This window comes from Strigops habroptila, chromosome 14 (assembly GCF_004027225.2).
Source record: "Strigops habroptila isolate Jane chromosome 14, bStrHab1.2.pri, whole genome shotgun sequence".
Taxonomy (NCBI): Eukaryota; Metazoa; Chordata; class Aves; order Psittaciformes; family Psittacidae; genus Strigops; species Strigops habroptila.
The window spans coordinates 2,637,997-2,770,294 of record NC_044290.2 but is presented as its reverse complement, the minus strand read 5'-3'; the positions used below and the strand labels follow the sequence as shown (position 1 = coordinate 2,770,294).

General features: G+C 49.8%; 9 protein-coding genes, 1 long non-coding RNA gene and 1 other non-coding gene across 23 annotated transcripts in view; 8 read left to right on the top strand and 3 right to left on the bottom strand.

Moving 5' to 3' along the window:
• The first annotated feature begins 8,278 nt into the window (after positions 1 to 8,278).
• Positions 8,279 to 23,300, top strand: SRP68 (signal recognition particle 68). The gene is made up of 16 exons (XM_030506632.1): positions 8,279 to 8,407; positions 10,288 to 10,354; positions 11,230 to 11,343; positions 12,290 to 12,485; positions 13,254 to 13,336; positions 13,560 to 13,669; positions 14,023 to 14,105; positions 14,447 to 14,587; positions 18,021 to 18,119; positions 18,414 to 18,478; positions 18,804 to 18,963; positions 19,634 to 19,728; positions 19,967 to 20,096; positions 20,499 to 20,574; positions 21,459 to 21,511; positions 21,964 to 23,300. Exons 1-16 carry the CDS (start codon positions 8,296 to 8,298, stop codon positions 22,189 to 22,191), a joined length of 1,812 nt encoding a protein of 603 aa, XP_030362492.1. The 5' UTR covers positions 8,279 to 8,295; the 3' UTR covers positions 22,192 to 23,300.
• Positions 23,301 to 40,120: 16,820 nt separating this feature from the next.
• On the top strand, positions 40,121 to 58,677 carry EVPL (envoplakin). Its single transcript, XM_030505786.1, has 21 exons — positions 40,121 to 40,213; positions 40,681 to 40,835; positions 41,502 to 41,625; positions 42,285 to 42,410; positions 42,696 to 42,734; positions 43,475 to 43,636; positions 44,165 to 44,272; positions 44,486 to 44,581; positions 44,983 to 45,108; positions 46,058 to 46,204; positions 46,332 to 46,486; positions 48,129 to 48,226; positions 49,064 to 49,245; positions 49,999 to 50,177; positions 50,597 to 50,735; positions 51,293 to 51,486; positions 51,993 to 52,143; positions 52,711 to 52,794; positions 52,880 to 52,990; positions 53,560 to 53,652; positions 54,866 to 58,677. The coding sequence occupies exons 1-21, from the start codon at positions 40,136 to 40,138 to the stop codon at positions 58,313 to 58,315; spliced, it is 5,997 nt and encodes a 1,998-aa protein (XP_030361646.1). The 5' UTR covers positions 40,121 to 40,135; the 3' UTR covers positions 58,316 to 58,677.
• A 3,146-nt stretch (positions 58,678 to 61,823) lies between these two features.
• Positions 61,824 to 68,792, bottom strand: CDK3 (cyclin dependent kinase 3). Of its 3 annotated transcripts, XM_030505773.1 has the most exons (7): positions 66,810 to 68,792; positions 65,886 to 65,963; positions 65,398 to 65,518; positions 64,719 to 64,889; positions 64,198 to 64,299; positions 63,147 to 63,350; positions 61,824 to 62,701 (listed from the first exon to the last, which is right to left on the bottom strand). In XM_030505773.1, the coding sequence occupies exons 1-7, from the start codon at positions 66,935 to 66,937 to the stop codon at positions 62,576 to 62,578; spliced, it is 930 nt and encodes a 309-aa protein (XP_030361633.1). In that variant the 5' UTR covers positions 66,938 to 68,792; the 3' UTR covers positions 61,824 to 62,575. The 3 variants fall into 3 exon arrangements, with proteins under 3 accessions (XP_030361633.1, XP_030361635.1, XP_030361634.1); XM_030505775.1 differs by lacking the exon at positions 64,719 to 64,889; XM_030505774.1 differs by lacking the exon at positions 65,886 to 65,963.
• A 147-nt stretch (positions 68,793 to 68,939) lies between these two features.
• Positions 68,940 to 74,168, bottom strand: TEN1 (TEN1 subunit of CST complex). Of its 3 annotated transcripts, none has more exons than XM_030505784.1 (4): positions 74,149 to 74,168; positions 71,417 to 71,513; positions 71,137 to 71,294; positions 68,940 to 69,843 (listed from the first exon to the last, which is right to left on the bottom strand). In XM_030505784.1, exons 2-4 carry the CDS (start codon positions 71,500 to 71,502, stop codon positions 69,704 to 69,706), a joined length of 384 nt encoding a protein of 127 aa, XP_030361644.1. In that variant the 5' UTR covers positions 71,503 to 71,513; positions 74,149 to 74,168; the 3' UTR covers positions 68,940 to 69,703. The 3 variants fall into 3 exon arrangements, with proteins under 3 accessions (XP_030361644.1, XP_030361642.1, XP_030361643.1); XM_030505782.1 differs by lacking the exon at positions 74,149 to 74,168 and adding an exon at positions 73,395 to 73,452; XM_030505783.1 differs by lacking the exon at positions 74,149 to 74,168 and adding an exon at positions 73,351 to 73,375 and having other exon boundaries at positions 71,417 to 71,515.
• ACOX1 (acyl-CoA oxidase 1) lies at positions 73,481 to 94,390 on the top strand. 5 transcript variants are annotated; one of them, XM_030505768.1, is made up of 15 exons: positions 73,490 to 73,506; positions 73,538 to 73,671; positions 74,813 to 74,972; positions 83,720 to 83,880; positions 85,634 to 85,741; positions 86,256 to 86,375; positions 87,478 to 87,593; positions 87,801 to 87,970; positions 88,287 to 88,449; positions 89,156 to 89,346; positions 89,579 to 89,758; positions 90,377 to 90,479; positions 90,568 to 90,711; positions 91,480 to 91,686; positions 92,687 to 94,390. In XM_030505768.1, exons 2-15 carry the CDS (start codon positions 73,560 to 73,562, stop codon positions 92,735 to 92,737), a joined length of 1,986 nt encoding a protein of 661 aa, XP_030361628.1. In that variant the 5' UTR covers positions 73,490 to 73,506; positions 73,538 to 73,559; the 3' UTR covers positions 92,738 to 94,390. The 5 variants fall into 5 exon arrangements, with proteins under 5 accessions (XP_030361627.1, XP_030361629.1, XP_030361628.1 ...); XM_030505767.1 differs by having other exon boundaries at positions 73,481 to 73,671; XM_030505769.1 differs by lacking the exon at positions 83,720 to 83,880 and adding an exon at positions 80,817 to 80,977 and having other exon boundaries at positions 73,485 to 73,671.
• A 600-nt stretch (positions 94,391 to 94,990) lies between these two features.
• Positions 94,991 to 105,202, top strand: LOC115616494 (fas-binding factor 1 homolog). The gene is made up of 18 exons (XM_030505772.1): positions 94,991 to 95,099; positions 95,515 to 95,575; positions 96,076 to 96,117; positions 96,244 to 96,319; positions 98,057 to 98,100; positions 98,207 to 98,299; positions 98,925 to 99,059; positions 99,253 to 99,353; positions 99,792 to 99,998; positions 100,481 to 100,588; positions 100,901 to 101,031; positions 101,300 to 101,418; positions 101,541 to 101,663; positions 102,061 to 102,159; positions 102,917 to 103,072; positions 103,264 to 103,371; positions 103,495 to 103,627; positions 104,597 to 105,202. The coding sequence occupies exons 1-18, from the start codon at positions 95,014 to 95,016 to the stop codon at positions 104,617 to 104,619; spliced, it is 1,845 nt and encodes a 614-aa protein (XP_030361632.1). The 5' UTR covers positions 94,991 to 95,013; the 3' UTR covers positions 104,620 to 105,202.
• Positions 105,203 to 105,216: 14 nt separating this feature from the next.
• On the top strand, positions 105,217 to 110,543 carry LOC115616496 (fas-binding factor 1 homolog). 5 transcript variants are annotated; one of them, XM_030505780.1, is made up of 7 exons: positions 105,217 to 105,258; positions 106,002 to 106,208; positions 106,708 to 106,815; positions 106,990 to 107,120; positions 107,443 to 107,620; positions 109,144 to 109,356; positions 110,231 to 110,543. In XM_030505780.1, exons 1-5 carry the CDS (start codon positions 105,227 to 105,229, stop codon positions 107,448 to 107,450), a joined length of 486 nt encoding a protein of 161 aa, XP_030361640.1. In that variant the 5' UTR covers positions 105,217 to 105,226; the 3' UTR covers positions 107,451 to 107,620; positions 109,144 to 109,356; positions 110,231 to 110,543. The 5 variants fall into 5 exon arrangements, with proteins under 5 accessions (XP_030361640.1, XP_030361639.1, XP_030361638.1 ...); XM_030505779.1 differs by having other exon boundaries at positions 110,210 to 110,543; XM_030505778.1 differs by having other exon boundaries at positions 109,664 to 110,543.
• A 3,855-nt stretch (positions 110,544 to 114,398) lies between these two features.
• On the bottom strand, positions 114,399 to 114,728 carry LOC115616492 (beta-keratin-related protein). The gene has a single exon (XM_030505765.1). The coding sequence runs from the start codon at positions 114,726 to 114,728 to the stop codon at positions 114,399 to 114,401; it is 330 nt and encodes a 109-aa protein (XP_030361625.1).
• Positions 114,729 to 117,037: 2,309 nt separating this feature from the next.
• On the top strand, positions 117,038 to 117,367 carry LOC115616491 (beta-keratin-related protein-like). The gene has a single exon (XM_030505764.1). It carries the CDS (start codon positions 117,038 to 117,040, stop codon positions 117,365 to 117,367), a length of 330 nt encoding a protein of 109 aa, XP_030361624.1.
• Positions 117,368 to 118,841: 1,474 nt separating this feature from the next.
• On the top strand, positions 118,842 to 118,923 carry TRNAS-GCU. Its single transcript has one exon. It is a non-coding gene; the product is annotated as a tRNA-Ser (tRNA).
• A 12,881-nt stretch (positions 118,924 to 131,804) lies between these two features.
• Positions 131,805 to 132,298, top strand: part of LOC115616489 — a 3,681-nt gene continuing 3,187 nt past the window's right edge. Inside the window, exon 1 of the long non-coding RNA XR_003994306.1 lies at positions 131,805 to 132,298. This exon is cut by the window's right edge and continues 734 nt beyond it. This is a non-coding gene — a long non-coding RNA (uncharacterized LOC115616489).

Here is a 132,298-nt window from a genome sequence, read left to right as displayed (position 1 = left end):
CCGGGAAGGGGCTGGAGCAGCCGGGCCGGGCACCCCAGGGGACCCGGGCACCCAAAGCGGAGTGTCGGGTGGTTTTCCTTATCCCTCCCCCTGCAGCAGGCACTGGGAGAGGGGTTGTCTCAAGCCGGGGGCTGCAAGGTTGGTTTTTTAGGAATAGGGGTCCTCCCAGGCTGCAAATGTGTCCAAATTATCCCGCACCCAGCTCAATCCCTGCCCCAAACATCCCCGAGGGGAGCTCAGGTTTGTGGGAGAATGTGTATTCCTGCCCGGGGTGAGGGATCAGGTAATTCACTGCAGTGAGGGCAAATCTTTTCCATATGCGTCGTCTTCTCCTGCGTGTAAAACCACCTGGTTTGTTCCTTCAGAGCCTCTATGGATGGAAGGCTCAGGACTGGCCGGTGCAATGAGCTCTCCAAGGACACTTCATCTGGCCCCAGACTGACTCGTTTTGCTCCTGTGGGGAGAGAAGTATTTATTATCTCAATCACTGCTCTAACCAACCCGCTCCTCAGCTCCTCAGCTGTCCTGATGGCTGTTCAGATCTCAGGCTGCAGCAGTGCTGGGAGCTCTGGGGACAGCCACAGCCCTGTGACAGTCTTGCCACAGGACACGATATGGAGCCCTTTCACCCTCAGCAGCCCACAAGAAGCCCCATAGAACCTGTTGCCATTCAGCTGCGCAGACAAGGTATGTGGGGAAGCCAGTACACCACTTTGGTGTGAGGATGCTCTGTTCCTGATGTTATCTCAAAGGGAATAGCATGAACCAAGAGCAGAGGAAAGCTGTCCATCCCATAGGGAATAAGGAGGTGCTGAGACACAGCAGTGCAGCTCTGCCTTCCTCTCCTCATCCCAGACTGGCCAAATGCCCTTGAAGAGTCACTCCTGAGGGCTGTGCCCCATCCCCATCCATGTCCATGGTGGTTGCAGGGCCAGCTCATGGGGAAAGTCAAGCCCCAGGGAGCTTTCACCCCAGCTCTCTTTCCCCTCACATACTCACAGCAAGACACTGGCTGATCGATGCTTGTGGTGGTTTTGGTCTCTCTGGAGCTGCTGTCAGCTCACAGAGATGCAAAGTCTACCCTCATGCTGCAGATTGAGACTGCTAAAAAAGAGGGAAACCACCCAGTTTCATCCCAGACACCAGTACAACTCATAGCCCGCGATGTTGTACGCATCCCTCATCCAGAGGGATCCTGCAAAAGAAATTCCTGGCCCAAGATGTAGACGGGTTATTTGGGCAGGGGTGCAGCAGGCTGCGGATCTCCCAAGAGGGCCAAGGGCGCTCCCCAGGGTGGCCAAAAGCAAAAGGCATGCTGTAAGGCTACCAACCCTCGCAGGGTGCAGGGGCTGGTGGCACAGGATGGCCTGTGCATGGTGGGAGTCTCTGGAGCTGATAACCCTCAGTAGATTTATTCTCCACAGCCCTTCTTGTGACACCAAAGGCAGCTCAGACCCACCACCGTGCTGCAAGGCTCTCAACCAGGGCTCTGCTGATGTGGTGCCACAGGTTTGTGTTGCCCTCCTCCTCCTCCGCCAGCTCTGCAGCAGATACCCACGCACAGAGCCAGCAGCCGACAGCTTTATCCTCCTGCTTACAGACTGCAGAGGAGCACCAAAGCCTCGTACCAGCATATGAGGAAGGCAGCGTGGCAGAACCGTGCCTGCGATAAACCTGATGGATGTTCTGCCATTGGAGCCGGTCCCTTGGTGTGCGACGTGCACGCGTTTGCACTGGGGAATCTGAACGTGGGTGCTGCAGTGCCAACGTAATCCAAGTCTGTCTGAACCAGTGTGGCCGTGAGAGAGGAGCTGCTGGGTGTAAAACATGCTTCAACTGACATCTGCTTGGTCCAAGCATCACTCTGAAACACAGTTTTGGATAGGGGATGGTGGAAACCCAGAGCAGTTGGAAGCGACTTAAAAAGATTTGCAGTGGAAAGCTGCAGCTTGAGGACTTGAGTTTTCTTTCTCCCCTTCATGTCCTCAAGAGGGAAGGAGAGCTTTGAAATCTGAAATAAGGGTCACAGCTGAGCCCTCTGAAGGGAAGAGGAGCCAAAGTTGCTGCTTGCTGTTGCATGGTGGCAGCAAACTGGTTCCACTGGCCCCAAAGTGGCACAGACAGGTCTGGGGGGGTGAGTCCAGTGGGAACTATCAGAGCAGCTTGTGATGCTCAGTGTTCTAATGGCTGTGTTTGCATAAGGATTTAGGATAGTAGGTACAGAGAAAACAGTTTGGTGTCTGTCCCTGAAGAGGTATCTCTAAGCTTGGTTCAAATATTTAAACCCCTTCTGCAAGAGGACCTGGTCTTAAATGTTTCCTTCAGGTTTATACCTTTAATTAGCTGCAGGGTGGACTTGGGTGTGTTTGGGGCTTTTAAATAACTGCACAGGGTTTCTTCTTTTAGCAGGTACACAGATGGGGCAAAGGTGCTCCTGCTGCCCTGCTGCTGTGGCTGCTGGCGGGAGATGTTGGCTAGTGCTTGGCCTGAGGGAGTTTAAACCACTCACCTAAAGGCTGCCCAGCCCCGCACACAGAATCCCAGCATCATTCGGGCTGGAAGGACCTCTGGAGATCATCCAGTCCAAGGCAGGGCCACCCAGAGCAGGTCACACAGGAACATGTCCAGGCAGGTTTGGAATGTCTCCAGAGCGGAGACCCCACAACCCCCCTGGGCAGCCTGTTCCAGTGTCTGACACCCTCTGTGGAAAGTTCTTCCTCATGTTGAGGTGAAACTTGTTGTATTTTAGTTTATGGCCATTGTTCGTCACCCTGTCACTGGGCACTACTGGAAAGGGTCTGGGGCCATCCTCCTGGCACCCGCACGCTCGAAGATCTCATAGGAAGGTGCTAAGGGAAGGAGAAGCTCCCCAGGGACCACCGCAGCAGATGGACACCCCTTTGCTGGCCAGGTACAGCACTGGCCCCAGAACCAGGGTGGATCTGTTCTCCTTTGCCCCGCAGCAGCCTGGGCTGAGCCGTTCCAGGCACCGTCGGGGTTTGCAGGGACTCTGCAGCCAGAGATCCTCAGCCCTTCCCTGGGATGCTTTGGGTAGGGAAGGCGCCACCAGTCGCTTGAGCCTCCTCCAGTCGGCTCAGCAAGCTCGTGGAGGTGAACCCTCAGAACCCACACCCCAAAAATCACTCTTCTTTTACTAGGAAAGACACTGGTTCATGGAGTTTCATGGAGCTGCCTGGTGTGAAGTAGGACAGCGCCAGCCCTCTAGATAGGGGTTGAGCAGTGTCATAAATTGAGACCACAACGGATCTTAATCCAATTAAAATTTTATTAATTATAGCAAGTAGAATATGAGCAAAACCAGCGCTGGACGACAGGGGAGTCTGCGCTCCGCCAACTGCCGTGCTGAGCAGTTCAAACAGTCCCTTTTTATACATCTTTACTTCCGTGTTCATGAAGTAGTGGAGGTACTCTGCGCATGCTTCAGTTGTTGTTAGGGGGTCGTTTTCTGCCTCCTGGTGGTCGTTGAGGCCGAAGTAAGAAGTCTTCCTCCTTTGTCCCATAGTTGACCCCTCATTCATATGTCCTTATATGGGGTTGTTTGTCCTGTTTCTGTCGGTTCCTGGAAGTCTGGCGGTTATCTCGCGATTGTGGTTATCTTATCTTATGCAAGCAGTGTCTGGTAGCTGTTTGCATAAGTGATTTCACATCTTTTGTTGCCTAACCTTTACATTGAGCTTAACATAAATCTTAATAAACAATATCCTAGTCCATAGTTTCTCACAATCCCCCCTTTTTCTTTTTATCCTATTATTGTTTATTAGACGCTACTTTCATTTTCGGCACTGCGAACAAACCTTTTTCCACAATCCCAACATTTATCATAACACTCACAAGGTAATACCTCACAATTACAAAAGGCATAGTTCTCACGTGGCATAACGCATTCACAACAATCTTCATCCTCATTAATAGATACACTCTTATATTTTGCCCCAGACCTCGTAGTTAAAATGAGCAGTTTAGCTATGTCAAACCGTTCCTTAATAAAGTGTAAAATATAGCGTAATATACAAGGCCCAAATATGAGTCCCAAAATCAACATGATAAGCGGTCCTGCTAAGGCGGACAACAAAGTGGTTAGTCAAGGTGAAACATTAAACCAGTTTTCATACCATGATCTGCCCGCCTCACGATCTTTCTTACGTTGATCTAACCTTTTCCGGAGTTCAGACATGGTGTCCTGGACTACTCCCGTATGGTCAGCAAAAGAGCAACATTCTTCATTGAGAGCTACACATAACCCTCCTTCCTTTAAAAACAATAGATCTAATCCTCTTCTATTTTGCAGTACTACTTCTGATAAAGACTTTACTGAAGTGGCTAAATTTTGGATAGATTGTTCTATTTTTGCTAAATCTTCATCTACAGCCATCTGCAAACTTTGTAACTCCTGACCTTTTACTAGGGAGGCTATGCCTGTACCTGCTCCAACTCTGCCCGCTATCAGCAGGGTAGCTAGGGTTACTACTGTAATTGGCTCTCGTTTTTGCCTATTCAGGTCTCCTTCAAAGTGGCGTAACACCTCCTCAGAGGTGTGATAGATCAGACGAGGAACAATAATCACCTGTACGCAAAACTGAGATTGATCAAACACGTTTAGGGATAGGCAAGGCGTTACTCCGATGTCTGAACAAACCCATTTAGCTCCTGGTGTCAGGATAGCCCATTTGTCATTTTGATTCTTGTGTTTCTCTATATTGGTGTTAGTGACTGTTTTATTGCACAAAGGCTGATATTTTTCGGGCACTGTACCTATACATTTTCCTTGACCTGTTACTAATTGAATAGTAATTCCTTGCGTATGGTTCCTCTGGTCATCCCATGGGCATTCTCGTGGGTTTGAACCATTAGACCATTGAATCCTACCTGGTTTTCCAATTGCCTCAAAATATGGTGGTCTAACATTATAACATAACAAACATTCTTCAGTTAAATTTGGTTTGCTTTCATTAAGGGCACGATAAGAGGCTTGCATTAGATTCCATAAGGGGTCTTTGGATTCTGACAACTCTAGATCCCTGGATGAGGAGAATTCAGTCACAGTGTCATTAGTTGTTCCCTGGTTGCTGGTCTTTTTTAATCACGTAGTCTTGACTGATAAGTGCTTGGTTGGGGCCTACCGGCAGTGGATCATTCGGGACAACCTCCTTTTTTATGAGGATTAAGCCACCCCGGTCTGTACCTGGTGCTGTGTACCTTATTCCCCAAATCTTTCCAAGTAACCAGCTATTCTCTTGGGCCTCAGTAACATTTAAGAAGAGGTATCGACAATTTCCACGTCCTTGCCATCCTTGCGGTGGAGTACACCCATATGGACCCCATTGGACTTTTAAGTATCTGTCTCTACCACTACCCGGTATCCAAGCAGGGGCTATGGTCTCACATCCCCAATAACTACAATAATATTGGTTAGGGAGGTTACAATATCCCTTATTAGGATTTGAGCTGGGACACATATAAAATCCTAGATATTCCCAGCACCGGTCTCTCGGGACCAGCTGACACAGAGAGGCATTAAAACTTGGCGCTCCTGATGTTATTTGAGTTGCAATAACTTGTTGATCCTCAAATCGAAAGAGGGACCATTTAAATGGTTGGTGGGGGTGGCTTTCTGATTCTGCCTGTCCTATGATGACAAGCCCTAAAATCAAGATCACACAAAGGCATCGTAGCCCCTTCCCATGGGGGCTATGTTGTCGTTGTTTGGGTTCCACTGGCACAACTAACGGTATACCAGGAAAAAGGGTGTCTGTCAATTTTGCCAATTTAAATATATTTTTACCAGTCCTGGGGAAGTTCGGCCATTGCTGCTTTTGCGTCCCATTGTTCTGGTTCTTTTCTCCACAGTTTGTTCCTCTTCTGCCTCGCCCGTCGACTCGGTTGCTTCGAGCCACGGGGTGTACCATCTTCTCGGCAGCAAGGGAATTCTTCAGGAGAACAGCTGTTTCGGGCTTTCTGCCTGTTTATATAGGCTTCCCACTTTGCAGCTTTAACTAATGGGGCAAAGCAAGACACGGTCAGTACTTCCCTTCTGCACTTTATCCTGAATTACTATAGTTCTCAGGTCCTGCATATGAGTTCTATGCACCGGATCCTGATTATCCCAATTAGGTCTTTGAAGTGGCCATTTAATATCTGCTTGGGGTCCCTGGGCATGTTGAGCATCCCATAGTCTCATTCCTGCTCGTCTAATCATATCTCTTTCCTCGGTAGTAAATAATTGACCAAGGATAGATTGCATCTCATCCCAAGTATAAAGGTTTGGTCCCAAAAATTGATTTAATCTTTCTGCCACTCCCAGTGGGTCCTCAATTAAGTTTCCCATCTCGGTTCTTTTAAAATCTCGTAGGTCAGCCGAGTTTAGGGGTACGGAAATATATCCGATCACAGGTTGAGGTCCCCCCATGGGTATTTCCCTTAGGGGGTACATCTGAGCTGCCCCTTTTTGACTTCTAGTTACGCGTCTAGGAAGAGGGGGAGACCCTTGTTCCGATTCTGGTGGGGGAGTGGGCGCTCTGGGGACTTCTGCGGGAGCAGGAGGAGGAATGTAAGGAGGGGGGGTTAGAAGGGTTTCATCTAACTCTTCCTTCTTTTTCTTTTGTTTAGTTTTTATTTCATTCAGCGGGTAGAGTCTAGCTCCCGGTCTTTCTAGCCACACTTCCGCATATTGACTCTCCTCCGGGTTAAGAGGTTTTTTATTATTAACCCAGAGGTTTAATTGCTGTCTTACCCAATCTTCTTCTGACCCATAGACTGGCCAAAAGACATTTTTAGAAATCTTCTTCCCTCCCCATATCTTAGTACAATATTCTATCATTTTTTGCTTATCTTTCCCTAGGGTTCCAGGGAAATATCTCCAATTGTCTAAGATATATGCCAGAGGGGTATTCTTAGGTACAGTGTGTACCCTCCCCATGGGAGTCGAAGGCTTGCTGCCCTTCGCCCCCATCTTCTGGATTATCCACAGACACACACTCACTCGCTCCCCTTGTTCCTGGCCCAGTCCCTCGCGGGAGGTAGGAAACGCAGTACTAAAGGGCCCACACTCGCTTGGTTCAGTATATCGAACCTCTCGTTCGTTATAATCCAGGAAACCCAATCCCGCCCGAACGGCGAACCCGCGAACAACTTCGCAATATACTTACGCGTCCTGCGTCTTCGTCCGGACTCCCGTGCACAGAATTTATGGGATTTTACCGGTCTTTTTTTGCTCAATATCCTAGAATTTAGGTTCGTCGGTAAGGTTGGAGTGAGCTGTTGGTCGCGGGGCCGCGAAATGTCGCGGGGCGCCTCCCCGGAGGACCAAAGCCCACCGTTCCTTATCCGAGTCACGGCACCAGAAATTGTCATAAATTGTGACCACAACGGATCATAATCCAATTAAAATTTTATTAATTATAGCAAGTAGAATATGAGCAAAAACAGCGCTGGACGACAGGGGAGTCTGTGCTCCGCCACTGCCGTGCTGAGCAGTTCAAACAGTCCCTTTTTATACATCTTTACTTCCGTGTTCATGAAGTAGTGGAGGTACTCTGCGCATGCTTCAGTTGTTGTTAGGGGGTCGTTTTCTGCCTCCTGGTGGTCGTTGAGGCCGAAGTAAGAAGTCTTCCTCCTTTGTCCCATAGTTGACCCCTCATTCATATGTCCTTATATGGGGTTGTTTGTCCTGTTTCTGTCGGTTCCTGGAAGTCTGGCGGTTATCTCGCGATTGTGGTTATCTTATCTTATACAAGCGGTGTCTGGTAGCTGTTCGCATAAGCGATTTCACATCTTTTGTTGCCTAACCTTTACATTGAGCTTAACATAAATCTTAATAAACAATATCCTAGTCCATAGTTTCTCACAGCAGGGATACATGGGGAATCAGCCCTGCGTGGGTGAGGGGGGGCAGGAATGGGGGAGCCGATCCTGGTGGATGGTTTGTGGGGTGGGGGACCAGGATCAGGCTGATCCTGGGAGATGATGTGGGGATGACCCGGGGGGGCTCAGCCGTGGGGTGACTGAGGTGGGCAGGCATGGGAGGTGAGCGGCAGAGAGGGGGCAGGGCTGGGGAGGGGTGTCAGCCCCGGCGGTGGGTGAGGGGGGCAAGGGCGGGAGGGCCCGATCCGGGGGGATGTGTGCGGACCCTGCGCCACCCGCGCTTCCCGGCGGGACCGACCGCCGCATCCCCGCTCCTCCGCTATCCCATCGGCCCCCGCGCCGGCCGCGCTAGCCATGGCCTCTCCTGGCCCGGCCCATGATGCAGCGCGGCGGCGGCGTTGGCGCGGGCACAAGATGGCGGCGGAGCGGCAGGGCTCCCGCGGCGGCGGCGCGGAGGAGAACAAGGAGAACGAGCGGCCGGCGGGGCCGCAGGCCGGGGGCCTCGGCGACAGCCTGGGCCTGGAGAGCATCCTGTGCCGCGGCCGGGGCGGGGCGGGGCGTGGGGGGCGCGGCGGGCCCGGCCCCGTGCGCGGCGGGGCGACGTGGCGGCCGCTGTGTGGAGCGCGGGGGCTCGCAGGCCGCGGGCGGTCACGGCCGGTGCCGCTTCCCCGCGGGACGGCCCCGGGTGGGCGGCGGAGGTTCCTGGCCCCTGTGCGGGGCCCAGGCGTGCAGGGGTACGAGGGAGTCAGGTTCGCGTCTCGGAGCTGTGGGTTCGGTACCTTTGCAGCTTCTCCTTCCGAAGGCGTGACGGCCTTCAGAGCTGAGCTCTGCGCCTGCGGGTGGAGAGAAGAGCTGGTGATAGTAGTGCTTGGGGTGGGCAATAGTGCGTAAAATCTTAACAGATAACGCTGAGGTGGGAAACCAGCTCCTCCACGTGCAGCACCTCTCAAGTCCGATGTGGCACATGGAGCTCGTGGTGTTCCTGTGCATGAAACTCTCTTGAAACTAGTCCAGGTGCAGGCCTCTGGTAGAGCTGAGTTTCTCTTTGCGTGAGAGGGAAACCCACGTTTGGTTAAGGTTGGAGTTTCCATTTAGCGCAGGGCAGGTGGTGTAAAGTCAGTAACTGTTGAGTAAGGTGCAGCTATAAGTAATTGCCCTAGTAACGTTGGGAATACCTCAGTTAATGATAAGGTAAATAATACAAGGGGTATGAACTCAGTGGGTAACTGCACAGGATAAAATATAGGCTGAGAAAAATCCCAGGTAGACAGCAAAGACAAGGAATGCTGTGGAGACATCGTGGTTTGACTTGTTTGTCCTACAAATACAAACTAAGTAATAACTTGATGCAGGGTTTTAATACTTCAGCTAAAGAGACTTTCTTTTAGGTGTAATTCTGAGAAAACACTTTGATACACATCTGCCATTTTAACCTTTAGAAGTCTGGTAGTTTCTTTTTCTCCAGGTGTAGTAACTTGCTTTTGATGGGCCATTGTATAGTCTGGCTTTGGTTTTGTGGAGTTCTTTTTGAAGCTTAAAAGGGAATTTTGTGATACAGATACATCAAGCACAGAGATTTCTTGTTTGTGGTGGAGATTTTAGTTCACGAAACAATCTGCTTTGTAAACTGAGTAACAGCAGCAGATTAACTAGAACACAGCATGATTTTCTGTGGTAGTGTAAGAACCACAGATGTGTGAAGGGGCTGATGGTGAGAATCATAGTTTTAGTGAATAAAGTAAGTGCGGGATGCACAGAAGTAAGCAAATATGCTAAAGAATGAAGAGAGTGGATGAAATCATGGAGTCACAGGCCAGTGCATTCTGTCATGGAGTACTTCTTACAGGAATATGCAGTCAGACTGGAAATGTGTTGGAAAAATCCATAGAAAACAAGTTCCCCCAACAGCTCTTTGTTTGAGGTTCTCTGTATTCAGAAAGCAGTTTGTGGGAGCTGTGTCAGGAGGCAGCAGTGATCCTGTTTTTCCTGAGAAATGGGATGTTTAAGGGCAGGAAAGCTGCTCTCTCAGCTTTGCCAACCAAACTATCACAGGTGTGACTGGAGGGGGTGTAGTGCAGGGTAGGGGGTTACGTTGACCTGGATGTGTCTGTTGGCAGAGCTTATTGTGCTGAAAGCAGCTCTGGAAACAGCAGGACTCTGGTGGTTGTCTGTGAGAGGAGCTGCTTGTGGTGTCTCTTAGTCCTGGCCTTGGTGACAGTCATAAAGCTCTGAAGTAGGCAGTGGAGCCATGAGGTCTTCTGGGACCATCAGTTGTCTCAACTCAGCTTTTTTAGGAGGTTTTTGGGTGCCCCTCTGCTCCTCTAGAGTTCCCTTCCTTTGTGTTTGGGGTGGAATGAAGAGCTGGTAGCAGACTGTGCTGTCAATCTGCCTTAACACAAGTCCCAGTCCTGCAGATCGTGAAGGAGTCTCAGCAGCAGCACGGTTTACGACATGGAGACTTCCAGAGGTACAGGTAGGTAAAGAGTGTGGGTGGCTTGGAGCTACCAGTGGGACTTGGCTTGCTTCATTTAGAATGTAGCAGGCCACAAAAATGATCCACCACATAAATACCCTTCACAGGCTGCTTCATGTGAAGTAGCATGTTTGATTTTACATGAGATGTTCTGTGCTGTGACCGTTTCACGTAGGAGGTTACAGACTGGCTCTTACTTTTCAATTGCTTTTAAAAGCTTGTTTCTTAACAGCTCACTCATAACCACTGCAGTCTTCCAGAAGTGTGTGTTCAATAAACATACATAAAGCAAATAGGCAGTAAGGAGAACATCATTCTGATTTTTGTAAGATCAGGAATTATTACATGTCTTACCTTTGTTGTGTTCTATTCTGAGAGGGCTGACGAGAAACCTGGAGAGGGGCTTTGGACAAGGGCCTGTAGGGACAGGACAAGGGGAATGGCTTTAACCTGCCAGAGGGGAGATTGAGATGAGCTCTGAGGCAGAAGCTCTTCCCTGTGAGGGTGCTGAGGCGCTGGCGCAGACTTTTCCCAGAGAAGCTGTGGCTGCCCCATCCCTGGCAGTGTTCAAGGCCAGGTTGGACACAGGGGCTTGGAGCAACCTGCTCTAGTGGAAGGTGTCCCTGCCCGTGGCAGGGGGTTGGAACTGGATGAGCTTTAAGGTCCCTTCCAACCCAAACCAGGCTGGGATTCTATTAACCACTGGTTTACAGGTAGTTTCTGAACTACTTCTTACTGTATGTCATATGGAGTTCTTAGTTGTTAAAATGTTGCCTGTCACAGCCTTTAGTCCTTTTTTTTTCCCAGTTGGAGAGAGCATTAAACAGAAACCGCGTTGTCCTTTGGCCAAACTGACTTGGTTGCCTTTTCTTTAGGGGTTACTGCTCCCGTAGGCTGAGGCGGCTCCGGAAAACTCTCAACTTCAAGATGGGAAACAGGCACAAGTTCACTGGGAAGAAAGTAACTGAAGAGATTCTCTCAGACAACAGGTACAGGCTGGATGGAATTGAGCCCTCATTGCATCAGTGAACAGTTTCTTTTCAGTAATTCCTTTTCATGTGGGTATGGTGGAAAACTGTTCTCTACAGTGTACTCAGAAAGGTTTCTTTTCAGAGATGGCTGTTGTTGATATTAATAAAGATGAAAGTTCAGGCTGCAGTGTGGGGGGGAGAGGCACTGCTGGGATCCTGCTTCATCATGTGAACAAGTGGGAGAAGAGGGAGCAGCAGCAGCCAGTTCCTTCTCATCCCTCGTAGTTGCTAAAATGGGTTATTTTCATAATCAGTAAATCACTTTGATACAGCAGAAGAAATGCTGCTTCAGATGTGTTGCAGGGTGGCCATGTGGATGCTGAGAACATAAACGGGGCAGCCAGTGAGGGTGTGGTTGGAGACATCATCCCCTTTGAATAGAAATAGTGCAAGTTTTACTTTAGATTTTCCAAATCTGGCAAAATGCTTCTCTGAGAAAATATGTGGGGAGCAGACAGGATCTTGGGCTCATTTCCCACCTTTTAGAAGCACTTGAAATGTCTGTTTTACCTTTTCCTGTAGGGAAGAGAGAGCAGGATGCTGTCTTCACCTGTGTTGTTAAGAAGCCAGATGCATTATAGCGTTAGCTAGGGGGAGAGCAAGTGTGTTTACACATACTGAACCAGTTTGAAGAGCAACCTAAAATCATCAATCCTTTAGTAATGTCTGTGGTGCTACAGAATCACATCAAATTCTCTTCCTCAGTTGGGTAATTACATTTCTGCAGGGAGAAATAGAGTAGAAACTAGTGAGGAATAACAGAACTTTGTGTGCTTAGGATGCTAAGACATAAAAACATCTACCTTTTATTAACCAAGCTGAACTTTTTCTACCAAACTTTGCAGATGTGATGCAGTGATACCCGTTTCAACGGCATTATTTTGTCATTCAACTTCCTCTGCAGGTATTTGCTGTTGATCCTGATGGATGCAGAGAGAGCCTGGAGTTATGCCATGCAGCTGAAACAGGAAGCAAACACGGAGCCCCGCAAGCGGTTCCACTTGCTGTCTCGCCTGCGCAAAGCTGTGAAACACGCTGAGGAGCTGGAGAGGCTCTGTGAAAGTAACCGAGTGGATGCCAAGACAAAGCTGGAAGCGCAGGTAACCACTGATCCTTGCATCTTCTTTCACAGCAAAAGCTGAACAAGAACCCTTTGGATTTTGGGTGAAGAGATTATGCCCATGGCAGGGGGGTTGGAAATAAATGATCTTAAGGTCTTTTCCGTCCGTAACCATTCTGTGATTCTCATCTAGCAGTAGGTAGTCCAGATTGACTCATTCTCAAACTGGGTAATGTCTCCCTTTGAATAGCTTGGACTTATGTTAATGAAGCTGCTGGAATTGCAGAAATAACCAGTGGCACCAGCCAGGATGAGGACCTGGTGTTTATAAGTTCATTATATCAAATGATTGTCCTTGCTTTGAAGCTTTTAAAAGTAAAAAGAATTGAGAGAGGCTTAAGATGGTGCAACACAGCCTAAGAAACTATGCTTATTTATTGAGTGATTTATTCGTTAAACGCCTTAAAGTAGCCACCTAGGACACAAGACTTGTGGCTTCAGTTCCTGGCACACAGGAAGCACAAAACCCCAAAAGTTCTTTGATATCAGTGTGCCATGGTAGTTGCCTGGCAAGCCAGAAGCATCTTTGCTTTCATCTCCTTAGAAATGTAGCAGTGTCAGTTAAAAGAAAGGAAGGTGGGTAGGTGGTAACCCATAATCCAGATCTGTTGTGTTCTGTGGGAAGACCAGATGAAAAGGACAGGCCTTAGTCACTGACTGTAGGCATCGCAGCAGCCCTCATACTCCAGGTTGTACAAACTAGGCTGTCAGTCTGGGGGAGGTTAACTTGTCCTTGTGCTGTCTGCAGGCATACATGGCTTACCTCACAGGGATGCTTCGTTTTGAACACCAGGAGTGGAAGGCAGCAATGGAGGCTTTCAACAAATGCAAGTGAGTTCCTCCCACTTCACCAACTTCATTTAGTAAATAGTATTGGACCAGTCTCCTAAGTTTATGTACTGTACGTACAGCAACTCTGCGAGTTGCTTGCACATAACAGCGAGGTACTACTAAAGAAATAGCATCCTCCAGAGTAGAGACATAAACTCTTCCCTTAAGATAGCATCTCACAAATGACACATTCTGCAGTGTTAATATTTATCCTCTGCTGTAGGACCATATATGAGAAACTGGCCAATGCTTTCACAGAGGAGCAAGCTGTGCTGTACAACCAGCGTGTGGAGGAGATCTCGCCAAACATTCGCTACTGTGCCTATAACATTGGTAAGGAAAGGGGGTACCTCATCTCCAACACAGAGCAGGGCTTGTTCATGGGAAAGGAATAGTGACTTGGTAGTTGAATACCAATCTAAATGACAGTGCAGTGAGTCCATAATATTTTGGGCAGATTCTGCACACATTCTGGGTCAGTTCAGCAGTGGAGAAATGTACTTATTTTGCAGCATGTGGTTTTGTGTAAAAGGACAAAACACCAGTTTGCAGGAGTTTGCTTATAAAGTCAGAATGAAATTGCAAATTTATCCCCTTTGTCCCCAGATTGCCAGTATAAAATCTATTGAGCATTTCTATATTAAAACAATTGGTGAACTCAGATGTTGGTTTGTTAATTCTCTCAGGTGACCAGTCTGCCATGAATGAGTTAATGCAGATGAGACTGAGGTCTGGTGGCACAGAAGGCCTTCTTGCCGAAAAACTGGAGGTAACTTATTTGCATGCTTCAAGTTGAAACATTATCACTCTGTTGAGTGTAAGTATTGCTGCAGCACGTCATTCAAGAGCCAAAACACATGAGAGGAGAGCAAGCAAAGCCTGGGCTTTATGGGAAACCACACTTTTTCCTTGGAGCAACCTGCTCTAGTGGAAGGTGTCCCTGCCCATGGCAGGGGGTTGGAACCAAATGATCTTCAAGGTCTCTTCCAACCCAAACCATTCTAGGACTTATTCTATAATTTCAAAATAGTCAAGTGTAGTATGAATTTGAGAGGTTGGATTTTCGATACCTTAAACTTCAAGCTCCTAAATTCAGTTCATTCTGTACAGGCGCTGATTACCCAGACTCGAGCAAAGCAAGCAGCCACGATGAGTGAGGTGGAGTGGAGAGGAAGAACTGTCCCAGTGAAGATAGACAAAGTGAGGATCTTCTTGCTGGGGCTGGCTGACAACGAAGCAGCAATTGCTCAGGTAACCCAGAAGCCATCTCCAGTGCTGGTGTTCTGACCATCCTCTTTCTTTCAGTGTGCAAGATAATACATGATACCTGGACTTAAAGCTTTCCAGTAATCTTTCCTCAAACTTGGGGTTGGAGGCTAGAAGTGGGAATATTGACTGTAACTCAAAGCTGAAGTCTCAGTTGGGAATAGCACCCACAATCTACTAGTAGTAGTAGTCTGAGAGATCTGTTTTGAGCATTACTGCTCTTCTGAACACTGTGCTGCCTGGAAGTGCTGCCTTGCAAGTGATAACCATTATTGTTTGTAAGTCACTTGGATATGAAGGTTCCAGTTTTCAGAGTAACTGGGTTTGGAGTTACTGTTCTAATTTCTCTAGGTGTCTCGCTGAAATGCTCCAACTTCAGAGGACTCAGGAGTTGTGTATGGATCATGGTTTTTCAGCACCAAAAGCAATTTGCCAGGTGAAGCAGGTGCTGTGAGATTTACAGCATTCTCTTCTTGACTTACACAAATCCTTCAAAGCAAGAAGAGGGTTACTGAGTGTCAGGATGTGAATCATCCTCAAATGTAACAGCTCTGGAGCACTTGCAGTGGCACATACTATGTGTGTCTTCAGTATTGCAGCCAAATTTTCTACATGGGGCTTTTTACCTTGGAAATGGTGCCCTGACGATGATTTTTGCTTTCCTAGTGGCTGCATACAGGTAATGAATGGATCTTTGGTAACAATTGTTACCACTAAAAATGGGCTTTTTTCAGCATCAAAACCCATTTATAACCAGGAGAATGATGACAATAAAGAGAAATTTAATAGTAGAATGAAAGCCCTGCAGAGGAATAAGGCCAGTGGCCAAGAGCCAGAGACAGCGTTGGGAGGATGGTGTGAGTAGGATAAACTGGTTATGGCTGAGGAGGAAACATTGATGTTGACCACTCTTGTCCCAGTGTTCTGAACTGGAAGGTGCTATGTTTGTATTTTTGGTAGGTAGTACATTGGCGTGACCAGCAGGTGGAAGTGCAGCTTAGACTTCAGTGTCCCCTGTTAAATTTCCATCCTGCCAGGCTAGCAGTTGGAACTTTTCAGTTTAGCTGCCCTCTTTGTTCCATAAAGCTGTGGCAGAACAGTGATCTGAATTTGTTTTCTTCTTGCTTTGTGTTCTTTGGAGGCTCTGATTAAACACAGGAGTTCTGTGGAACCAGATCACATGCAGCAATGGTGAGAGCTGGGCAGGCAGCAGCAGTATTTACATTCCTAGAGGGATAAAACTTGGCTTTTTGAAAGCAGTGGTGTCAGCTGTGATGGGCAGCCCAGCCGTAGCTAAATGCACTGTGGTTCCTGGGATCCTTGGCACCTTCTGCTGGTCTTCACTAAGTCGAAACCTTAACATAACAGCAGCGCTGCTCAGGGTTTGATTAGGAGCAAACACAAATGGGTGTTCTGGCTAAAAATGCAGATTCTCAGTGCAGTTATACCACTGCCTTCAGTGTATTGGTAACAGAAACAGAACAAATAAGCCAAACTGAAATATGAATCCACATTTAAAATTACTTATGTCAGCCCTTTTGTAGAATTGAGGGCATGACTTCCAGGGCCCATGGACTCCCCCAAGGAAGAAGGGAGAAAGCTAACGGGCAGAGTGATGGAAGTGTGCTCCTGTCTGGTATTGCCTCGAAGATTCTGTGGGCATCTCTCTGTTAACCAGGACTGTAGTAAAATGGGTCGTAGTAACATTCAGAAATGATCCACAAAGCCTTAGAACAAAGGAGAAGTTGGAAGTGAGCACCACTAGGCTTTGAACAGTGGGTTCAGTGAGATCAGTTCCCTTGACCCCTTTAAGAAGAACCTCTGCTGTTCTATCAGGACACTTGAATCACCAGCCCACAGCACTTGTATCTCAATTTTATGATCTGCTATCTCCCAAATCAGAACATAGGTGTATTTTTGCATAGAATCAGCTCAACCTTGGGAGTTTTTGCTTAGAAAGGAAAGCCTTTGTTTCACTGCATGGCCCAGCCCTTTCCCAGCCCTTTCCCTGTTTGTGTTTGACTGATGATCCAGCTCTGTTTTCATTTTTGTACAGCGCAATTGCTGTGCTGCTCTGGGTGAGGTTGAGAATGCTGTCAGACTCGTCCTTGCTTATTCGCAGGAGTCAGTCCCACCTTAAAACTGCCAGCAAATCTTGCCAAAAAAAAGCCTTCATCTCAGGTCAAGATACCTGAGGCTTTGTGAGGGAGTAAAATTAGCATTCCTTAATGGCTTCGAAAACCTGAGAAGAGGCAGAGACTGCAGAGCTCTGTGGAAGATAAACAAGTTAGTGTGGGTTTAGGCAGCTTTTTCTTCATTTGGACAATTGCAAATTGATTGCAACAAACTTTATCTTACACTGTTACATGATGTGGAAGTGATTTAACACAATGCAGATATGCTTTAATCCCTCCTTTGATTGCTTAAGGTTGAGGTTTGTTTCTGGGCAGTTTCCTCTTACTAAACTAAACCAGGGGAAGTTCAGGTTAGATATAAGGAAGAAGTTCTTTATGGTGAGGGTGGTGAGGCACTGGAATGGGTTGCCTGAAGAAGTGGTGAATGCCCCATCCCTGGCAGTGTTCAAGGCCAGGTGGGACAGAGTCTTGGGTGACATGGTCTAGTGTGAGGCGTCCCTGCCCATGGCAGGGGGTTGGAACTGGATGATGTTAAGGTCCTTTCCAACCCAAACCATTCTATGAATCAGTAAGAGCCTTGTGATCCCCATATGATTACCTTCTCAGCCACTTGGATGGAAGTGGAGTTTGGGTTCGGGTGCACTGTTTAATTATGTACATGATATACTAGTCCATTAGGCAGGGCTCAGGCTTCAACTTGTTTTTTAGAAGTTGTTTTCCAGTTTTGGCTATGGGGCAGAAGGCCAAAAGCAGCTTCATTTTTTGACAGAACTTGTGGTGACAGCAGAAAAGCTCTGGGTCACTCCTGCTATAAACCACAGGCTTACTTAAAAAAATGCTTCAAACAAGCAAATTACTGAGCATTACTAGAGTGGGAGTGTAGAAAAGATAATCATCTCCATGTTGTTACCACATGAGAGGTGAAATCAGCATAACAAGAGCAGTCTGCATTGGTAGTTTGCCAGTTCAGTAATGTTCAGCTGCTCTTGTGGTGCTGGGCCTTTCCCACAGTGCAGTCCAGCCCCAGCTGCTGCAGGGATGAGGTGATCAGAGCTGTGTGTGATGGGCCTTCAGAGCTGCTGAATTCTCAGCACTGACCATGTTCCCCACGATTTGCCCCCCTAGAACATACTGCAGACAGGTACAGATTGGGGTTCAAGCTGTCCATGGATCTTGAAGCCATAATTTGGGAGAAACTTTGTTTAATCTTAGTTAATTCTTGCATCATGGGATGCAAAATACAGTAATTTCTGATGGATGTTTTCTCTTTCCTTTGCTCTTAGGCAGAAAATGAAGAGACAAAGGAGCGTTTGTTTGAGTCTTTGCTCAGTGAGTGTAGAGATGCCATCCAGGCTGTCCGGGAAGAGCTGAAACCAGACCAGGTAAGCAGCAAACAGCAGCGGTTCTGCTTTCAAAACACAGCATTTCTTTGGGACTCATTTGTTACTGTTGAGCTTGCTTAACAGTAAAAGTGACTGAGATTCCTTGAAGAAAAAGACACAAAAGAGTCAATACCTTTGATTTTATTCTCTTCAGAACTGGAGAGAGTGAAAAGCAATGTGAAGCCCTTGTTCTTTTGTCTGGAAATCTGTTATAACTCCCTGGTTTACCCAACCCGTGAGTTGGTTCTCATGTTTTCAGTGAATTGTGCACTTGTTTGTCCCTAATTTCTGCAGAAGCAGCGGGAGCACTCTCTGGAAAATGATTCTGGGAAGGTGTCCAACATCCAGTACTTACACAGGTAATAGTCAAACACTGCTGCCTGTTCTAGTGTGAAGAAGCCATGGTTTTATGTCAAGGTTTTATTTCTGTTTGGTTTTGCTTTTATGGGTTTTTTTTGTTCTTGGCCTCTCAATCTCAATGGGTGGCTGTATGGATAAGGATCTGATTCATGCAGCGCTGAGAACATTTTACTTAAGGCTTTCATGTTGACCTTTCAGATGTTCGGGGTTTTTTTCCCTTACTAGTTTCAGCTTAGACTGGGGGGAGGAGTGTTTTCAGAACAAAGAGCAATGTCTGAGTAGTTCTGACACTCTGCTAATGGTATTTAATCTTTTATCTTTTAGTTATTTGACTTACATCAAGCTGTCAACAGCCATCAGGCGCAATGAGAGCATGGCAAAGTCTCTGCAGAAGGCCCTGCTGCAGCAGCAGCGGTCAGAAGAGGATGGCAAACGCACACCACGGCCTCAGGACCTGATCAGGCTTTATGATATCATTCTGCAGGTAACGCTGGGAAAGCAAATCTTAATTCTTCATATTAACTGGAGAACTTTGGTACAAGAAGTGGTTGTAGGAAGTAGAGCAGTGAACTGCCAATGAAGTCTGAAGAGCAGCTGAGTACCTACAGTGGAAGATGTTCAACATCTACATGAAACACAAAACCCCTCTTCTACCTGTGAGCAGAACATGCTCCTAGAATGGGTGCCCTTGGTTGTACACTCTAATGCAGTTTATAACTAGTTTTTCTAACTGTTTTATATAGCACCCTGGTAGCTGCCTTTGGTTTCTGCTGGCCAGAGAAAGTAGCAGCTACAACTACTGAAAATGTACTTGTTCTTCATAAGCAGTTTTTCAATTTCTCACATAAGTTTTCTCTGTGGGAGCCTGTGGCTGAGTGGGAAAGGGAAGTGCCTTATGAAGGAATTACTTCATGTGAAATCTGAGGAGTCTTTGTCCTAATTCCTGTTTGTGTCCGGAAATCTGTCCTGAGGGCAAACTTGCACAAGTTTCAGTGGGTGTCCTCAAGAGGTTAGAGTACTGACAATTAAAAACTGGAAACTATTTTCATGGGAGTGTACTGTTGACTTGTTGAAAGGGGCTACTTTCTCTTACTCCAGCAGATTCTAGAGGAAACCAGTGCCTGTGTGTGTTACTCTGACTTTCTTTTGCACAGAACCTTGTGGAACTGACACAGCTTCCTGGCCTAGAAGAGGACAAGAACTTCCAAAAAGAGATTGGATTGAAGACACTTGTGTACAAGGCTTACAGGTGACTGAGAAACCTGTAACCTTTCTTTAGCAGGCATTAACATCTTCAAAGGTTGATATTCTAAGGCTGTATGTACAGGACACTGATGCAGTTTCCTCAGCCCTGTTGTGAAATGAAAACTGGATGCTAAGGGGAAACTGGCCAGTGCTACTTAACAATATCCCCTGTTACCAACCACTTGAGTTGGCAGAAGGTGTGGGTAACAAACATGTCAAGGATCCACTCTTTATTGTTGCAGGTGTTTCTTCATTGCCCAGTCCTATGTCCTGGTGAAGAAATGGAGTGAAGCTCTTGTGTTGTATGAAAGAGTGCTGAAATATGCCCGTGAAGTTCAGTCAGGAGCTGGAGCTTACACAAACAGCTTGAAGGTAAGTTCCCCGTCCTGGGTGTAGGAGGGAGCTGAAGTTTATGAACAAGCTCTGTCCTGGTATTTATTGTCAGTTAAGTGCCAAGGCATTACAGTTCAAGACTGATCTTTAGGGAGAAGAGGAATACAAGTGTGACTTCTTGACTCATTATAGTAGAGACTTTCTATGAGGTGGAGAGGCAGGCTTTCTGACACAACTCCATAACCATTTCCCACTTCTTCCGTGCATTTTCTGTTACACAACTTTTGTAGTGCCTGAAGGGCTGTAGCTTTGCCTCTTCTGGGAAGGCTTATCAGCACCAGGACTTAATCTCTTAGTTCTTGCTTTATCAGATTTTACCTTTGTCCTAACTCTTAAACTGGTATATTTCAGGCGCTCTAATAATTGTCTTTAATGATCTAGGAGCTGCCTGATGTTCAGGATCTGATCACTCAAGTCAATGCAGAAAAGTACTCCTTGCAAGCATCAGCTATATTGGGTGAGTTGCACAATTATACTGGAGCTTGAACATCTCTTCCTCTTATTTAATTTCTGAAGTTCCAAATGTTTTTCCACTTCACTCTGATCTATGTAGAAAATGTTTTTTTACCCTCCCACTTGTAGTGGTTCTAGCATTGTGTAGTGCAGCTAGACAGGCAGTGACCAGACATTTGGCATCTTGCTCCCTGTCCAGAGATGTGAAAACACTTCTTGAGGATGTGCACCTGATTTGGCAACCTCAGAATACTCTGTTTAGTGTTTCATTTTTAGGCTACAAACAAGGCCGGGTTGGATGGGGCATGGAGCAACCTGCTCTAGTGGAAGGTGTCCCTGCCCGTGGCAGGGGGTTGGAACTGGAGGAGCTTTAAGGTCCCTTCCAACCCAAACCAGTTTGGAATGCTATGAAGTTGGCCTTACTCATCCCAGTTCTGCCCAGCTGGGAGAGCAGTGATGTTCTGTGCCAGTGCTCACAAGGTTAACAGAACTCTGGGGAATGGGTGAACTGTAATTCTTGGGCTGTTGTTTCTGCTGTGCCTGCTGCTGGACAACCAAGATAAGTAATGGATTGTCCTGTCTTTTATTGCCTAAATGTTACTTTAACGGACCCCACTAGGGTCTTTACATCATCTGCTTTGTGCTTAACTCAAAGTCTGTGCTTTCAGGAACTTCTCACACCATGGGGAGGAGCAGCTCTCCATCACTGGAGAGCTAGGCTGGCTGTAGATCCTCTTAGTCTAAAAAGCAAGTTGGTTCTACTGAAAATGCTGTCTTGTGTATCCCAGAAAGCAAAGCTCATACTAAGCTTAGGGGACAGCTGGGACAGTCTTACTTTAAGCCAGGATCTACCCTGTTATTTTTACCACTTTTTCTTCAATCTTCCAGATGCAAATGATGCTCATGAGACTGAGTCACCATCACAGGTCAAGGATGGCAAGGTAAGAGCTGAGAGCTCAGGCAAATTCCAGTGGGGTCCTTAATGACCATCACTTAAACCTGTTACCTGAGTGTCTCTTAAAATTCGAGCAATTTCCTGCTGATGGGAGTTAGGTCATTGACAGTGTATTTAAAGGACTTTATTAGGCTTGTTTTCCTTCTGCAAGTCCTGAAGGTGGGTGACACAATGGGTTCCTTAGGTAGGCGCAAGGCAGCTGCTTGTAGCTTTTAGTGTGGCATCTTTTGGTTTTATTTAGCTTTACCCTGCACGTGGGAAGGTTTTCCAGAAATCCTGCAGTGGTGCTTTGACAGGGGTTTGAATCATTTTGAGGGGCCTAAAGGAACTTCAGCTTCTGTTGTCTCAGTATCTGCTTAACCCCCTTTGCTTGTTTGACCCTTGTCATCTTGGATTTGACATGTGTTTGATTTGTGTTTCTGCACTGGTCTCTTTCAGCCTCTCTCAGAACGGTTTGAGACTTTCTGTCTGGATCCTTCTCTTGTCAGCAAGCAAGTCAGCCTCGTGCACTTCCCTCCAGGCTTCCAGCCCATTCCATGCAAACCCTTGTTCTTTGACCTGGCCCTTAATCACGTTGCTTTCCCACCGCTGGAGGACAAGGTGGAGCAGAAGGCCAAGAGTGGCCTCACTGGATATATAAAGGGCATCTTTGGATTCAAAAGTTAACCAGGACCCCCTGAGGAACAGAGGTTTTATCCTGTATTGAAGGAAAAGCTCCAAGAGGTTCTAAGGACACAAATGTCTGCACCTGAAACCAACAAAGGGAAGTTTTACCATCTTCTTCCCTGTGTTCTGTGTCTATGTCTGTGCACTTACATTCTCTCCCAGTGTATTAAAGACAAAACAATCTCTTACATGTACACTATCAATAGCTGAAAATAATCTGAAGCACAGAGAAATTCCATCCTGCTTGGAGAAGCTGGAGCTTGCTTCGTGACTGGTCAGGGCCAGGACACATCTACTTACCATGGACCAGGGCATAGGTACAATTTGATTCCTCCCTCTGCCCCGTTATTTGACACTATAAATTGGTATTTTGGTCTAGAAATCTGGGCGTGATGGGGAACCAGAGGCAAAAGTAGGTGCAGAACTAAACCAGCAAGGTGAAGCTGCCTACAGGAAGGCTGTGAAACAGTAGACAAGGGGGATAACTTCTTTCTGGCTCCCAGAAGTCTCTGTATTGTTAAAAAAAAATCAAACAGAAATCACAAAATAGAGCTTCCTTATGGGTAAGGATGGCAAACACCTTCCCAGATGTTAATGGTTACCCCAGTTTTGGTGGAGTATAACCTAAATTTGTACTCCGGGCCAAAAGAATCCTCCTTTATTGGTACACGTTTTGTTAACCTCCCAAATACGGCATAGAACCTATTCCTGCAAGGCTTTTCCTGGGAAACCAGCTGATGGGTGGCTTTAGAAGTAGCTACTTGCTCTTCATGGGAACTTGGGTCTCTCAATGTTTGTTTTGTCTCTGATCTAAACCTTGCCCGAAAACAAGAAGGTCTTTTTCTGGAGTCCATTTGTTGCTTTTTCCCCTCATCCTCAGGCAGTAAATACACCTGAAATGAGGAATTAGCAACAAGAGACCAGAAGGTTCTTGAGTGATGGATCTTCTCTGTCGTGCCACACAGCTTTTTTTATAAAGCACCCGGGTGCTCTGGTGAAAGGCACTTTCAAAATGGGTAATTTCATAATTGTGATCATTTAAACAGGAAAAAAACCCACAGCACATGGGCAGAACTGTTCCTGAATAAAGAATTTGGAAGTTTCCACCAGCAGTGGTTGGGTTTTCACTCGCTCTGTAGCTGGAAGGGGAAAGAGCAGTTTGTTGTAGCTGCCTCAACTCCTCTGCACCAGTTGTCTTTGTGTTCTTTCTCCATTTTAGGCACCAGAGTTCATAGGGGTGGAAACCAGAACTGTTCTAAATGATGGGATTGTTGTTGTCATGGGAATTTTCCATGCAAGGTGCATGTCAGATGAATGGGGGGAATGAACAATTCCCATTATTTTAGTCAATGTTTGCTGCTTTGTTCCAAGCTGAAGTGATTTGTGAGTTCTCAAAGTACAGAGCAGCTTTTAAAAGGACTCTGCTCAGAGGTGAGGGGAGGAGGAGGAACTTCCTGTTTGTGTTTATTTGGAAACAAAATGGAAATTTCTGGTATTGTAGCCAGTTCCATTTGCCTCTGGATGCTGGGGTGGGGGTTACAAGGGAGAGAGCATACAGCTGAAAGAAACTTCGAAGACTGTGTATTCATCAGATGCCAATGTCTAGAAAGCCCGGTTTTGAGTGGTAGATCTCTCTTCCCCATAAAGCCTGTTTCCTTCTAGACAAGGAAAGGTCATGGAGTAACCAGCAGAGCCTGAATCTGAGCTGCTCTCTCCTTTTCAGCTTTTCCATCACAGGATCACTTTGAGAGCTGTTCCCCTGTTTGGTTTGCAAACCAAACTCCTTTCTGCTTTTCTACCACAAATCTACATGGTGCCTAGATTGATTCCAGTGAAACTTGTACTGCAGCCACTTCCTAATGGGTGACTTACAGAAAGCTGAGAGCAGCTGCCCTCTGTGCCCAACGGCTTTTGACAGATCTAACGGATTAGCTGAGCACAGATAAGAAACCTTGAAACAATAAAGTTTTATTCGTGAGCTCTGAGGTGTGTAGTTGGTGTGCAGCGCTGGGAACACCAAGCACCCTTTGCCTCTGAAGCATCCAGAAGACCAAGGTCAAACCATCACCTGAGGCTACATAACCCCTGGAGAATGGCCACTTAGTTCAGGAGGAGGATCCTGTGCCTGAGGGCTTAGATAAGGACATCCACCACTCTGAGGTAACTTGGCTTATTTGGTTTGATGTGATGTTAATGGCAATTGAGTAGACTGGGGTTTGTGAGCGCTCGTGTGCCTTAAATAATGGGGAAGGCACTGGTGAGGCATCAGGAAAAGGTCTTAAAATGTGAAAAAGGGGAAAAATGATGTTATTGAGGTCACCTGAGTGGTGAAAACCAGACTCCCAAAGCCCTCTGTGGCGTTTAGCCCTGCAGTGGAGCAGGGAATGGCGAAGGTGAGGCTTGGACAACAGCAGTTGGAAGGGAACAATGCAGGGAAGTGGAGTGTCATGGTACATCCAAACTGATTCCCTGGAGTGCCGGGTGTTGGTGTGCCTGGAACACCTGGAGTGGGATGCAGAGCACTGGGTTATGGTGCTGGAAACCTGCTTCCTTATTGCTCTGGTCTTTCATCAGGCCGCACTGTTTGCTGTAAAGTGTTTGCTCTCTTGCCATGAATGAATCGGCAAGTAGGCCTCCTGACTGCCCTCAGACCATCATGCTGGAGCTTCCTGTTGGCATTATTGCTTTCCGTCAACTTTTCCTATGGAGAACCTTTGAGTTTAGCACTGGAATGTTAATTACAGGCTAAGCCTGGTGCCATTGCATCAGTTAAAACAGGAATGAGATGTACATTGTGGCCCTTGGCTACACCACCAGTGATAGACCTGGCTTTTGGGCAATGCTCACTCTGGTCTTGCACTCTGAGGGGTCCAGTGACAATGGGTGGCTCTTGAGGGACTAATGGGACATGAGGAATGGTTGGCATGAGACAGGGCAGTTTAAAGACAGAAATGAGACGTGACATGTAGGACAGTTACTGTCTGGCCTGGGAGCTTTGAGTTAACGAAAGTTTCCTTTAAACTGAGGAATTGGGGGTATTTTAAACTGAAGGTACTGTGTTAGTGGAGAAAACCATCTGTCTGATCCAAGCTGCCTCAGGCAGACACATCCCCAGTGGGTGCTGGAGGTAAGGGGCTGCAGCTGCTGGAATTTAGATGTGGGGAGTCCTTGTGCAGCTCCAGTGGGAGTGAGTAGAACTAGCTTTTGGGAGAGGATGCATCTGCTGAGAGAGGTCTGTGCTCCTGCACAGCTCTTGTCATAGACTCACAGCCTGGTTTGGGTTGGAAGGGACCTTAAAGCTCACCCAGTTCCAACCCCCTGCCACGGGCAGGGACACCTTCCACTAGAGCAGGTTGCTCCAAGCCCCTGTGTCCAACCTGGCCTTGAACACTGCCAGGGATGGGGCAGCCACAGCTTCTCTGGGCACCCTGTGCCAGCGCCTCAGCACCCTCACAGGGAAGAGCTTCTGCCTCAGAGCTCATCTCAGTCTCCCCTCTGGCAGGTTAAAGCCATTCCCCTTGTCCTGTCCCTACAGGCCCTTGTCCAAAGCCCCTCTTCAGATTTCTTGTCAGCCCCTTAGTTTGTTCTTCAAGTGTAAGAACATCTGGAGGTTGGTTTGCAGCCAAAGAGCATCCCTTTCTGATCTGGGAGGAAGTGAAAGGTGCATGGTGAGTGCCCCAGTGTATAATAGGAAGCTCCAAGAGGAAGGATATAATGAATATAAAGCTGACAAGGATTTTGAAAGCTGCCGAGCAGAAGTGGGCTGGAGCAGCCTTTGTGCTCTGAGCTTCCCTGGGGCTGCAGCTTCTCCATCCCAGCTTGGAAACCTGGGTCACAGCTTGAGTCCCTCTTCTTCCTGGGCCCTGGCACAAGGAGGGATTGCTGTGGAGCGACTCTGTGCTGCAGGAGCCGGTCGGAGGGACACACCTGCAGCAAAGGTTGGTGCTGGGCTCACCCAAACCCTGCCGAGGGTGAACAGGTTTGTGCAATGCAACCACTCCCTGACCCTCTTCCTTTGGGTGAGGTCTCCTGGGCCTGGGTGTGCTGCTTTGTGTCTGAGGAGCGGCCAGGCCCTCGCTGTCCTGCTGCACTCACCTGAACGGCTGGTCTGTACCTGCTGCCGTTGCTCCAAAAATCCCATCCTGGGGAAGTGGGTCATGGTGGGATGTGGGTGGGCACAAAGCTGGGGGGTCCTTGCTCTGGAGCTTCCAGCCCAAATACCCGCAGTGTCATCACTCTTTGGTTTTTGGAGTGTTATCACTCTTGTGGTTTTGTTTGCACTGGGATTTGCTTTGCACCAGGGAGCAATTAGTGCCTTGCTCTGTGCTGAGCCCTGGATTACAGTGTTTGGGTTAGAGCTAAGCCCAAGCGCAAATTCCCTTGTGCCAGGGCTGGCATGGGAGGGAGGCGGCCGCATCATCCTCTCACTCCATCCCCAGCCCTTCTTTGTCAACCCGGGCTGAAAATCTTCCCACCTCTGGCCTAAAAAGCAGTAATATCTCAGAGGAGGAGGTTTAACACCACTTTCTACGGGTTCAGTCTGTTGTGCACACGTGGCCTTGGGCACAGCTTTCATGTTCTCCAGGTGCCATCAAATTCAGACCCAGATGCTAGTGTGTACTTATAGGTACTGCCACAGTATGATCTTGGGCAAACTCCTCCACTGCTGGGCACCTGCAGTGTTGGGGTTATTCAAGTTACAATTCCTGCTCTGGAAATAGTCGTCCTGTGCTCTTGCTGGGTCGGTGGTGTCTGTGCATGGAGCAGACACAGCAGCTTGCCTGAGGCTCACACGCTGTGATGAGGATTAGTGACTCTCAGCCCCAGCCTGTGGTCAGTGCAGGCAGTGATGCTGTGGCTGTGGTGCCCGAATGACTAAAGAGCAGCATCAAAGCCTCTGAATTACCTTCAGTGCTGGCCTTTTTCCACACAAGTGGGAGAACATCTAATTTTCTCAGAGCATCAAATTAAGTCGGGGCAGGCGAAGTCTGGCTGCGCAGAATTAGTTGTGGCCCATGGATTCATCCTGCTCTGGTCCCTCTGCCACGGGAGAACTCGCCACTGAACCAAGCAAGAGCAGCTCAAAAATGGAGCTTTGCAGGAGATTCATGTCTGATTGAAACACACTGGGGGCTGCTGAGGGGCGTCAGCCACTGGCCCAGCTGCTGGGTGCTGCACCCTCTGCCCCTGAAGAGGGGCTCCAGTGCTGCCCTCCTGCCTGGGAGCTGGTTTGCAGGGGCTGTCACCACCCTGCTCCCAGCCTGGGTCACCCAGGAGGGATTTGTCTCCTCCCTCACTAACCCCACTAACCCTGTGTTGCAAACAGAGCCCTCCCATGGACTTGATTTGGTTTGGAGGGTGTCTGAAAGCGTGGTCACAGAATCCCAGACTGGTTTGTGTTGGGAGGGATCTCAAAGCTCATCCAGTTCCAACCCCTGCCACGGGCAGGGACACCTTCCACTAGAGCAGGTTGCTCCAAGCCCCTGTGTCCAACCTGGCCTTGAACACTGCCAGGGATGGGGCAGCCACAGCTTCTCTGGGCACCCTGTGCCAGCGCCTCAGCACCCTCACAGGGAAGAGCTTCTGCCTCAGAGCTCATCTCAGTCTCCCCTCCTTCCTAGGACATGATGATCCTCCCTTGGTGGTGTGTGCTAGAGTGTGTGAGCATCAAGAATGTTCAGGTCTTGCCAAAGGGTGTGCTCCAGCCTGGACCTGTCTCTTCCAAACATCATCTCCTCCACTCAGCTCTTTGTACCAAGGTCAGAAGTTTTTCTCCCAAGCAGGGAGCTGAACAGGCTTTGAGCTGTTCCAGTTGTCCATGGTTCAGCTGCCACCACCTATGGTATGACATCCTGCAGGGATCTATGCACATTACAAGGCCTTTGTGTTGCACTTGAGTGTGGAGGCACAGAGGAGAGCAAACCTGCTCTTGCATTTAACTTTCCCTCATCCTGATCTGAGCCGATTGCCTGGTGCTTCAGATCAGGGTTTACAGGGGCTGGTCCCTTCTCCAGGATGCTGCCATTGGAGCAGAGCAGCTCTTTTGGGAGATGTGGAAGAAACCTATCCCAAAAGCTCTGATCTCCACCCTGATTCCATGGGGTGCTTCTCCAGCTGTGCCATTTGTGCATCCTTGCCTGCTGAATGATCTAGGACACATCTTGTTCAGATCCAATTACCCTGTTTGGGAAGCAGCTCCCTTCAGCACTGTCACTGGATAATAAAGCCAATTTTGCAGGCTGCATCCTGTGAGTTATGAACAAGTTTTCCAGACAAAGTGTCTTGAGAATCTGCCATTAGTGAATGCATTTAGTGCTATTACAGCCTTGCTAATCCTCTGGGGAGAGGAAAACCAGGCTAAGGTGTTAGCTGCTGCAGGGAATTGCCATGATGTCCTGCTCCTTGGCTTGAGGGTTTAAACTCAGAAGAAGCTGGAGGATGCTGTAATGAGCCTGGAGAGGCGATGGGGTGGTAGCAGGCAAGTCTTTTTGATGTCTGAAGGGTCTAGGGATGAGTAGTCCCTAAAAGCCTTGGGAGTGAGCTGTTAATGAGGTGGTGCCAGTGTCCTCTGTATTTAGAGAGATATAAAGAAGGAGGACCTGGATTTCCTGTTCCCAAGGATTTTGGCCTCCTCTGGTCTTCCGGGGGAAGGTCCCTTGGTCCTGAAGCCCCTTTCCTCTGCTGCCTCTGAGCCAGCCTGTCCCAGGGACCTTTTAAATGGGTCTTAATCAGACCTGCGGGGAGAAGGGTCGGGGCCTTTGTGCTTCCTCTTTGCACTTATCAGTTGGCAAAGACAAAGTAAAACATGAGGACTGAGTGATGTTACACTTTAGAAAATCAAGTGTCCTGTTTTCCCAGTGAGATGGTGATCTTTTAGAAATGGGCTCTTCTAAGGCTCTGGAGTTTCATTTTGGCTTGGGTGAAAACTGTCCACAAAGAAGAAAAAGGGCTGGGGTAAAAATAACACAAAAAGGTGTGAGGAAGGATGTGGCTGACTTGTGCGCAGTGGGAACAGGCTCTGATACCTCTCAAGGTAGTGAACGTTGGTGTGTCCCTGGCTCCTGACTCCCGTGGCTGCTGTCTTCCTGCATCTCTGTTCTCCGTGGCTCTGGAGACTCTTAGGAGGGTTTCCCTCTTGCTGAGGACAGCTCAACTCTTACAGCCTCTGTCTCCAGTTGTAAAGAGGCTGACAAGCATCCTTTGCAACAAGTCTTGGTCTGGGCTGGCTGTACCTGCCCATCCTGCTGCCAAACAAGCAGCATCTCTGTGTAGCAAAGCATCTGCCATGTTACAGAGGGCTCCTGCCCCTGTGCAGCCTCCTGCGTCTCTCCAAGACTATTAGACATAAAAATCAGATGCTGGGCACAGGCAGGAGCGGCTGTGACTTACCTCTGCTGTTCCATGGAGTGAAGATGAGAGGTGACCAAGTGAGGAATCTTCCTCCAGCTCCTGGGCACTGCCTCTGACCCCGTGGCTGTGAAACTCTTTGTCCTTGGGGCTGTGTTGGTGGGATGCTGCTGGCCAGGGCAGTTGGTGGGATGGGCCTTGGCTTTACTTGGTGTAAATATGGGTGATCGTTGGCAGGGGCTTTATGGGGGGAGGAAATGCATTGAAGCTCGTCCATAGGTGGTGGTTTAGGAACAAATCAAGACTGTTTCCAAGAGTACTGAAGACCAAACCCCAACCACCCTCCTGCATCCGTGCTCACTGATGGTTCCTGCTCATCTCTTCCCATCTCCCAACTGTTCAATTTGTTGTAAAGGTCCTTCCATTGCTCTGCTGTAGGCACCCACCACTTCTACAGGGCCATTTAGGACCTTAGCAGTGGAGTTTTCCCTGCAGTGCCTGCCCAGGAGCAGCTCTTAGTGGTGGGACATGAGAGGCTTGTGCAGGGTAAGGGCTCTGCTCATATTGATTTGATTTCAGCACATCGCTTCCCAGGAGGATCATTTCAAGAATGAAGGAGTTCAGGAGCAAAGAGGTGAAGTGAGAAGAAAACTCAGCCAGAGCACTGGTGTGCAAAGGATGGTCGGGAGGCGAGAGAAGCAGAGGAAGCAAGTATGTTGTCACCCAGAAGGGCAAATGGTCTTAACAGGTAAGAGTAAATAATTTATGGGTCATATTAAACCATCATCTCCTCTGTAAAAGCTAAACCTGCCTCGTAACAGAGACACGCCATCCTCTGAACTGCTCCTCTGCCAGGCTCTTAGGAAAGATTAGTCCAGGATTGTCCCTGAAATCTTCATTCCCTGAAACGTAACGTGCTCACCAAGGCCCTCTATGCAGCTGCGCCTGCTGTCTGCCCCTGCAGGCACCTACTCATTGGTGTGAGCAGCAAGAGAGCATCTGGTTATGTGACTGCTCTGTAAACCCAGGCATCTGCATCGTGGCACAGCTCCAGGCTATTGGGATGGATCCCCAGGTCCTGTTCTGGAAAGTGAATGAAATGATTGTGATGTGACTTCCCAAACCATCTCCTGTTGTGCCTGGAGCTGTGTCAGAGCAGCCAGCCCCATGTCTATAACCCCAGGAGATGCATCTCACCCCTCAAAGTGAGCTGTAGCCTATCTGGAGACTTGCCTGGGCAAGGCACAACCTCCTCTTGATTGACCTTATCTGTAGATCAACAGCAGCATTTCAAGGCTGGTCCATCAGCAATGAAGCGAAGGCTGCCCACGCCTGACCAGGAATGATCTGGATCCATCCTCACCATGGATGATCTCGCTGGTGCAAGGCAGCTCTGCTGGCTGTGGCAGCAGGGAGCTTGATCCCCATTGCAGTGCAGAGTGATCCCATTGGAAATACAGCTGGGGTGGTCGGGACATGCTTGGTAATGCTGTTTTGGATGGTTGTCTTGGAAAGCTGTGCTTAGTTTTCCAGCTCCAAGGAGCAAGCACATCTTGGGTTTTGGGCTCGGGTCCAAGTGCCAGGCACAGCGTGTGGGTAGCTGTGGTGGAGAACTGGCTGAACTGGTCTCCTTGCCTGTTGCTTCTTGCAGGGCCTGGGTGAACCACTGTGCTCTGCCCTGGCATGGCGGGGGCTGGTTTGAACAGAACCCGCTGAGATCTGGAGGTGACCTGGGCTGAAGCAAGCAGTGCCCATCACAAGTGTTCCCTGAGGAGTCTTGCAGCCACATCCCCTTCACGTGTGCAGGTCGTGGTGGCCGTCGCTGGGCTGGCAGCAGGCAGAGCATCCCTCACTGCAGCAAACACTTGTTCTGAGCTGGCACGACCTGTCACTCTGGAGCCATCCTTGACTCTGCCCATGGCTTCCCCCTGCCACTCTTGTTCCCTGGGGCTGGGATGGTGAAAGACCCCTTGGGGCTTTGCTGAGGGCTGGGTGAGCCGTGCTTGTGGCATGGCTCTGTGTGGGGCGAGCAGGCTGGCTCTGCCTCTTCTCCTCCCACCGTGTGTTTGAGTGAGGAGGAGTCAGGTCCCTTCACCTCCATGAGGCAGGCTGGATACTTGGCATCACTCCTGGGGCAGGGCTCAAATCCCAGGTTGGATCTGGCCTTTGTGTCTTGCACCATCTGTGAGCAGACGGGTGCTCCTCTGCCAATCTCTTCCCCTGTCAGCCTGAGATTAGCTGGTGTTTGTCTGTCTGTCTGCATATGGCACAGAGGATACTGCTGCCTGCCAGAGCGTGTGTCTGTGTGTGCACAGGGTTGAGATCAAACACTATCAGCTTTCTAAAATGCTCTGTCTGGTCCTTGCCAGGTGGGGCTTGGCTGGGGGAAGTCTCAACCTCTGCCTTGTTAAACACAGGAGAGGAAGGTGCTGGTTTAAGGCTCTGCAGCTGAGGAGCCAGCCCTTGGCTCCAGGATGGGGGTGATGGATGGCTCAGGAAGCAGGTTGCCCTGGGGGGTGTTGGGATGTGCCTGGTTTGCTGTTTGCGTTACGTACAAGTACGCTGTGTTCCAGGGCATTACAGGCAATCCATCTTGTTCAATTTAGTTTGTTCAGTTTGAATTCCCAGGGGATTGATCCCTCCTGGCTTGTGCAAGCAGCAGCCCTGCAGAGGGGGGCAACCCTGCAGAGAGGTGCAGCCATGGGCTCCGGATCTGCTGCTTTGTGTGGGTACAGACTGAGGTTTGCTTGGCCTCAGATGCTTTCAACTCTTGGCCCTGGCGAGGCTTCATCTTGCTTTAAGGCTTTGAATGCAAATGCAGCAGGGTCTGGTCCTGTGGGCTACGGGTGCTGTGCTGGTTCCTCCTGCCTGGGGCCCTCCAGCAGCTCCGGTCAAGGAGCATCGTTGCTGTCATTGGTCAACTGGATGTTAATGGCAAAGGGGTGATCTCTCTGGAACCACTTTCCAACCTGTGTATAAACCTTCACGCAGCAAAGACAGGCCCTGAGGCAGGTCTCTGTTAACCCCAGCCCCTTTGGAGGAGAGGTCACCTGTCCTCCTAAGGTCCACACCTCCCAGTGCTTTGAGCTGTGGGGACCTCCTGTCTTCATGCTTTTGAGATCCTGATGTGAGAAGCAGGGCCCAAGCTGTGATACTACATGAAAAAGCAGGGCTTTGCAGCTTGTTGAAGAGCAAAACCATAGTGGAAAGCAAGTCACTTGCAAAGGAGCCTTGTCCTATGTGCGCCTTTCTCTCCTGAGACAAATGTGATTTGGTTTGTGCCAATTTAAAGAGGACAAAGAGGTCACCCAGGAAGTGATGAGGGACCCTCTGGCCTTTGCCTCTAGCTCTGGATCATTCTTGGGTCACATGAAATGGGGAAGAACAGCCACAAATGGTGTCGGCACCATGGGTGGCTGGTGCTTATGTGGGGACTGTGGTCCCCATCTGCTTCTGTCTTCTTCCTCCTCCATCCTCTGCCCTTCCTCTCTGGTCCTGCACTGGATAAGGATCCCACGTTGCTGTGGGATCCATGTAGGATCAGCCTGAAACACAGGCTTCCTGATTTCTGGGGATCTTTGAACTTTGCTTTGTCTGAAACCCACAGGATGTAGATGCCAGCCCACCCTTGCAGTGGCTTAGGAGAGCCCTGGGGTGCAGCACAGCCTGGACGGGCATCCCTGGGAGCCATGGAGATGCCAAAGTGGTGTTGGGCTGTACGGGGAACCAGCTGGGACTCTGAAGCTTTGCTCCACAGGGAAAATAGATGCCCAGAGGCAGAGCCTGCTCTAAGGTCTTGCACAGACAGGGTGTCTCAATAGAGCCTCAGAGCCAGGTCTTGGGGGCTTTGGGACCTGAGTTTGTGTCAGAACCTGAATCCTACTGGCTGCAGTTTTTGTGATGCTGTGCTAGAGCTTCCAACCTTCGTTCTGCCATGACCTTTCAGTGTTCTGCTGGAGCTGGGACTGCCTTGTTCTGAGCCTGGGCCGAAACCTTCCTGAACTGCAAAATAACATCATGTCCTGCAAAGTGGTGGTTCCCAAACTGCTATGCTGCCTTGGAAAACTCTTGGTTGGCTTCATCTGTAGGGTTTCTGCTGCTTCTCTGGCATTTTAAACAGCCAATGGAAGAAGATGCTTTAGAACGTGTTTGGGAAGTGCAGTGCATCCCTCAAAGAGGCGGTTGCCGTTTTCCCTCCCTGCTGTGCTCGCTGGTCTCCGCTGGGAAGCTGCCGCTCGGTTGGGGCTGTGTGTGCAGAAACACTCCCCAAGCCAGGGCGGGTCCAAGCCCCGTCCTCCCCCTGGGGCTCTGCTCTTCCCCCCCAGACTGGTTCGTCGAGTCACTTTCCATGTGCCTCCATCGCCGCCGCCGCTCACCTGCGCTCGGGGAGGAGCCTCCCAGAAACTGCTCTTTAGCGGCTCCGACCTGCCCCGGCCGAGTCCCGTCGTTCCATCCCGACAGCGAGCGCAGAGCCAGCGCCCACCGCGACCCTGCAGGCGCCGGGAGACCCGCGGGCACCTCGCCAACATGTTCAAGGGGGTGGGCAAAGGCTCCCCGAGCAGGAGTTCCCCCAGCAGAGCTTCCCCTGTCAAGCCAAGCAAGTAAGTGTGATTCCTTTCCTCGCTCTAAGCTGTCCTGAGACCCTGAGGGAAGATGAGGAAGAGCACTCGATGTGTTCTAAGCCACCCTAAGAACCATCCTTCTTTGTGGAGCAGCTGGGAAACTGGGGTTCGCTGGGAGATGATGCCAAAACATGCTGCCCCCGCTCTTCTCTTTGGTAGGCTTTGTGCTCTAGACCAGAAGAACCTGTGCAGCCCCTGGGATGGGCAGTGCTGCAAAGGCCCTTTTGAGCAGGTAGGAAGGAGTAGGGAGAATAAACACAGCCTCTTTGCTTGGGTGAAGCAGATACCAGCCTCGAGTTGAGATCCCGGGATTCACTGGCTGTGTGAGGTTGGTGCGATGCTGCCCTGGGACCTGGGGTCCATGGAGAAGGATGCTCAGGTGGTGAAGGTGGGTGAGGAGTGGGTTTGCTGGTGACTGCTCTAATCCATTCTGGTGACAGGCTGAGCCTCTGCAGGTCAGAGCTGAGGTGGCACCGAAAGGATCTGACAGCTGTGTCCCCTCTGAAGAGATTCCCTAAGCTCTGGAGATGTGTGATGGGACCAGGACGATTCCCTTGGAGCAGGGTGCCCACTGAGAGGGGTGCTCCTGCGGGGAGAGGGCTCATCCCTCCCTTCAGCAGTTGCTAACTCAGGGTTATTTTCCAGCTTCCTCAGCAGTTCCACATCTCATACTCTCATGGACTGATTCTGTGAGAATCCCTGTTGCCAGCCAGGGTTAGAGGCTGCAAAAATCACAGGGGGGTTGTTCTGAGGAGGGGGGACCTGCAGGGAGAAGGGGCTGCTGGCACCATCTCTTGGGGTCACCACCAGCAGCAGCCCAGGATGGTGTGTGAGCAGACAGACACCTGGGTGGACACAACACGGTGCTGGCACCCAACTGTGCTGTTTATGGGGGCCAAACCCTACTAGCAAACAGCAAACAGGAGGGTGGTGGTGCTGTGCTGCTGGGCAGGGCAGTGGGACCGGGGGAGAAGGTGGCCCACACAGAGACTGAGGTCTCCCCATGTAGATGTTGGGAGCTGGAGCCCTGTCATAGGAAACTTCTGCCTCAGTGGAGCTGAGTACTCACAAACTCATCTTGAAGACGGATTTGGGGCTCTCTGAACAACAAACCTCTGTCGGAGCTTGGCTGCAGTGACATCCCTCCCCAGGAGCCCTGGAGCTGTGTCAGCCTCGGGTTTTAGTCTTGCTAATGCAATCTATCCCCTTCTCCATCAGGGTTCCAAACCTGAGATGGGGATTTCACATGTCCTGGGACAGCCTCACTGCAGCCCCTGTGGGTTTGAGCCAGGTTCTTCCCCAGCATGACCCTCTTGGGATAACTGGAGTTGCATCCTGGTGGGATCTCACACCTCTCCCCTGTGCAGGATGGAGGCTGGAGCCAGAAGCACTGCAATTACTGGGCTAGTTGTGCTCGTTTTAGGAGCCACCAACAATCAGACAAAGGCTAATTCTCCTGGCCATGGCCTGGGGCTTGGTCAGCACCAGTGTTAGCTGGGAGAATGAAGGTGAATGAGTTGTCTGAGGAGCAGCTGCCAGCACATGCTCTGCAGATGGCCCCAAGAAAATGTTGGTGGCCCATTGCTGCTCCTGGTGGCCCTAAGGCCAGAACCTCTGCGGCAGTTGGGGTTCTCTGCCTCCGGGGGTGCACGATTCATGGGTACTGCTGCTGGCACAGACCCCTAGAGAGGTTCCTTGTCTGGGCCCTTGGGACCCTGGTGTTGAGCAGCCCGGCTTGCAGGGCCCTCTGCTGTCTCTCCTTGGTGGATGGATCCCAGGGAGGCAGTGGTAGGTGCAGGTTTGTCTCCAAGGAGCATCCTCCCTGTGTGCTGCTCTAGGAGGAAGCACAATGCAGGTCTGAAAGGAAAAACTCATGAGAAGGTGGAATTGAATCAGATCTGGCTGGACTGGCTGCCCGGGTGTGATCTCGACACAGGCTGTGGGTGGTTTTGGAGGTGGATGGAAAGTCATGTCCTGGTTTTATCATCTCCTGGAATTGCTGCCTGGGCTGGCAGAGTGTGCGAGGACTTCCATGTGTTGGGGAGAATAGATCCAGCTTTGCACTCTGCCTCATGGCTATAAAGCAAAGTCCACTGAAAGGAAAGAACAGAGGGGGTCAGGGACTGAAGAAGGTGGGTGCTGTGGTCCTGCCCAAACATACTCTGGGAGGAGTGACCCAGAACAGGGGACAGTCCTGCTCCTGCTAAGAGACACTGTCCCTGGTGTGCAGTTGGGCTGTCTAGGAGGCAGAAAGTGGTATGATAAATGAACCAATTAATAATGATAATAACAGTGCTCTGCTTCTTGTAGGCATGAGATAGCCCTAGGGAGGAGGCCTGTCCTGGCTCCTGAGGAGGAGGAGCAGAAGGAGCTGGCTGAGGCTTGCCCTCATCCATCTCGGCCATCCCGGGGCTGCGGCTGTAGGCGCACACTGTGTGGAGCTGGACCCAAGCCCTAGGAGGCCGAGGGATGCCCAATGTGAGCATAGGTGAGCTCGTGGCTCCTCGTATCCCACCCGAAGCCTCCCTGCAGCCCAAGTGTCAGCACGTCCACCCTGAAACGTGGGGCCAAGCTGTGGTCAGCTCATTGAGTGAGGGCTTCTGCCCAGGAGCAGGAGGGACAGCCCCGAGGAAGGCCAGCGATGTATCTGTGTCACTGCAGGCTGTGTGGATGGGTGTTGGCATGGACAGGAGAAGCTCATGCTCTTTTTGGCATGGTCCATGGATGGGATAAGAGGATCTGTTGTGGTTTGGGCACTTCTCTAAGCATACGTGGACCGAGTTGGTTCCTCAGTGTTGCTCTCACCTTGACCGAAGAGCATGGTGAGGATGAGAGGCTCAGCTGAAATGGCTTCAGGCCTTACTCTGGCCCCCAGGGCAGCGTGCAGACACCTCTCTCCTCCCAGGAGACATCCCTTACCTGGCTTCAGTGTCCTCAAGCATCCAGACTCTTTTGCAGACTCCGAAGTGGTTCAGGTGCTCATAGGGCTGGGGACCTGCTTCCAGGCTGGCTGCTGGATACAGGGTCTTGGTGTCCTCCTCTGCCAGGCTTCCTTCCTTGGCCAGCAAGGAAACCTGGCTCTCCAATCCAGGATTCACAGGGGAGACCCCTTTTGCTCCTGAGACAATGTTCTCCAGGAAGCATCACTCCTTCCCTGAAGATCAGGCTGTTTGCTACAGCATCCTTGTTCCTTACCTCAGGTGCCCCATGTGAAGGCAGTGCAGGTGGGGACGGGCAAGGCTGAGTCCCTGTGACAGGGAGGTTGCTGAGGTCTTTTCAGTCCATAGTTTTGTTGTGGCTCAGCCTAAATGAAGCTGATTTGTGTGTCCAGCCCTAGGAACCAAGGGATGGGGCATCCCAGTGTTTTCTTCAGCCAGGAAGAGGGTGCCACCAGGAATAAGCAGGATTTTATTGGCGATCCATCCTCTCTGGGAAGGATGGATGCTCACTTCTCCACTCTTAGAATCAGAGGATCAACCAGGTTGGAAAAGACCTTTAAGATCATCAAGTCCAACTGTTCCCCAGCACTGCCAAGGCCACCACTAACCTGTGTCACTGAGGGCCTCGTCTACACTGTTTGTGACCACTTCCAGGGACATCCACAGTCGCATCACAGCAGGGCTCAGACTGGACACCCCATCCCGCTCTTCCCAGGCAGGAGCTGAGCTCAGCAGCCCTCTTGGGTAGATGGTGCTCGCCACGCGCGTTGGAACAGGCGTCCATCCCTTGGGATGGGCCAGCCCGTGACTCACTCCCTCCTCCCTGCACAGGGAGCCTGGGCAGGAAACTTGGGTGGTGCTCAAGTATTTGCTCATGGGACACCACCTCATTCCAGGCGTGTTGGGGATGAGTGGGAGATTGTGTAACCTGCTGGGGAGGGGGCACCTACGGAGCTTCCAGCCTGCTGCATGCTCAGGCTCACAGCGAACCAGTCCTGGCTCTGTGCTGCTTCCATCCACCCTGTTGTGCTGGGACTTGGGGCTGCTGTTCACCTCCTCGGGCACTGCAGCTTACCCAGGAAAGGCATCCATGGGGCACAGATGGGATGTTTAACGGAGTATAAAAGACAGATTGCAGCAGACAGTGATGTTTTGATGATGGTGATGATGAATGCTCTGCTTGGGCTCTTTAGCTCCATGATCCCTGGAATTAGACCCCGTAGAAGAGGGAAGCAGTCCCCCCTTTTCTTTGCTGACATGCATTTTGCAGGCAGGGAAGCTGAGGCATGGCCAGGAGATGCTGCCAACCCAAACCCAGAGGGAGCTGAGAGCTGCTGTGCTGCAGGCCCACACCTCGCTCTTGGGAAATCCAAACCAAGGGAGGAGCTGGAGAAAGGGGACAGGAGGATGCTGTGAGCGGGAGCACTGCTCCTCTGGAGTTACGCAGGCTTGGCTGTGGTCAGCATGGGCTGAGCTGACTTGAAGTTATGAGCTCTGACTGTGGCATCCAAGTGCTTGGCTTGGGGTGACTGTAACACTCACTGGCACTTTATAGTCACTTGGGGCTGTAATAAATGAACATTCCAGCATCTGCTCTAGCCTTTGGTGTGAACCATGGCATAGCTGGAGCCATGAAGAGGAGCTGGAGCAATGACAGAGCCGTTAAGGGAACCGCTTTCCTCTGTCCTTTGCTGGATTCAGGGGCTAGGAAGGAAACCACATGGCTGGAGGGCAGATGTGGGTGGCTCTGCTGCAGGACAGCAACTTCCTCCTCCACCAAAGAGGTGCCAACCAGCCCTGGAGAAGTGTCCCCCCACTTCAGCCGACCCTTTGCAATGTCCCATTGTTGCTGTTCAAACTCCTTCCTTCTGGTCTCAGACCCTGGACTCAGCAGGAGCTGAGCTGAGCTGAGTCTCTGCTAAACTTGGTCCCACCGGCAGTTTTCCAAGGGCTCATCCCTGGGTGATGCTTTCGGCCCCACATCCTGGCAGTGCTGCGCTCTCCCTGCCTGGAGGGCACTGTCCTCAGGGGCAGATGCTATTAGAACAACAGGACATGAGGACAAATGTGGCACCAAGGCTTGTCCGCAGGGAGCTTTGGGAACCATCCCATGCCTTGCTGCGGTCTCTAGATCCAGCAGAGCTCTCAGTGCTCGTTCACAATAGTGGGGATGGAGTGAGGGCTGTGATGGTGCCCATCGGTTGTGTGGTGGCACTGAGGTGACAGACAATAGGAGATGGTCTGATGGGGACCTTCAGTGAATCTTTGCTGGTAGTTGTGTTATGGGCTTGGGCAATTTGTCCCCAGGCCCTGAAAGCAGCACGGCTGCAGCAGCTACACAGTGCCCAGAGGGGCTTCTAGTCTGTGTAGCAAGTCCTTGTCCACTGCAGCCCAGTCCTGGGGTGGCACTGGGCTCTCCAGCATCTCAATGGGCTGAGCTGCAGGGCAGTGAGCATGAAACAAGACTGCAGGATGGCAGTTCTGGGTCAGGCTGAAGGGACATCTCACCCACCTCTGCCAGCAGCCAAGGGCAGACACTCAAGGAAGTGCCTTGAAACAGGGCAGGCATGTTGTGCTGCCTCTGCAGGGTGCTCTCCTGGCCTCCAGCTGTCTGTGGCTTCAGGTCTTCCCAACCCAGATGTGGTGTTGGTGTATTTGGGAGCCCTACAGCAGATTTCTTTTCTCTTCCCCCCTTATGCTTTTTGAATCCACACAAACTTTTGAGCGTCTGTGGTGCCCTGCAGCAAGGAGTTGTGCAGATGAGCTGCGTGGTGCACAAAAAGCCACCGTCTGCTCACTCTGAACACACCACCTTGTACCTTCGCTTGGCTGAAGGCAACAGCCAGGCATCCACCACCCGTATACACCTTGGCCACACTTAGACTCCTTCTTTGGAGACCAGGAAGGCATGGGGAAAAGACCTGAAGAACCATGCCCATGTCAGGTCCTGGGTGGTGAGGAAGAGGGTGAGAATTACCTTCACTCACCCGTTGCTTTGCTGCTTCTTCTCTCAGGTCCTCAACGAACGAGCTGGCCATGCTCATCTCCCGCATGCAGACAAATGCTGACCAGGTTGAGAGGGACATCCTGGAGACACAGTCCAGGCTCCGGCAGGTGAGCTGTGCGAAGGGTGTAGGGAAGGGGAAAGGCTTTGCAGTGTCTAGAACAAAGGTTAGGTGTCTGCTCTGTGTACATCAGCTTGCTGGTGCAGGTTTGGGGGCTGACTCGAGGCTGGGGAGGAACAGAGCACCCTGCAGAGCCTCCCAGCCCCTGGGGCTGCATACCAGGGCCTCCCAAATTCCAGCCTCCATGCTTTCTGCTTGGTGCCTCATGCTTCCCACAGCCAAGGCTGTCTCACCCCTACAGCACAGCCCTGTGCCTCCCAGCAACGCCAGAGGCCCCGGCTGGTCCCTGGGTGGGAGAGGTGCTGAAGCAGACAGCTTGGCTGCGCCCTTGCATCTCTGTGGGGTTCCTCTGGGGTCAGTGCATTGAGCATCCCAGGCCCTGTGTGTTGACTAAGGAAAATGTTGTGAGGTCTATGTGGTCCAACCAGGCTTTTTCCTGTCTTCCCTGGTCTCCAGGACGCCAGCAATCACCAGAAGAACAAGGCTTTTGAGTTCCAGCCAGAGAATGCCAGGAATCTGAAGGAAGCAGAGACCCTGCTGAAGGACCTCTTCCTGGATGTGGACCGTGCCAAGCGGCTGAAACACCCTCAGGCTACTGAGATAGAGAAGGAGTGAGTACAAGTGGGGAGGACTGGTGTGATGGGGGCATCAAGCAATTGGGAACTCCACTAAGACCTAGACTGAGCTCCAGTCGTTGCCATGGCAGGTTGAGTTTCACCCTTCCTCCCATAGCTTTATCCTTAAAATCAAGGATTTTGCCAATATATTGTAAAGAGAGCGGTGTGTAGGGTGGCTTCCAAAATGATCACGCAGCAGTCCCCACTCTTACTTGGGAGCTCTTGTGAAAGGTACCAGAAAAATGCAGAGCTAAACCATGGCCCCACTCCAAGAGCAAATCCCCTTTTCCTCTGCCTTTCCTAAAATGAATGCTTTTTGTTCAGGCAAGCAGAGAGGTGGTGGTTGGAATGGGAGAAGAGCTTCAGCTGGCCTGTGGTGCTTTGCTCCCCTTTTCTCTCCAGCCCTTCTACGCAGAAGTCAGGAGGGAAGAGCTGTTTCCTAGCTGAGAAGGGACAGCCCTGATCTTTCTGCAGCTTCCTTTCTCCTGGTGGTAATTTCTGAGACACCCCTGGAGATGGAGAGCACCAGGACAAGTGCCTCCACTGCTGAAGGAGGCCAGTGTCACAAAGGGACAGCAAAGGGTCTTACAAGTGAAATCTGGGTTCCACAAACCCCACTTTCCAGACTGACCCTGAGACATGTTCCTTTTCTCTTGGCAGCATCCAGCAGCTCCATGACCGTGTGACACAGCTCTGTGCAGAGTACCGGGCCCTCTACGAACAACTGAACATCCCTGATGTGGGGCCCAGGGTAGACTGGGCCAAGATCCTGGACCAAAAGATGGTAACAACTGCTGGTTTTAAATGCATCTCCCAACTCCTACAAGGCCAGATAATATCTGCTATTGCCTGTAGGGTTCTGCAAGCCATCGTGTGCTCAGCATCATGCTAGGACGTTTGAAGTGGTGGAAGTAACTCAACTGCTCTGGGTAGGAGAAGGATTCTCTTCCCACCTCTTAAAATCCTCTGGAGCACCTTCTTGATTGACCCCTTTGTATTAAGAGCTGCTGGAGGGGGATCAGGTAGAGATGCCCTGATGTGGGATGAAAGGATAGAGAAGGTGATGTCTTCAAGGTCTTTACAGCCCTACATCGTAGGGTTTCATGCTGCAGTCTCAGATATATGGAGTGCCCAGTTTGGAATCAACTTGGATTTCCTTGAAAGCTGGACGGTATCTATGTGCATCCAATGCACGTCACCACAGGGAGGCTGGCTGGCTCAGCTTAGGTTTGTACACCAGGGTTATATGTCCTAGTTATCTTTGCCCCTGCATATGACTGGGGAAATGTCAACCTACAGCAATCATGGTAAACCAGATCCCTTCCGTTCCTCCTGGGCTGCTGTCAAATCCCAGATCTTTTCATTCCCTGCCAGCACTCACTGGGGTTTTCCCGTGAAATAAAGTCTCCTGCTTTAGTCTTTGCCTCAACTCCTTTTGCACAGAAACAAGTCAACGCAGGACAGTACGGCCCTGGCATGTCAGAGCTGGAAAAGCAAATAGCTGAGCACAACATCCTCCAGAAGGAGATTGAAGCCTATGGCCTCCAGATCAAGAACCTCCGTTCCGGGGTAAGGCGTCCTCTGTCCCCTCCCTGTTCCTGTTGGCTTTGCCTGGGACACTGCAGGCTCTGCTCATCTGCTCCTCTGCGTGGTGAATATCCACCCCTGTTCTGCAAAGGGCATGGGGAGACCTGAGCTGGGACAGATCAAACCATGCAGGGTCCAGGGAGGTGGTTATTGAATGGTTTCTAAAGCACTTTCCATAAATCGGCTCATCAGCATCTACCACATGTTTTGGTAACAGCTCTTTTATCTTTTTTTTTTCCCCTCGATCTTGGCCGTGTTGTAACCCAGGATGTGGCAGATTTAAAAACCCAGTACAAGGACTTGCTGGTAAGCTTCCAGTGGTTTTTGGGACAGATTATGGGGTCATACAGCAGAGAAACACCATCCCTGATGGACAGGGAATGCCTGACTCAGGGCAGGAGCTACCTCTGGTTGTGTCCCTCATCTTGTTGCCCTGTTTCCTCCTCACCTTGGGTGTAAATTGAGAGCACGCTTGCTGCCCTCAGGGCAGTGCTGTGGGTGAGATCTCTGTGTCTCCTCCTCATGGACTGTTAGTCTGGAGTTGCCTGTGCGTCTATGAGCGCAGGGTTACGGATGGAGCATCAGGAAACCCTGTCCCAGCCCACACTGTTCCAAATCAGGATTGCAAATGTTGAGGCTTGCACTGACCCCTAACAAGGGCTTCAGAGAGGAAATGAGCAGCTGGAACAAAGGAGATGGTTGGGAAGTAGGTCCCGGGTTTAGCAAGCTCGGCCTGGAAAGGTTAATGCTAAAGAATGGCATTTGTGAGAAATAGAGCAGAGCAGGGCCAGCCCTTAGCCTGCCCCAGGCACCAGCCCACACCTGAGATTCTGGTTAGACAAACATAGCCTGTCTGTGAAGGAGGGAAAAGGGATTGGCAGCCCCATCAGATAAGAGCAAGCGGTGGCAGAGATGTTTCATCAAGGTCTCTGGGAATCTCCCAGTGGATGTGCAATGAGAGTGAGATCCTGGGGAGGAGGAGGGGAAGGGGAAGGGAGTCCTCAGCCTGAGCACCAACGCTGTCTCTCCCCTGTGTGCATGGGCAGAAAGCCTCCATCTGGCGAGGACAGAGCCTGGGCAGCCTCTACCACCACCTCCAGGGCTGCACCAAGGAGCTGGGCTACCTGACGGACCAGCAGACCAGGATCCTGAAGCAGGACTGGAGTGACCAAATGATGGACGTCCAGAGCGTGCGTCGGGAGTACGAGGTGGGCTCCTGGGGGCTGGCAGTGTGTCCTGGCTGCTGGGGGCTGGCCGTGCCCAGCATCCAAGATTGGATCCCAACGTCCTGGACATCCACCACCAGCCTGGCGCCTGGTTCTTTCTCAGGGCACAGAAACAGAGGTGGAAGAGATGCTCTGGGTCCATGCTGGAGTTAAGGATGAGCCTTAACACTGAGCATCCCTTGAGCTGCCGTGTGGGATCATACATCAGAGAGCTGTTGGTGAGGGAAAGGCTCAGCATCATGTCAGCCTCCACGTTCAAAGTACAGCACCCAGTGACGGCTATATGCTGGGACCAGGAAAAAGGGAGGGATAATTGCTTAGGAAGACGCCCTCTGGATGAATGCCCTGATGCTTTCTGAGGCCCAAGCGTGTGTAATTTGTTTCAGGCTTGCTTAGCCTCTTCTTTCTTTAAAAACAAACCAATAAGGATGTGTATGCTTTGATGCCCCAGGAGACCGCTCTCTATTCCCTGCATGCTCCCATGGTCATGGAATTTGTCTTCCCCTTCAGGATTTCAAGTCCAAGGAGCTGCTCAGCCAGGAGGAGTTTGTGAACAATCTGCAGGACGATGGGGACAGGATGATTGAGCTAAAGCACCCAGCTGTCAAGCCTATCCAGGTAAGGAAAGGGGTCCTCCCAAACCCTGTAAGAGAATGAGAGTGTCTCTGTGCATTGAGAGCCAGGAAGTGGGTTGGAGGAGACGTCTTCTGCAGAGCTGAACAGCAGCCTTCACTCTTCCTCTGATCTCTGGGACCTCTGGGGAAAGGAGACCAGTGGTGGGGGAGGTAGGACTAGCTGGAGCCCACCGAGTCCTGCTCTGTCCCACCACAGGCTCACCAGGAAGCCTTGAAGAATGAGTGGCAGAATTTCCTGAACCTCTGCATTTGCCAGGAGAGTCAACTGAAAAGTGTGGAGAGCTACAAGAAGGTAAAAAGCAATGAGGAGAGCATGGGCCATGGGGCTGCAGGGTCAGGTCTGAGCGGGCAAGCTGGGAAGAGGCACAGCAAAGGGGTGAGGATGGGAGATCCTTTGCTTGCATCTAGTGAGGGTATGTTGGGGAAACAGCCCTCCAAACCAGTCCTTTAGTGCTTGTTTAGTGAATTTTGGCTCTCACCTCACCAATTCAGACCTGTTGTGTTGTTGTGCTGGCTTGGAGAAGAGGGGCAGAGGAGGGTTTGCTCATCACTGTTACCACTTGAGGGTGGTCTGTAGGGTCTTGTGAGCCCCAGACAGGCTGCAGGAGAGGTGCTGGGAAATGAGACACACAACAGGACTTGGTGATAGCAATGTCCTCCCATCCCTGACCGTTTCCCTCCCCACACCTCCAGTTCCAGGATGATGCTGAGGCTGTGAGCCACTCCCTGAAGAAGATGAGCTCTGACCTGGACACCAAATACAGCAAGTTTAACAAAGACAGCCCTGGGGTGGTGTCAGACCTGCTGCTTCAGCTGGAGGTGAGGTCTTCAGGGTTGGTGGCACTCATCAGACCTAAGGAGCAGACTAAATGTCACATCCTCCCCACGAAATAACAGTGGGGAAGGGGAAGAGATGGGTGAATAACCCTAGTGGGGTAAATAACCCTACTGTCCCTAGCGGGGCAGTTCATCCCAGCTCATTCCCAGATGAGGGGGAAGCCCATGGCAATACTGTGCTCTGGATGCTGAGTCCCTGTAGCCCCCAAAGGTCTGCACTGCTCGTGCTGTGGGGAAGTGACCCCATGGGAAGGCACTGGTCCTCATCAGTGACACACAGCCTGGCCCCAGGTCATCATCAGAGTGAAGAAGTGCAGGGAGGAGCTGCATGTTGTCCTAACCATGAGACACTTGAATTAGAGGGCCTGCAGAGAGCGTGAGCTGCTGGCACCCAAACAGCAGGGAAAGGTCCTCCCACTCCTCAGCAGTGTCATGAGCCAAGGGCAAGGGAGAGAATAAAGAAATCTGACCTCAGGTGTGAGATGCAGATAGGAGAGGAATATTTGCCCGGGAGAGAGAGAGGGGTCACGTTTAACACAGTGTCTTCCCATGCATGCAACACATTTTGCTCTGGTGCTGGGATCTTGGTCCTTTCTGACACTGGAATGCAGCCACCTCTTGGCAGGTCTCTGTTCCATTCCCGAGAAGAAAAACTTCTCTAGGAGATTGAATATGACAGTGTGGAATCACCTAAGGTTAACTCAGGCTGTGCCTTCAAGGGCAGATCTGCTGTGAGAGAAGGAAACAGAGGAGAGTGTTGATAATGAAAAGGGGAAGAAAGGACATGGAGGGGTCAAGAATGGAGAAATTCCTGACTCCGCCTCAGCAGTGATCACACAAGGATGGACAACTGGCCCCAGCATCCCTACTGTAGCATGACACTCCTCTTCCTTCTCCTGGTCACAACCACTGTCTTCCCTGTTTTGTCTAGAATGAGGCAAAGGCAGTGAAGCAGGTGGAGAAGAGCATCACAGACCTGAAGAGAAAGAGTAAAGAGATCAGCCCACTGAAACTACGCAGGATGCATCCATCTCAGTCCCTCACCTTGGACACCCTCTGTGACTGGGATGCTGGGGAGGTGAGTGCTTGGCTGGCAGTACCCTCAGAAGAGGCAAGATTGCTCCAGATCTTGGCTCTGTGATGGGAGAAACCAGCCTGGTGCGAGAGAGCCAAGCCTCTCACTGGGTTTTGTGTCTTTGTCCCAGGTGCAGCTGGCCAGAGGTGACAAGTACACTCTGAAGGACAACAGCAACCCAGAGATGTGGGTGGTGCAGAGCAGCACTGGTGTGGTCCAGGAGGCACCTTCTGCTTGCTTCTCCATCCCTCCACCAGACCCCGAGTCCATAGACAAGGTCAATAGGTGAGTCTGCAGCGGAGAGCCTGGCCGAGAGAGATGTCCAGACTTTCTCTTAGGTTGTAGCCAGCCTGGCTGCCTCAACTGCAGAGAAATAGCAGCTGGGAACAGACCTCTGCCCTGAAATCTCTCCTGGAGAGGGGTTGTTCCCTGCATCCAGGTATCTCACCCAGGTCCCTGCCATTCCTCGATAGCTGTTTGTGCTACACAGACCTTGCTGTCAAAGAGTTTTCTGGCAGCCAGGCTTGATTTCTTCACCCAAACATGTGACCTGCATAGGTTTGACTAAATTCATTGCAGAATCAGTCTGGAGCTTGGAACTTGCCAAACAGGACAGAGTTATCTCTGGAATCTCCTCTCAGCCAGCCCCAGTTGGAAACTGAGAAATGTTCCTTGAATCACCGTGTGCTCCACTGCCTGATTGCCCAGTCAGCTCCTGTGGTTCCCACAGGATGGGGTGGTGGTGCAAGGAGCCCTGGCATTACCTTTATAATCATGTCCCTGGGTGCTGGGATAAATCAGTGCAGCTCAAGTGCTGAGGAAGAGCGCACAGCCCAGATCCAGGGCTCCTTGGGCATGCCTGTGAAGGGAGTGTGGGTCCCCAGTCACCTGGGCGTGATTACTTCATTGTGCTGCTCCTTCTGAGTGCGAACCCCTCTTCACACATCCCAGATTACTGAATCCTTTGGATTTATGGGTTTCATGTGCATTTTAAAACAGAAAAGGAAAAGTTTGCCACATCCTCCTGGATAACAGCTCTATGGGTGCCGCCTGGGAAACTCTCACCCTATTCAGGCCATGTCTGACAGCTTGTTTCACTTCCCAGTGTTTGCTTCCCTTCCTACACACAAAATGTTTGTCTTTGTTGTATTTCCCAGCCTGTTTCACCATTCAGTCTCTCTGCATGGAGCTATGTCCTGCTCCTGCAGAGAGACAGCCCTTATCTGACAGCACCCAGCAAGCTGTGATATGGTGGTTTTAGAGCACAGTGTTTAGTTGGAGCAGTGCAGAGCAGGGATGTGAACTAGCCTGGTTCACATCGCCTTCAAATCACCTGCGAGAAACCTGGAGAGGGGCTTTTGACAAGGGCCTGTAAGGACAGGACAAGGGGGAATGGCTTTAACCTGCCAGAGGAGAGGTTTAGGTTAGATCTTAGGCAGTTCTTCCTTGTGAGGATGTGAGGCGCTGGCACAGGGTGCCCAGAGAAGCTGTGGCTGCCCCATCCCTGGCAGTGTTCAAGGCCAGGTTGGACACAGGGGCTTGGAGCAACCTGCTCTAGTGGAAGGTGTCCCTGCCCGTGGCAGGGGATTTAAGGTTCCTTCCAACCCAAACCATTCTGGGATTCTATGATTCGAAGGCCCCTGGTTCCATCAGTCTTACCCAGAGGTATTTTTGGTCCTCCCAGCTCCTGCTGATCCCAGCTTGTGTTTCAGTGAGAGAAATCTGCTGCTCAAACCAACTGGCTGCTCTTGCTGCTGTCCCCTTTCCTAAGGGACATCTCTGAGTTACAACAGGCTGCAGGCTCCCTCCCTGCCTTTGGGAGCACCTTCCCTGGCAGAGGCACGAAGCTGCTGCTGGGCCGGGCTGTGTCAAGGCTTGCTCAGTGGTTTCTGTGCTGCTGGCTGATGATGCTTCTCTCTGCTCACAGGCTGGAAGCAGAGCTGAACACAGTGAAGCAGAAGCGAGCAGCAGTTCAGAATGCCCTGAGACGCAGCCACAAGGAGCAGGTTCAACCCAGCCAGCAAGGTATGTCTGCTGATTAGTCAAGCCCTCTCCAAAGCAAGCCCATGCATCTCCCTTGTGGAGCTCCTAAACCTGGCTGGAAGCAGAGCACCCACCCGGACAGGCAGAGGTACCTGTACAAGTGTGAGAATTCCTTCTGCTCCACGGAAGAGAGCAGCCGATGGGATAACCTGACTCCCAGTGCTGCCAAGGATTCACTGTGTGGTCTCAGGCAATTCTCTTAAATTCCTCATTGCTTCTCTCAAACCTCCGAGATCAACCTCAGCTCCATCAACAGCTGCAAGGTATTATTTAGGGTTGCAGGGGGATGTGCTTATCTAGAAGCCTTAATTAAACCTCGTTCGGGATCTGAGTCCCTTGAAGTTCTCTTCCCTAGCTGGGGGCTGTGGGATAAGCAGGCAGCTGTGGCTAAATCCTGACCCCTGGCTAAACTGTGTTACTCCCAGAGCTGTAGTTCAAAAGCTCCCAGCAAAGCTGAGCAGGGATGTGTCTGCATGCAGCACACGGATGTGTCTGTCCCTCATTTGGACGTGAGCTCTGGCTGGCCAGGGCAGAGCTAAAACCATTTTCCTAAGACTTTGCCATGGGTAGAAACCTGCATCTGCTTGATCCTCTGTGGATTAGAAACGGCAACTGAATCCTTTATGGTTCCATCAAAACCGCATGCTCAGGAGAAGCCTGTATGCCTCAGAGCTGCAAAACACAAAGGGCAGAGCTTTGCAGCAGGGCTGTCATGAGAGGGAGCTTGAGGGACCGTGCATGCGAGAGCTCAGGAACATGCACCAAGGCTGGGATGGCAGATGGGAAATAGGGATTAACCTGCACTGTGTCTCACTGCAGCTCTGTCCAGGAGCCCCCCTGTAGTCCAGGATGACCCTCAAGCTGACCAGCTTCTCAGTAGCCTGGATCATGTTGCCAAGGACCTGATTCAGGTAGAGAAGGAGGTGTTGAACCGCGTAAGGTCTCCAGTGAACTTCAGTGATCCCACAGATGACCTTGCCAGGAGGATCAAACACCAGCAGGTGGGTGCTGCCACGGGAGGGCTGGAGCAGGGTGAGTTTGGTAGCGCTGTGCCCTTGGCCCCAAACAGGTTGATATAGGAATTACATGGGAGATGACAGCTTTTGCTTCAAAGAACACCATACTGCAGTTGCAAGGGTTTTAGGCTGACTCGAGCCCTTGGAATGGGACAGATTAAGCCAAACCCTTTGGAAACGTAGGCCCTTCTCTTGGCTCAGCTCTGTTGCAAGATGGTCTATTTGTTTCAGAGCTGGTTTTGGGGAGCCCTCAGCCTTTGCACAAGGATGCTGTCACCTTTCACTCCCAAGTCTGTAGCATAAAAGACTATGGGATAGGGAATTACTCCAAGAACCAGCCTTGGCTCATCTGATGGGGAGTACAGACTGGTAGATATGGGGGGAACAGGAAAAGAGGCAGTGCCCTGGAGCCCCCTCCTTTCCTCTGCGATAAGGTCTGGATCTGTAGTAGTTCAGCTTGTTACACCTTCACCTCTGGGTATTTATCCAGCCCTGGCAGAGGGATGGACTCAGGCGCGTAGGTTTCCTCCATCTCTGCCTACTTGGATCTCTTTCCCACACCCTGGCATTGCCAGACAGCCACAGTCTGGCTGGGGCTGTGCCCCAGGGGCCAGCTCCTCATAAGAGGGCTCCTGCACCCTTATCCCCACAGCAAAACCTGTCCCTGAGGGAGACACGTTTTCGCAACAGCCCTGTTATGACTGTGTTGGGTGACTCTGCTCCCATCTGATGTGCCAGGAAACAACAAAGAAACTTGAGAACCTGGGAGCTGCCAAAGATGCCTTGCAGAAGGAGTGTGAGACCTTCCTTTCCAAGAAACCCACCAGCACCTCAGCTTCCCAGCTCCCTGTCACACTGAATGCCCTTAGGAGCAAATACAATGATGTCAATATGCTCTCCAGCCTGTACAACGAGAAGTGAGTGATGATGGCAAGGCCTGATGGGGATGAGGGAAGGAAGAATTTGCACAGAGGTATTAACACAGATGCATGAGAAGATGCTTTTGGTCTATATGGGAATTAGTTGAGGTCCATCCTGGCCAGTGCAGGTTGGAAATACTCCCATCCATCACCAAAGGCACCTCTCAAGGAGTTCCTGTGTGTAATCTGTGGTCGGTCCACCACAATGGGTGTGTGTCCCAGCTCTGCTGTATGCAGTGAAATGCAACGTATTTGGTTTCTGGGTAGCATGACAGGGTGGTGAGTGTGCATGTGGCTTGTTCTCTGCCATGCTACAGAAGCTCTGATGTTAAATAAGCTTAAACATGCAAAATCAGAAAGAAGAGGAGAAGAATGGGGTCTTCTGTAGCTAACCTTGTTGGTTTTCCCTTACCCAGGGCTAAGGCTGCCTTGAACCTGGAGACCCAGATTGAGAACACAGACAAGATTGTCAGCACGTTTGAGGCCAAGCTGGCTCAGGACAGCATCATTCCTGCATCCCCCAATGCCCTGCAGGATCGGGCCAATGATCTGCAGGTAGGGCAACATCAGGGTCTTCATGAGGGAAGGGAGATCTCTGAGCTCAGGTAGCAATAGTGGGGAGAGCTGGACTTTGCTGATTTGAGCACCTCAAGCCTTTCTAAGGACCAGTTCTTTGAAGGCTTTACATTGGTGTTGCAGGCTGATCTGCACTCATTGGTTAGCAAAAAGCTCTGTCCTTCTTAGGTTACCTTTGGGGTCCCTAAAATACATGATGAACCTCTTAGCATCTAATCTGTGTTGCTCTACTTTACACTCATCCCTATTCTTTCCTGCTCCCAATCTCCTTGCCCCGTCCTTAGCACTCACAGTGATCCTTTTCTGCCTTCCTCAAGACTTTCCATTCTGCTCCATGCACTGTCCAACTCACCTTGCTTCCCACCTTCTTCACTGAATAAGTCTCACTGCTCGATCTCTTCCATGTTGCATGTCTCTTGGAGAGCCTGACTATCCCTCAGGTGCTGCGCAGTGAGTAACAAACAGTGTTAAAGAGGGTACTTCTGGTTGGTGCATCGACTGATGCAAACCTGGAGGTGTCCTGTTTTCCCCTGCAGAAGATGAAGCGGGAGGTGGTGGCCCAAGAGGACTGTGTGCTGAAGCTGAACCGGGGACTCAAGGATGCTGAGCACAGCTGCAGTGCTGTGCAGAACAACTTCCAGGAGTACTGTCCCGACCTGCCGCGGCAGAAGCGGGAGGTGCAGCTCCTCAATGACCGGTACCATGCCGTGGCAGACCAGCTGGACCAGCGGTGAGGAGCTACGGCACTATCTCTGCTTCTGTTAGCTGACATGGACCAGCATTAGTCAGAGACCCAGGAGTATGTTCTTCATTGCAGAGCCATCCTGACCACTGTCTAAGAATACTGAGGACTAGGTCTGTCCTGCTTTGTAGTTGCTACCTTCCTATGTGCAGCAGACGCTTTGAGCTTCCAGATAGCTGCGAGAAGGTGGTCTTAAGTAGCTGACTGCTGGCATCTGCCTGATCCATGACCCTGCCCAGAGAGACCCTGATGTTTAATACTTCTCACAGGCATTGCTGTTGCTTGCCTTTTTCTTTCTCTCATCCTGCCAGATGGCAGTAGCAATCCCAATGTGCAGAACTGTGCTCCCCACTCAGGGGCCAGTTATCACCCTCTTCTTTTTGTTGTCTTGGTATTTGTTGTGGTGACATTCTCACCGTAGTGTCTTTTTAGGAACTTGCACATGAATCTTTGCCCTTCCCCTTTATGTTCTTGATCACTTCTGTGCTATGCAGAGAGAAGACCCTCAGAAATATCAGCCTCACCTACCAGCAGTTCCAAAACTCCAATGAGAACCTAATGTTCTGGATGAACAACCTACCCAAGCACCAAGTGAAGACCACTGATGGGCCCAGCCAGATCAACTACAAGCTGCAGGCACAGAAGGTGTGTTCCTGGGCAAGCATCATAACCTGTAATGTTACAGGGATGGGGGATTTTGCTTGTGAACAGCTCCTAGTTGTGTGTTCCACCCATCACAGTGAATGAGCTAGAACAAGGAGGCAGTGATTGCAGCCCACAGATGATGTATCTCCCCCAGCTGCCTTCATCCTCAGTGCTGGTGACCTCGTCTGTGCCAGTCACCCCCAGGTTGATAACCTCCTCATGGAGAGGCTACACACAGATCCTGAAAGATTGCGCCTTGGGCTGAGATGTTGCACCTGGGTCCTGCATCTTTCCCTCCTTGAACAGATCCTAAGCTGACTAGTTCAGAGGATTAGATATGGAGGTCTCTCTGTTGGCTGATACTTATCTCATACATGATATATCAGTATGCAGGTCCTGGGCAAGTGAGAGTGCTGCTGAGATCCATTAAAACCCTGGAGACTCTTCCTAAACGTATTCCTGTTCCCACCACTCCAGTACTAGGCTGAGTTACTGCTCTTGACTACAAGAGTATTACTGGGTTTCTGTATTTCAACCTGTCCTTAACATCATGTATGTCTCCTGCAGAGGCTGGTGGAGGAGATCGAAAGCAAGGAGCCTGAGAAGAACGCAGTGATCAGACTATCCCAGAACGTGCAGTCCACGCTCAATGTATGGCTGAGTGTTCCCAGGTAGCACTCCCTTAATGTCTCACCTGAGAGATCCCATCTGATTCTTCTGTCTCTGATCTGTACAGGACTATGAGCTCCAAGCAGGCAAATACAGCTCTTCTCTGGACCCTGCCCTGACTGACTTTGCTGCAAAGAGGCTGCGTGTGACCCCCCTGCAAGAAAGCATCCAGGCCCAGGTAGAAAGATGAAGGCATGGAAGCAGTTGTCCAGCTCCTTGCCCAAGCCCCATGTCCTCTGCAAAGCCTTAATCCACCCTTAAAGCCTTAAAGTGATCATGGTCCTAATCCCAAAATCAAGTGTCATCAGGGATCTCTTTGTCTATGGGTCAAAGCAGCATGTGAGATCCAGAATTAGGGGTGTGCCTGGTACCTTTGGTTGAGATTGCTGATGATGCCTCCTTACCATAAGAGCTCCTAAGTGCTCTTCCCAATTGCACTCCAGTTCTCCTGCATCACCTTGGACTATTTGCCCACTGCCATCCATGTGTGGCCCAAAGTGAATCTGGAAGTCTGGACCATATGTAGGTTAGCAGGCACCTAACAGGCATTCAGATAAAGGGGACAGGATCTCCTGCGTGAGTCCTTAGGCTCTGTGTCTTAGAACGTCAGGTGTGAAGACACAAATCCCTGGGATATTGCAGTACACAAAGTGCATCCAGGTAAAAGGAGGGGTGGGAGAGTGTGCCATCCCACAGAGCTGTGCCAGGGTGAGGGGGAGAAAGCTCTCACTTCTGTTTCTGTTTCAGGAAAACGATGTGGCCAAGCTCTACATGGAGCTGGCAGCAGCAAACAAACAGCAGCTCAGCCGGCTGGAGTTTGCAAAGAAGATTGTTGAGAAGGTACCAGCTTAACAGCTCCTGGCATGAATGGGGTACTCTAGCTTGGGGATTGAAATGACCTTTTCAAAGCTGTCAGTTTGGGATCTTCCCCCTCCCTCCCCAGATCTCCACATCCAGGTGTGAGGAAGAACAGGAATGGAAACCCCTGTGAGATAAAGACCAGGTGTTACCACAGTTTCACTGATACTGATCTTAGGTTCTGACTTTCATCACCTCTGTGGGCCCTCAACTCTTTACTGAAGCTGTAGTTTATGCTAGGAAAAAAAAGATTAGGACTCTTAAATCATGCTCTCAGCTACATCTAATCGATATTCACAGACTGAGAATTTCAGATTCAGCTGTGGCTGGTATTTATTGCTCACGACCTTCTGGAAACATTTCAGAGCAATAGAACTCTTTTAGAGCTTGGTTTAGAAGCCTTTTTAGAGCTTGGTTCACCTGTATTAAAGATCTCTGGGCTGTATGACTTTCAATGTGCTCAGGAAGGACAAGAGATTAAGCTGGGGCACTCTGTGATGCTGCCATGAACCAGCTCAGCTGCACAAGGGGAATGGCCATGTTATCCTCCCTCAGCTGCAGATACAGTAAGGCAGCACAAAGCACCTTTGCGGGCTGCTGCAGCACCTTCATGACAAGAGGAAGGCACCAAGTCAGTTGCTTGAGATAGTGAGAATATGTCATAGAAACCTAGAATGGTTTGGGTTGGGAGGCACCTTAAAACTCATTTTATTCCAACCCCCTGCCACAAGCAGGGACACCTTCCACTAGAGCAGGTTGCTCCAAGCCCCTGTGTCCAAGCTGGCCTTGAACACTGCCAGGGATGGGGCAGCCACAGCTTCTCTGGGCACCCTGTGCCAGCACCTTACATCCTCACAGGGAAGAACTGCCTAAGATCTCATCTCAATCTGTCCTCTGGCAAGTTAAAGCCATTCCCCTTTGTCAAAAGCCCCTCTCCAGGTTTCTTGTTGGCCCCTTTAGGCACTGGGAGCTGCTCTAAGGTCTCCCTGGAGCCTTCCCTTCTCCAGGCTGAACAATCCCAACTCTTTGCCATTTACCAACAGCTTTATTTGGTGGTTCTCTGCGGTTTCTGTACCAGCTCTGTCTTTCTGTCTCCTACTGTGCCTTGTTATGGAAAGGTCTCTGTGCCAGATTCAGTGGCTCGGTTTCCCTGCCTTTTTTCTTTTTTTAATTCTTTTTTGGTTTTCCCTTGCAGAAGGAAGTACGTGAGGACATTGAAGCTGTACATGAGCAAACCCAGCAATCTGAAAGCAGAGCCACAACAAGCAGGGAATCTGAGGGATTGAAATCGCAGCTGGAGGAGGAAAGGCGGAAAGTGGCCAAGATTGAAGAGGACCTGGAGGAACACAGAAACAAGCTGCTCATGTTGAAGACTCAGAAGCCCATTGAAAAAGTGGAAGAAAAAGAGGTGATAGAATATTACAGAGACCCACAGGTAGAGAGCAACCTATCTAAGATGGCACAGCAGATTGAAGAGGAAGGAAAAAAGAGGCAGACGTTGCAAGAAGACATTGAATTGATGAGCCGGAAGCTTGCCCAGATGGAGAGTGAGAAGAAAGACATTCCTGCCCAGCTCCTCACCAAAGAGATCACAAAAATTGAGAGAGATCCAAGCCTAGAGAGCCAAGCAGCCAGTCTTCGTCAGGAGATCAAACGTCTCCAGGAGGAGAGCTTGGCTGCTGCTTCTGAACTTGAGCAGCATAAGAGAGAGCTGTACATGCTGGAGAGAAAGCAGCCCAACATCCGAGAGAAAGTGGTGGTGAAGGAGCTGATCAAACTGGAGAAAAACCCAGAAATGCTGAAGTCTGTGAGGACCCTGCAGCTACAAATTGATGAGGAGTCCTTCAAGAGGAAGTCTGCAGAGGAAGCAATACTGAAAGTGAAGAACAAGATTGAGGAGGTGGAAAGACTAATTGAAACGGCAGAACCCAAAATTATTGTTAAGGAGGTGAAGCAGGTAGAGCAGGACCCGGAGTTGTTGAGAGAGTCTTCCAAGCTGAAAGCTCTGATTGAAGAAGAGAGGAGCAAAAACATGATGCTTACAGGTGAGCTGGGAGATCTGCAGAGCCAGTACAGTATCGCAGAGAAGCAAAAACCAAGGGTAGAGGTTAAAGAGAGGGTCAATGAGATTTTCCTGGTAGATCCTGAAACAGAGCGGCAAATTGCACACCTGAAAAGGGAGCTGCATGAAGTTACTCTGAAAAGGACAAAGGTTGACAGTGAAGTGGAAGAGGCCTTGGCAGAGCTTAATGTCCTCAGGTCGCAGAAACCAGTGGTGGAGCTTAAGGAGGTTATAGAAGAGGTGGTGAAACATGAAAAGAGTCCAGAGATTCTTAGAGAAATAGACAGGCTGAAACAGCAGCTCAATGAACTAGTGAACACCAATGGCAGGACCCAAGAGCAGCTCATTAGGCTGCAGGGTGAAAGGGATGAATGGAAGAGGGAGAGATCCAAGGTGGAAACCAAACTAGTCAACAAGGAAGTAATCCGCTATGAGAATGATCCACTCTTGGAAAAAGAAGCTGATCGCCTCCGTCAAGAGGTGCGTAACATGTCTCAAAAGAGGAGAGCTGCAGAGGATGCAATCTATGACTTGCAGAATAAATACATGCTGCTGGAGAGGAGAAAGCCAGAGGAGAAGGTAGTAGTTCAAGAGGTGATACTGACTCAAAAGGATCCAAAGCTCCGAGATGAGCACAACAGGCTGAGCAGGAGTCTGGACGAGGAGGTGAGCAACAGGCGTCGTCTGGAACGTGACGTGCAGCAGGTTCGTGCGCTGGTGGAAGAGCAGGAGAAGTTGCTCAACTTTCAGGAGGATCGAAGCAAGAGGCTTGCACTGGAGAAGGAGATGAGACAAATTACACTGAGAATAAAGGAGCTGGAGGAGAGCCCAGCCCCAGTGCAAGAGAAGATCATTATGGAAGAAGTGGTCAAGTTGGAGAAGGATCCAGTCCTTGAACAGTCTGCCAGCAACCTACGTTTGGAGCTGGACCGTGAGAAGATGGAGGTGCTGAACTTGCAGAGAGAATGCAAGAACCTGCAGACACAAGTTGATGTCCTGCAGAAAACAAAATCCCAGGAGAAGACCATCTACAAGGAAGTGATTCGAGTGGAAAAGGACAGAGCACTGGAGAGTGAACGTGCACGCATCTGGGAGCTGCTGAACAGGGAGAGGGGAGCCAAGCAAAAAGCAGAAGAGGAGGTACGGCGGCTCAGGGAGAAGATAGAGAGAGCTGAAGGCATGAAGAGGACATGGGCTCGTGAAGAGACAGAGCTGCAGAAAGCCAGGAACCTGGCCATCCAGGAGAGAGCCAGCTTGGAGAGTGAACTGCGGGAGCTGGAGAGGCAGAAGCAGCAGAAAGTCCTCTTCCTTAGGGAGGAGTCCAAGCTGCTTAACCAACGGACAGAGAATGACAGGCAGAAGAAGAAGCAGCTGCAACATGAGTTCTCCCTGCTAGAGGCAGACATCCTTAGGGAGAAGGACCAAATCTACAACAAGGAAAGGTTCATTCGAGATCTCCAGTCAAGAGTCAACCGAGAAGAAATCAACCACGAGACCCAGATGAGAGAGACAAACCTCTCCACCAAGATCTCTATCTTGGACCCTGAGACAGGGAAGGATATGTCCCCTTATGAGGCCTATAAGAGAGGTATTATAGACAGAGGTCAGTACATCCAGCTGCAAGAGCTGGAGTGTGACTGGGAGGAAATCACCACCCTGGGCCCAAACGGGGAAGTCTCCTTGCTCCTTGACAAGAAAAGTGGGAAGCAGTACTCCATCGATGATGCGCTAAGGCTGAGGAGGATCACAAAGGAGGAGTATCAGCTGTACCGGGACGGCAAGATTCCCATCTCTGAATTTGCCTTGCTGGTGGCTGGGGAATCCAAGCCTCCCCCATCCCTCTCTATTGGTTCCATCATCTCCAAATCTCCGGTCTCATCACCTACCACTCACCAAACCCAAAGCTTCTTCCCCCCAGCCTCACAGAAGGGCTTCTGTGATGATACATCCCCCATTGCCGGAGTGTATGACACCACCACCGACACCAAGTACAACATCAAGACTGCTGTCGTAAAGAAGCTGCTTGATCCCATGACAGCTCAGAAGCTCCTGGAAGCTCAGGCTGCCACGGGGGGCATCATAGACCTCATTTCTCGGGACCGGTTCTCAGTCCATAAGGCGGTTGAGAGGGGGCTGATTGACCGGACCTACATGCAGAGACTGCTTAATGCCCAGAAAGCTTTCACAGGGATTGAGGACCCCGTGACCAAGCGAAGGCTGTCTGTGGGGGAAGCAGTTCAGAAGGGATGGATAACCAAGGAGAGTGCTTTTCCCTATCTGGAGGTCCAGCATCTAACTGGAGGGCTCATCGATCCTAAGAAAACCGGTCGCATTCCTGTGCTGGAAGCTGTCCAGACAGGGATGATAACAGGCAACCTGGCCAATAGGCTCCAGGATGAGTCCAACTATGAAAAGGATCTCATTGACCCTATCACTAAAGAGAAGATAAATTACAAGGAGGCCATGGCCCTCTGCCAGAAGGATTCTCTGAGCAGCTTCCTACTGCTCCCAGCCACCTCAGAGGGTTATCAGCGGTACCACCAGGCGAGCTGTTCCCCCAGGCTCTCACGGTTCAGGCACTGAATGGATTCAGGCACATACTGGATCTGGTTCCTTCAGGAATTCATCCCTTCAAAACACCTCTCCCCATGGAGGCAGCAGCGATCACAGGAATGGAGCATCTAGCATTTAGGCCTGCACACTCTTCTGTCTTAGCTATCTGCTTCTCAACGCAGCTTGGCCATGCGAGGAAGAAAGTGTGATCATGAGTGTGTAAAAGGGGTCCCCACAGCCCCCCAGGTGCTGCTGTGACAGCAAAGGGGGGTTGATTGTGAGAACTCCACTGGCAGTAGGTTAAATGTGGTTATGCCCAGAAAGGGGGAAGAGCCAGAGCGTTTTCCAGTTGGGTCATTCTTCTGCATGCAATAAACATAGAAAGTGTGTCTCTGTGGCTGTGTTGTCTCTGCAGGCTGAGGCGCAAAGTGGCTGAGGACATGGCTGCACTGTGGAGTGTCCCCTGGCTTTGTGGGCTGAGAAGAAGGAGTTTCTATCGACATGAGCTGCCTTTCCCCCTCTTCCAAGGGCTCTTTTAGCTTACATTGTTTGGGAACTCTAATACACCCAAAATAATCCATAAGGGTAGAGGTTTTCTCCCCCTCCTTCCCCCATCAGGGCAGCAGCATAGCCTCTGTTTCCATATAGCCTAGCTGGGATTTGAAGTCTGGGCTCCAAGAAGAAATTGTTCCCATGCTGGCAAGCTCAGCACAGCCACAGGTGCCAGTTCCCTTCCTGCTGGTAGGTGGTGGTGGTGCTCAACATTAACGGTCTGAGTCCAGTATAGACATGCCATTTCCAGTCCACAATCTGCCTGGCCTCTGTCCCATACCCTGCAGGGTCTGTGTTTATTGTCAGGCCTATGGCTGGTGTCTGTGGCCATCTCAGCTGCCATGATCAACACAGGGCAATTTGTTGGTTTACAATGGGGAAAACTGTTGCACACATCCTAGAGCATCCATGCATTCCCAGCCAGTTTCCTCTTGGTAGAGCACTGCTGGCACATGGCGCACCGCACTCCGCTCCTGCCTGGTCTGGACCAGCAGCAAGGGCTGTGCTGGACCAGGGGACACATCAGGAGGGAAATTCTGGCCTGACCTCCTGCCAGGGCAAGCCCAACATCCCTTGGACCACAGGAATATGGCCAGGTGATGATCCCATACCAGGACAACCAAGGAGCCCTGGGCCAGTGCAGGTCCCAGCTCCTCAAAGCTGCTGGGAGCAGCCTTGCTCTGCTCCAGATTTCTCCCCTTGGCTGGCTGAACACTGGGAAGATCCATCAGCAGCAGGGCTGTTGCCTTCCTGCAGCTCAACTCTGCCCACCAGGTGAGTTTGCTTCAGCCTTCCCTTGCCCAGCTCCGTGAGACTGCCCCTCTTGCGGAGGAGATGGAACCGTGCTTGTTTTTAATGCATAATGTTCATGTGGTGACTCTTTTCTAAAGTGCTGATTAAATGGTTCTGGGGAAATGCTCTGTAACTGAAGGTCTTGGAGTCCTGGTAATTAGGCAGTCAGTTAATCAGTGTGGATAAAGTGCTCCCCAACTGTGTGGCAGGAGGCGTTCACCCAGGGCTGGGTGAAGGCATTAAGAGATGATCAGGTGCCTGAACAGGCTCCCTTCAAGGCTGGTCTGTCTTTACTTTCTGAATAAAACCCCACTAAAAATCTTTTTCTTTGATACCAAGTGGTCCTCACCTACAGAAAGTAGCTGGTATCATGTATTCCTGATCTGTCTGTAGGAAGCACCACACAGCCATGGAGCTCCCCCAGAGCCCAGGTGGGTTGTGAGTTGCTCAGGAGCCAGGCAGTGCTTTTCTTCACTTCCTGCGCATAGGGTGATGTCGCTGCATCATGGCTTTCCCAGAGCAGGTTTTTTGACGCAGCTGTTGCTGGGTTTCTTTGTTGGCAGTGGGGTTGGGTCATAAATATTTGAAATTCAGGCTGTTGCTTCATTTTGTCTGGCTAGGTGAGCTGTAGTATTTTTATTTATGTTTCTGAGCTGGATGAAGGCTATGTGGAGACCTCAGAGCAGCTTCCAGTATCTGAAGGCGGCTACAAGGATGCTGGAGAGGGACTCTTCATCAGGGACTGCAGTGATAGGACAAGGGGTGATGGGTTTAAACTTAAACAGGGGAAGTTCAGGTTAGATATAAGGAAGAAGTTATTTACTGTGAGGCTGGCGAGGCGCTGGCACAGGCTGCCCAAAGAAGTGGTAAATGCTCCATCCCTAGCAGTGTTCAAGGCCAGGTTGGACAGAGGCTTGGGCAACATGGTCTAGGGTGAGGCATCCCTGCCTGTGGCAGGGGGTTTGAACTAGGTGATCTTAAGGTCCTTTCCAACCCGAACCTTTCTATGATTCTATGAATGTCCTTGGTATTTATTTCTTAATGCAGATCTTAAGAAAACAAACCAAAAAGCAACCTCTTCTGCAAACAGCTTGTCTGGTACAACACAAGCATTTGTTTGCATAGAGCAAACAACAGAGTATTGTCTCTATGAAATGAAATAACCTAAAAATACATATGCAAGGGCAGGGAAATGATTCCTGTAGCAGAACTCACTCATGTCTCACAAATGTGCCCCTGTGAGCTGGGTTTTGTCACATAGAGGCCATGAGATGCTGCAGGAGCACAGCTTCTCAATCTTCCTGCCACACAGCTCTGGAGGCTGCTGCTGAGCCCAGCCCAGGGGCAGGCGAGCGACACGTCCCAGGGTTTCGCTGTGGGGATCTGTCAAGACTTGTCCCAGGGTTTCACTGTTGGGATGTGTCAGGAGTTGTCCTAGGGTTTCGCTGCTGGGATCTGTCAGGAGGTGTGGCTGCTACAATAGGGATGCCAAAGGTCTTTTTGATGTCAGGAATTAAGCAGAGCCACCCGCTGCCTTTTGTTGGGTGGGGAGGAGGAGGAATGGATGATGGAGGATGCCAAAGGACAACTAAGCTTGGCTTTAGACAGGCAGGTCTTGGGCTGAGAGGGTTTTTCAGGAGGCAGTCTAAAGGTTTCCCTCCCCTGTGCAAGTTCTCTGGTATGTGGTATATGGGGAGGGAGGGTGGTGCTACAGCTCTGTGTGCTCTGTGTGCCCCTCTCCTTTACTGCAGTGTTTATCTGTCATGAAAGTCTTGGAATGTGATGGCTTTCGGGATAGCATTTTTGGGCTGAAATCAGTTCTGAGGATCACAGTTATTAGGAGGGCACATGTGTGCGAGTGCATGAAAAGCAGAAGCACAGACGTTTGTCTTCGCTACGTTAAAAATCTGTCTTTTGAGTATTTAAAAAGTAGAACATAACTGAACTGGTTTGTGGCAACCTCTGATGGGAGGCAAGCGCATCTTACCACACCAATACAGCACTGGGCTGCAGAACCATCAGCCCCATGTCCACAATGGAAGTGAGAGCACATCTCTGCACCTGCCAAGGGTCTGGGCTAGAAAGGATAAAAGAAAGAGTGCAGGAGATAAGAAAAGGAGAAGAGCTCTGTGGAAAAAAGGATGAGCCAGACTGTGCTGCCTCACAAGCCGATGGGCTGCCCCAGCCAAAGAACAAATGCCAAGGCTTCTGAACAAATGACAAACCTTTATTTTTCCTCTGTACTGAAAAGAAAAAGAAAAGATGTCAAAACCACACCAAAAGTTAGGGACAATTCTCCAATCATTTGAACAGCAACAAACATTTTCAAGATAACAAAGTGAAGGAAACAGCATTATGTCTAGACTGATGGTGGGCAGCCAGTGTTCTAGCTATTACTGTTTTCTGTTTCCAGCCATATGCAACAAGTGCTTTATGTTGACTGGATCTTTCAGATTCTTGGTCCCAGCTAAGGTACAAATTAAGACATCATATAGCGCACTTCAGCTTGCGAAAGAGCAGAATGTCAGCTCTGTTAAACAGCTCAGATTAAACAACTCGTCTAGGGCTGCCAAGCCCAGTCTTCGGCAACAGCAGCGAAGCAGAGAAGTGCTCCCCTCCCCACAGCGGAGTTCCAGCACACCCTGCTGTCAGAAACTGCCACCGGCACACCTGGGAATGCTCCAGTGCTGGACAGACATCACTGTGTCACCTTAGCTCGCTAATACAAGGACAAACCTCTGAAAGATCCTCTCTCACCTACATTTCAGTGTTTTACGCTGATAAATATCCCCCCCCCCCCCCCCGCTTTGCGCATGACAGTTAAAAGAGCTCTACTGGCTGTAACTAAGCTTTTCCCCCAGCAACAGGCTGAAAGTTTCTAAATGCAAGAATATCCCCTCCAAGCTCGTCAGGAGAAGGGAGACCTGGGGTCCCAACTGCGTCTTCTCATCTACAGCGTTTTTGCAGCACACGTTGCTCGTCAGGCTTCCGAGGGCTTCTCCGGAAGAAGTACTGGTGACTGAGAGCTGCCTTGGCCGAGATGCGCTTGCTGGGATCATACAGGAGCAATTGCTGCCAAGAGGAAACCCAGCAGATTTAGCAGTTTAAAAACCAAATGATGGATTGCACCTGCATGTGGCTGGGCCCAGATGCAGATGTTGGTCCTGCTTTTCCTCCTCTCTGGGCTTTCGGGGTAACCCACAGCTGGAGTTACCGTGGGGATTATGTTAGAAGGGTTTCTTGACCCTCAATGCATTGGTTTCCTAGAGGAACTTGCAATGACAGTCCTGCTTTAGAGCCAGGACTGAGCCCTGTTTGATGATTTGGTGTTTCTGCAATGGCAGAGATGAGCATTAGAGCCAGATCAGATAATGCACATCCAGGTAGATCAGTCCCAAATATCCCAGTTCCTTGCCCAGTTTGAAAAGGTCCTGCATGTCCCAGGGTCTTGTTCTGATGACTCTGTGGTGCTGCTTACTCTCTACCGAGTCCCTAAAATACTGCACTTGTTACTCACCACCAGTAAGTCTCTACCATCTTGATCTAAGCTGGGAACAATTTCCATCATCTCCTTCCTTGCCCACTGGGGAAAGTTCTCCTTGTAGTCAGGCAGCTGGGTCACTCCAGGCCAGGTCGCCTCGGTGGGAGTGCCCAGAGTGCGAAAGATCCGGAAGAGTTGATCAATCTCGGAGTCCCCTGGAAACAGGGCCTTCCTGGTCACCTGGAGGGGGAAGAAAAGCCAATTCCCACCTTTCCATTGGCTGTGTGCTCTATTTCCTGCTGTAAGCAACCCTTTGTCCCAGCAGATGCAAACAACTGCAGAGACTGGGCAGTTAAAATGCAGTGATTCTGCCAGGCAGTGGTTGGGAAAGTCACAGGTGTCTGGCTGCTTATCTCCAGCTCCTCTCCATGAATCCATGCTCCCCTGAGGCTGTCCCCCTTTCAGCCAGTTCCTTATCCCTCTTTGTCTCCAGTTTCCTAACACCCATTCTTGCAGGTTAGCTCCTTCCCCACCTACTTTCCCAGGCTCTGCTGCTTGGCAGCTCCAGGGGCTTTGAGAGGTAGGGGTAGTGCTATTACACTGCAGGGATAACAAGAGCTCTTCAACGTGGAGTAGGGACCCCCACGAGATCCACTCTGCCATGCTATGAGAGTGTTAGTTCCCTGCAGCCCATTATGGGGACATCTGCAAGAGTCATCTCCTCCCAGGATCAAAATGCTGCAGCAAAAAGACTGAAGTTGCCCCTTCTGCAAGGGGAGGCACCACATTCCTGCCTACCTGGAACTGCAGCCAGACTACAGAGGCTTTGCCTTCTGCCAGGCCCCTGAGGGTGGCAGATTTCCTTCTAAATCCAAAGCTAAAGATCAGCTAACTCTTATAGAATCATACAATGGTTTGGGTTGGAAAGGACATTAAGATCATCTTAAGTGTACTTCCCATAAAACATACTCCAGCATAGGGTGGGACCCCACTATCACAGATGCTCTGTGTCTTGCCCCTTCTTCCCACTTCCCATTGCAGCTGCATCCTCCCTGCTTATTAAAAAGGCTGTTTAAACCCATTCTACCATTTCTGCAAAGACGCAGCCAACGCTCCAGATATCCACAGGGGTTGAGTAGTATTTGCATCCCATCAGTATTTCAGGGGCTCGGTACCACAGAGTCACCACCTGGTAAGGAACAAAGAAACAAGCTTTGGTTGTTTCCCTGGATGAAACCACAGGCATGACATCCTCTCTTCTCAGCTGTAATGCAGTGACTGTATAAATCAGAGCATGCCAAGGCCATGCTGAATTAACAAATACCTTAGTGACAGCAAGATTGGATTAACACATCGTTCTTCAACAGGAAACTCTGCAACAAATAAACATACCCGATGCAGAGAAGGTGGGAACCTAGCTTGCAGGCAGGGTAGAAGCAGTCAGCACACTTTGTGGGGCACGAGCCCTATAGCTGCAGATGATGTTAAGAGCATGTGCCTGGGCAGAGCCGTGCCTCCGTTCCGGGTGAGTAACTTGTGATGCTGCTTTTGTTCACCCACTATGTATTGTGTACCCCGCTCTCAGGTGGCAGAGAGCCTCAACAGTACCTCATGAGTGTATGTGCGCAGGGGGACGCCGAAAGCTCTTGCCAGTCCAAAATCAGCCAGCTTGATTACTCCTGCTTCGTTAATGAGCAAGTTCTGCGGCTTCAAGTCCCTGTGGATGACTCTGTGTGAGTGGCAGAAGCTCACACCCTGCAGCAGCTGGAAAAGGTAGTTCTATGGAGAGAAAAGATTTCAGACAGGCCACAGTGAAACTCCTTTGAAGGCTGGATCGCATTTATGGATCTGAATGGCAAAAAAGACCTTCTTATAATGCAACACTAGGCTGGTGGGCCACTACTCAGAGACCCACACAAACTGCTCCCACCCTACATGGGGACAGAGAGACTCCAATCCAGTGACAGTTCCTTCCACACATCTATTACTTGGTAACAAGGCGATTAATAATAGATCCCTCAGTTGTCCTCTTGAGAGCAGTTTGTTCTGCAGTGAGATGGGCTGGAGAGCGTGGAAACAGTTGGGAAATAAATGCACTGAGCAATAGTGCCATGAGGGTTTCCCAGCTGAAATGTTTCAGATCTGAGAGGTTGAATGCCTCCAGCCAAGGATTAGTCTCTTCAGATGCAGTCTGGGTATGAGCAGCTCAGTGCTAGCTCTGCCCAGCAGAAGGCAGCAAGGACACATGCTTTCTGCCCTGCCTGTTAGCATTCCTTCCACACTGTACCTTGACCAAGCTTAAAGGAAGCCCTCTGGTTTGGGATGAGTCCATGTATTTCTTCAGGTCCTGATTCAGATACTCAAACACCAGATAAAGCTTCTTCTGGCTGTGTATGACATCCAGGAGCCTGCAAAAGAAATGCAAGTGCTCCCTTTGGTACCTTTCAGCACCTTCTCCAGACCCAAACATCCCTGCTCCCACAGATGTCTCTGCTCTGTGAGCCCTTTGGAGCAGAGAGAGGCAGATACAAAACCAGAATCTAGCATGGGATGGCAGCAGCTTGGACCAGTCTGTGTTGCTGGAGTGAAGTAGCAGTACTGTGAGCTATTGCTGAGAACCAGGGAAGTGCAAATGATTTCTGCATTTTCCTGTTTATTTTGCTCCTGTCCCACACTCAGGGAAGGATAGGAAAACCCCTCTTGCTGCCTGTACCCAGAGCTCCCAGAGCAGGAGCTCATCAATGAGCTGTTGGGGAGGGTTCATCCAGGTCTTACCTGACTATGTTGGGGTGCTTCAGCTCCTTCAGCAGTGAGATTTCTCGGATTGCAGTGCTGGGGACACCCTCTGTGTCCCTGCGCAGAGACAGGCTGTGTAGCACCCCATCCCCCTGGATCCCACAGCCTGTGTCCCTTCTCCCTCCCATTGTACCCCATCACCCTGTGTGGGGCAGCGTGTCTCACACTGAGCACCCTGAGTTTGGGATGGAGCCATGCGTGGGGCAGGTTGGAATGAGGCAGGAGGAAATGGAGCCAAGGAGAAGGAAGGGGTGGTCTTAGTGCAAGCTCTGAGGCAGAGCTGGTTTTCGAGCACCTGAAGGCGCATTTGGAGAAGCAACAGTGGTTTAGGTGCCTGAGATTTGCTTTTCAGAGGGGAGGGGAGATGAAAGCTCTTTGTCCTGCAGGCAGTTGCCTCCACTGTCCAGAGGGACCACCATGGGCTCCAGTCCCACTGCTATGCCCCCTGGTCCACGCTGACACCCCTCATTATGGAGGCAGTCCAGGGCCCACCCAGGGGAACAGTAACAAGTTTTTATCTGCTCAGTCCCATCCTGGAGGGGTTGGAGTTGTCTCTGAGAGAGACGGAGCCTTGCCAGGCCCCAGCACCATGCCCCTGAGGGACAGGACACCTCCCACAATGGTAGCTACTTCCCCCTGCCTTGTGCTGTGAAGCCAGAGCCAAGTAGGCCAGGTCAGGCCCTATCTGCTTGCATGAGCTGATAAGAGACATTTTTTCCCCCATGTCAGGCTTTTTTGAGCCTCTTGCCCCATTTTGGACACCGGGCAGGGCTCAGGACCTTCCTGCTCACTCCCATGGCAGGCCCTGGGCTCAGCTGGTGGCCCCAGAGGAGCCATTTGCCTTCTTCATCCCCCCCCTCCCCGTGCACGGCATTCCTGGGCCAGGGGGTTTTCCCCACTCACGAGTCCAAGCGGATCTTCTTGAGGGCCACCAGCTGCCCCGTGCGCTTGTTGCGAGCCTTGTACACCACGCCATAGGTGCCCTCCCCAATCTTCTCCAACTTCTGAAACACCTCCTGGAAGGGGTCCATGATGCTGCCTCTGCCTCGCGATGGCAGTGGGGGTGGCTGGCACTGCTTTCTGAGGAGGAAAAAAGAAGCAGGAGGGAAAACCAACAGCCAAATGCGTGTGGAAAGGGTTTGCTCTTCCCCTGAGCTGCTTTTGGGGTCTGGGTCCCCTCTTGCTGCTCCCCCAGCACAGGGACCTGCCTTGAGCTGAGGCAGCCGCAGGCAGACAGAGCCTGGTCACGCTGATGGGGCTCCGGGGGGTGTTGGGGGGCTCTTCAAGCACACCCAAAAAGCCAAACACAACGTGCACCAACCAGTACTGGTTGCAGTGTGACCCGCAGTGTGCTGGCTAAAGCAAAAATAGAGCAAAATGGAGGCAAAGGGCGCTTAGGGCCTGCGCGACAGGCACAGGGACTGCACAGGGCCAAGGGAGGCTCTTCAGCTCTTTGTACAGTGCCTGGCACCAAAGGGATGCAGGAAATAGTTAAGGTTCCCTGGGGCATGCTCAGGTCAAACATACAGCAGAAATGTCTTTTTTTTTTTTCTTCTTCATTTTTTTGTTTTGTTTTGTTTTGTTTTATGTGTTTGTTTTGTATTGCACAATTGTCCCTTGAAGCTCCCCACTGTGGGCTGTGCCGCTCAGTCAGCCTTTTGGAAGATGTCCTTGGAGGGGGTTAATCATTGACTTGATAGCTGACAGAAGGCAAGATTAAAAAAATATTATAAATGTTATGCATTGTGGCACCCAGACAGGTAGAGCCATTGGGCCTGTCTTCTGGAAAGCTGGGGGGTTCCATGTCTCTAGTTGGGCACAGCAGGACATGGCAGCTCACTGGCTGCGTGGGTCCACAGTGCAGACCCTAACTTTTAGGTGACCTAAAAAGGACTGATTTAACCCATTGCTGAGCCACCAGCTTAAAATCTTTTTGCAACTGATCCTGATTTTTGCCAATTTGAAAGAACTGAGTGTGGTTGCTGTGTGGCTGAAAAGGGATCCACACGGCCATGGCCAACTTCTGTGTGGGTTCCCCAGTGGCTTGTGAAGGTTGAATTTGTACTCCTGTCTCCATCCGGAGTCATTGCTAAATTTCCTCTCCTCTTCCTGGTTGGCTGGGTTTCTGGTTGGGTTTTTTTTTTTTCGTAACACTTGTAGGAATCTGGTATTTTGGCTGTTCCCAGTTCTGGCATCGTGGCTATTCCCAACTCTCTGGCAAACCTGGCCATTTGGATAAAACTTAAGCATAGGGAGGAAGGAAGGAGGACAGGAGATGAGGTGTAAACATAAACACATCATGACAGACTCATCACGGTCTCTTACAAAACCAGGTTAAAATCTTGGCTCTTGAGTTCATGTTTTTGGACTTGGGCAGAACAGAGAGTGCTGAGGCAGGGCTTTTCTATCTCTGTAACTGTGTGAATTAAAAACATAAGGCTAAACTAAGATTAAAGGTTATACAAAGCACTGTAATTACTGAGCTATCTCAGGCCCTTGAATCAAGCCTGCTGGTAAAAGGGGACTTTGCCAGTACCTATTGTGTTTTGATCTGCTGCTGCGCATTGTACTGCCTCAGTCCTTATTTTCTGAACATTTCACCAGAGAATCTCAGCAAAAAGCAGAAAGGGCTGCAGCTGGCTGAATTCTGCTTGCAAACCACAGCCTCAGCTACCTGCAGGTCCGGGGATTCCGATAGCACAGGAGTGTCTCCTCTCTTGCACTAACTTATTCTCATCTCACATTAGTGATTTTCTGTCTTTTTGTTGATGGTTTAATTCTGCCAGGTGTGCTTGGCACCATGTTCTTAAACCAGAGTGGCTCTGGTGTAACTTCATCTCCTCTTCTTGCAACTTTTTCAGAGCCAAGCACTTCCTTACACACCCAGTGCTGAGGAGGAGGAAGACTGCCTATCACCAAGTGCTTAGGAAAATTGCATATCGCCAAGTTTTCTTACATCATCCATGGGGTTTCTGCAAGGCCTAATGCATTTGCCTTAGCAAGAAAGAGGGTTTTAATCAATAAAAGACAGGCTGCCTTCTCTTTTCATCTTTATTTAGGAATACATCAATCAAAAGCTTCAAAAAAGTGATTTAAGGTCTCCTAAACTTAGTTGTGTCAAGGAAGAAAGTCAGGTTGTGATTCTCAGGGCACTGCAAATATGTTTCTTAGAGTTAAAATCGCTCCCCCCCACTCCATGTACACCAGCTCCTGAAAACCAGAAGAGGCAGTGCTGCTGGAAATAGTAACTCTTTGTTTTTCTTGTTTCTTTGTTGGTCAGCCCAGATCTGTGAGTGTTTTGCTAGGAACGCTCCTGCGTGGAAGCTGAGTCACGGTAACCAAACACAGGGAGTCATGAACCTGTGGCCACGCAGGGCTCATGAACTTTGTGCTAATGACCTTCACCTCTATCTGCCAACAGCCCGTAAGCCACTGCGCTTTGGGAGTGAGCTGCTTAACTCCAGGTTCAGAGACTTCTCCTGTTTCTGACATCTCCAAGCCTTGCATTACAAAAGGACCAGTATAACCCAAGTGCTCCCTCTCCTTAACCGCCCTTTTAAACAAACAAACCTGCTTCCCAGAGGTTATTTTCAGTGATGACACCTGCATGAACGGACAACCCACAGGCACATGCTGACTCACACAGTCTTGAAGTGTATCCCTCATAGTGACTTGACTTTGCTATTTACTGCAGCAAACCCCAGTATGTTGCAAACCCACCTTCTAAATTTACTTTTAACATAGCTGTTGCAAATGGCAGTCCAAGGACCAGTGCATGGCTGGTCTCAGAGCTGCTGTCAGGACGTGCTCTTTCCCATCTTCTGCTCCTGCCTCTCGCTGAAGTATTTCCTCTGCTCCTGTATGGCTTGTTCCAGCAAGGGCACGTTCATCCCTTCCACACAGGTGAATATTCGCGCCTTTACCACGGGACCCTCACCTGGGAATACACAGGAAGTTTCTGTATAAAGAAAACCAGATGGAGCAGCTCGGAGGCAACAGAGAGGTTCCCTCAGGCAGCATATATTTCCAGCTGGCCAAATAATCATAGCCTGAGAACTCGCAGGAGACTGGACCAGCCACCAACATGAGCAGCAGGCCCAGGAGCAGGTTAATTTAGTGACATGCTTTCCTTCTGCCCCGTCGGCTACAAAATGCTGACACCATGCTCTCCTTGCACTGAGGAGCACTGAGCCTAGGACATGCCAATGCCTACCATGCAGCATCTGTTTACTTCGTGGCTGGATGAAGTTTGGATTTCCCTGTCTGAAAAGCACCAGGGATGGGTCTGAGCTCATTTCTGAATGCCTCCATGCAGACAAGAAGAGGACAGAACAAAGCTGGGCTTAGAACAGGCTCAATGTTGACTATAACTGACAGTTCGTTGGTAGCACTCAAATGGTGAGATGCACAAAGGAGGCCAAACCTTGGTGACACAGCCACCATTTCAGCCTGCTCCCCTTTCACCCCTGCAAAATGGGGACAACTCACTCCTAAGCTGTGATGACCAAAGTAGTATGTCTTTCTAAAGGAATTCCGCAGCAGGGGCTTAGCGGGTTACTCACTCAATGCCATGTGCAGTGTGGCTTTCCACATGCCACCGAGGGTTTCGATGGCACAAATGCGAACGCTTGTTGCCAGGTGTGGCCAAGACAACACTTGGGATTTGCTTCCCAACTGCATGGCCCAGCCCACATCAAGTCCCCAGGCAAAGCACCGTGCAGCTGGAGTAACACTCAGGGTGCCCCAGGAGAGGACGCAACAGGGTGCCCTGTTACACAACAGAGCTTACTGCATTCCTCATGCCCCGTGTCTGAGGGCAGGGATATAATTAGAGCCTTTCAAGGATGGCAAAGACCAACCCAGCCAGCTCACCGTGAGGTATTGGTGCAATCAGCCACGTTTGGAGCGAAGATGACATGGTGGCTGGCAATGATGCCAAAGGCTCCAGCACAGGTTTCACCAACCCAGCAATGCTGCTGAGGTGCTTCTTTTTTCTAACAAAATCTGTGCCAGAGCATCGGATTTTTACCAAAATAGTGGTGGTGGCTCTTCTCATGGTCAATGGAGAGAGACAGGATGCTCCTGCCCTGAATCGCATGCTCGTGTGACCAGAGGCCTGCCTTGGCCAACACCAATGTCAGTGACAGCGTGTCTCACCGTGCACACAGGGAGCCATGAAGAAGCTGTTGAACAGTGAACAGCAAAGGGCTCTGGTGCCTGAAGCATTTACCTTCCCTGTGTTCAGCCTCTCCCAGGACCATATAGCGAGATCCCAGCTGGGCTTGGAATGGCTCCACGAACTTGGTGTCGACACAAACCTGGTACTGAGCTGAGCTGTGCTGAGCGGTGAGAACAGCTTCAGACCGGGCCAGGTCATAGCAGCTTAACCTGGGAATGATTGATTTGGGAAGCTCAGTAGTGCAGAGATACAACAACTACAAACAAATGGAAGGGGATCAGCCAGTGAAGGAAAAGCCTGGCTTGCAAGGAGAGCAGTGTACCCTCCTCACCTGCCAAACGTCCTCAGTGCCTCCCCCTCTGGGACTGAGCTGTTGATCTCCCATGGAAAGTAATAGACACCAGCACTTGGCAGCATCTCTGTCGGGCCTGCAGTAAAGTGAAAGATCTTAGTTCATGCCACCCCAGTACCTGACCTAGATACTAGGTGACACTGCCCCAAAACTTTGTCTTTGACCAGGACCCCCCACCCAGGGGACTACAGGAGCTTCATAGCTTCCCTGCTGAGTCCTGCTGGCAGCTCAGTGCACATGCCAAGCCCCCAGCATCCTGGCATGAAGAAAGGCTACCTTCCCCCACCACAGTCCAGCATGAGCAGCAATAGGCAGCCCACCAGAGCCTCCAGGTCTCCTGTAGGCTATAGATGGGTTGGGAAAGGTTAAGGAAGTGGGAAAAATGGTGATTGGGAAGTTCAGAGAGTGTGAGGGACTGAGATGCAGGAACAGACCCAGCTGCTGGGGTGATGGGGTACCATGCAGCAAGATTAGGATCCCAAGGCTGTTCTTATGCTGCAGGATAAGAAATTCTGGCAGTGTCTGATCCTGCAGCTGCAGAACAACTACTTGCATACAAGCCCACCCAGCTTCATCAGGAGTCTAGGAGGGTTTAGAAGGCAGCGACGAGTTAGAATGATTCACCCCAAGCCAAGACTCAGGTGGGATCTCCTGTGAGCTCCAGCATGGAGCAGGGTTGGCACATGCAGGCCAGCCAGTGCCACAGCTAGGCTGTTGCTGGGCCCCAAAGTGGTTTCTTTTGGCATCATTTTTCCTCTGATCTCCCTTGCAGGGGGCCTGTGTTTGACATGTTTCCATGCTCCAATTACTGTTTCTCTCCCTGGTTTTTGCCCTGCTGGGGGGGGACTCCCAAGAGCTGCACAATGGCCCAGGCATCCTGCAATTCAGACAAGGGGGGGCCACCCCAACAGCTTTGAGGATCCCCAATACTGATTATGCAGCAGCAGGGACACACTGAGCTGTAACCCTGTGGCTTTAATGCTTGCTCACCCCACGCATTGGTCAGGGGTTGCAACCTTGCAAAATGCCCGACTGCCATCCCCGCTGTGGGAAGCCACCGAGACCAGGGTGATCCTGCTCACCCCACCCCAGCACACCCCTGGGCACCGGGTCTGCTTGCCCCGTGTCCCTGTGCAAGGCCATGAAACCCCTCTGACAGAGTCCCAACCAGCAGTGATGGAGGTGGATCTCCTCCATGCACTCTGCAGCTCCCTTCACCTCTACCTCGCCTAACCCAGATTTAAAAAGTAGGTTCAATTCCGCACCTGCCAAACAGGGCAAAGGCTGTCCTGCATTGCTCAAGCTGTGCAGCACAGTGGGATCAGCCAGGAATGTAGGATGCTCGATGTGCATTTAATGCTCTTTTTAACACATGCCCAACCTACATGCCTATTCAATGTACTATTTAATGCACATGCAATCTCAATTGCAGGATGTTGCATGCGCATTTAATACACACTTGGCCCCAAGCGAAGCATGCTACATGCAGATATATATACACCTAATGCAGTACTTAATGCATGACCAAGCACAGCACGGGCACTTAATGAACTACTTATATAATGAACTACAAAACGCCCGGCTGCAGGTGCAGGACGTTACGTGCAGTCTCAATGTGCTATGCAATTGATCTGAAAGCTCTTTTCCAACCTAGCTGATTCTGTGTAATCCCCAATTTCATGCACGCCCAGCCCGCTGCACGTCCGTTCAGCACAGCGCTTTGCGCACAAGTCACTACCTACCTACCTACCTACCTACCTACCTACCTACCTACCTACCTACCTACCTACCTACCTACCTACCTACCTACCTACCTACCTACCTACCTACCTACCTACCCACCCCGAGGTGCAGCACCTTGTGTGCAGGGTTTAAAGCGCCATATCCCGCGCGCCCTCCCCGCCTGCAGCCCGCGCTCGGGCACGTTTAAAGCGCGGTTTAACGATCCAATACTGACCCGCTCCCGTCGCCCGCTGCTCGCTGCTCGCACCGCCTCTTCCCGCGGGAGAGGAAGGTCACATGGCCGTGCGTGACGTCAGGCGGGGGCGCGGCCGGCGGAGCGGAGGCCGCAGCGGGCGGGAGGGTGCCGGGGTTGAGGCCGAGTGGAGCCGCTGCCGCTACGATGATGAACGCGGACCTGCGGAGGGAACGCGCCGCCGCCACCTTCCAGCCCGAGCTCCTCACGCACATCCTGGATGGCGGCGCCGACCGCACCCGCCGCCGCAAGGAGCTCGGTGAGGGAGGCACCGGCCCGGTGACCCCTTCCCGCTGAGGGGAGGGCGGCCTGTGGCGGGGGGGAGACAGCTCGGGGAGGGCTGTGAGGGGAGAAGGAGGTTTTAGGAGAGGGAATCGGGGGTGTGGGGAGTGGAGAGGCTGCGGGGAGAGAGGGAGGCCGGGACGGGGGCTTCTGTGGGGAGGGAAACCCGGGGAAAGAGTGGGGGTGAGGAGGGAGGAGGATGTGGGGAGAGGAAGACCCGGGGAGGGGGTAGCGGGGAGGCCGGCTGCAGGGCAGGGAAAGCCTGGGTAGGAGCCTGAGGGGAGACCCCGGGAAAGGGGAAGCTGTGAGGAGAGGGTTTGCAGGTGAAGGGCGCCACCTGAGGGGAGGGATTTTTGTCTGATGGGTTAGGCAGGAGCAGTGTTATGTCCCTGATGCCTGTCTTCTCGTCTTCGCAAAAACGATTTGGGGTGGCCCTGATAGAGCAATGTCCTACCTCTCGGTTTTCCCTTCCTCCAGAGGGTCAGAGTCAACTTCCCATGGGCATATCTCTTGGGCCCTCTCCCTTTTTTCTTTCTAGTACACTCGTGCCCAACAGTACAAATACAATGTGATTGTCACCCGCCATTCCCATGATATGTGAGATTAATGAAAGAATACCGACGTGCTCTTCCCAGCCCGCACTGGGGTGAGACTCCCAGAGGGTTGTGTAACTTGTGTGCCAAAGGGGACATGGGAAGCCAGTGGCTTCTGGGTACCTTGGTTTCTAGTTGGCATAGTTGGAGTAATAGCTGTGTCCTTTTGCAAAGATCAAAGTTCATGAGGCAGCTTTTCTGGCAGTAAGGGTGGCTATTTGAGGCTTTGAGATGGTTATTGAGGGGCCTGCAGGTAAACTGAGGGCCTTATCAGTGAATTAACCTCCTGCCAAGCGTGCGCTGAACTTAAGATGTGGCTTATGTATGGAATGGGAGAATGCCCTGTTGCTAGAGTCCCTTTCTCCAAGAGCTCTGACATCTTTCTAATTGCATTAGCTTTTGTTTTGAATGTTCTGCTATCTGTACCCTGAGGTCCAGCAGGTAAAATGCTGAATCATTTCTCACCTGCTGCCTGTTGAAGTTTGTGGACGCTGAGTTTGTTTTCCTCTTCTCTTCTGTCCCCAGAGGCCTTAGTTATTAATGACCCTGACTTCCAGCATGAGGATTTGAACTTCCTGTCCCGCAGCCAACGCTATGAGCAAGCCATCAGGAAGAGCTCTTTGATGGTGATGAAGTTAAGAGAATATGGAATTGCAGACCCAGAGGAGATCTACTGGTTTAAAAGGTAGCTCGCTGTGGAGTTTGCTGCTTGGATCATCACCAGGGGTGTTAGAGTTGGGCTTTTTTGCTATGTTTGCTGTCCAAAGGAAGTTCAAGACCTGTACAAAAGCCTCCTGAAGGTTTGGCTTCAGTACATTGCAGCTGAAACCCTGAATATTGTGTTATCTTAGATCTTTGAGTAGAAATGCACCATTAATCACATCCTGTTTATTATATATGGTGCAGAAAGTAAAAAATAGGACTCGTAGTCTGATCTTCTTTTCTTTCCCAAAAGAAATAACAATTATACTGAAATATTTTGAATCTGGACAGATCTGATGAGGCTGCAGCTTCTAATGAAATCTCTTGAAGCTGATTACTTCACTTTGCACTTAGACCTAATAAAATTGCGTTACAGACATACTTGAAAATATGCCAGGATAGCTTATATATTCTTGTTTATAACTGTCTCTCCTATCTGCCTCCTTCAAGCTCCTGGTGCTGTAGTGGTTCCCTTTCACCTAGAGGCGTTTTGTTGTATCTGACCTTTGTCTGATAGTATTACCCTTGGATTAAGTTTATAAAACTGTCCCTATCATCTGAGTTTCACTGCTTGCAGCTTGCAGGGAACTTAGTTCCTGACTTTGACATATTTCTCCCCTTGGTTCCATTAAACTCATTCTCATATAATCAGACAAACTGCTTAACAGAGGGAGATTGCACAGCTCTAGACACATCTGGACATAATACCATTAAGATATCCTCGGGCACATTAAATGAGCATTGCACATGAAATAATGCAGTGGTAGCATCACAAGCCCCCTCTGACTGTTGTTAACCTCAGGGCATGAATATTGGGAGTAGTGAGTTGGAATCAAATTTGTCTGCTGAAGTTTGAATTTCAAAAAAATTGATCTACACTGACCTGCTTCACGAAAGCTCTCATGGCAGTAATGGAAATGTTATTTGAAAATTGGCACTGGTGGACAGTGACAACAAGAAGGAAGTTCAGTGACTGCCTTGGATTATTCAGGTACTGCGTGGCAGAAGTTAATCATTAATTTTTCCTACATGAGGATTATTGGAGGTGATAGGGAAGTTTTTTAGTTATTTTTATGGAGAAAACTCAGAGCAGCCTGTCCAGTGTGCCAGCTGGCAGACTTCAACAAAGCTTGCAGTATCGGTGCTGTCTTCTGGTAGCATTACTGACAATACTTTATGAAGACAGGACTTTCTGAAGTAGTCAAATGTTAGAGTCTAGTTTTGTCCTTCCATAAACTTATTTAGGAGTCAGCAATTCTTAACATTAAATGGATGAAAGCTTAGTCTTTCATATAGGTACCAAAAATTGCATCCAAATGTTATGTGATATGAATAGTTAGGTGTGACTAGTCAGAGCTCATGATCCAAAATCAACTGAAACCGTGAGGAAGGATTACTTCTTTCAGAGTCAATTCTAATTGTGGACATTGAGGATTTCAAGAGATAATTGCATTAGTGTAGACTGCATTTTTCCAGTGTCATTCTGTAATAACACAAAGAATGAAGAGCAGCACATACACTTCTTACCTGCAAGTGGAGTATGTTTGCTCTAAAAGCTGTATTCTGTTTGTATTCTTGATTTCCTTACTATAACACCTAATGTTTGCAAGGGAGGCTGTTGGCTTAGTGTTGCTTAAGAAAGGGAAGAAATGAAAAGATTATTTTTCCATCCTTTGATTTCATTTCCATTTTAATATGTCCCCACTTTCTCACCTGCTGAGTGGCAAACTTTAAATTTAGTGAACTCCACCCAACTTGCAAAACTTTATTTGGGACTTTTTTGTAAGGGACTTTGTGTAAAAGCTGATGTGGAGAAACTGTGTTTGGGTTTTTGTTTTTCCAAACTGGAAAATTGAATGGGTATAATGGTGTGACATGGACATGCCTTGGATAAAGTTAATGAAATAGATGGAAGTCCTTGATTCAGATGTCAAGTTGTATTTATTCTGATTGGCCATCAGATTTTTACATATGGAAGCTTAAGATATTTTGCCACCAATTCCCCATGCCTTGGATTATCCCCAGACTGCAGGGACAGATTTATTCACATATGCAACTTGGGAATTTTGAGCTAGTTGCTTTCCTGTGGCTTATCCATACTGCCAGAGCATCCCCAGGGAGCTTTGTGTGTGACTAACTGAGTTTATAGCTTAATTTATAAGATATAAGGAGAGGAGAAATGCTTCTCCCTTCAGCTGTCCTGGAGATAAACAGTTGTTGCTGCTGTGACATGTCCAACTGAAAGCTCCTTCTTCCTGTTTCCAAAGGGCTTTGCACTCCAAAACATAAGAGGATCTATCAAATACGATGAGAAGTCATTCTTATTGCTTCTCAGCTAGTTCTTTGCGTATTAACATGTGTCAACACTGCAGTTGCTGCTGTGGCTACAGCTTTTGAAGGCCAGCAGCCTTAAAGTGCCAATAGTTGAGATTTTTTTTCAGAGTCTGACTGCACCAAAGTGTAAGTCAGCATGGAAAATGGGAATTGTTGCGTGCTACACAACTCTGAAGAGAGCAATCTGGTCAGTTTTAATTCACCTTCAAGTTTAAATAACCTTCTCTGAGGAAAAGGAGTAAATGAAGAAGAGAAAAATAGTTGGGAGAAACTGGGTCAGAGAAGAAGAGAAGATCCAAGAGCTGCAAGTCAACAGATGATTCCTGTGTTCATAAGCATTGCATGAATGTGCACTTTCCCTGTGAGAATTTGTACTACTCATTTTGAATCTGAAGTTAGGACTTGGAGTAGTTTTCAGCAAATCAAACCAGCAAAAGCATAGTAGGGCCCTATTAACCACTGCTGAATTAGTTTGGAGTTGGATGAGTCTGACTTTTTGATACAGCTAGAAAAGGGGTTTATTACCATAACATCTGTTAACTCTGAAGCCCTTCGTGCTCTTCTTTGAGACGGTTACCTCAAGAACCACAAAAAGCTAGAAAAGTTTGCTTCCAGATTGTGCTTTAAAGTAAATGGCCTCATTCTGTGACCTAGTTCTGCAGCCTGAGAATCTTTGCAATTGTTCATTTAGCTTTGGAGTCTCTGAAAACATAGACTTTGCTTCTGTTGTACTCTGTTCACTGATAGATACACTATCAAACTCATCTGTCAAATACAACTGCCTTTTACTATGTGGGTGGTGTTGGCTGCAGTGAAATCTAGAAAGATCTGTTATTGCCAAAGTAGTGTATTACTTCACATCCTTCTCCCATAAGTGGGTTTGGAGCTGCAGCCCTCCTCTTGACTTGCTGATTGTCATGGCAAGTCTGACTTCAGACTGACAGGGCCATTGCTCATTGATCAAATGGCTCGTGCCACATCCAGTCCTGATATAGCAAAGTCCTAGAACAGTTGCACAATGCAGCTTTTGGAGAACAAGCTGTGTAAGTAGTGGGAATGTAGAAATTGGCAGGGGAAGGCGTGTTTGAGAGAGGAGAAAGAAGGAAAGAAAACATATTGTTCCTACCTTCACAGCAAATACCTCTTCTCTTTGCCTTCAGTCACGAGGAAAATGGGATTCTCTCTCATTCAAATTGTTAAAAGGCATGTTAAGAAAATCCTAAACATTCCGTGTGGAGTATGCAGAGATGAGAATTTTCAGCTGTATATTAGCTTTCAGTTCTGCTTTAAGCCTTGTTAATGCAAGAAGCTCTTAATGCTGTGTGTTTAGCAAGTGAAATAGCATGACCTTCTGACCCAGGGATGTTGAAGTGTTCGCTCCGAAAATGTCATTTTTACTGCTATGAGAAAAGGTGCTAGTTAAGCATGAAACATCTGGAACTTGTGATTAAACTTTAGTGGTAGGCAGTGACAGTTGCTGGTGGGACCTCCAAGAAGATTTTTCTGGAGCATTACCTTCAAAGCAGCAGTGTCTGACCTGCTTTTTCTGACAGCAAAGCATGTGCTGCACCTTTTTCACAAGTTCTTTCGATGGCTTCTGAAAACATGCAAAGAACTGCTCAAGTTCTTCCCAAGCTGCCCTGAAAGAGCGTATTTCATAGTCAGCACTTGGTTTACCCCTGTAGGTTTGTCCTTTCTGGGCCCAAGGAGTAGATGTACAGTAATTGTGCTGTAAGCAGTGAGGAAGTGAAGGGTGCTCTTCTTGCTATATGGGTCTGAGACTAACCTATGTAGGAAACCACAGAAATGCTGAAAAATACTCTGTCTCGCTGTCCTTGTAGCATTTTTAAGGCCTTGGTCACCCTAAGTTTGGCTTTGTAACCATGTGCTGCTGTAGGCAACAGAATATTTTTTGGTAAGGAAACTGCTTTGGTTGCAAACACTCTAGACACCAGCTTGAAGCACAGTTCATACATTGAGTGCCAGCTTTAGATTACATGATTAGTTTTGCTCCTGGAAAAGTCCATCTCTTTGTCAGTCTTGTCTATTTAAAAACTGTTCCATTTAAAACAAGCATCTTCAGTGTGCAATTCAGTGGTGATTGAAGAAGCTTTGTCCTGCTTTCTCTTACCCTAAGGCTGAGCTTCACAGCTTGTGTAAGGGATGTGGTTTTGAATTAGCATGTACTCTGCTCCCAAGCACTTATTCCAGTCCTGGTGTAAAATGCCAATCACAAATGCTGCTGTAATTTGACAAACTATGCATAGTATCTGCTATGTAATGTGGATCTGTGTTGGCAACAAGCTCTTAAATGTGCTCCCTGGGCAGGTGTTAGTACTTTGGGATGGAAGGATGTATCTCGAGTAAGTGGGGAGATCTATTCCTGCAGAGCACTTATTTTTCTCCTCCTCCAGCTTAGAGTTAGGATGGAACAAGTTCGTGCACAGTAGATTGAAGGTGGAAAAGCTGTTCAGACTGCAGAATGTTGACGGGAAGATGCTGTCATGTACTACACAGATTGTACACAGTGAAACTTTCTAGCATGTTAGTGTTATGGAACTTGTTGTAATTAGGAGTGTACTTCGCCTGCTGTTGTGGCAACTAAATTACTACATTTCTCTCATGAAATAACTTCTGTTTTGATGATGCACACCTAAAATGTCTGACTTCCTTCCATCCCTTCCAGCACTAGCCTGTAACAGTAATTTTGATTGAAGGTGAGTTCCTTATCTGACAGAAGCAGCTACATGGAACACAGAGCTCTTCTGAAAAGCACTTGGTCACCCAAGATTTTCCTTTTCAATACATAGTGCTTGTAGCTAATAATAGCCTAGTTTTAGGGTACCAGCAGCAGTGGGATTTATTCTCACCAAGCCTAAGAGGTGGGGGAGAAGATAACTTGATTTTCATGTCCTCAGAGTTCCCCTTGAATCTTTGTAGAAGAATTTTTTCTTTTTTTTTTTCCAGTTACATAGTAATAGGAGGATTCATGGGTGAAGAAAATGTCTGAAAGAAACATTTATTTTCCCATCAGCATTGCTTCTGAAGGGGGCCTACAAGGATGCTGGGGAGCGACTCTTCGTCAGGGACTGTAGTGATAGGACAAGGGTTTAAACTTAAACAGGGGAAGTTCAGGTTAGATCTAAGGCAGAAGTTCTTCCCTGTGAGGGTGCTGAGGCGCTGGCACAGGGTGCCCAGAGAAGCTGTGGCTGCCCCGTCTCTGGCAGTGTTCAAGGCCAGGTCGAACAGAGCCTTGGGTGACATGGTCTAGTGTGAGGTGTCCCTGCCCATAGCAGGGGCTTGGAACTGCATGATCTTAACGTCCTTTCCAACCCAAACCATTCTTTGATGCCTCCAGATTTGGAGGCTGCTTGTTGGACAAAAAAAGATGTTGAAATAGGTAAAGAAATTATTATCTTATTCTAGGGTTGCAAAAAGCCTTTCAGGATCACAGTAAGACTGAGCTCCAGATCCCTCTATTTCTCTCCTGTAGAACATGCTTGGGCAATTTTCCTGAACCTTTCGGTCTCCACTTCAGCATGTTTCAAAAAACCTTAGAGACCCAAACGACTGATGCTCAGAAGGAGAAATGGCTGCCCCTGGTCCATGGAGTCAAGATAATTGGCACCTACGCCCAAACCGAAATGGGACATGGTTAGTTCCTGCAGGGATCAATGGGTAACCTCTGTTCTGTAACTCCAGCTTGGAAATGGATGGTGCTCTCTAGGTAAAGCTAAAAGGGGGAAGGTGAAAGGGGTTGGTTAACTGTGGATGTTTCCTGCCCTATAGCCAGACAGCTGCTTCATTTCACATCCTAACAATTGACAGAGTTAATTTTGGTCTTTTCCAGAATGCATCTCTTAGCCGATCACTGACTTTGTAGTTGTTTACTTTTGCTTTAAGGTGAGGAGGTGGTTCTAAGCCGTGGGAGTCTGAATTTCACTTGAACTGGTTGGAACATGTCAGTCAACAGTACTGTGGTTTTGATTTTTGCCTGAATTTGGGGCCCGTGTATCTTGATTCTTAGTGCATGACTGCCTTGCTTAAACAGGTCAGAAGTACACCTTCAGATGCAATGCAGCATGGTGAGATTGTGCAGTTTTGTTTTTGAGAGTAAGGAATGCTTCGCCCCAAGCACTTTTCTTCCAGATCCTACTTGATTGCAGCTGTACAACTTCCTGGAAAGATCTTGGTTTCAAAGAAGAAAAACGTCTGATTCCTACTATTGTTGAAAACGACTCATTCTTCAACAAGAAGAACATTTAATGGATCAGAAAACAGCCTTTTAGCCCTGAACCTGGAATTATGGCTGTTAAATATGAGCAAGAGTAGTTTAACAAAGCAAAGACTCCAGTGCTTGTGCTGGCATCTAAACTTGGAAAGCAGGATATGTACAAGTGTGGACAACTGCAGAAGTTAGCTGGTGATGCCAATTGCTGTTCACTTACAGCTACTCGTGGTAGCTGGAATGGTTGTAAAAGATGCAACAGAGGGAATCCTCAGTCTGTTCTGCTTGGGAGAGATGGAGTGAGCAAACCTGGCTTAGCACCAGAAGCTGAGGCCACACCTGGGTGGCACCAATAAAATCCTGTTGACCTTCTTTGCTTTTTCACACCAACTTCTTTAAATCAGACACACATCCATGCCAAAGTGATTTGTTTTACTCTCTATTTCACATTAGATCATTGCACTTCCTTGCCTGGTGATGGTCTGGTTTGCTTATAGTTCATAGTTCTCATGTTGTTTGATGGTAAAATTAGTAGTTTGACACTTAATAGGGCTGATATGGTGATAGTGTGGTAAAGTCTCTCCGTGCTGAATAATTCAAATGCAACTGTTTGGTATTCCTGTGGTGAATGTTGAGTATCTGAACTGTTTCATCAGTAAAGTTGCTGCAGCAATTGTCACTGAGCTCTCCTTAATTTAATCCTGATAGTTAGAAACTGGTGATGTGGAAACAGACCTCTGGATTATGGAGTTGAATCGCAGCCTTGGTGGGTTACTCAGTTTTATCTTAGTGAGTTGATTTTTAACCTTAGTGAGTTGATTTTAATCCATAGTGAATTAGTCTCTTGGAAAAAATAAAAGAAAGAAAAAGCACAAATAGCACAGGGCTGTAAAGGAAACCAAAAGGAGCAGTGACACTACTGTACTGTTTCTACCTGGGTCATAACTGTTGCTAGTAAATAGGATTTTCTTTCAGTCGTTGACTGTCAGCTGTGTGCTTCTCACCAGTACTGAACTCTGGTATTCCTGATAAGCCATTAGCCCCCTGTTGAGCTTGGTCGCTGTTCAGTCAGAAAGCTTAGGAAACATTGCTACTGGGTTTATTAGATAGTTGAATTTATTTGTAGGTGCCTCAGATATCAAAGAAAAAAAACTACAGTTCTTAGGAAGCTGTAGAGATAGAGCTAGTTCCTGTTAATATATGTTTAGAGGTAACATGAGGGTGTGTTCTTCCTGCTTTGCTAAGAATGTCAACTGAGTCTGAGCTAAGCTTGGATCATGCTCTTCCCATAATGCACCTCTCATTTAAATCTATATATTCCTGTTAGACCTATTTAATTATTTCATACATAAATGAACCAGATGGACAACCTCTGTACAAAAGGTACTGATCCTCCATCTATATCCCTGCTCTTTTAATACTCAAACCTATCAATATTTAAAGGTTTAACACACATTTAATTCTTTATATCAAAAAACCTTAATAGACCACTTACTAATAATGGTGTTTGACAGAGTTTGGAGGAAGAGTAGCTCTAATGAAACATGTTTAATTGGAGAGACTGTGCTGGTTGAAAAATGTTGGTTTTCTTGCCAAATTGTTTGTGTTCACAACTTTGACTTAAACGTGCAGAGCACTGTCCTTTTAAGAGAGCTTTTAAACATAGCTAAAGTTGAAGGAGTTGAGTTGGAATTGAATGTACTCTAGTTGCAACTGAGCTTTAATAAAAAGGTGAAGGTAGATAGTATAGACAGCTAGGACTTGCCTTTTTAAGATGAGAAAAGCAAGTTCAGTTGAAACCTGGCTCACTCAGCTGGATAAACTGGGACTTCTACCTGATTCTAGCAGGAGGAAAAAGTGGACTTCATATCTTTCTTTATATCTATGTAGTGTGGTGCATCAAAAATACAGGAATGCTGCAAATGCATTTTATGTAGCATTAGCAGGAAATGCACTGCAGTATGTTTATTTCAGAGTAAGGATAAGTTATTCAGCCTGAGAAAGGACAGTGCTCTGGTTTCTGTAATCCATTTGCTGAATTCTGATTTACACCTGAATCTTTATTTTTTCTCTTTTTGTCTCTTCCTGAACCTCCACCATAATCCTCATGCTTGCTTCCTTCCCATAACATTCCCTTCACACTCCCATCCCATGGCACTTCTTCACAGCTTTGTTCATCGTGGACGGCCTGAGCCTCTGGACCTTCATCTGGGCATGTTCCTCCCCACCCTTCTCACCCAGGCAACCCCAGAGCAGCAGGATCGCTTCTTCATGCCTGCCTGGAACCTGGAGATCATTGGCACTTATGCCCAGACTGAAATGGGCCATGGTACAGTACATTCACTAAATGCTCTTTCTAAGAATGGTTTGTGTTCAAAGGAGTCCCCTGCCTGGGAAAAATGGTGTGTGTTTCCCCCCCAGTCTTCACATGAGCAGCTGGGGCTGTAGGGAAAAGTGGACTGCTGGAATTTTTAATGGATCATTGTGCCACATGCTGCTTGTCTTTTTTTTCTCCTATGGGAGAGTTTGGTGTCTGTAGCTCTATAGATGAGCATACTGAATGCTGTTGTGCCATTCAAACCAGTATGGACTGTTACATGTGGCTGTGGTGATGTCAGTTTGATGACATCTCTTAATTTCTACACTTACCATTCTTTCCAGTGTGATTTCTGCTTTACTCTGCTTAATGTTTGGTGTGAAGACAAAAGCACAGAGCTTTAAGGTACTGAAAGAGATGCTAAAAAGAAAGATATTGAGTTGCTTGTCACCTTGGGACTGACCTTGAATCAGAGAACACATGGATGACTTGGTTCCAAAGCTCGTGTTTTGTGGGGAGCTTTATTCTCCCAGTTCTTTAGTTCACTCCCATGTGTTCTTTTTAATTGGACCACAAAATGTTGTTTTTACTTGTCTGTCTCAAGTAGACTTTGTTATCTGTTGCTTTTCCTTTACTTTCAAGCTTGAAATGGATTTTGATAACTCCAGCAGTATTGTGATTGCAACACTTTTAATCCAAGTTTCAAAGGGATGGTATTATACTTTGGGGACCTTGATTTTTGACATCTGAGAGTTGCAGATGAGAATCATTTTCTAAAAATGAGCAGGATTCATCTTTGTGCTGAAGTGACATGTAGAGACTGAACGAAGCACAAATTAACTGCAAGCCTGTGGAGAATCTCCAGCAACTTAGTGAGGTTTGAAGATCCTTTACCAGCAAAGTAAGTCTGTGTTAAGCTGCCTGTGGAAGTCTACTGTGAACTCCATGCTTTGGAAACGTGCGTGCATCAAGGTGATATCCTTTTTCATGTTGAAGCTTTCGTGTAGAGTCACTGGCACTATCAGTCCAGACTCAGGAGCATTGACAGCTCTCTAGTTCAAGCAAGTAGGCCCAGTGATTTTGAATTTACATGTGTAGGGACAATGCCACTGCTGAGGCAGGTGTGTGTGAAGTGTAAGGAGTTGGGAGCAGAAGACAAAGACCTTTTCTGGAATGGTTACCTTCATCTTTTTGCAGTCTCTTCGTCTTCCTGCATCAGTATCCTAGCATATTCATGCTATACTTGCTCTATTGGAGCTATGGATGATCTCGTTTGGGAGAAACTGCTCCATCAAGTGAGGAGAATGTAGCCTGATGAGTGAATAAAGAGATGATGGGTCCTAATTCTTTCATCTTGTGGCTCAAATGTAGGTGATTTTTGTTTTGCCATTTAATCAAATTGCAGTTCTAGTGACATCCAGGTGAGCATGTTTTTGTGGACCTTTTGAACTGAGCTTCTGGAGTGTGAGAGAAAAAAGGTGTCTGTTTGGAGGTGCTTAGAAAACTAGTCTTAGACCGCTGGAGGAAAAAAAAGCCCCAAACCAACAAGAACATGTTTTCTGAGAATTGGCTTCAGGTCCCAGAATATGGTCTGACTCTCACTTGTTCTTCGTGAATTGGTTGATACTTAGTCCTTTATGTAGCCTAAAACAAAACTTCAAATTTGTACATTACTACTGGAGTTCAACTTTCCTTTGTCCAGTTCTGTCCTTGTCTCTGTTGTGACTGACTTTCTGCCAAAACATCGTGTTTTGCTTATTTTCAGGAACTCATCTTCGGGGTCTAGAAACTACAGCTACTTATGACCCTGCTACCCAGGAATTCATCCTCAACAGCCCCACTGTGACCTCCATTAAGTGGTGGCCAGGTGGACGTAAGTGCATCACTGTGTGCCTAAATCTGGAACATGTATGGCAAAGCTTAGGGAGGTGATGTCCTGTGTGTTCTATCTACAGGATGGTGGTTGAAAGACAATCCAAAGAGTTGGGTGAAAGGCAGTTCCTCTTGCACAACAAGTAACAGACTTGGCAGAGCCTACTAAAACTTTGCATTGTCTTCATGCTCTGAATTGTTTCTCAGAATCATTCATACTCCATGGATTTGGCGTAATTTTTGACTCATTGTGTCAGAGTTTAGACTTCCTTCAGCTTCACTGACAGGTTTGCCAAGGCCTTGGTATTGTATAGTCAAGAGAATCATATTGTGCAGCTTTCACTGACTTCAGCAACATTGTCTAGCTGTAGAATTCGGATGATAACCAGTGTTGTAAATCCAGCTCTCTAATGCACGATGTGCTTAAGGTAATCTCAGATCCTGCTTTAAAGAAAGACACTCTATGTATGGAATTATGTTTGTTTTTTTCCTTCTGACTCCCACTCCTTTTGCAGTTGGAAAGACATCGAACCATGCCATCGTCCTGGCTCAGCTCTACACCCAGGGCCAGTGCAAAGGCCTGCATGCCTTCATTGTTCCCATACGGCAGCTGGGCACCCACGAACCTTTGCCAGGTAAAACAATGTTAAGGAATATATGTGGAATATGATAGATCTGTTCCTCTTCAGCTGTATACAGCTGTGTGTGTCTTCTTAATATATGTGGCTTCTTTCAGTAGCTGCTTTCAGTGAGTAGTTGGAGGTCACAAGGCTTGAAGGAGTCTTTCTTATGACTGAACTACCACTGAGTCACGTCTTATGTCAGGCCTTCAATGGGAAGGTTAGTTTGGATTTGATCCCAGTGTTTCCCAGCTTTGCATTCTGTGAGGGAGCATGTCCTGCTTTCTGAAAGGGAAAGAGTAACTTTCATCATCATCTAGCTAGAGGTGAGCTGCGGATGATCTTCAGAGGTAGCTGCCCCAGTGAGTGGATAGTAGGACTGCACATATGAAGATCCCCATGTTTCGATGTCCAGTTGTGCTTCAACGTGGCAGGCAGCTAAACACCACACAGCCATTCCCTCCCCCTCCAGTGGGATGGGGCAGAGAACTGGAAAAAGGTAACATTTGTAGATTGAGATAAAGACAGTTTAATAGGACAGAAAAGGAAGGGGAAAATAACACGAATAATAATGAGAAAAAAATATAGAAAGCAAGTGATGCACAATGCAGTTTCTCACCACCTGCTGGCTGATCCCAGCCAGTCCCTGAGCAGCAGCCACCACCCCTGGCCAGCTCCCTTCAGTTTTATTGTTCAGTGTGACCCCATATGATATGGAATCTCCCTTTGGCCAGTCAAGGTCACCTGTCCTGGCTGTGTCCCCTCCTGGCTTGTCGTGCACCCCCAGCCTGCTTGCTGGCAGGGCAGTGTTAGGAGCTGACAAGTCCTTGACTTGGTGTAATCACTGTTCAGCAACAGCTAGAACTTCAGTGTGTTATCAGTGGTGTTCTCATCCTGAATCCAAAACACAGCACTGCACCAGCTACTAGAAAATTAACTCTATCCCAGCCAAAATTGGGACACTGCTTTCCCAACAAAGAGATGAATGTCCTTGTTAGCAGTGACTCCTAACAATGCTAGGACTGGCTAGAAAACCAAAGTCTCTTTACTGGAGAAGGCTCGAACCTCTCGTGTGGTGTTTAGTTCCCATTTCCTAACACAGCTTTGTCTGTGGCAGGTATTACAGTGGGTGACATCGGGCCAAAGTTTGGTTATGATGAAATGGATAATGGCTACCTGAAAATGGACAACTTCAGAATTCCTCGGGAAAACATGCTGATGAAGTATGCCCAGGTAAACCAGTGCATTCCAGCATATGCTGTTAGAAATGGACACTTCAGATGCTCTTGTGTGATTGAATCATGTACCAAAAAGATTGTAGGTTGTTTCTAAGTGCTACTTGGTGAGTTTAGAGCTTGACATATGAAATGTAAAAGGGAGGACACTTTAAAAACCAACAGGCTGTGGTGTTTTTTGGTGTGTTGTTTTTTTTTTTGATAGGTTGAACCAGATGGCACCTATGTGAAGCCACTCAGTGACAAGCTAACCTATGGGACCATGGTGTTCATCCGGTCACTCATTGTAGGCGATTCTGCTCGCTCCCTGTCTCGGGCTTGTACCATTGCCATCCGCTACAGCGCAGTGAGACACCAGTCTGAATTAAAACCAGGGTGAGTGCAGTGAAATAAGAGTGGCCTTAAGTGCTGAGGGAAAATCCTCAAGTACTGGAAGGAAGGACTGTGGCTGATGTTTGCTTTAGCACTTGGTAGTTTCAAAAGTCTGTTTCATCCTGGGAAGTGAGTGATCTTTCATTCTTGACTGCCAAATGTCTTCCCCCTGCCAGAGGCTTTACTATATGGTCTTAAATAGTCTGGCTTGATATGGCTGCAGCTTGTACTCAAGTGGAGAACCTATCGAGAGTTGAATAGGACTTCTGCAGCAGTTTGTTAGCCGCTGGCATACTAACTCATCTGTATTTTGCTCTAGGGAGCCCGAACCCCAGATCTTGGATTATCAGACCCAACAATACAAACTCTTTCCTCTCCTGGCAACAGCATATGCTTTTCATTTTGTGGGAGCCTACATAAAAGACACCTATCGTCGTATTAGTGGAGACATCAACGAAGGGGATCTGAGTGAGCTGCCAGAGGTACTGTGTCCTCTGCAATCAGAGGGCTCGTTTCTGATTTTTACCTGATGTTTCTTTATAGCATGGAAAAAAAGGCCTCAAGCCTTTTTGGCTTTCACTCCTGAGATGAATTGTACTGCTTTAGATTTGGAGATCCTAAGCCCAGTATGTGCTTGTGACTTCTTTACTTGCACTATTCATTTAGCAGCCTTTTATAAAAAAAATACGAATTAATGCACAGTGAGAAAGCTACTGTGAATATATTCTTTAAAAGGTGACTTTCCAGGAATGATGGCATATTGCTTGGAAGCAAAGTTAAGACTGGTCTTACACTTGTGCTGTAGCTCCTTGGTTGTCCTTCCAGGTGACTAGGGTGTTGAATAAAAGGTATCAGTACTATAGTGAGGGGTTAGGGTTGTATAATGATAGTTTTCAGTTAGGGATTCTGTCTGAGAACCTAATGTGACAACACGCAATTGAATAGAGTTTTGCACATACAGTGTGTAGAGACAGAAAGGATGGGCTACTCAAAAGAAGTCTTTACATGTACAAAGGTTTTCATAAACTGTTCCTTAGGGAAGAGTTCTTACAAGATAAACCGGAGCCTGTGGGACAGTGGAAGGATGGTGTTGACTCTACTTTTTCTGGAAGCCACAGTACTGGGCATGTGGGCAAGCTAAAACTGGAGAATAAAACTATCTAAACTGGCTTTGCTCTTGTCCATCAGCTCCATGCACTGACAGCAGGGCTGAAGGCGTTCACTTCCTGGGCTGCCAATGCTGGTATTGAGGAATGTCGGATGGCGTGTGGTGGGCACGGCTACTCTCGCTGCAGCGGCATTCCTGACATCTATGTCACGTTCACCCCATCCTGCACCTACGAGGGAGAAAACACGGTCATGATGCTGCAGACAGCTAGGTATGGTAACTCTGTCCAGAGACATTCTTGCCTTGGCATTATGATCTTTGAAGTGATGAGCAGAAGAGTATCCCATATTACCATGAAACTCATATCTTCTCTTTCTGTCCCTTGCCCTATTTTTGACAGAAAATAAGCCTGCAGTTATTCCTTGCTAGTCTGAGCCTAGGTAAGCTGACTTGATTCAAACAACTCCTGTGTAAGAGTTGCTGTTTGTTGTCTCTATTTCCAGATTTCTTGTCAAAAGCTACACCCAAGTTAGTTCTGGGCAGCGGGTTACTGGCATGGTGTCCTACCTTAATGATCTCTCCAGGCAACGTATCCAGCCACAGCATGTGGCTGCCAGGACTGTGACTGTGCGGCTCAATGATCCAGTCAGCTTGGTAGAGGCCTACAAAGCACGTGCTGCCTGGTGAGTTCACCCTTCCCAGGCTGAGCCAAGCACCAGTCCAACTGTGTGTCTTGGGAGGGCATGGTGATGTGCTGCCCTGTCGATGTCGGGTTCTCCAGGTATGGTTTGCAAAGCTTTGCTCCCTGTGTTGCTGTCAGGTAGTGACACGCTTTACCAGATTAGGGTCAGTGTCAAGTGCTTTGGGGTTAAAGAGGCTCCTTAGCATCTCTGTTCTCTGTTCCATTTTGAAATATCTCTTATTTGCACGTAAAGTATATTTGAGTGTGCAAATACATTGTTCAAACTGCTCAGAGATCTATCTGGAGAGAAACAATCCTGATACTAAAGCCTGTTGTGAAGGAAGTGTGAGAGTAGAACAGATGCCTACACGTGAGTAGGTATTCAAGCACCACAAATATGCTGTCCAATGTCATCTTACCCTCTGTAGCTGTGTTCTAGCTGCAGAAGTGATGATGGATGATTTACAGCCACAGCTTTTCACTCCAGTGTATTCAGTTGTGGCACATGATCTCAGAGTAGTTCTAATGCGTTAGACTGAAATTCATGTGAATTCAGTGTATGTAATCCTGTTACTGTACTGTTACTGTGTAATCTGGTTTTCTTCCTTTTATGAAACAGGTTTGTAGAAGCTGCAGCAAAGAATTTGGAAGCTGAACTGCACAGAAGGAGCAAGGAGGATGCCTGGAATAAAACTTCTGTTGATCTTGTGCAAGCATCTGAGGTGAGTGATGTGCCTGATAAAGGAAAGCACTAGAAGAACTTCTCACCTCCTCATGAACCTGATTCACCTTCCTTTTTGTTTCTTGTAGGCACACTGTCACTATGTGATAGTGAAGCTTTTCACAGCAAAGCTGGCTGAGATCAGTAACGCAGCTGTCCGTGCTGTCCTGACTGAGCTGTGTCTCTTGTATGCGCTCTATGGGATCAGCAAGAACACAGGCGACTTCCTGCAGGTTGGTGTCTTCCTCCAACACTTTAAATCTTTTAGAGCCAGACTCATTGTTTGCAAAGATGCTTTAAATGCAGAGCTGCACGAGTGCTTAGGTGCAAGTTCTGTTGACTTCCAGAAGGCCATTAACACTGCAGGTCTGATGGAAGGCTCTTGTCAAGTTTTGATGGTGATCCACTACAGAAGCGGAGTTGGATGATAAATCAATCTAGGTTAGCTTGAATGTTTTCCAGTTGGTGACCAAGTGCTGTATGTTCAAAACCAAGGAGTCAGTAAAGGAGATGCATGTTAGACTTCAGTGAATGGGTTTATATTGTCAGGCATTACTTCTCTTCATTCTCTCAGTTTGAGAATGTATTTGTGCAGCAGTGTTTTATTTGTCTTCAGGCAGGCAGAGTATATTTTGTCTTCCCATTTTCCTCTTTGCTGCTTTTGGTTCCCTGAAACCAGGATGAATTTAATGTACACTTATGCACATTCTTCAGGACACTTGCTACTAAAGTTAATGTTCAAGCACTCTAAAGAATGAGTCTCCCACCCAAGGTTAAATAGCTGGGCAGTGTGGTGGGTTATGCTAGGCAGCTCCTTTTGCTTGTGCACAATGGCAAATTTGATTACTTAGTACTTAGGAAAAAACACCAAAATCCACTGTTCTATGAACTGCTGCATTTGGGGGATGGGGGAAAGGCTGACCTGTGTTAGAACATAGGGGAGGGGAAGGTTCCTGTGGCTTGGATTCTCTTCTGCTAATCCCTGTTTTTTACCCCCCAAGGCGGGTATCTTGACTGATGCCCAAATTACTCAAGTGAAGCAGCGTGTGAAAGAGCTCTTGGCTGTGATTCGTCCCAATGCTGTGGCCCTGGTGGACTCCTTTGACTTTCATGACATTCACCTAGGATCAGTGCTTGGCCGCTACGATGGCAATGTCTACGAGAACATGTTTGAGTGGGCAAAGAAATCCCCACTGAACAAAACAGAGGTAAAGAAACCTTATTTCTTCATCTCGGGCCATGTGTGCTTAGAGAAATAACTCAGTTTAGGGTTGTTATCTGCTGAGACCATTGGATCAAAATTAACTTATGAAGGGAGGAGAAAAGTCACTGGTGGTAATAGACCAAAACGAGCAACCTGCTTCTGCTCATCTGCTTTCAGCATACGTAGTTCCTCTCGTATGTGTACCTCGCATGCATCCCTGTGGGATACTTCAGAGTTTCTCAGTTGAGGGAGGAAATCATATGCTCCATAGAGAAACAATGGAGTCATCTCATGGAATTTAAAAGCAGTTATCACTTGCTGTTAATTCTGCTTAGTGACTGGAGCTGTGAAAGTCCTACCCACTGCCTGGGAAATCTACCTTCAGGCAGTAGTAGAGACTGGAGGAAAAAATGAATTGCTCCTGTGTAGTACTTGAGTGGCAGGTGTTGCATATCTACATCTGAGAAAATAAAATAAACTGAGCTAAGAAGAGGCAGTGTCCCTCTTCCATCAGCCAAATCAGAACTCTAAATCCTGTCTCAATGGCCTTTAATGCCTTTATTTGATTTGGACAGCTATCTCCTATGATGGGCTACCAGAGAGTACAGCTGTAGTTGAATCCCAGCAGAACTCACTCCATTTTATTGAATTCATGAAGTCAGTGGGACTTAGGAGCTTCATTAGTGCCACCAGGAGGCTTCTTCTAGTTTTATTTTAATTAAAATGCCAAATTGTCTGCACGGATGTGAGATACCTTGCATTCTTTTCTTACAAGAAAGGTAGTGGGGAGGCTGTTTTTTGGGGGGGGGGGGGGCTTTATATTCTCGTGCTTTTTGTCACATAGACACTCAAATATAGGAGTTAGCTGGCTGATCTTAAATCTCCAGAGTGCCTCTGATTCAGATTTCCTTAGTGTAAAAACCCACTGCAAGATGAGAAGAGCTAAAATGGTTTGAAGATGAGGCGAGGCCTGACCTTGTTGTAACCACTGTCTTCTCTCACAGGTTCATGAGTCTTTCCACAAACACCTGAAGCCGATGCAAGCCAAGCTGTGAAACCTCCTGGGTTTTTTCCTGAGCTGAAAACTGTGTCCTTCCTTCAGGCACCTAAATCAAACCTCTCAAATCATGGTAGCTGTAGGACAGTGAATAATTGTACCTTTCTTCCCACTTTTCTAAGTTGAGGAGGTGTTTGGGGAGAGTGCATAGGGATCGATGCCTGTTTTTAAAGTGCAATTCTAATGTTACGATTAACCTTTTTGAAATCTGGGAAAGCTTTATCTATTCACACAAGGATTGCTTTTGTGAAGCTGCTAACTTGAGACCAGCTACTGTCAACTGGAAAGGTAGCAGGATTTTACTACTAGGTAGTTAACAGCCCTCAGGCCATGGCTTCTAAAGAGCAGTTATGTCCTCCCCCCAGAAAGCATCAATGTCTTGATTTTGATTTTATGTTTAAGATCAGCACCACCTCTCTCCTTGTTTGGAAAATATTTATGCTTTCTAAAGCCTCCTGCATAGCTTTGTGCACATCAATCTGCATGGGGCACTACTTTCCTGATGTAGCTGGGAAGCAAATAGCCATCCTTCTCTGGAGCTCTGCTTCATTCATCCTTCCAGAAAACATCTTCATGTTTTCCAGTGCATCCTTTCACTGCCCTGCAGCAACTCCTTTTGCTGTGTGCCTTCTCCAACACTGGCACCAGACTCTTAGTGTGAGGTCAAAGGAGAATGTAGTGATGCTGCTCTGAGGGAAAAAAAACCCCATGTAGTAGTAGTAATCAGCTAGGTGGTGATAAGAGATGTTCTGCCCTTCTTTTAACTTAGTATTTTCATGGCACTATCTCAAAGCACTTTACAAATGTTACTCAATGGAGATTTGGTGTGAAAAACCACATGGAGTGGTAGAAACTGCAGATTTGACCTGGAATGATGAAGCCAGTATCTGAGAGCAGAACTCAGCTGTCCAAGGTCCTTGGTTCTTCAGATTGTTCTGGGAGGTCCTTCTGGTTTTTAAAGACATTCTTTAAAATGTCGAAGAAATCGACAATCCCAAGTGTCCAGAATTTTTCCCTACCTGTGCATTTCCAAGGAGCTTTCTCTGATTTGCTTAATTTTAGTTTTATATTGACTTGGGATTTGGGCAGCGCTGCCTGGATTTAACGGGACAAAGATTGAGCTTGTGGCAGAACCTCCTGATGCCCTGGGACATCAGTGCAACTGCCACTAAGCAAACTCATTGCTTTTCTTCAACACCAATAACTCTGCCCAGTAACAATAAAACCTCTCTTCATGCAGAGAAGAGCATCTTTGATCTTCAAATGGTAAAAAGCTTTTAGTGTAGACCTAAATCCTGCAGTTGTGAGGAGCTGGTGCTCTGACAGCTTTGGTATCTGTTAGTCTCTCATTTTGGATCAGTTTTAGGGATGATTTTTTCCTGGCACTAACAATGATCAGACACAATGCTTGCCTCCACCTGCAGTAGGTGAACAGAAAGAGATGTTTCAATAAAATGATTCAACTTGCCTTTTGGCTGCGGAGTCTTTCAGGTTGAATGGATACCCAAGGAGGCAAAGGGGCTTTCCCTTCTGTTTAGGTGACAGACCGGGGGAGGAGTGATGGAGGAGCAAGTTGAAAATACACTGATGAGAAGAGTACTGGCTAACTATGTACAGATTTAATAAATGACCAAACTGTTTTCAGACAAAATGCCTCTATTTTGTGCATTGCCTTCAGCATCTCATCTAAAGTAGCAGAGGTGTGACGGTGGTGTTGGGCAGGAGCAGCTTTAATTCACAGAAGCAGTCGATTTATTGTTTCCGCTGTGTTTCTGGATAGGGATGTGTGGGTTAATGCTGTGCTGCCCTGCTGCGGCGCAGGGCATTGTCCGCTTGGTTCATCTTGCCGCTGTTCGCGGGGATGCCCGGGTGCCCGCCCGCGTGTCTTGTGCCCTTAACCGGCGGTCGCACGGGCCAATAGCAGCGGTTGAGCTGTCACGCGGCGGTCCTTTGACTGTCGAGCGGCGGTTTGAGCTGTCGAGCGGTGGTTTTGCTCTGTCTTTCGGCGCTGCAGCCTCGCTAAGACTCGTTCCTCTCTGCACAGCGTGTGCTCCGCGCTGCCCGAGCTCCTCGCCCAGGCGCTGCGGGAAGCGGAGAGGCTGGTCCCGGCTGCCGGGGCCTGCGTTTCCCATCACCCCCGGGGGAGGGCGGCGGAGGGGAGGGAAGGGAGGGGAAGGGAGGGGGGAAGCCGGGGCGTGGGGCGGGCCCGGGGCGGGGAGGGGTGGGACACACACAGCTTGAATTTGTGTCATTTCAGGCTCCGTCGGTTCCAAAATGCCTCTTGAACTTGCTGGAGATGCCCAGCGGGGCCGAGGCAAGAGAAGGAGAGTCCTGGGCACCAGCTCGCAGGGCAGTGAGAAGTGAGTGCATTTCAGACACAGCCTCTCCCACCGGGAGATCCCTGTGGGCTGCCTAAGCCCAACCCATCCTTGAACACTGCCAGGGATGGGGCAGCAACAGCTTCTCTGGCCTACTTGTGCCAGCGCCTCAGCACCCTCACAGGGAAGAGCTGCTGCCCAAGATCTAACATAAGTTTCCAGCAAACGCTGGGTGCCCCCAGCTGGGTACATCTTGTGTAAATCTCCCTGACAGCAGTTGCTTAAATCCAGCAGTCCCAGCACTCCTATCTTTTATCCCAGTCCTGTGTTAGCTCTTTCAAAATTTCTGTGTTGTACCAAGTGGCCCCCTCCACCTCACACAGCCTGGCCTGGGGGTCCCCAGGGCACCTTTACTGAGCTCACGTGTGGTGTTGCTGAGCCCCTGCTTCTATCACAGGTCCTTTCTCAAGGATGATTTCTTCAGCAGGCGCTGTGTGCAGAAGACGGGAGCTGCAGAGGTGAGCCCAAATTTCAGGAGAGAGCCTGCTTGTCCCAAGGGCTGGGGCTGAGCCGGGCCAGGATTGCTCCTGGTATCGCCCCATCCAAGTCAGCAGTGGGGTATCGGGGGTGAATGGCGAAGTTTGGCTGAAGAGGTAAACCCTCTTTGGCACCCTTGTGGGATGGGGAAGATGGGACAGGGCAGTGGCTGGATGGTGGGAGAAGGGCTTCCAGGTGCCCTGGATGAGACAGAGCAAAGCCAGGGGGGCACGTGCTGCTGGGTGAGCTTCAGGTGAAGTGTTGTAGGAAAGACCCTCGCCCCAAGCAATGGCCGTGGGTTTTCCTGATGCTTCTCCCAGAGGCAGCAGGATCTCAGCTGTGGAATTGAGGTATGGGGGGGGGGGGGGGTTGGGCAGCTATTCTTCCACCCCACAAGATGAGGAAAACCAGTGGCCAGAGTGAGGGGTGAGGAGTTTCCATCACATGCTCATCTCTGTTGTTTCCCCTCCCTGGCACGCAGGGATCCAGACCTCCCGACACAGACCTGCTGCAGACCGAGAAGGTACATGCATAAATACCCTCCATCTCAGCCCTACGTGAGCTGCAGCCGCGGCCTCCAAAGGGAGAGGTGGCGCCGAGGCATGAGCAGCACCCGCCCTGCTCCCATCCTCATCCTCTTGCTTTCCAGACTATGGAAGACACAGAAGCTGAGTTGCCGGGAAGGCCAAGAATGAATTGTAGGCCACGGAAGACACCTGTGAAAGGTGCTGGAAAATGAGACTCCTTGGGAGGAGAAGTAAAAATCACAGGGAGGCACCAAGCTCCTGAGAAAGTTAAAAAGGAGATTCCACTTTGCTTTTCACAGCCTGATTGCAAACAAGCAGGGGATGTTTTCATGTAGGATAGGGAACAAGAAATGGTTTTGTTCCTGAAAATCCTTTTCCTGGCCCCTTTTTGGAGGAGTGTTGTTCTGGCCACGTGTTGTCCCCTGGGAGATCCCTGCCTTCCTACCAGGCTGTGATTACAACACTAGCATCAGCAGCAAGAGCAGCCACGCTGCTGCCTCCCACCAAGCACCGTTTGGCTGTTCCCTGGTACAAAGTGTTCCTGGTGGGATATTCTTGATTGCTGTGGAAAGAGAGCCAGAAGGGTTGCATTTAAGATATGCCGGTCCCCAAAGTGTCCTGGTCTTCCCCAGGCCCTTTTCTGGGAGATGATTCCTGGGGGCATTTGCATTTTCATCTGTGCTTCGGTTTTTAATGACTGTCTGCAACACTTGGGAGCCCTTGTGTCAGGGGGATTCTGTCCAACTTCCAAACTGGGGCGACCGTTTCCTCGCACAGCTGAGATCTGGTTGTGAAAGCTTGTGCTTTAACCAAGATTAGCATCTCTTAAAACTCTAATGTGCTTTAGGTGATTTAGGTGGCCTTTTTTCTCCCCTTTTTCTTTGCCTAAATATGTTCAAGCATTAAAGAACCCAAAGTGTGAGTTATTTTCTTCTAGGAGAAAAAGAAATGTGGAAAACCTGAACAGAAATGTAATTCTTGAGTGTTTGAAGTTCAGGGAGACCCAAGGGTGTCCCAGGTGTCCCAGAATGCAGAACCTGCATTCATGGCTTTGGGCAGATAAGGTGTTGTGTGCACATGGTGGGGGATAGTGCCTGGCTTAGCACAGAACTGTTCTTCTAAAAAACGTAGGGTTTGTTTGTTTATTGTATTGTTCTCCTTTCCTCTGGGTAATTCCCAGATACAGATCCCATCTTGAGTAAGCTTTTCTATGATGAGAAGCTGGATTCTCCCAAGAAGCCAGCTCTGACAGGCCTTGAAAGCATATTAGAACAGAGCAGAAGTAAACAGGGTTGCTCGATGCATCTTCTTTGTGTTAAATGAATTGGCAGCCTGGAGAGGAGTCCATGTGAGGTCCAAACAGCCACCTCATCCCATCTCTTACTAAGCAGCACGGTCATTTGTAGAGCAACTTGTTAAGGGGGATAATTGTGACCCAGCTCACGAGTGCCTGATATTTCAAGTGTGCCACACGTTACAGACCTGGCCTTTCCTTTCTGGCAGTGGAGGTTCAGATCTTACCTTTGACCTCGTCCAGCCTTTTCTGCATGTTGTCAGATGAGAACAAGTTTTCTGGGTCAGGATTTGGGTGGCTGAGAGCTCTGCAATGCTGCCTTTGGGGTTTCAGAGGGCTGCAAGGGACTTGCTGTGTCTGTACAATGGGTGGGCTTAAGGGGATGGAGATGGAGGAGTAGCTGTGCTTTGCCCCCAGAGTTACTCTGCAGAGCAGAGTCCCACCGTTGTGCATGGGGTGGGGTGTGGGTGCAGATGTGGACAAGCCTGTCTGAGCCTCCATCCCCATCAGCAGCCGCTGGAGGGAAGGAGCAGGACCCTTCTTGCTCTGCCCGGGAGACTCAAGCCCTCATCCTTGTGGGAGGGGATGGTTCTCTTTGCCATGTCTGAATCACAGACTTGTTCAAATTTGAATCCCCACAGCCGTGTTCCCACGACAGCAGAAGATGCTGGGCCCTGCCGTGCAGGTAGGTGCTGGGGCTGTGCCCCCGAGAGGTGCAGGATGAGGGCAGTGAGTGTGAGCCCTGCCCACCGATGCGCTGTTATCCAGCTCTGTCCATGCTCCCTTGGCAGGAGGAAGGATGTGCCCCACTTTGCCTCTCCGGGAGCCCGCGTTCATGGAGGCAAAGTGTGTGGAGAGCCCCAAGATGCCACATAGTTCCCCAGGTATATATATATATATGATATTAATTAGACAAGAGAGGCTCCACCTGATAAAGGACATTTTCTTCAGCTGCCTTTCTCCAGTATGGTGATGAAGATGCTCTGAGATTGTTGCTAGACAGCTCAAGGAGAATTCCAGCCTTTGACAGAGAGGGCAGCTCTTGCTTGGTCTTCGAAGCCTCCATTTCTCATCTAGCTGGGCCTCTGTGCTGCCCCGTTGGCAGAACACATGCTTTCTCCCAGAGGACTCTTGGTCTTATCCTTGAGTCTGTCTCTAGAGAAGGAAGAGCCCAGCAAACTTGGGTCTGGGGTAGGGGCTGCTTGCTGGGTGTCAACCTGGGAAGAACGGACCCAGGGGCAGCATTGGGCTTGGGCTGGAGAAGGGTAGAGGAGGGATGGCAGCAGGCTGGGGGTGGATTGCCATTCCCAGGCTGGAAGGAGATGTTCTCCCCAGGGCTTTACCTCCCTGAGAGCATCCCTGTGTCCCTGCAGGTTGCTGCACCCACGGCACATTTCCAGGCTGCCCCAGAGCTGCAGCTGAGCCTTGTGCCTTCGTGTGGGGGCTGATGGCCACACCACAAAGCCACTGTTTCTAAGGGGCCTCAATCTTCTCTCTTCGACTCCTCAGGCAGAGTCTGCAGACCTGGATGTGTTTCCTGATGGGAGCCTGAAGGCTCCCACAGCACAGCTTCACAAGGATGCATCAGGCTATCATGCAGAGCTGCTGAGGGCCCAGTCCCGTGTGGCAGAGCTGGAGAGCCAGGTGAGCCCCATTGCCAACTGGATGCAGACCACAGGTGACCCAGGGGAAGGAGAAGGGGCCATGTCTGCTCCAGATCGCATCAGGGTGATGGGAGAGATGAGAAACCTCCCTGTCCAGAGATGTCTACAGACATCTGCTGTGGGAGCTCTGTCCCCGGGCCAGCACAAGGATCTTCTCTCCGGGTGCCCAACAGGTCCGGACGCTGAAGATGGAGCAGACTCAATACAACCTAAGGCTGGAGAAGCTCCAGCAGCACCACAGGGAGGAGCTGGATCATCTCAAGAGCACCTACAGGTAGGAGGCTCTTGCCTCTGCTCCCCTTTTCTGTCGGGTCCTTGCCTACAGCCCCATCCATCTCCCTGGGGTGGGAGTGCCGGGGTGCTTCCCAAATCCATTCTTGGGGTGTGCAGGCACAGAGCCATGTCGATGTGGACCTGGTGGGGGCAGAGAGTAGCCCATGGGTGAGCCAAGGTGGAGGTCCACTCTCACCAACACTGTCCCACGGGTGACAAGGAAGAGGGGTCAGTCCCATTGCCAGCAAAACCCCAACCACAGCAGGTCACTGGGCAGTAAGAAGGGGGTTCAGGGCTCCGACTGTGGGGTGTCTGTGTGTTTCCCCATGCACGCAGCGACAGCGGTCTGCTCCTAAATCCCCTTGTGCACTTTGGGTGGAGAGTGCTGGGTATTGCCATGAAAGCAACACTCGTTCCTTGCTGTGACCTCTCTGAGCAGGAGGCGACTGAAGGTGCTGGGGGAGACCTATGAGCAGCAGCAGCAGAGTGTGAAGAAGCAGAATGAGCAGCTGGTGGCTCAGCTCCTGTCGCAGAGCCAGGACGCGGAGAAGGCGCGGGCAGAGCTGGTGGCGCAGCACGAGGAGCGTGTGGCTGCGCTGCAGCAGCAGAACATGTGGGACCTGGAGTGTCTGCGAGAGCAGCAGAGGTGAGAGCAGCACGAGCAGCACATCCGTGGGGCTGGTAGCCCTGGTCTTTCCAAAGGAACCAGGGAACAGTCTGGGGACACAGTGAAAAGAGAAATCAGAGTCCAGAATTACTGGATTATGGGCAGCTGAGTGGCTTTTGGAATAGGAATTTGCCTTGCAGGAGGACATGGGGAGATCTGGCAGGAGACATGATGGCAAAGTTGTATTTAGAAAGATCCTGAACACAGTGTTTTAACTCCCCAAATCCCTTTTATTCCTGTCAGTGAGTTACTGAAAAATGAGAAATCACTTTTAGGTAGAAAAGCCCGTAACCACCAAATACGGGTGCCTGTCAGTGGGACGCCCCATGACAGACCACCATGCCAGGTCAGCTGCTGGGACCTCGTTCTCAGCCCCACAACCAAGCTTCTTCCATGGTGCCCGTCACAGGGAGCACTGGTTTGTAACAGCCCATGGTGGGCTCCTTCCCTGTGTCCCGCAGGACATTGTTCCAGACAAGGGTGAAAGACTACGAAGAGCAGCTCCAGCGGCTGAGGCAGACAAAAGACCTGGAGGTTGATGCAGTGACCGGTCCCACCTCACATACCAGGTACTGATGGCTGGTGCTGCATCCCCACATGGGTCACTGGCTGTGGAGTTCCCTGTTCTACAGGGAACCAGCGTGGGACCATGGCAAGAGGGGCCTTCCCCTCTTCCACCCACTGCCTTCAGGGATGCTGAGCTGTTTAACATCCTTCAGTACTCCCCTAAGCAGTAGCTCCATCTTCCTACCACTGTGCAATGACCCAGAGACGTTCAGGGCAGGGCTGCCCAGCCCTTGCCCCACCATGCATCCATCTCTCCATTGCGGTGAGATCTAGTGTGTCCATGGAGGTAACCCTCCCCTCGTTCCACTCCACAGGTCTCTGAACAGCATCATGGAGCAGATGGAGAAGTTCTCCAGTGAACTGCGTGACTTCTCACACAAGGTGGAGGCCATGCACCAAACCGTGTCCCAGGAACTGGCACAGCAGCAGGACAAGCAGCTCAAAGGTACGTCTGCAGTTCCTCTGTGCCAGAACAGCTGCAGGGTCCCTGCCAGTGCTGGGGACACCCAGGAAACAGGGAGGAGATGCTCTGAGACAGTCAGAGTCTGGGATCTCACTGGAAATCTCAGCATCTCCCACTTAGAAACTCATGTTCTGGTGATGTGCAGTAGGCGATGAGCACAAACACATGCAGTTTTTCTGTGAACGTGGTGCAGGTAGAGGAGGGCTTCCCACCTCATGCTGCTCATGGCTCTGTTGCTGCCTCTCCCCAGTGCTCGAGGACAGGCTGTCACAGCAGCAGAGGGACATGGAGGAGGAGCGGAGCCATCTCCAGAAGGTGATCACTCAGCTGAGGTCCAGGCTGAACAAGCAGAGTACGCTGCTGGAGCAGGTGAGCTCCCGCTGTGTCTGATGCCCAGATCACCCTGCTGTGGGGCGTACATCTTGCCCATTGAAGGTGCCTGGCCTGGAGCCTGTGAGTGGCATCTGTCTCTCCTCTGTGTCTGAACCCAGGAGCAATCAAGGCTGGTGTCAGAGCAAGCCCAAGTGGAATTGCAGCAGCACTCACAGGAGGAGCAGCAGCAAGGCATGAGCCAGCAGCTCTCCAAGGAGCAAGCAGAGCTGGAGGGGGAAAAGGTGAGGTGGGGCAGACATCTCCAGGTGCTTTCCACATGTCCCGTGAGTCTAAGCAGGGCTGCACTGTGGTGTGTGGTGGAGAAGAGAGCTTGGTGCTGGGCTGTAGCATCCTTCCTCTGTCCTCTGCCTCCTCAATCCCACACCCCATCACACACTGAATTGCAATTAGACCAACCCTCTGGCTCAGAGATGCAAGAGGCTTCATCCAGAGGTACAGGCAGTGTGCATGATGCATGATGAGGAGTGTGGGGCCAGAGCTCTCCACGTGGGGTTCACGCCAGGTGCTGTGGGCTTGAACCAGCCTCTAGATGTTGTGTGGGCTTTAGTGGCAGAGATGAGGTAAAGGAGAAAAGCCCTGTGGCGACTGGGACTTAGTGCTTTCTCTCTTCCTCTCCAGAGCGCTTTGCTGGAGGAGCAACAGAAGCTGGAGCACAACATGGACCGAACCCTGCAGACGGCGTCCGAGAGAGAGCGCGCCACTGTGAGCCTGGCCAAGGTACCTCTGCTCTGTGGAGCAGAGCCCCTTCGCGTGGCCTCCAGCGCTGCCTGGCAGGCTCACGGGTGGGTCCTGCCTGTGGGGAGGCGTTCAGCGCTGCCTTTGGGTGTTTAAGACAGAGACTTCACTCTGCGTGGTGAGAATGCGGCCGTTCCAGGAACAGCCTCCACCAGGCTGTTTTAGAGGCGGGCTGAAGCATCGGTCGCCTCTGTCTCTCCCCTTTGCCTTTGAGGAGGTTGGGCAGCCAGACCAGGCACAGCTGCCTGTGTTGCAAGTCTGGTGAGAGGAAACCCCTCTGCTGGGTTAAGCAAAACCTCCCTGTGCCATGGGGATGTGTCTAGAGCCAGTTCTGCTCCATGCTGGGACTGTCCAGAGGGGATATGTGGCACAGGCAGTGCAGCAGAGCTGCATTTTTAAGGGCTACTGGGATGGAAAATAAAACATTTGGGCTGGGTATTGCCACTGCTGACAAAGTGCTGTGCCTCGAGCATGTTCTAGGGAGTGCACTATGGTGGGGGGCTCTGTCCTTTCTGGGGAAGGAGTGTGTGTGTGTCTCTACAATCCCAGCTGTGCCAGCCCTGGTGCCCAAAGGTGGGTGCATGAGGACACTTCTTGGATACTTTGTGCTGCTGCACTGCCCCCCCAAAGTGGTGTGCATGAGAAGCTCGCCAGGGTCAGCTCCCATCGCTTGGGAAGATATGAGATAGTGTCCAGGACAGGGCAGGTGATGCACTGGATTTCCCTGTGCCCACGCTAGGAGCAGGCAGAGCTGAAGGCGAGGGAGGATCAGCTGCGGAGGGACAGGGAGCTGCTGGAAGAGGCCTGGCAGGAGCTGAGGCGTGAGAAGGAGAAGGTTCACAGGGCCGCGCTGCACATCCAGCTCCAGGAGAAGGAGATTAAAAGCATGACCAATGTAAGTGGAGCATCTGCACTGCAATTCAGAACTGTATGGGGGCCGGTAGCAGTGCTGGGGTGTCCCATCCCTCCCAAAGTCATGAGTCCTAATGCAGTACTGGGAGGGGAATAAGAGGATGCACAAAGGAGCCCTGCCTCAGGGCAGTGAGGGTCCCTGTCCCCAGCCTCCCCAGCCGCTCTGCCTTGCAGCAATCATCCCAGAAGTACAAGGAAGGGGAGCAAGCCCTGCAAGAGGCAGGCAGGATAGAGTCTGAGCACCAGAGCAGGCTGCAGGTCATGCAGGAGCGATTTGAGCAGGTGAAGCAGCATGAACAGCTTCTGCACCAGGCAAATATCCCCTCACCTTCCCTTCTTGGCTTGGTGCTGCCATGCCAGGGGCCTGAACCTTTGCCAACAGCTTCTCTCTTGGGGACGGGGCAGGAGCGGCTGAGCATGGCTCGCCAGAGGAGACAGCTCAAGCAGCTACGTGAGGGGCTGCGCAGGAACCCCGTGACGCCGCTGACTGCGGGCAAGGACCTCGGTGCCCCTATGAGAGGCCTCTCCGGCACACTGCGTAAGGCTTCCTGCATGCTGCTGATGGGAAGGGACATGCTGGGGAGCAGCTGCACTTGTATTTTGCTTCTCCAGAGGCTTGGGGTGTTCCTGGAGGCTGTTTTTGTTCCCCTGAATATAAACTTTATATGTGACTTGGCCTCCTTGTCCTCTGACAGAGCTCAGCTGAGCTCTCTGTGCCAGGGCATTGCCTGGAAAGGGGTCAAGGGGGTAGGATAGGAGAGGGAGGTGGGTTAAATCCTGTTTGCACTGGGAGGATGTTGAGGGCCCTGCAGCAGGGACAAGCAGGCAGCAAAAAAAGGGATGCTCTGTTGTCTCCTCTGAACAGCAGAGGCACCATACACTGTTGAAGGCCTTCTGCCTTCTGTCAGTCTGCAGCTGCTGAATTTAAGGGCCCAGCAGGTGAGGTGGTGGGAGACCAGGGCTGGAAGGGGCTTCAATCAGCTGGGTGGGAGCAGGGCTGGGTGAAGCCTGATAGCAACAGGCTGAGAGGGGTCTCCTCAGATCATTTCTGAGTGGCTGGGCTGGGCGGGTTTGCAGAAGCCATGGGCACCTTGAGGAGCGATACCAGGAGCAAGGATGGGTGGATCCTCACAGCTTGTCTTGGGTTCATTGAGAACATCCTTGGCTCAGTAGGGTTGCCCCTCTCCTCAGCCTATCCCTGGGTGGGAAAAGCCAGTTCTGCTGGACTCTGGCTTAGTGATGACCCATCCTCTCCTGTCAGCTCCCTGCTGGGTCCTTCCCCAGGCAGGGGTGCTCTTTGAGGCTTCCTCTGTGGGTCTCACTAGGAGTGTGAGGTTATGGGCTTGGGGGCTGGAAGGCCATACACCCAGGAGGTAGCACAGAAGGCTACCTGCCAACATGAAGGAGGGTTTGGGTCACTTCCCTTACTCATGAGTGACACCCTGGACTGTGACCCCGTTCCTGTGGCACTCTCTGATATCAATCCCATCCACCCCTCTCTTTTCAGGACCAGCAATTCTTAGAGCATGAGCGGATATTCCTGGAGAGCCTGAAGAATGCACCCTACAACATTTGAACCCTGTGGAGGTGTTAGCCCCACACGCTGGGGCTGTGTCCTTCTGTGGCGTATGAACGACACGGCCCCAAAGCATCTTCATGCAGCGAATCATTTTATTGCTCATTGCTCTAGGTTTTATACCATTCTAGTAAAAGCTATTTTTCACCTATTGCTCTATCTTTTATACCAAGCTATTTTTAGCACATCATGTGTAGTTCCTAGTTTACAGTTTTGTTTTTTCAACATTCGTCGTCGTTTCACAGACAGTCCCAAACTAACCAGTTCTTTATCTTTCTGTTCTCCTGCTCTTGTCCAGCTGCGTTGCTCTGCTTGATCACACAATGTACTTTGTTTCTTCTTTAACTCTTTCTTCTCGAGCCAAGTAGTTACTTCTCTTGGCAATAACGAAATAGGTTCCATCCTCTCCCACATCCGTCCCGTCACCCTGCGGCTGTGGGCACGTTTCTAGTCAGGCCCTGGCCAATACAGCCCCGTTGCTATGGCAGCTGCCAAGGCCCTGCGCGGCGCAGCCCCTGTCGCTATGGTAACGGGGGCCTTCTCCTGCTAGCGGCGCGCATCATGGCGGCGCCCTTGCTGAAGCGGCGCGGCCGGTGAGGCACGGGCCGGGGAGCCGCGGTTCCGCACGGGTGGGCAGCGGGAGCCGCTCGCCGCTGGAGGGAGGACAGGAGAGCTCGCGGACGCCAGGGTTTTCCAGGCGGGGTTGGGGCGGTACCGGTCCGGCCCTCCCCGCGCTCCCGCTCTCCGCCCGCCGCGGGCTCCGTCGGCCTCGTTTCCCGTTCTCTGTATGAAACGGGAACTCTGTCCGCTTCCAGCCGCGCGCTGAGGGAGGTTTTGAGGTGTCTTTGCTCCCTGCGAAGCCACTGAATCCTGCCGCAGCTCATGCTTTCAGCTGGGCCTGGTGCCGGGGGAGCGGCTCTTCTCGTTCTTCGCTCCTCGGCTCTCCCACACGGGGCGGGTTTTGCGTGCAGCCAGCCAGCCCCTTTCACAGCAGCTGCCCTGCAGGACAAGGCAGCGAGTGCAGGTGGCTCCGGGTTAGGGCGTCCTATGCCTTTCAGGCATCGTCCATGGAAGAGATGTCCTGCAGAGAGTAGCTGCATGTGCGAGATGGGGGAATGGGGCCGGCTGAATGGCAGAAGTGATGGCTTTGGTCTGGGATCTCTGTAACGGGGGGGAAGGCAGCTCTGGAGGGCTCTGACTGTGGGGTGTCTGCGTGTTTCCCCATGCACGCAGCGACAGCAGTGTGCTCCTAAATCCCCTTGTGCACTTTGGGTGGAGAGTGCTGGGTATTGCCATGAAAGCAACACTCGTTCCTTGCTGTGACCTCTCTGAGCAGGAGGCGACTGAAGGTGCTGGAGGAGACCTATGAGCAGCAGCAGCAGAGTGTGAAGAAGCAGAATGAGCAGCTGGTGGCTCAGCTCCTGTCGCAGAGCCAGGACGCGGAGAAGGCACGGGCAGAGCTGGTGGCGCAGCACGAGGAGCGTGTGGCTGCGCTGCAGCAGCAGAACATGTGGGACCTGGAGTGTCTGCGAGAGCAGCAGAGGTGAGAGCAGCACGAGCAGCACATCCGTGGGGCTGGTAGCCCTGGTCTTTCCAAAGGAACCAGGGAACAGTCTGGAGACACAGGGAAAAGAGAAATTAGAATCCAGAATTACTGGATTATGGGCAGCTGAGTGGCTTTTGGAATAGGAATTTGCGTTGCAGGAGGACATGGGGAGATCTGGCAGGAGACATGATGGCAAAGTTGTATTTAGAAAGATCCTGAACACAGTGTTTTAACTCCCCAAATCCCTTTTATTTTGGTCAGTGAGTCACTGATGACCCGATAGTTTTGGTCAATGAGAAATCAGTTTTAGGTAGAGAAGCCCGTAACCACCACATATGGGTGCCTGTCAGTGGGACACCCTGTGACAGACCACCATGCCAGGTCAGCTCCTGGGACCTAGTTCTCAGCCCCACAACCAAGCTTCTTCCATGGTGCCCGTCACAGGGAGCACTGGTTTGTAACAGCCCATGGTGGGCTCCTTCCCTGTGTCCCGCAGGAGATTGGTCCAGACAGTGGTGAAAGACTACGAAGAGCAGCTCCAGCGGCTGAGGCAGACAAAAGACCTGGAGGTTGATGCAGTGACCGGTCCCACCTCACACACCAGGTAGCAACGGCTGGTGCTGCGTCCCCACATGGGTCACTGGCCGTGGAGTTCCCTGTTCTACAGGGAACCAGCGTGGGACCATGGCAAGAGGGTCCATCCCCTCTCCCACCCACTACCTCCAGAGATGCTGGAGTGTGTCCAGAGGTATGAACCTCCCCTCGCTCCTTTCCACAGGTCTCTGAACAGCATCATTGAGCAGATGGAGAAGTTCTCCATCAACCTGCTTGACCTCTCACACAAGGTGGAGGCCACGCAACAAACCACGTCCCAGGAGCTGGCACAGCAGCGGGACAAGCAGCTCAAAGGTACGTCTGCAGTTCCTCTGTGCCAGAACAGCTCCAGGGTCCCTGCCAGGGCTGGGGACACCCAGGAAACAAGGAGGAGTTGCTTCAAGACAGCCAGAGGCTGGGAGCCTTGAAACAGCAATTCTGCATTTGAGCTTCTGTTACTGGTTCCCTGGGTAGAGATGTATGACCTGCACTGCTTATAAATTCTATATGGCCAGTGCAATCTGTTAAAATGGCAAACCGTTGACAGGAAACACCTGAAATGTGAAGTTCTACAGGGAAGTTCAAGAAGTTGTTTTCTCCTAACTGAAGAAGCCATGCAATTGTTTGATTGTTTTAGGTGGATGAAAATACTAGGAAAAGCTTATTTAAATTACATTCCACATGGGATGCTGTTGTTCCTTTGAGGAAACTGCATGCACTTGATGGCAGAGCATCCTGCTTGGCCAGTTAAAGCCCTGTCGCCAAACGTGAATACTTCCAGCACCCGTGGAAATGCTAAGTTTTTAAAGAAATGGGTAAGTTTTTATGCCTGCTGTGTGAACAGATGGTGAGATGTGTAGTTGTCATTGCTTGTCTGCTGCTTTTTGACAATTGAGTACCTTCAGAGTGAAGTATCATGGAATCATAGAATGGTTTGGGTTGGAAAGGACCTTAAGATCACCCCATTCCAAGCCCCTGCCACAGGCAGGGAGCCCTTCCACTAGAGCGGGTTGCTCCAAGCCCTGTCCAAGCTGGCCTTGAACACTGCCAGGGACGGGGCAGCCACAGCTTCTCTGGGCAAGCTGTGCCAGGGCCTCAGCACCCTCACAGGGAAGAACTCCTTCCTTATATCTGACCTGAACTTCCCCTGTTTCTGTTTAAACCCATCACCCCTTGTCCTATCTTTACAGTCCCCGATGAAGAGTCACTCCCCAGCATCCTTATAGGCTGCCTTCAGACACTGGAAGCTGCTCTGGTCTCCACGCAGCTTCTCTTCCCCAGGCTGAACAGCCCCAATGTTCTCAGCCTGTCTTTGTACAGGAGGTGCTCCAGCCCCTTATCATCCTTGTGTCCTCCTCTGGACTTGCTCCAAGAGTACCATGTCCTTCTTATGCTGGGGACACCAGACGTGCACACAGTGCTCCAAGTATCTAACCATTGTAGAGAGGCAAGAGGATTTTCTGAATTCAGAATATTGGATAGGTTTGGGGTTTAGATTTCAAAACTGTATTCTATATTTTGGAATGATGATAGAATCATAGAATCATAGAATTGTATGAGTTGGAAAGGACCTTAAGATCATCTGGTTCCACCCCCCCTGCCATGGGCAGGGACACCTTGCCCTAAATCACGTGGTCCAAGGCTCTGTCCAACCTGGCCTTGAACACCGCCAGGGATAGAGCATCCACAACCTCCCTGGGCAACCCATTCCAGTGCTTCACCACCCTCACTGTAAAGAACTTCTTCCTTATATCTAATCTAAACTTCCCCTGTTTAAGTTTGAACCCATTACCCCTTGTCCTACCACTACAGTCTCTAAGGAAGAGTCCTTCCCCAGCATCCTTATAGACCCCCTTCAGATACTGGAAGCTGCTATAAGGTCTCCACGCAGCTTCTCTTCTCCAGGCTGAACAGCCCCAACTCTCTCAGCCTGTCTTCATACGGGAGGTGCTCCAGCCCCTGATCATCCTCGTGGCCTCCTCTGGACTCGCTCCAACAGCTCCATGTCCTTTTTATGTTGAGGACACCAGAACTGTATTCAGTACTCCAAGTGAGGTCTCACAAGAGCAGAGTAGAGGGGCAGGATCACCTCCTTTGACCTGCTGGTCACGCTTCTTTTGATGCAGCCCAGATGAGCTCATATGAAACGACACACACCATCACAGCAGGGAAATTCTAGTGGGGCAAAAGTTATGAATTGTTTTAGTTATATTTTGCATTAAAAATGCAGTTTATAACTGCTATACAAACTAAGTTCCAGTACTGGGTCATGGTCACAGTTAAACGAGATGGAGTTAGTTGATTCCATCAGGATTTTAAATGCAGCTTTTGTTTTTAGGCAGATGAATCTACTGCACCTACTCGGCTGTCGCTTCTGGTGCCTCTGCTCCTCCAGCTGCTCCTGAGATGCAAGAGGAGCTGCTCCGGAGAATTTGACACAGAAGCAACTGATAAGGCAGCAATTTGTGGCAAAGCAAAAGCAGTTGTTAGAACTTCACCCAAAAAAAAAAAAAAATGGGAGCCGAAGCTGGAACAGACTAAAGTACAGCTGGTGAGCAGGAGAGTTGATGAAACTTTTATGGTTGGGTCTCACTTTCCTTTGCACAGCACTAAGCTCTAGTGGTAAATGCTGTACATTTCTTTTTCCTCATGTTAGGCAAGTGTAGGTATTTTAGGACGAGAGCAAGGCAAGATGATCTGGGGTTCCTCAACAGTATTGTTACCTAAAAACCTCGAGAACTGCACTCAAAGGATTAAAAAAAAAGAAAAAAAAAAAGGTCAAATGTTTGGGGTTTTAACTTCTCTCCAAAAATGATGCCTGTGACCCTTGTCTTCCATCTCTTCTTTGTGGCTCACAGCAAGCCAGGCTCTTCCAAATACGTTTGCTCTTATAGAAGAAGGAAGCCTGATTGTTGGAGATAAAATCAGTTTCCTCATTAGGCCAGGCTGGTTTGATGCCACCCTCTGAAGATGGCAGTTAAACTGTATTGTCTTACATTCATAATCGAAAGCATCAGCTGATGATATCAAAATAAAGCATCTTTAAAGTGTAGAAAATTAGATCAGATGCTCAGCAGCTTTGTTGCCTTGAACATGTGGAATATACAGAAAAACTAGTGCTGGAAAGAGAACTTGTGTCTAAGTGCCAGATTTTGCAGTATTGCCTTTGTAGTACTGAGTTTGCATTATATTTGAATTTGGTCTTTTGTAATGGTACTGCATGATTTTGATGCTGGTAATTGGCAATTCTGGGGTCATTTTCAGCTAAATGGCTGAATCTGTGAACTTTCAAGACATTTCTATTTAGAGTTTGGTTTTGAGAGGCAACCAGCTCCTACCCTGAGGAGCATCTCGGGGTAGGAGATGTGCCATGCAGATCAATGCTGCATTTTTTCCTCCTTCAGGTTCTATCTCTTTGTGTTCAGCAAGGATCATTTACTATAGCTTCAGCTCCAGCACCTTCCAAGCAATGTGTCTCCCACACCTCATATGACACTTAAAGCACCTCCTCAGACTGAAAAAACCAAACGATCCTCAAGTCCTCCCCTTCATGGTATCAAAATAGTAAATAGGGATCCTAGACTTCATAGGATGGCTCACCATTCTTCTCATGCTGAAGATCAATCTCACGGGAGAGAATATCCATTGAACATGACCAGTCAGCCTGATACCAAGGCAAACGAAACAACACAGGCTGAGAAACAAAACTCAACAAAGCAAGTAAAGTTGAAAGCAAGTGGAAAAACAGAAGGAAGAGCTTGGCCAGTCAGTAGCAAAGTTTAAATCACCATCCCCTTTGGAAAATAAGCTGCCCAATGGTAAAGTGTCCCAGTGCTGAAGTATCCCAGCTGCTTTCAGCTGGGATAGAGTTCTTGTTCTGCCTAATAGCTGAGAGGAAGCAGAGACAGGACACCTGACCCCAACTAGCCAAAGGGGTATTCCATACTAGAGCACATCCTGCCCAGTATAGAAACTTGGGGGAGTCACCTGGAAGGGAACGATCGCTGCTTGGGTCAGGCTGGGGATCAGTCGACAGGTGCTGAGCAATTGTGTTGTGCAGTGCTGCCGGGTTTTGTCTGTCCGCTTTTTAGTTTTAGATTCTCTCTCCTCGTTATTTCCATTATTATTATTGTCGTTGTTGTTCTTATTATCATTATTACTATTATTACTTTTATTAACATTATTATCATTATTATCACTATTGCCATCATTATAATAATGATCATTATCAATGTCATTACAACTATTATTATTATCCTCATTAGCATCATCATCATCATAATTATTCTTACTACTATTATCATTGTTGTCCTATTATTAGTTTTATTATCATTCTCATTACTGTCATCATCACCATTATTACGGTCATTATCATCATTTTTGTATTATCATAATTGTATTTTATTATCATTATAATTGTTATAATTGTACTTTAGTAGTTATTGTTTTTTATTAGTAGTATAATATTGTTAGTGTTACAATATTGTACTTTATTTTAGTTATTAAACTGTTGTTATCACACCCTGTGGCTTTTCCATCCCTTCGATTCTCCCCATCCAGCCTGGGCTGGGGGCAGGGTGCGTGGTGCTGAGCTACTGGCTGCGTTTGGACCATGACCGGCTGGAGCTGGGGCAGCCGGAGCTCTGCTGGACACTGTGTGCAGGAGCACCCAGCAGAGAGGGATGCTCCTGGGCTGCCCAAACCGCCAGCTTGTCTCTCAGAGAGAGAGTTCTGCTCTTCTGCTCCTCCCTGAGCCTGGCCAGTGAGATGAAGGTGCCGATGAAGCATCCCATCTCGCACACACTGTCCCTCTGGAATGAGAGCCAGGGCAGTGGGGGCAGTGGTCCTATTTAGCTGGGGGAGGCTGCAAGGGGAGGTGGTGGGGGGTGGGATGAGCAGCACTCTGAGCCCCTTGGCCAAACCCTAATCCCTTCTCTCCCCTGCATCTTGTTTGCGTGCTTGGTCACAGGTACCAATCGCCACAAAGCATCCTTGGCAGTGCCAACTATTGGGAAGTGTGTCCAGAGGAGGGCAGGGTGGGCAGAGCAAGAGGCTGCCTCTGTGCCTTTCAGACCCACCCTGGACCATCCCTGGCCCTCTGACCCCTGTCAAGTGGCTCCTGACCACCCAGGACAACACAGATCTTGGTAGCACGGCTGGCTGCTGCCTTCTCCTGCCTCCACGTGGGTCTCCTCTGCAGATCCCTGCTTTGTCACACAACTGGTTAAGGGCTGCATGTGTCTCAAGTATGAGGGGAGGCTGTGAGTGCTGTGGGAGCTGGGATTCTTCCCATAGCCGATGGAAGAAGATAAAGAGGGAGCCAGCCTCTTCCCAGCAGTACCAACCAGCAGTGCAAGAGGTAAAGGGCAAAAACTAAAGACATGAAATTCCATCTCAAGGCAGGAAACCACTTTCTTAGCATGAAGCGGGTCAAAGAGTGGACCAGAGAGGCTGTAGAGTCTCCATCCTTGGAGATGCTTAGAATACGTGCTAAGTAAGCAGCTCAAGGTGACCCTGCTGGAGAGTTGGCTTACACTAAAGGATCTCTGGAGGTCCCTTCCACCCCCAGCAATTCTGAGACTCTGCGAACAGGTAAGAGTAATGTCTCCCATAAAAATCTTATTTCAAACATTGTGTGCCAGAAAGTGCTTTACGTGTATTTTCTTCTTCGTTCCTACCGCCTGTTGAGCCTTTCTGAAGGCAAGGTGAACAACATCCACTACTCTTGCCTTCTCCATCAGGCTAGTCACCTCACTGTAGGAGGCTACCAGCTTGGTAAGGATGACTTCTCCTTCCAAAACCCATGCTTCCAACTCCCAAGCACCTTCCTGTGCTACCTGTTCTTGTAAAACGCTTCCCAGATGCTTTGCTCTCTCATCGTTGCAGGGATCAAGGAGATGGTGAGATTCCTGTGAGTTTATGGATCTCCCTTGTTTCCCTTCTTGCTCCTTTTGCCTAGGTGTAGGCAGAAGAGGTTGAGGTGTGTGCTGAGGCACTTGAAAACCTTGCAAGTTCTCTTGCTAATCCAGAGCACAATGGATTAGCAGTCAATCGCCTTCGCCAGTCGGCCACCTCGTCAGCCGCCTCCTGCTGCTACTGCTACCGCCGCTGCCACCGCTGCTGCCACTGCTGCTGCTGCTGCTGCTGCCGCTGCTGCTGCTGCTGCTAATAATAATAATGCTGCTGCTGCTGCCAGTGCTGCTGCTGCATGATGCTGCTGCAAATGATGATGATGATGATAATGATGATGATAATGCTGCTGCTCCTGCTGCTGCTGCTGTTCTGCAGCTGCTCCTGGCTTTTTATTCTGTTTGACATGGGAGAGTGTGGTGAAAAATAGGTCACTCAAAAAATGACCATCAAAGGTATTAGCAAGAGCAGTTTATAAATAAGTCATGATTGAACAGAATTTGATGGCAAGTCTCACTCTACTACTTATTACATGGGTGAAGCATAGAGAGGAAAATCGAGCTGAAACTGAGCTAAAGGGGATTGATATAGGGCCTGAAGGCATAAAAATGCCTCGGACTTGGTCAACAATTTGTGTCGAATGGAATGTATAAAGGAAAATCGAGGTAGAAGCAAGCTAAAATGATTTGCCTCGAGGTTGAAGGTGAAAAAGCTAAGGGAGAGCCTCCCGTTAAGTGACAACATTCAGAACAGACCCCCCTTCCTTTCTAAACTGCTGACGGAGCCTAGGTGTGCCTGGATCCTATCTTTGTCTCAGACTTGGCCAATGGGGCGTGTAGTGGAATGTAACCTTGAGAATTTAGGAGCTCTGAGGGGCGTCCCACTCAGAGGGAGATACCTGGTTGCAGCTCACTGCCGTCCAGGAGAGCTCAAAGTATCTCTCTCCTGGGACAACTGTTTATAGGGTCATAAGATGATTGGCTTTAGCCACCAGTGAATTTCCATCTGACCTCAATTGTGTGTGTGTGTTCCACAACAGTTATAGGCCAGGTTGTCAGGGAATGACTGATCAGCCCAGAAGTGCTCCGGGTACAGTGGGGGAGTTCCCACCCATCCAGATCTCTGTCTGCTGCACTTTACCTTTGCCAGGCAACAACAGATCTTGCTACAGCCATGGAGAGCCCAGCCATCCAACTGCTTGCACGTGTGGAAAGGCAATCTCCATTGCCAAGGGATGTCAAAGGCAAAAGACGAGGCTCTCTCAAGCCCAGAAACTATGGAGAAAGCCATAGTTTTACCAAGGGAGGAATGCTTCTGCATACTCTGCTGGTTGGGATTGGAGAAGAGGGAAGGAGGAAAGAAAGATGACTCTCTTGCAGAGCTGATGCCCGATGTCTTTATTGAGAGAATCAAGGGAAAATGGAACAGATGAGAGCTTAAGCAATGCATTTTGGAGGCTGAGTAAAGCTCAGATAAGAGGTGCCATCTGAGGGGAAAGCAGAGCAAGAAAAGGAAAGAGAGAGGTTTCCTGGGGAGAGACAGAAGGGCAGCGCAGGCCCCTTCCTCCAGGCAGAGCGGTAGGAGCTCGGCCCCTCTGCAGAGCACAGCCACGTTCTCAGGGCTGCCTCCAGGGCTTTCCTCGAGGCTGCAGGCACTCGAGCACGGGCAGGCAACCCACGGGCTTTAGCATAAGAGATTGCCGCGTCCCAAAGCCCCACAGAGCCCACGGCCCGTGCCGGCCCAGCCGTAGCCCCCCAGCCCCAGGGAGCCCCCAGAAGCGATGGGCACACTGGCAGCGCTGAGAGAGCTGCCCACGGCAGCCGAGGCGCTGGATCCCACGGCTGTGCTCTGGGGGAAGGAGCTGAGGATCGGGCCCGGCAGTGTCACCACCACTGGCGAGGGCTGGATGGCAACGCTGGAGTCGGCGCAGCGGAGGACGCACGGCTCGTTGCAGCTGTTGGCAAGCGGGGTTGGGCCGCAGGCAGCGGGCAGGCACGGGCTGTAGCACGACATGTCTACTGGAGGGAGGCGACCCTGTGAGACCGAGAGAGGGAGCAGATGCCATGAGCTGCCGGGCCTTGTCAGACGCCCAGCTCAGCGCCTCTGGCAACGGGCACTGCCTGGCCAGGGACAGGAAAAAGCCTTCCCTCTTCCTGCATCATCCCACCTCCCAGCAGAGGGGAGCACAGGGTATTTTCCAGCCTGGTCCCCTTCTCAGAAGGACCCCGCACAGGATGGGAGCAGTCCCCCTCCAGCTGCTCTGCTGCCTCTGGGTGCTCCTTTACCAAGGGATTGTCTGCAGGTTGTGAGGGGATTTCACAGCAATCCTCCTGCTTGGCCTTGAAGGCTTGGTGGAGAAGGCCCCAAAGAGAATCCTCATTAAGCGTCTTCCCAGTATAAGAATATAGATGTGGGGTTTTCAGGTGGGTTGAGCACAGCCTTGATGCTGTGGATGTAGGCAGGGAAAGAATTTCTGCTACGGATCATGGGGATCCCTCTCCTTGGAATCAGCTGTGCATTTCCACACAAGGTCATCAGCCCTTGTACCCTTGTACCAGCACCCATTTGTTCACTCAGCCAAATGCCTGCCCTTGAGCCCCCTGGTCTTGCCAGGTCGGGCTGCTCTCATCCACTGCTCTCAGGAGGGGACATGGCTGAGCACAGCGCAAACAGGGCTCCTGGAGACAGCAGCCGCTACGGAGGAAGACATGAAAGGTGGGACTAGATCTCCTGAGGAATCTCCTCATCCTGCCACTAGTGCAAAAGCAGCATTGCTGAATTGTGGATGGTGGAGGAAGTGCCCAGTCATTGGTTAGACAGTGCTGGCCGTAGGACCTGAGCCTTGCAAAGAACCATGGCTGGCAAAGAAACCAACCAATGTCCTGTTCCACATCCCAGACCATTCACCAAGAACAAGGGAGGCCCTCAATACAAAAACTGTTCTGCCAACAAGGGAGACAAGAGGCAAAATGAACTGAGACTTACCAACTTCCCGGAGCAGAGGAAGGCACGAGGAGAGGATGGAGGAGCTGGCAGTTGAGCCACTTTTATACTGCGGCCCAGAGCCCCAGGGGAGCTGAAAAATCACCCAAACACGAAGCATGTTGAGAAACGGCAATTTTGGCTTCTCAAAGCTCTGCTGGAAGATGAAAGATGCCTCCTCTGCCTGAAATGCTTGGCTTCCTTTTCATCCTGGAAAAATCACTCATGTCACTGTGTTGATAGCAATTATGGTTCTCCCATACAACGATGCTCCTTTGAGCTCCCTTTCCAGGTGCTGGTGAAGCCTTGGGGCAGATTCAGGCCATGACTGGGTATTGTGCACGTCCTGCCCCTCCTGGGGAACACAGTGAGCACCGTGGCTGGGCTGCTCTTCTCCTTGGCCTGCCACCCTGCCCTGCTGCTGCATGCAGAAGGGTAGGAAGCATTCCTGTGCCGCATGTGGAGCCTGGTCTTGGCTGCATCTACCTGCCTCAGCAGCTGTGTGGTAACACCCGAGGGCAGGAAGCGGACACCACAGGCCCACACTTGCTCCACAGGAAGCCTTCTGCTTTGAACTGCAGCCACCAGAGGACATGTCCTTCCCAGGCCTGGCAAGGACACCGAAAGTGAAAAGCACTCTTAGCCAAATGCCCATGAGTCTACTCCTATGCCACCTTGACCTGGCATCCTTGGGGCTGACGACTCGCTTTGGGAAGGAGAATTTTGAGATTGAGAAATGACACATTGCCCTACAGCAAGACCTTTTTGCCCTTCAACCTTTTTATCCTTGTTTTGAGGCCACCGCTAGGAAGGCTCCCAGTGCCCCCATCATTCACACAATGGTGCTTCTCTCCACGCCAGAAAGGGTCCTTCTTTGGCATTTACCTTCCAACCACCTCTGAGGATCTGAGTCCCCTCCTTTCTGTGGCCAGACAGGCATCCAACTGGGGCTTAGCTGGTTACTGAGCCCTTCTGTGGCCCTGCGGGACCTGTGTTTCTCAGCCTCAGTCCTTCCACAGATGACCCATGTGAGTGGCCTTCATCAGCAGTGCTCCGCAGCTCAAGGCCAGACTGAGAGGGGCAGTCACACTCCCCAGCAAGGAAGTGCACAACCCTCACACAGGGCCTGAAGCTACGATATGCTTTCTGGAAGCTGGTGGGGAACTCACATGGCTCGTAAATTCTCAAGGAATGGTGTGGGAAGAGGGAAGGCTTTTTCCTGTCCCTGGCCAGGCAGTGCCCGTTGCCAGAGGCGCTGAGCTGGGCGTCTGACAGGGCCCGGCAGCTCATGGCCTCTGCTCCCTCTCTCGGTCTCACAGGGTCGCCTCCCTCCAGTAGACATGTCGTGCTACAGCCCGTGCCTGCCCGCTGCCTGCGGCCCAACCCCGCTTGCCAACAGCTGCAACGAGCCGTGCGTCCTCCGCTGCGCCGACTCCAGCGTTGCCATCCAGCCCTCGCCAGTGGTGGTGACACTGCCGGGCGCGATCCTCAGCTCCTTCCCCCAGAGCACAGCCGTGGGATCCAGCGCCTCAGCTGCCGTGGGCAGCTCTCTCAGCGCTGCCAGTGTGCCCATCGCTTCTGGGGGCTCCCTGGGGCTGGGGGCCTATGGCTGGGCCGGCACGGGCCGTGGGCTCTGTGGGGCTTTGGGACGCGGCAATCTCTTATGCTAAAGCCCGTGGATTGCCTGCCCGTGCTCGAGTGCCAGCAGCCTCGAGGAAAGCCCTGGAGACAGCCCCGAGAGCGTGGCTGTGCTCTGCAGAGGGGCCGAGCTCCTACCGCTCTGCCTGGAGGAAGGGGCCTGCGCTGCCCTTCTGTCTCTCCCCAGGAAACCTCTCTCTTTCCTTTTCTTGCTTTGCTTTTCCCTCAGATGGCACCTCTTATCTGAGCTTTACTCAGCCTCCAAAATGCATTGCTTAAGCTCTCATCTGTTCCATTTTCCCTTGATTCTCTCAATAAAGACATCGGGCATCAGCTCTGCAAGAGAGTCATCTTTCTTTCCTCCTTCCCTCTTCTCCAATCCCAACCAGCAGAGTATGCAGAAGCATTCCTCCCTTGGTAAAACTATGGCTTTCTCCATAGTTTCTGGGCTTGAGAGAGCCTCGTCTTTTGCCTTTGACATCCCTTGGCAATGGAGATTGCCTTTCCACACGTGCAAGCAGTTGGATGGCTGGGCTCTCCATGGCTGTAGCAAGATCTGTTGTTGCCTGGCAAAGGTAAAGTGCAGCAGACAGAGATCTGGATGGTGGGGAACTCCCCCACTGTACCCGGAGCACTTCTGGGCTGATCAGTCATTCCCTGACAACCTGGACTATAACTGTTGTGGAACACACACACACAATTGAGGTCAGATGGAAATTCACTGGTGGCTAAAGCCAATCATCTTATGACCCTATAAACAGCTGTCCCAGGAGAGAGATACTTTGAGCTCTCCTGGGCGGCAGTGAGCTGCAACCAGGTATCTCCCTCTGAGTGGGACGCCCCTCAGAGCTCCTAAATTCTCAAGGTTACATTCCACTACACGCCCCATTGGCCAAGTCTGAGACAAAGATAGGATCCAGGCACACCTAGGCTCCGTCAGCAGTTTAGAAAGGAAGGGGGGTCTGTTCTGAATGTTGTCACTTAACGGGAGGCTCTCCCTTAGCTTTTTCACCTTCAACCTCGAGGCAAATCATTTTAGCTTGGTTCTACCTCAATTTTCCTTTATACATTCCATTCGACACAAATTGTTGACCAAGTCCGAGGCATTTTTATGCCTTCAGGCCCTATATCAATCCCCTTTAGCTCAGTTTCAGCTCGATTTTCCTCTCTATGCTTCACCCATGTAATAAGTAGTAGAGTGAGACTTGCCATCAAATTCTGTTCAATCGTGCCTTATTTATAAACTGCTCTTGCTAATACCTTTGATGGTCATTTTTTGAGTGACCCCAAACCAGTCATTTTTCACCACACTCTCCCATGTCAAACAGAATAAAAAGCCAGAATAAAAAGCCAGGAGCAGCAGCAGCAGGAGCAGCAGCATTATCATCATCATTATCATCATCATCATCATCAATATCATATCATCATTTGCAGCAGCAGCAGCAGCAGCAGCAGCAGCAGCGGCAGCAGCGGCAGCAGCGGCAGCAGCGGCAGCAGGAGGCAGCTGACGAGGTGGCCGAGTGGTGAAGGCGATGGACTGCTAATCCATTGTGCTCTGCACGCGTGGGTTCGAATCCCATCCTCGTCGGTCAGCTCATCCTCGTCGGTCAGCTCAGTGTGTGCCCCCTGATAAGACTTTGTTTTGAGATGACAGTGGCCTGAAGAGACCTTGCAAGGTTTTCAAGCGGCTGAGCACACATCTCAACCTCTTCTGTCTGCACCTAGGCAAAAGGAGCAAGAAGGGAAACAAGGGAGATCCATAAACTCACAGGAATCTCACCATCTCCTTGATCCCTGCAATGATGAGAGAGCAAAGCATCTGGGAAGCGTTTTACAAGAACAGGCAGCACACGAAAGTGCTTGGGAGTTGGAAGCATGGGTTTTGGAAGGAGAAGTCATCCTTACCAAGCTGGTAGCCTTCTACAGTGAGGTGACTGGCCTGATGGAGAAGTCAACAGCAGTGGATTTTTTTCACCTTTGTCATGGTTTAAGCCCAGCCAGTAACTGAGAGCCACGCAGCTGCTCGCTCACTCCCCCCATTCTTCCCTTCACATCCTGAAGGGATGAGGCGAAGAATCAAAAGAATGTAAATCCCACGGGCTGAGATAAGAATAGTCCAGTAACTAAGGTATTATACAAAACTACTACTACCACCACCAGTAATAATAATAGTAATAAGGGAAATAACAAGGGGAGAGAATATAAAACTAAAAGGGGGAAAAGGAAAACAATAAACACAAGTGATGCACAATAAAATTGCTCACCACCTGCCGACCGATACCCAGCCCGACCTGAGCAATGATCCGGGCCTTCCGGGTAACTCCCCCCATTTTCTATACTGGGCATGACGTGCCGTGGTATGGAATACCCCTTTGGCCAGTTTGGGTCAGGTGTCCTGTCTCTGCTTCCTCCTGGCTTCCCGTGCCCCTTCTCACTGGCAGACCATGAGACCGAAAAAGTCCTTGATCGGAGTAAGCATTACTTAGCAACAACTAAAAACATCAGTTTGTTATCCGCACTGTTCTCAGGCTGAAGTCAAAACCACAGCACTGCACCAGCTACTAAGAAGGAGAAAAACAACTGTTACAGCTGAACCCAGGACAACCTTGCCTTCAGAAAGGCTCAACTGGTGATGAGAACTAAAACCAAAATATGCGTAAAGCACTTTCTGTCACACATTTGAAGTAAGGTTTTTATGGGAGACGTTACTCTTACCTGTTCGCAGAGTCTCAGAATTGCTGGGGGTGGAAGGGACCTCCAGAGATCCTTTAGTGTAAGCCAACTCTCCAACAGGGTCACCTTGAGCTGCTTACTTAGCACGTATTCTAAGCATCTCCAAGGATGGAGACTCTACAGCCTCTCTGGTCCACTCTTTGACCCGCGTCATGCTAAGAAAGTGGTTTCCTGCCTTGAGATGGAATTTCATGTCTTTTTAATTTTTGCCCTTTACCTCTTGCACTGCTGGTTGGTACTGCTGGGAAGAGGCTGGCTCCCTCTTTATCTTCTTCCATCGGCTATGGGAAGAATCCCAGCTCCCACAGCACTCACAGCCTCCCCTCATACTTGAGACACATGCAGCCCTTAACCAGTTGTGTGACAAAGCAGGGATCTGCAGAGGAGACCCACGTGGAGGCAGGAGAAGGCAGCAGCCAGCCGTGCTACCAAGATCTGTGCTGTCCTGGGTGGTCAGGAGCCACTTGACAGGGGTCAGAGGGCCAGGGATGGTCCAGGGTGGGTCTGAAAGGCACAGAGGCAGCTGGAGCCTCTTCCTGCCAACACGACCTCCCCTCTCTTACAACACATTTGCACTTCTGCCTCTCTGAATACCTTCCTCCCTCTCCTAATTCCTGCACATTCCTCTGGGGTGGCTCTTGCCACAACCATAAGAGGGCCTCTTGCTCTGCCCACCCTGCTCTCCTCCTGACACACTTCCCAATAGTTGGCACTGCCAAGGATGCCTCGTGGCTGTCCTGGGTTCAGCTATAGCAGTCATTTTTCTCCTGCTTAGTAGCTGGTGCAGTGCTGTGTTTTTTAACTTTCAGCCTGGGAACAACGCTGATAACACCGATGTTTTTAGTTGTTGCTAAGTAATGTTTATTCCAACCAAGGACTTTCTCAGTCTCATGCTTTGCCAGGGAGGAGGGGAAGCCGGGAGGAAGCAGAGACAGGACACCTGACCCAAACTAGCCAAAGGGGTATTCCATACCACAGCACGTCATGCCCAGTATATAAACCGGGGGGAGTTACCCGGAAGGCCCAGATCACTGCTCGGGTCGGGCTGGGTATCGGTCAGCGGGTGGTGAGCAATTGTATCCTCTCCCCTTGTTATTTCACTAATCGTTATTATCATTGGTGGTAGCAGTAGTGGTTTTGTGTTATACCTTAGTTGCGGGACTGCTCTTATCTCAACCCGTGGGAGTTACATTCTTCCCATTCTCCTCCCCATCCCTCCGGGGGGGGAGTGAGCGAGCGGCTGTGTGGTTCTGAGTTACCGGCTGGGCTCAAACCACGACAGTTCTTTTTGGCGCCCAACGTGGGGCACGAAAGGTTGAGATAACGACAGATCTGACCAGAGTGTGTTTAATCATATTTGTGATAAGCATTCATTGTTACTACTCGTCACAATGGTGATTATTTGGCTCTCAGACGTGTTGCGCTTGATCTCAGAGTTTCAGCATGTTGTATCTTACTTACAGCCACTATTTGCTGTTTTAGCATTTATCGGCTGGGGGGCCTGGGCTAAGGTTCTTGTTTCACTGTACTTCATGGTAATGACTTGTAATACAATAGACTCATTGATCATGAAACTGGTCTGGTTTGTGCTTCCAGCGTGGCCATCACCACTATACATTGGGAGGTATATAATGAAATATTTTAGCAATTGCATATCTTTTTTTTTCTCCTCGGGGGGTAAACTTACGAAGGAAGCATTCTCTTTCACCCCCCGTTGCCCCACCAGCCTATTTGCAACAGCAGTTGAGAGTTCTGAAGGTTTTAGATGGCCTTTGAGTACCCTTGAAACCTGCCTGCTGATTGTGCTGGGGATCAGCATGTTGGCAAACATACGGAGTGTGTTTTACCCACGGCCATCCCGTCGTAGGAACATCCTATTTCGTTTAATGTCAAAAATTCAGCAGTATCAGGTTCGAATCTGGTCTAGGGTTAGACGACGATATAGGAGGACCACCAGGAGATTTTCCCTGAGGCTGGACAGTTATGAGTGGCAGGGTGTGTGGGATAGTATGGGCAAGTACCTAGGCCAGTGGGCCCCTCCAGTGCTTTGGAACTTCACCACTGAACAAGTGCAACATCCGGAAAAACTAGTAAAACACTTAAACGAGGTGTGCTGTCGTCCTGGTTATACCAGAGAGGGACAAATTTTGGCAACGTGCTGGGGCTTGGCCTATGCCTACAGAGCCCTGCTCAACACTATCCAGCACCTTCAAAGGGAAAAAAATGTCTCTGGATCTGATGGCAAAGCAACAGACAACGCAGCTATGCCAACTACAAGCACACCAGCTACTCAGACCCTGACCACAACAGTCAACACAGCTACTCCAAGTACAGCAGCTACATCAACCCCAGTGACAAGCACAACAGCTACTCAAACCCTGACCACAACAGACAATGCAACTACTCCAACTTCAAATACAGCAGTTACACCAACCCCAGTGACAAGCACAACAGCTACTCAAACCCCGACAGCAACAGACAATGTGGCTACTCCAAGCACCGCAGCCACACCAACCCCAGTGACAAGCACAGTAGCTACTCAAACCCCGACAGCAACAGACAATATAGCTACTCCAAGCACCACAGCTACACCAACCCCAGTGACATGCACAGTAGCTATTCAAACCCCGACAGCAACAGACAATATGGCTACTCCAAGCACTGCAGCTACACCAACCCCAGTGACAAGCACAGTAGCTACTCAAACCCCGACAGCAACAGATAATGCAGCTGTTGGTGTTACTCAACTCCCAAGCACAACAGCTGCACCAACCCCAGCAATAGACATTGCAACCACTCCAATCCTAGTGGCAGACACTGCAGCCACTCCAACCACAGTGACAAACACTGCAGCTAAACCAAATGTCCAGTTTGTGACAATGTCTGTTGCCCCTGTAAGCAAAAGCAAACGAAAGGCACAAAGAGCAACCCGTGAAGCGAAGAAAGATGAAGACCCAGTGCCATTACTATATGCAACAGCACCTGAACAAGAGTTACTACTACGTGGGTCAGAGGAAGAGGAAGAAGAAGAAGAGGTCACTTCTCGACCCCGGACCTCAACCGAACTACGGAATATGCGAAAAGATTTCACCCGTCTTCCAGGGGAGCACATTGTCACCTGGTTGCTCCGGTGCTGGGACAATGGGGCCGACGGTCATGAACTAGAAGGTAGGGAAGCCAAGCAGCTGGGATCACTTGCTAAGGAAGGAGGAATTGACAAAGCGATTGCAAGAGAGAAGCGAGCCCTCAGTCTTTGGAGACGGCTCCTGGCAGCTGTGAAGGAAAGGTTTCCCTACAAAGACGATATTACGAATCGCTCAGCCAACTGGACCACGATAGAGAAAGGCATCCAGTCCCTGAGGGAATCAGCCATTATAGAGATGATCTATCGTAGGCCGGATTCCAGGAACACATCCGTAGACCCAGATGAAGTCGAATGTACACGACCCATGTGGCGGAAACTTACACGGAGTGCGCCATCATCATATGCCCACACATTGGCATCAATGACCTGGAATGACGGAGTATCACCAACAGTGGATTTCCTGATTCGTCAACTCCGAGAGTTCGAAGACAATCTCACCCCTTCCATCATTTCAGCTGTGGAAAAACTGTCCCAGGAGTTCAAACAATTGAGAGACGATTTATCCGATCTATCCAGCTCTCCACGCGTACCAACCCATGTCTCAGCTATCAACAGAAGGCGCCCTACTGCTCGAGAAAGAAAATATACGAGGTACACGCCACGGGCCACCCTATGGTTTTACCTGCGGGATCATGGAGAAGACATGAGAAAGTGGGATGGAAAACCTACTTCAGCTCTGGAGCAACGGGTGCGTGAACTGAAGAGGAGAACAATGGTCAAGGATGATCCTCCCAGGAAAGCTGCTGCTCCAGTCTCTGGCGAGCAGTTTCCCAGATGGAGCGAAAGAGCTGATTTTACTCCAGCTCCTGTGATAAGGAATACTAATCCCTTTCTACAAGACAGAAGTGGAGAATTTTGTGATCACTATTAGAGGGGCCCTGCCTCCAGCCAGGTGGAGGAGAGGGATAATCGGGTTTACTGGACTGTGTGGATCAGATGGCCTGGCACATCAGTCCCACAGAAGTATAAGGCTCTAGTAGATACCGGTGCACAGTGTACTCTGATGCCATCAAGGTATCAAGGGGTGAAACCCATTTCTATTTCTGGAGTGACAGGAGGATCCCAAGCGTTAACTATGCTGGAAGCTGAAATCAGCCTGACTGGGAGGAAGTGGCAAAAGCACCCCATTGTAACTGGTCCAGGGGCTCCATGCATCCTTGGCATAGACTATCTCAGGAGAGGGTATTTCAAAGACCCAAAAGGGTATAGATGGGCTTTTGGTATCGCTGCCTTGGAGACAGAGGAAATTAAGCAGCTGTCCACCTTACCCGGTCTCTCAGAGGATCCTTCTGTTGTGGGGTTGCTGAAGGTCGAAGAGCAACAAGTGCCAATTGCGACCACAACAGTGCACCGGCGGCAATATCGCACCAACCGAGACTCCTTGATTCCCATCCATAAGCTGATCCGCAGACTGGAGAGCCAAGGAGTGATCAGCAGGACCCGCTCACCCTTTAATAGCCCCATATGGCCAGTGCAAAAGTCTAATGGAGAGTGGAGATTAACAGTAGACTATCGTGGCCTGAACGAAGTCACACCACCATTGAGTGCTGCCGTACCGGACATGTTAGAACTTCAGTATGAACTGGAATCAAAGGCAGCCAAGTGGTATGCCACAATTGACATTGCCAATGCATTTTTCTCAATCCCTTTGGCAGCAGAATGCAGGCCACAGTTTGCTTTCACTTGGAGGGGCGTCCAGTACACTTGGAACCGACTGCCCCAGGGGTGGAAACACAGCCCTACCATCTGCCATGGATTGATCCAGACTGCACTGGAACAGGGGCAAGCTCCAGAACACCTGCAATACATTGATGACATCATCGTGTGGGGTGATACAGCGGAAGAAGTTTTTGAGAAAGGGAGGAAAATAATCCAAATCCTGCTGAAGGCCGGTTTTGCCATAAAACGGAATAAGGTCAAGGGACCTGCACAGGAGATTCAATTTTTGGGAATAAAATGGCAAGATGGACGCCGCCAGATCCCCACAGACGTGATCAACAAGATAACAGCAATGTCTCCACCAACTAACAAGAAAGAAACACAAGCTTTCTTAGGTGTTGTGGGGTTCTGGAGAATGCACATCCCAAATTACAGTCTGATTGTAAGCCCTCTCTACCACGTGACCCAGAAGAAGAATGATTTCAAATGGGGCCCTGAGCAACAACAAGCCTTTGAACAAATTAAACGAGAAATAGTTCATGCAGTAGCCCTTGGACCAGCCCGGGCCGGGCCAGATGTGAAAAATGTGCTCTATACCGCAGCTGGGGAGAATGGTCCTACCTGGAGCCTCTGGCAGAAAGCTCCAGGGGAGACTTGAGGTCGACCCCTTGGCTTTTGGAGTCGGGGATATAAAGGATCCGAGGCCAGCTACACTCCCACTGAAAAAGAGATACTGGCAGCCTAGGAAGGGGTTCGAGCTGCCTCAGAAGTGATTGGAACTGAAGCGCAGCTCCTCCTGGCACCCCGGTTGCCTGTGCTGGGCTGGATGTTCAAAGGCAGGGTCTCCTCTACACATCATGCAACTGATGCTACATGGAGTAAGTGGGCCGCACTAATTACACAACGAGCTCGAATAGGAAATCCCAGTCGTCCAGGAATTCTAGAAGTCATCATGGACTGGCCAGAGGGCAAAGATTTTGGGATGTCACCAGAAGAGGAGGTGACGCGTGCTGAAGAGGCCCCACCATATAATGAACTGTCAGAGAGTGAAAAGCAATATGCCTTGTTTACTGATGGGTCCTGCCGTATTGTGGGAAAGCATCGGACATGGAAGGCAGCTGTGTGGAGTCCCCTGCGACAAGTTGCAGAAACTGCTGAGGGAGAGGGTGAATCGAGTCAATTTGCAGAGGTGAAAGCCATCCAGCTGGCCTTGGACATTGCTGAACGAGAAAAATGGCCAGTACTTTATCTCTATACTGACTCATGGATGGTGGCAAATGCCCTGTGGGGGTGGTTGCAGCAATGGAAGCAGAGCAACTGGCAACGCAGAAGTAAACCCAACTGGGCTGCTGCATTGTGGCAAGATATCGCTGCTCGGGTGCAGAACCTGGTGGTGAAGGTACGCCACGTAGATGCTCATGTACCCAAGAGTCGGGCCACTGAGGAACACCAGAATAACCAGCAAGTGGATAAAGCTGCTAAGATTAAAGTGGCTCAGATGGACTTGGATTGGCAACATAAGGGTGAATTATTTTTAGCCCGGTGGGCCCATGACACCTCAGGCCATCAAGGCAGAGATGCAACATATAGATGGGCTCGTGATCGAGGGGTGGACTTAACGATGGACACTATTGCCCAGGTTATTCACGAATGTGAAACATGTGCTGCAATTAAGCAAGCCAAGTGGTTAAAGCCTCTCTGGTATGGAGGACGATGGCTGAAGTACAAATATGGGGAGGCCTGGCAGATTGACTATATCACACTCCCACCAACCCGCCAGGGCAAGCGCTATGTGCTTACCATGGTGGAAGCAACCACCGGCTGGCTGGAAACATACGCTGTGTCCCATGCCACTGCCCGGAACACTATCCTGGGCCTTGAGAAACAAGTCTTGTGGCGACACGGCACCCCAGAGAGAATTGAGTCAGACAATGGGACTAATTTCCGGAACAACCTCATAGACACTTGGGCCAAAAAGCATGGCATTGAGTGGGTATATCACATCCCCTACCATGCACCAGCCTCTGGGAAAATCGAACGGTACAACGGGCTGTTAAAAACTACACTGAGAGCAATGGGTGGTGGGACTTTCAAACACTGGGATACACATTTACCAAAAGCCACCTGGTTGGTCAACAGTAGGGGATCTGCCAACAGGGCTGGCCCAGCCCAATCAGAACTTTTACGTACTGTAGAGGGGGATAAAGTTCCTGTGGTGCACATAAAGAATTTGTTGGGGAAGACAGTCTGGGTTATTCCTGCTTCAGGTAAAGGCAAACCCACTCGTGGGGTTGCTTTTGCTCAGGGACCTGGATATACTTGGTGGGTAATGCGGGAAGATGGGGAAGTCCGATGTGTACCTCAAGGGGATTTGATTTTGGGGGAAAACAGCCAATGAACTCAATTGTACGCTGTTGCCTGCTCTATAACACTTTTATAGCCCACCAGCTAGATATCTTCAGGTCACCAGCCATTGACCTTGACTTCCCTCCGATCATCACCTCAACAAAGAATGAATTTTGAGGAAACCAGACGAGCTCAGCAGTGACCAGATGAGTTTGGCGGTATCATCAGCAGGCAACAACCCAACACTATGTACCGTCCCTCCTGCCCTGAAAGACTATTACAAGAGATGGAGCCTGACATCATGGACTGGATGAGTTCAGCAATTTTACAGGGATTGGTCCATGGACTAGGGAACGATATCTTTCTCTGTGTGTGGGTGTGGGTGTATATATATGTGTATATATGGGACAGGGGTGATGCTGTGCTGAGAGATGTGGGATCTGAGCATGACGTGAATGGTATGGAATAAGGGGTGGATACTGTCCTGGGTTCAGCTATAGCAGTCATTTTTCTCCTGCTTAGTAGCTGGTGCAGTGCTGTGTTTTTTAACTTTCAGCCTGGGAACAACGCTGATAACACCGATGTTTTTAGTTGTTGCTAAGTAATGTTTATTCCAACCAAGGACTTTCTCAGTCTCATGCTTTGCCAGGGAGGAGGGGAAGCCGGGAGGAAGCAGAGACAGGACACCTGACCCAAACTAGCCAAAGGGGTATTCCATACCACAGCACGTCATGCCCAGTATATAAACCGGGGGGAGTTACCCGGAAGGCCCAGATCACTGCTCGGGTCGGGCTGGGTATCGGTCAGCGGGTGGTGAGCAATTGTATCCTCTCCCCTTGTTATTTCACTAATCGTTATTATCATTGGTGGTAGCAGTAGTGGTTTTGTGTTATACCTTAGTTGCGGGACTGCTCTTATCTCAACCCGTGGGAGTTACATTCTTCCCATTCTCCTCCCCATCCCTCCGGGAGCGGGGGGAGGAAGAAAAGGGGGGGGGGGGAGTGAGCGAGCGGCTGTGTGGTTCTGAGTTACCGGCTGGGCTCAAACCACGACAGTGGCTCATGGCAATTGGTACCTGTGACCAGCATGCAAACAAGATGCAGGGGAGAGAAGGGACTGGGGTTTGGCCAAGGGGCTCAGAGTGCTACTGATCCCACCCCCCACCGCCTCCCCTTGCAGCCTCCCCCAGCTAAATGGGACCACTGCCCCCACTGCCCTGGCTCTGTTTCCGGAGGCAATGGGTGTGGGAAATGGGATGCTTCATCGGCACCTTCATCTCACTGGCCAGGCTCAGGGAGGAGCAGAAGAGAACTCTCTCTCTGAGACGAGCTGGCAGTCTGGGCAGCCAAGGAGCATCCCTCTCTGCTGGATGCTCCTGCACCCAGAGCCCAGCAGAGCTCTGAAGATATGACTATAATGATGATGATGAGGAGGATAATAATGATAATGTACTAATAATAAGAATAATGACGATGATAATAATAATGTAAATTATAATGATTATGATGATAAAAATTATACTTAGGATAACGATAAATAATAATTATAATGATGGCAATAATTCTAATAATGTTAATAATGATAATAATAATGGTGACAATAGTTATAGTAATAGTAATAACACAGTAGTTATAATAATAATAATAAGAAGAAGAATCGGAAGAGGAATGGAAATAACAAGGAGAGAGAATCTAAAACTAAAAAGAGGACAGACAAAACCCAGCAGTGCTGCACAATACAGTTGCTCACCACTCGCCAACTGATACCCAGCCCAACCAGATCAGCGATCGGTCCTTTGTGGGAGACACCCCTCAGTTTCTGACGTGCTGTGGTATGGAATATCCCTTTGGCTAGCTGGGGTCAGGTGCCCTGTCTCTGCTTCCTCTCAGCTACTAGGAAGAACAAGAGCTCTATCCCAGCTGAAACCAGGACGCTTTAGTATTGGGTAGCTTATTTTCCAAAGGGGATGGTGATTTAAACTTTGCTTTCAATTTCTCTTACTTTGTTGCATTTTGTTTCTCAGCCTGTGTTGTTTTGTTTGCCTTGTGTCAGAGTCCGACTGGAGAAAACCCAGTGTCAGACCCATTTCGTTTGTGACCCCAAGAGTGAAATTCAGATGCAAGCAAGGTCAAGTACTGTAATCGATCAGTGTGTTTATTACAAAAAGATAATTATTATAAAAATTGAAATTACGATAAAAAAGATAGCGATAGGACAGATCAGAAAAAAAAATCAAAAGGAAGCAAGAATTAGGGGTGCAGAGAGATAAGTCACCGCCGTGGATCCAGTGGCATCCGAGGGTCCGTAGCTGTTGTCTTTGGTGGTGGGAGTCCTCCAGGGTCCATTGTCAGCATCGGAGGAGAGTGTCCCCCAAGGGTCCGTAGAAGTTGCCGCAGGTGAGTGTGCCCGTGGAGGTGGGTGTGCCCGTGGCGGACACTCCTGGAGGGTGTCCTAATGGCAATTACCTTTTCCCCTTTATATTATGAGTTGGGGAGAGTACCTCTGTTCTTAATGTCAGGTACTACACGGTCCTGGTGGACCAGTTTCCCTGGTCTTGCAGCCAGCTCTTCAACTGCATGTATCTGAAGCAATTCTTGAGATAATGGGCAGCAATTCCTCACAATAATCCTTGAGATAATGGATGGAAGAGTCTTAATCTCAGCTCCTCCCACCCATCTCTCAGACAATGGTCCATGGAATCCCATCTCAGACTCTCCTACCAATCTTTGGGACACTGGATGGTGGAGTCTGATTTCAGTTCAGCCTCTCACAACTTGGTATCAGGCTGACTGGCCATGTTCAATGGAAATTCTCTCCCGTGAGATTGATCTTCAGCATGAGAAGAATGGTGAGCCATCCTATGAAGTCTAAGATCCCTATTTACTATTTTGATACCATGAAGGGGAGGACTTCAGGATCGCTTGGTTTTTTCAGTCTGAGGAGGTGCTTTAAGTGTCATATGAGGTGTGGGAGACACATTGCTTGGAAGGTGCTGGAGCTGAAGCTATAGTAAATGATCCTTGCTGAACACAAAGAGATAGAACTTGAAGGAGGAAAAAATGCAGCATTGATCTGCATGGCACATCTCCTACCCCGAGATGCTCCTCAGGGTAGGAGCTGGTTGCCTCTCAAAACCAAACTCTAAATAGAAATGTCTTGAAAGTTCACAGATTCAGCCATTTAGCTGAAAATGACCCCAGAATTGCCAATTACCAGCATTAAAATCATGCAGTACCATTACAAAAGACCAAATTCAAATATAATGCAAACTCAGTACTACAAAGGCAATACTGCAAAATCTGGCACTTAGACACAAGTTCTCTTTCCAGCACTAGTTTTTCTGTGTAGGTAGTTAAGGTATGGCGGCCGGAAGATATCGCGATGTACGGAAAGAGAGAGCCCCTCCCTAGGTACTCTCACAAGCCCCATAGCATGAAGAGGGGAATTGTGGGGCTAGGCTGGACAATACCATAAAAGGTAAAAATTGTTAACCTGCCCTTCTGATTGGGTCAGCACAGGTACTTCCGTGTGGCCGAAAGGTATAAAACACCTGCTGTTGTTTAATAAAACGCTATTTGGTCATCCTCCATATTGGTGTCTGTGATCTTCTAGCTCTAAGCCAGGGGTTGGCTTAGTTCTGCAAGTCTTGGCTGAAGCAACACAGCAACAAGTGGTGAGCCCGACGTGATTCGTTCGGAGGGCAGAGGTGTAGCTCGCGAGCATGGATGTGACGGTTAAGGTACTGAAAACGTTGGCAAAGGATTTCAAGATTTGTATCAAATCTGGCAGCATTAAGGCGTGCCTGGAATCTTTGATTCACAGTGGGGTGCTTGGTCACCCTGCTCAGATATTTAATTCCAAAAATTGGCCACAACTTAAACAGACACTGATTGAGCAGGCACTGGCGGGAAAGCCAGATCTTCTCATCACTCTGGGAAAGTTATTGGCCTTATTGCAATGGGCTCGGCAAGATCGGGAGGCGTGGGGGACGGCGCAGTTATACTTACAGGGAGCCGCGCTTGAAACTGCACCTCCCACTACAACAGCGGCAGTGCAGACTGGCGAGCCTGGTGATGGTGGGGAGGACGAGGTGGAGGATAAATCTATAGAGCAGCTGCCTGAGCCGCAGGCATTTCTTGTTACTGAGTCTGAAGAGGAGCCCTCTGCAACCGGTGCGCAAGGAGGGGCTGCGCGAAAGGAGCCCCCCGCACCACCGGCATATCCGTGGGGGGAGTTAAAAGATACTGTAGCTCATTATAACGAGGAATGTCTTAAGGGGGATGCTGCAGTCAAGGGCAGCAAGTCTGCAGCCCTTCCTAATAAGCAATGTCTTAAAGGGGACGCTGCAATCAGGGGCGGCGAGTCTGGGCCGGGTGAATCAAAAAATCAGAATGTGGACCCCCTAGATGCGCTCCCAGGCATGATACTGAGGCATCTAGACGACGAGGAATTATTAGACCTGGGATTGAAACGTGTGGGTGGCGGTGACGCAGGGTCCTTTGGGGCACAGAAGAAGGAACGCAGTACCCCGAAGGAACAAACGGCATGGCGGGAATGGCGGGGAGGTGGATGTGAATTGCGTTCTGATTCTGAGTCAGAAAATGAGGAGGCTGCGGCGAGTGGCGCTGGACCCCTTCGGGGCTCGGGTGCCGGGGAGGAGGGGCGTGGGACACCGGGGGACCTTGTGGAGGAACTTGGCAGGGCGATGGATGTGCTGGAGGCGCAGGCGGGGATGCGGGGACGCGCCTTGGAGCGGCTGGGCGAAACCCCGCCCCCTGTGGCGCAGCCAAATTGGAACTTGATTGCGAAAGACTGTGTGCTAAGTGGCGTAACCCTAGAAGCTGTACCTGCGGCCGCGCCTCCACAGGCGTTCCCTGTTCAGGTTGGGCCACCAGGAGGAGCTATGTGGACGCCCCTAGACGCTAAGTTGGTTCAGGCCCTTCACAAGGCAATAAAAGAGGAAGGTTTGTCGAGCGAAACCACACCTATGCTGCTCGACTCCGCCCACGTCCAGCCACTAGCCCCTGCCGACGCTAGGCAGCTGGCAAGGGCGGTACTAACTGGCCTGCTATTCCTTCTT

Excerpts from the sequence above, each read along its gene's own strand:
- LOC115616496 (XM_030505777.1), top strand. The coding sequence starts at position 105,227 with ATGGCGGCGCCCTTGCTGAAGCGGCGCGGCCG. Across the intron at positions 105,259-106,001 it reads TTGCTGAAGCGGCGCGGCCG|GAGGCGACTGAAGGTGCTGG; the intron begins GTGAGGCACGGG and ends CTCTCTGAGCAG. Across the intron at positions 106,209-106,707 it reads TGTCTGCGAGAGCAGCAGAG|GAGATTGGTCCAGACAGTGG; the intron begins GTGAGAGCAGCA and ends TGTGTCCCGCAG.
- LOC115616492 (XM_030505765.1), bottom strand. The coding sequence starts at position 114,728 with ATGTCGTGCTACAGCCCGTGCCTGCCCGCTGCCTGCGGCCCAACCCCG.
- TEN1 (XM_030505784.1), bottom strand. The coding sequence starts at position 71,502 with ATGCTGCCAAGTGCTGGTGTCTATTACTTTCCATGGGAGATCAACAGC. Across the intron at positions 71,295-71,416 it reads GCACTGAGGACGTTTGGCAG|GTTAAGCTGCTATGACCTGG; the intron begins GTGAGGAGGGTA and ends AATCATTCCCAG. Across the intron at positions 69,844-71,136 it reads AGAGGCTGAACACAGGGAAG|GTGAGGGTCCCGTGGTAAAG; the intron begins GTAAATGCTTCA and ends GTGTATTCCCAG.
- CDK3 (XM_030505773.1), bottom strand. The coding sequence starts at position 66,937 with ATGGACCCCTTCCAGGAGGTGTTTCAGAAGTTGGAGAAGATTGGGGAG. Across the intron at positions 65,964-66,809 it reads AAGAAGATCCGCTTGGACTC|GGACACAGAGGGTGTCCCCA; the intron begins GTGAGTGGGGAA and ends GTCTCTGCGCAG. Across the intron at positions 64,890-65,397 it reads TTCCTTTAAGCTTGGTCAAG|AACTACCTTTTCCAGCTGCT; the intron begins GTACAGTGTGGA and ends TTCTCTCCATAG.
- LOC115616494 (XM_030505772.1), top strand. The coding sequence starts at position 95,014 with ATGCCTCTTGAACTTGCTGGAGATGCCCAGCGGGGCCGAGGCAAGAGA. Across the intron at positions 98,300-98,924 it reads GATGCCACATAGTTCCCCAG|GCAGAGTCTGCAGACCTGGA; the intron begins GTATATATATAT and ends TCGACTCCTCAG. Across the intron at positions 103,628-104,596 it reads AGGCCTCTCCGGCACACTGC|GACCAGCAATTCTTAGAGCA; the intron begins GTAAGGCTTCCT and ends CTCTCTTTTCAG.
- SRP68 (XM_030506632.1), top strand. The coding sequence starts at position 8,296 with ATGGCGGCGGAGCGGCAGGGCTCCCGCGGCGGCGGCGCGGAGGAGAAC. Across the intron at positions 12,486-13,253 it reads AGACAAAGCTGGAAGCGCAG|GCATACATGGCTTACCTCAC; the intron begins GTAACCACTGAT and ends TGCTGTCTGCAG. Across the intron at positions 13,670-14,022 it reads CTACTGTGCCTATAACATTG|GTGACCAGTCTGCCATGAAT; the intron begins GTAAGGAAAGGG and ends TAATTCTCTCAG.
- EVPL (XM_030505786.1), top strand. The coding sequence starts at position 40,136 with ATGCTCATCTCCCGCATGCAGACAAATGCTGACCAGGTTGAGAGGGAC. Across the intron at positions 42,735-43,474 it reads CCCAGTACAAGGACTTGCTG|AAAGCCTCCATCTGGCGAGG; the intron begins GTAAGCTTCCAG and ends GTGCATGGGCAG. Across the intron at positions 50,178-50,596 it reads TCCAGCCTGTACAACGAGAA|GGCTAAGGCTGCCTTGAACC; the intron begins GTGAGTGATGAT and ends TCCCTTACCCAG.
- ACOX1 (XM_030505767.1), top strand. The coding sequence starts at position 73,560 with ATGATGAACGCGGACCTGCGGAGGGAACGCGCCGCCGCCACCTTCCAG. Across the intron at positions 85,742-86,255 it reads TAAGTGGTGGCCAGGTGGAC|TTGGAAAGACATCGAACCAT; the intron begins GTAAGTGCATCA and ends CTCCTTTTGCAG. Across the intron at positions 90,480-90,567 it reads ATCTTGTGCAAGCATCTGAG|GCACACTGTCACTATGTGAT; the intron begins GTGAGTGATGTG and ends TGTTTCTTGTAG.
- LOC115616491 (XM_030505764.1), top strand. The coding sequence starts at position 117,038 with ATGTCGTGCTACAGCCCGTGCCTGCCCGCTGCCTGCGGCCCAACCCCG.